Source organism: Neolamprologus brichardi, chromosome 9 (assembly GCF_056152115.1).
Source record: "Neolamprologus brichardi isolate AB-2024 chromosome 9, ASM5615211v1, whole genome shotgun sequence".
Taxonomy (NCBI): domain Eukaryota; kingdom Metazoa; phylum Chordata; class Actinopteri; order Cichliformes; family Cichlidae; genus Neolamprologus; species Neolamprologus brichardi.
Window position 1 is genome coordinate 17,641,367 of NC_142112.1, and position 102,567 is coordinate 17,743,933.

At 40.3% G+C, this 102,567-nt stretch overlaps 8 protein-coding genes and 1 long non-coding RNA gene across 12 annotated transcripts; 1 reads left to right on the plus strand and 8 right to left on the minus strand.

Moving 5' to 3' along the window:
* Nucleotides 1-4,532: 4,532 nt before the first annotated feature.
* On the minus strand, nucleotides 4,533-9,117 carry LOC148101404 (myelin-associated glycoprotein-like). The gene is made up of 7 exons (XM_087846052.1): nucleotides 9,075-9,117; nucleotides 8,562-8,945; nucleotides 7,077-7,382; nucleotides 6,370-6,624; nucleotides 5,348-5,432; nucleotides 4,771-4,810; nucleotides 4,533-4,610 (listed from the first exon to the last, which is right to left on the minus strand). Exons 1-7 carry the CDS (start codon nucleotides 9,115-9,117, stop codon nucleotides 4,533-4,535), a joined length of 1,191 nt encoding a protein of 396 aa, XP_087702178.1.
* A 4,998-nt stretch (nucleotides 9,118-14,115) lies between these two features.
* On the minus strand, nucleotides 14,116-17,103 carry LOC148101405 (myelin-associated glycoprotein-like). Of its 2 annotated transcripts, none has more exons than XM_087846054.1 (6): nucleotides 17,025-17,103; nucleotides 16,512-16,895; nucleotides 15,431-15,736; nucleotides 15,087-15,344; nucleotides 14,368-14,449; nucleotides 14,116-14,262 (listed from the first exon to the last, which is right to left on the minus strand). In XM_087846054.1, exons 1-6 carry the CDS (start codon nucleotides 17,065-17,067, stop codon nucleotides 14,181-14,183), a joined length of 1,155 nt encoding a protein of 384 aa, XP_087702180.1. In that variant the 5' UTR covers nucleotides 17,068-17,103; the 3' UTR covers nucleotides 14,116-14,180. The 2 variants fall into 2 exon arrangements, with proteins under 2 accessions (XP_087702180.1, XP_087702179.1); XM_087846053.1 differs by having other exon boundaries at nucleotides 14,368-14,441; nucleotides 15,070-15,344; nucleotides 17,025-17,067.
* A 4,963-nt stretch (nucleotides 17,104-22,066) lies between these two features.
* LOC148101406 (myelin-associated glycoprotein-like) lies at nucleotides 22,067-25,054 on the minus strand. 2 transcript variants are annotated; one of them, XM_087845606.1, is made up of 6 exons: nucleotides 24,976-25,054; nucleotides 24,463-24,846; nucleotides 23,382-23,687; nucleotides 23,038-23,295; nucleotides 22,319-22,400; nucleotides 22,067-22,213 (listed from the first exon to the last, which is right to left on the minus strand). In XM_087845606.1, the coding sequence occupies exons 1-6, from the start codon at nucleotides 25,016-25,018 to the stop codon at nucleotides 22,132-22,134; spliced, it is 1,155 nt and encodes a 384-aa protein (XP_087701732.1). In that variant the 5' UTR covers nucleotides 25,019-25,054; the 3' UTR covers nucleotides 22,067-22,131. The 2 variants fall into 2 exon arrangements, with proteins under 2 accessions (XP_087701732.1, XP_087701731.1); XM_087845605.1 differs by having other exon boundaries at nucleotides 22,319-22,392; nucleotides 23,021-23,295; nucleotides 24,976-25,018.
* A 4,731-nt stretch (nucleotides 25,055-29,785) lies between these two features.
* LOC148101407 (myelin-associated glycoprotein-like) lies at nucleotides 29,786-33,118 on the minus strand. The gene is made up of 6 exons (XM_087845604.1): nucleotides 33,061-33,118; nucleotides 32,172-32,558; nucleotides 31,092-31,397; nucleotides 30,748-31,005; nucleotides 30,038-30,119; nucleotides 29,786-29,932 (listed from the first exon to the last, which is right to left on the minus strand). Exons 1-6 carry the CDS (start codon nucleotides 33,101-33,103, stop codon nucleotides 29,851-29,853), a joined length of 1,158 nt encoding a protein of 385 aa, XP_087701730.1. The 5' UTR covers nucleotides 33,104-33,118; the 3' UTR covers nucleotides 29,786-29,850.
* Nucleotides 33,119-52,627: 19,509 nt separating this feature from the next.
* Nucleotides 52,628-57,505, minus strand: LOC148101408 (sialic acid-binding Ig-like lectin 12). Its single transcript, XM_087845500.1, has 8 exons — nucleotides 57,326-57,505; nucleotides 56,964-57,015; nucleotides 56,068-56,454; nucleotides 55,452-55,757; nucleotides 55,072-55,332; nucleotides 54,728-54,803; nucleotides 54,134-54,221; nucleotides 52,628-53,352 (listed from the first exon to the last, which is right to left on the minus strand). The coding sequence occupies exons 1-8, from the start codon at nucleotides 57,488-57,490 to the stop codon at nucleotides 53,125-53,127; spliced, it is 1,563 nt and encodes a 520-aa protein (XP_087701626.1). The 5' UTR covers nucleotides 57,491-57,505; the 3' UTR covers nucleotides 52,628-53,124.
* A 3,058-nt stretch (nucleotides 57,506-60,563) lies between these two features.
* LOC118455984 (myelin-associated glycoprotein-like) lies at nucleotides 60,564-63,533 on the minus strand. The gene is made up of 6 exons (XM_087845607.1): nucleotides 63,458-63,533; nucleotides 62,966-63,349; nucleotides 61,670-61,975; nucleotides 61,316-61,576; nucleotides 61,164-61,245; nucleotides 60,564-61,034 (listed from the first exon to the last, which is right to left on the minus strand). Exons 1-6 carry the CDS (start codon nucleotides 63,531-63,533, stop codon nucleotides 60,989-60,991), a joined length of 1,155 nt encoding a protein of 384 aa, XP_087701733.1. The 3' UTR covers nucleotides 60,564-60,988.
* Nucleotides 63,534-70,148: 6,615 nt separating this feature from the next.
* Nucleotides 70,149-76,000, minus strand: fen1 (flap structure-specific endonuclease 1). Of its 2 annotated transcripts, none has more exons than XM_087845609.1 (12): nucleotides 75,624-75,883; nucleotides 75,377-75,471; nucleotides 75,122-75,224; nucleotides 74,867-74,969; nucleotides 74,645-74,708; nucleotides 74,205-74,314; nucleotides 73,732-73,868; nucleotides 73,411-73,477; nucleotides 73,032-73,163; nucleotides 72,787-72,938; nucleotides 70,647-70,761; nucleotides 70,149-70,412 (listed from the first exon to the last, which is right to left on the minus strand). In XM_087845609.1, the coding sequence occupies exons 2-12, from the start codon at nucleotides 75,456-75,458 to the stop codon at nucleotides 70,335-70,337; spliced, it is 1,143 nt and encodes a 380-aa protein (XP_087701735.1). In that variant the 5' UTR covers nucleotides 75,459-75,471; nucleotides 75,624-75,883; the 3' UTR covers nucleotides 70,149-70,334. The 2 variants fall into 2 exon arrangements, with proteins under 2 accessions (XP_087701735.1, XP_087701734.1); XM_087845608.1 differs by lacking the exon at nucleotides 75,624-75,883 and adding an exon at nucleotides 75,894-76,000 and having other exon boundaries at nucleotides 70,150-70,412.
* A 127-nt stretch (nucleotides 76,001-76,127) lies between these two features.
* tm9sf1 (transmembrane 9 superfamily member 1) lies at nucleotides 76,128-84,577 on the plus strand. Its single transcript, XM_006809498.3, has 9 exons — nucleotides 76,128-76,633; nucleotides 77,749-77,960; nucleotides 78,623-78,754; nucleotides 79,837-79,959; nucleotides 80,068-80,426; nucleotides 81,202-81,356; nucleotides 81,582-81,767; nucleotides 82,780-83,053; nucleotides 83,529-84,577. Exons 2-9 carry the CDS (start codon nucleotides 77,754-77,756, stop codon nucleotides 83,920-83,922), a joined length of 1,830 nt encoding a protein of 609 aa, XP_006809561.1. The 5' UTR covers nucleotides 76,128-76,633; nucleotides 77,749-77,753; the 3' UTR covers nucleotides 83,923-84,577.
* A 14,830-nt stretch (nucleotides 84,578-99,407) lies between these two features.
* On the minus strand, nucleotides 99,408-100,267 carry LOC148101409 (uncharacterized). Its single transcript, XR_015719560.1, has 3 exons — nucleotides 100,246-100,267; nucleotides 100,120-100,180; nucleotides 99,408-99,587 (listed from the first exon to the last, which is right to left on the minus strand). It is a non-coding gene; the product is annotated as an uncharacterized LOC148101409 (long non-coding RNA).
* Nucleotides 100,268-102,567: the final 2,300 nt, after the last annotated feature.

The window sequence follows — 102,567 nt, forward strand, 5'->3', positions numbered from 1 at the left end:
TTACATAAGCTGTTATATGTTACATGTCAGTCTATGTTCCTTTTTTTCTTCTACACGGTAAGTGTTTTTCATGTAAATCATGTTTTCATATAAAAGTGAGCATTTAAGTTCCTAAAACTACCTTTGCTTCAGCTACAGTGTGCTAGGATTTATCAGTGTCTTATTGACAACATCTGCAGATATGCAATAATAAATAAAAGTAAACTATAACAAATATGGTACTGAAGTCAGGATCATATTGAAACAATATATAATAATCTAAATTCATGGGTGCAATTTATACAATGTAGCAATTTTCTACAATCCCAGTTCTAAAAAAAAACTCTGGGGATGCTGTAAGATGTAAATTGAAAACACAATTAAATGATTTGCAAATCTGTTACGGCCCTGGCCATACTCTGTCTTGGTAGTCGTTTCTTGTTCTGTCTGTGTCTTTAAGTCTCTGCAGGTCCCTGATTGGATAAGCTGACGGCTGCTGATTGGTCCCCTGATCATGTTGTTGCTTTCAAAATCCCTCACCAGCAGTTATCCAGGGGCGGCTCTTTTTAGAGATCCGGTTCGGCTCACTAAAAAGAGCCGGCTCTTTCGGCTCCGAACTGGGTCTTCAGGTTGTTTTGTTGCTTTAATTAATTTATTATTAACAATAATATTAAATTATGCACAAAAGGAATTACTAACGTAAAAAAAGTGGTTTTATTTATATATGTTTATATATAAATATATGCGGTGGCCCCTAGAGACAAAACATGTACAAACTCCAAAACACATTTCTAGCATGAACTAAACTTCCAAAGCAGAGCTACTAGATCACTTAAATTACACAATTGAAAGCACGTTTGTGTATTTATACACAGGCACTCATATATATTCAAATAATTTAAAAACAATGTTCATTTACCTGTTACTACCACACACCAAATCTGGTGGTTGGTACTTGCTGGCTTGTGTAGCCATAGGTAACAAAAGCTCAACACTGCACCTAGCATTCTGGAGCACTTCTGTTGACTTTTGTACGTGTTTTGAGTTTTTATGTGCTTCTGAGTTTGTACGTGTTTTTACATGTTTTGGAGTTTTTACGTGTTTTGGAGTTTGTACGTGTTTTTACGTGTTTTGGAGTTTGTACGTGCTTCAGGGTTTGTACGTGCTTCAGAGTTCGTACGTGATTTGAAGTTTGTATGTGTTTTGTCTCTAGGGTCCACCGTAAATATACTTTTATTTATTCACTCCACATAAAATGTAATAAATAAATCATATAATACAAAAATCAACTATTCACATTTCAACTTTTAACTATTTAAATTTTCAGCTTTTTCCTTTTACAAATTTAAAGTGAAACAACACAAAACCCTGCAAACCACAACACAATTAAATATAAATTAAAATATGAAAACAAAAATAACATGCATATTCTCTGTCATATGGGCCCGCATGAATAAACTTTCTGAATCCTTTATCATCTGCAACTGAAAATAGTTGTGGATGATTACTATACCTTTCTAATGTGACGTTGTTGTCCCTGGCTTTCTTTCTCTCCCTCTGGCTCTGTTCCTGTGCTACTGAGTGTAACTACCGCCCCTCCCCCCTCTGCCCAGCGTAAAGCACAAGGCTCGCGTGCTGAGTGAAGCAGAAAAAAAGTGCGAGAGAGAGGGTGAGAGAAAGAAAAAAAAACCCCCACGTGACGGCTCGCGATAAGGAGCCGGCTCGCGTCGTTCACGTCAAAGAGTCGGCTCTAAGAGCCATTTCGTTTGCGAACGACCCATCACTAGCAGCCACTGACAGCAGCAGCAGACCTGACCCTGGCCTCCAAACTCTGTGATATTTGTGATTCTCGTGACTTACAGAGCTTTGAATATAGTGTGTAAATTAGCCTTCACTTGTAAATAGTCACTGAAGCTGAAGTGGTGATCTGCCTTGTTGTTTTCTGTATTATTTCCTCCTGTTTATTCAGTTAGGGCAGGGGTCGGCAACCTGCGGCTCTTTTGTCCTTATACTGCGGCTCCGCGTGGTTTGGGAAAATAAATTAGAAGTATTTAGCTGAAGTGTATTTTATTTATGTTAGTTCTTTTTTAACTTGTAGTTCTAAATTGGAAGATTATTGTGATATTGAAATACAAATATATATATATATTATATTATTTTTTCATCGCTCAAAATAAGCATTACACTCGCAGAAGCCGGTGTGCCCGCCGAAACGCCGTGCATTTATTGACACTTTCAACCCCAGGTAGGCCAATTATGGATCTTCGGATCCACATTATGTCAGCAGCTATTCTCCACCGTGAACTATGTTACAAACAAACACCGCTCACGCCTCACAGATGACAGCTTACAGTCCTGCGTAAAGATGAAAGTGACTGTACACACAGGTGTTCACAGACGCGGACTACACCTTTCTTGGCTGCTGCCTCAAAGCACATTGTGCGCTGTCTATCTTGCATGCTGCACAATATTGTTTAATACTTAGTATCTACTGTTATCTACTGCTAGCTAGTTTTTTGTGATGGTGCTGTATTTATTATGTTGCTCTTTTTTTTTTTGCTTTCTCTTCTGTTTTTTTTTCTCCATACAGGTGATCCAGGTGTTTTGTTTGTTTTTCTTTCTTTCTTTCCCCCTTTCTCACCGTCTCTTGTCCCCTCTGGTTTTCTTTCTCTCCCTCTCTTTCTTTCATTCTTTCTCCCTGTCCTATGCCCCAGTCATGTCTGTCCCGTTTGTAGCAACCAAAAATAAAATAAATACATAATTATAATAAAGGTCAATCAAATGGACCAATATGGCAAGGCCATGATGATCCACTTGGTAAAATAAATCCGCTTGCATCTTTCTTTGCCTTAAGAAAACAATTCTGATGGCTAAAGATCCAAACGGGACAAAAAAAAAAAAAAAGATGAAAGTGACTTCGTTCAGCCCCGATTTGCAGACGCTGTGCGCAGAGGTTCAGGACCAGAAGTCCCATTGTAAACATATCACGGCAGACCCGATGATGTTTTTATGAACACGCTTTTCAGCATCTCTTCATTTTCTCTGTATCTATGAAGCGCCTTGAGGCGACATTTGTTGTGATTTGGCGCTATATAAATAAAATTGAATTGAATTGAATTGAATTCATTGACCACTTTTCAAACACAGTTGCTGTAAGCATACAGCCGGCTGTAGCTTTTCGGCTCACAGCCCAACACATACCAACAACAACACAACAGCATAGATGGCACAGACGCTAAGGCGGCGAAGCGTGATTGCAGGTGCCGGTCAGGTGCGTCCGCCTCCCCTGCAGCGGTGCTGCAGACCACGCCCTGCCACACACATTTACCTGGTAAAATACATATTTAGGCAGAATTTTGCAAATATTTATTTTTCTTTTTTAGCAGCATAGTGCTTTTTTCCAATTATTTTTTAAAAGCCAGGTCAAGGCTCCAAAAGCCCAAAGGCGATATGAGGGTGGCGGCTCACACCATTTCTGGTTTGCTACATGGATCATTTTAGTTCAGCTGGGTGTCTTTCCTTTTGTTATATTTCTGTAAGAGTTCAAAATGTGTTAATTACATAAATAAAATGTAATTTTCTCTGTAGCACATCATGGATTTCATAAGCAACACACCTTAGTTGTTCACACAAAGCATAAAGGTAAAAAACAATATATACAGTGTTATCTGCATTTTAGATGTCAAAAAGTATTTGTGGCTCCCAGTGTTTTCTTTTGCGTGGAAAATGGGTCCAAATGGCTCTTTGGGTCTTAAAGGTTGCTGACCCCTGAGTTAGGCGTAGCATTTGTCTTTTGTTTGTTCTTTTCATCACGTAGGGTTCAGGTAGCACCTCCTTGACTGATTAAGCTGGTTTTGTTTGTTATTTTGCCCTTTGTTCACCCCGGAGTCACGCTTCAGTTTAGGCACAATAAATCACTGTTCACTAAGAAATTGTTTTTTCTCTGTATGGTTTTGGGGCCCAGGGCGGGGTCACTTCTTTTTTTAAACTCTTATGTTACATTCCTGTACCCCTAAACTGGGCGTAACAAAATCTCATAAGTTTATATTTTATTCACAGCAGAACATAGAACACATATCAAATGGTTAAAGAGAGGAAATGTACTATTTTAAGAGACAGAAAAAGGTCATTCTGAGTTTGATGGCAAAACATGTTCCCCCCCAAAAAACAGAGGCATTCAGCATTTTCTGTTCTTTTAACAGCAGTCAGTAAAACCCGGGGAACAGAGGAGAGCATTTGTGTAACTTTTTGGAAAAGAATGTTGTCCCTTTCTTGTCTCATAGGGTTCAACAGTGTTCAGTTTGTCATATTTTTGGTTCCAAAATGTGCCAAATGTTTCCAGGTAGTTAAAGGTCTGGACTGCAGGTACCCCAGTGCATCACCCAGATTCTTCTTCAAGCAGGTGTAATAGATACATTATGTGATTCATCTTGCTGTAATATGCATCAGCAGTGATGGTGCCTTTCCAGATGTGCAGCCTGCTAATTACATAGGTACCGAAGCACCCCAATTACCTGCCTGTGTGACACTGTTGCCTACTTGCTGTCCTACATTCAGTCTAAAGAAGGTCTCTGGTTGGAGAAGAAAATCTCTTCATAATGGCCGTCCTCATTTTCTTGAAGACACAGACTCTGTGAAATAAAACGCACCAAACTTGAAATGCTATGAAGAGCTTGAGGATACAATAAGGTGATACTAACATCTAAAATCTGCTTTTGAGCACAGTCACGCTAAGCCTTCATTTTATGAGTGCACATGTAAAAACTACATTCATCAGAGTCAGTGTCCTACCTGTGCCTGATGTGAAGCTTGACGTGTTGATTTTAGTCGCCTAGAAGTTACAGAAATGTAATCATCAGAAATAATAATAATAATAATAATAATAATGTCTTGAGCAATCTACCTGAAACATTTCCTACAAGCTTAATTGAACAGGTCAGTCCAGAATCCATCACAGCAACACATTCATTGCAAAATAAATGCTTACGTGTTTACACGCTTTAAAATGTGTTTTGAATCTTGTGGAATTAATTCATTACATAACTTAGAAACTCACAAAGGGAACGTCAGACACGCAGGAACGATAAAATGTATCATATCATCATTTGCATGAAAAAATATTTTTATTTTGTGGAATATCTTAGCATCTTATGATACAATCTGAAGAAACTTCACATCTGTAGCCTTGTTTTCCCAGTGATACAAAAACTGAAATACTGAAGCTATAAACTTAAAAATATATCAACACTTCCACTGGTTTTAGTTAAAAGTTCAGTCAAAATTAAACCATTGACAGTTTCAAGAAATATCACAAGATAAAGGAAAGTGAGACAAAATTCGATATTCCATGGATGGAATAGAGTCTTACCAAAACACAAAAACCATACAGATGAGTATGATGATCCCAGTGATCCCTCCTACAGCAGCCCACCATGATAAAGGCTGATGTGTTCCTGCAGATATAAAAAGGTTAGTGACAAATGCACTTAGATAAATATCATGTTTGTCACTGAGTGTTCAGGCTTATATGAAGGTAACTTAAATGTTCACGTTGCTGTGTATGGTTTAATCTATTTACATTCAATCGAATGTTAAGAGAGTGAAAGCTTCCCTATTAACTTAATGATCTCAATCACTACTTTTGTGTCTTATTTAAAACAGCAGCATATTCAATGTTGGGGCCACAAACTTTGTGGTGATAAGGTTGTGTCTGCATGGTGTTGTATGTCTATTCCAGGGATTTGGGTTCATGTGGGAGGTTTTAATGAATGAGTGGGAAATATATTCACCTGGTTACCGGTCTGTCAAAAATGGAGAACAGGTGAGTAGGGAGACTGTATTTTTTTGCTGACTGTGTTTGTGCATGTCAAATGCCTTGCCTTCTTTAGATTGCCCTCAAGTAGCTTGCATGTGCTTGTGCTTGACTGCAAAGTGGATGGATGACTGAAATATGGAATAAATGCTCAATGGAAAATGAATGGAAGCTGGATTGTTTGCTGGTCTATTTAAGAATGAGTCAGCAAAGCAGTTCTCCCTACTTAATCCTTTGACTGGCCTAATTGATATCAAGTCACGTCATTCAGTTCAATAGAAAATAAAGCATTCTATGCATTAGGGCAATGAATCCGACCTGAACAAGACAGGTCGGATGGCAGTTAATACTAGTGTATTATGGGCACTTCTGTTTCTTCTGTTTGGGCTTGAATTTTCTGAGGATGACTTAAAGCTCTTGGACCCTGTTGACAGTGCTTTTATTTCTGTAAATATGGATGCGTTCCCATTATTCTCACCAAACTTTCTTCAATAAATTCAAACCTGTTAATCACAATTCTCCATACAGTTTATTAATATTAATACATGATTGATTCTTGTGCTGCTGTCTGCGTTTACCTGTTGGATGAAGCTCTGCTGATGTCTGATTACCCAGATCATTAGTGGCCACACAGTAATAAACTCCTCCATCTGTTACATTGAAGCTGTAAATCTCTCCTTCAGATACTTTCACAGCTCCATCTCTGCTCTTCTTGAACCAGGTGAAGCTGCTGACTGGAGGTTTGGCTCTGCTGGAGCAGGTCAGCTTCACCCAGCTGCCTGCTGACACCAAACCTGATGGACTGATGGATGCTGAGGTGTCTTTAGGAGCATCTGGAGAAAAAGATGTGAGTTAGATAAATAAATATAATGTAAATAAATTTTAATTTATAGTAGTCAGTTGGGTCGTGTGCATTGCTATGGCATGATTCATCTGCACCTCCATCTGCACATGGAGATGAAAACTTGCAGCAGAGTTAAAATGTGTTATGTCTGCTACCACAAGGACAGACGCCAAAAATCTTTACCACCACCAGGGCTAATTTTAAGCTCCATATTGTATCACATTTAGACTTTTCTTTATATAATTAGTTTCATATTTTGATTTCTGTAACACAAACATTGCAGGATAAATTAAGTATTTTCATTTTTCTTCGTTTTTTTGAAACAATTTTATGTACAACTGTGAATAAAAATTACTTGTAAATTATATCCCATAAATTATGATGAGCTGGCAGAATCATGATATGTTGACATGATCCAACAACTAACTCTGATTGTCTTACATGAAACACTGAGAGTCTCTTCTGTCTCTGCTGTCTTGGTGTCTTTTCCTTGGTTCACAGGATATCTGGCAGAGCAGTTGATCTTCTTTCCATCATGTGTGTCTGACAGAGTGATGTTCTGCTGGATTTTAGTTGTAAAGCTTCCATCTGTGTTTTCCTCTATTTTGTTGTGAGAGTCTTGTTGGAGATTCCAGGTGAGTTGAGGAGGGGAGTGTGGACAGGGAGTGGGAGCTGAGCAGGTTATAGTGACAGACTCCTTCTCCTTCAGATCACCTGGAATTGTAATATTGGGCCTCCAAGGAGAATCTGTGGTTTCAAAGATTTTGAAAATACATACAAATAAATACTGTGTGTAATACACTATATTTGTCTAATGTAAAATCATTTGTTCTGTTAACAATTTATTTAAAACTCTATTTAACACATTCTAATCCAGTGTACTGCATAGCACTGCACACTACACTTTACACTGTGATTACTAACCACTCTTTTGTCACATGTTTGCTGATGCATTGTTTTTGTTTTGATTTTCAAATATTTTTATGATGTGTATTATCATTTGTATTTTACTTTATTCAATTGATTTCAGATTACTTTTATCTCATTAAGATATTTGTTTGGTCATCTTTTCGTATCTTAAAAATAAGTTAATTATTAACCTTGTAAGAGCCAACCTATCCAAAAAAAAAAAAAAAAAAGCGAGAAATTTGAGATGCTTATTAACCCTTATAACAAAATCCACAATTTTTTGCTCTCATGTAGTGTATGATATATTTTTATTGTATAACTGTTATATTTTTGTATTGCATAAGATACGTGGCAAAAGTTTGTTAAAAACAATGTTAATTTAAAAAAAAAAAAATTTGTCCATAACATTTTGAAATTATGGCAAATATTGATCATGTTGATGATATACAGGTCTCAGAAACGCATGTATCAAGTATGATCCAAAGGGCATTATAGGGTTAACATGCATGCACATAAAAGGAGTGAAGCCTGTCAGCAGTAAGTATGTGAAGGGAATGGACAGTTTGAAGCAAATTGGCAAAAGTTGTAAAATCATTATTGAATGACAGTGATCTCCATGGCCTCAGGTCAAACTGCACTGAACACAGACAATTCTGTCAAAAAAAATCAGTGCATGAGCTCAGGAACATGTCTGAAAGCCATCAGTAGAGCTGGATGCAGAAATGGAAGTTACAAGTCCATTCCTGCTCTGAACACATTTAACATGAAGTGAGATGGAGATTAAACCTGGCTTTAAACTGGTCACACACTGAAAATGTTATCAAACAAAAAATATGATACATGCCGACTGCTTTGGAAAAAATCCTGTACAGTTAAGAAATAAAATGTAAATTGGGACAATCACAGAGACTGTATTGAAACTTTTAGGCTGATAAATCATGTTTTAGAATACAGAAAACTATCTGAATGTGGTTTGTCATTTTATTATTATTATTTTATTTATTTTAAATAACTCACCTCTGACTGTTATTTGAAGAGGATCACAAGAAGCTGTTGCCTTGAATGGTTCTCTCTCTACTCTGAAGAAGTATTTGTTTGTGTATGTGGTGGTTAAATTAGAAAACAGAGTGGTGCAGTCTCTCTGACTCAGGTTCCCAGTAATACTCATTGGATAGATGCTAACTGCTCCACTACTGTTGAAGATCACATTTTTTGGATTATTGACAAATCTATCATCATTCTTAATCCACACTCCAAAGGTTTTTCTTGTGCTGATAAATTTCCGTTCTTCTTTGGGTCTGAAGCTACATGGGATTTGCAAACAAGATCCACTCAGTGCTTCCAGCATCTTTGGTGCATTTATGGAGAGTGCTGCTTCATCAGTGCAATCAGCCAAAGCAGCTGTAAATACAGTGTCATGATTAGTAAACTGTTGACTCCATCTTCACTGACCTTTCAGATTTTGTTCAACAATTAAGTTCAGATTGTAAAATGACTCCATGTCTGTGAATGACTGAACAAACAGCTCACCTGGAACAAAGAGGACAATCAGCAACATGCCGACTGTCACCATGTTCACACACAGGAACTTGTTGAAACCTTGAATTACAAACACACATCACTTGAATTATGTATTTTGAAGAGATTTTTCATTATTCTTTAAAACAAATTCATAATCCAAACTTCCTCTTTGCAGTATGAGCTGTCATCATAAGGAACCATTATCAACAACATCTGACATATGAAATGAGTGAAACTAAATCACCAGGAAATAAACTGACATAAATGTATCTGTCAGTGCACTAAAAGAAGAATCACAAAATAAAAGATTAAGTGTCATTAAATAAAAGCATCAAATGTTTCCTTACCAAACAAGTCCCAGTTTAGTCTCACAGTTTTAGAGTGAAATGAAGCAAAATTACAATAAACCCTGTAAACTAGTGGTCAGCATATGAGAAAGCAAGCACTGACATACCCACTGAGTAAACTACACGATACACTCATTTGTGTCCTTCCTGCTTAAAAGTTGAAGGAGAGGATATGACATGTCTATTTTTAACGTCTGAACTCACATTCACAACCGAAAAGATTTTTTCTCAACTTCACTCCATCAGAGCCTGCAAGCTTAACCTTGGTTAAAATATTTTTTTAAAAATCCCAGTATGACCGTCACTTATTATCAGGAGTTATTACAAGCTGTTAGGGTCATCGTAAAAATTTATACTAAAAAAAAAACAAAACAACTGATTAGTAATAAACTGAAACTCTTTATCAGTTTATTTACCTTAACAAAGAAATCAACAACAGAAAGCATGACAACAGTCTGCATGCCCTCTGACACACAGAGGGATTGCAAGCCCAGAATATTTACAGAGAGAATGTATCTACCTGCCATGATCACAGAGTACATTTAGAACATTTATACAACAGAAAACTCATCAACAATTGCTTTAAAGATTACATGGAGACACAATAAGGCAATTTCAGAATTTCATTCTGTAAAGCCAGGTTGAGACAGAATAAGAATCTTAAATTTCATTAATCATTTATATTAATAATGTTAAGAGATATATTCTAAAACACTTCTTCAGCAGAGAATCAGAGAGGAGAAACACACAGAATTTCTTGCTAGCAAGGGCAGCCTAGAGTGAGACTCAGAGACTCGCCCTGAGGACTTGCCCAGTTCCTTTATTTATACACTTCAGTGGGTGCTTGTGTGGTGTGTGTGTGGTGTGTGTGTGTCATGGGGGGGGTCAGAGTGTGACCCCATAAAGACTTCCCTAAAACTGCTGGTCTGGAAAGTCCAGCAGTTCATCAAACCAAAACCACTTAGACTGGAAACAGATATAACTACGTTAATCCTACCGTAAAACAATAAAACAAGGTACGAACTTTCCCATGCTCCTAGGATGTGGGGGTGAAAGCCAGAACACCCTGGAATGTTACAGACTTCCTAGGATGAGACATCCTTTCAATAAACACAAATGGTTACATGTAGTATTCTACCATATTCAAACTTATATCATTAAAAGATTATACTGACTACTAAGTACAATTTTCCATTGACAAAAACTTAATATAGATGATTAACATAGACCAGTGGTTCCCAAACGTGTTTTTTTTGCTTGGGCCCCCCTTTGTTTTACAAGAAAAATGTTTTTCCTTTTCATACCGCACTCCCCCCTGCAACGGTTCTGCGCTGCCCATTGGGGTGTGCCCCACACTTTGAGAAGCTCTGACAAACTATTAGACCCATGAAGTGAATCACTGACATCTGAAAAATGTGTTGATACAGCTCTTAAATTCTCCTTAAAGATACAAGACTGAACAGTTTGTTTCTGGGAAGAAAAACACTAACTGAAAAACTATGGACAGGACTAAAGTAAACTGGAGAACAGTTTTGGGACTAATGCGTTATTAAGTAACGTGTTACAGTAACTATGTTATTATGCCGAAATCAGGAACGCGTTAATCGTTACTGGGATTTAGATAGAGTCGTTACTTCGTGTGGTGGCTATCGCAGAGCTTCCACAGATTCAGTAACATTAGCAAGTGGTGGAGACCAGCAGGTGGATGAGGGAAAGGGGACGCAGGAGGAGGAGAGACTCGAGGCAGCCGCCGGTCCGAGTGTCAGGTGAACTGAACTTCAGGTAAGAAGTTATGACCTGCAGTCTAAGTTATGACCTGCAGACAATGGGTCATTGTTTTTCTTGTGACATTACCACTAAGTTTGATGTGTCACATGGCCCTCTTCCTATTGAAAAAACAAAAGTTGTATCCAAGATGGCCGACTTCTAAATGGCCACCATGGTCACCACCCATCTTGAGGAGTTTCCCCCCCTCACATATACTAATGTGCCACATACAGGACTTCAATATCACCAACCATTCCCATGTTATTACAGTGTATCCATATAAATGGCCCACATTGTACTTCAATCTTGAAACTGATCAATGATCAGCTGATCTGCTTTTCTGTCACAAGTCCCGTCTCTCTTTTTTGTTTATCGCCCACTTTGCACCAGAAAGAGGAAACCAGTGGACGTCGTGCTCAACAACAGCAGCACGTTTAAGCTTGATCAGCTGTTGTTAGAATTGATTTAATATTACTTTCTAGTATCAGCTGATGTTTGCTGGAGCCACAGCTGCAAAAAAGCTCCTGGTCATGATATCGGTTTGGTTATCTGGTGAGAGGGAAACATGAAGATGAAACCAGGAGATGTCCTTACTGAATCACCAGAGCTGAACAGGTGATGGAGAAACAGGTTTACCTTTTAGGTGACATGAATGAGTTGAAGGGAAGTTATGAAATGTTTCTGAGAGACAAATAACACCAGGATCCTTTTTCTGTAGCTGACAGCTGGTAACTGTGCGGATCTAGCAAAGTTTCACCAGGGGCCAGGTAGGGCATTAACAGGGAGAGGGGGGCACAAAGAAATACTTTACTTTCTTATTCTGGTTTAAAATGTTTAGCGATTGATAGATTGATGCATATATACCATCAAAACAGTGAACATCACTGTCACAACAGCATTTGTTTTCATTCAAAGGCTTTATGATTTTTCCTATAATGGTGGCCGGTCTCTTGTCAAAATGCCCAGGCCGATTTTTCTGTCCCAGTCCAACCCTGTATGCAGCTCATCTGCAGTGTGGTGTTACCTACATCTTCCTATTCGGAAGGCAGAATTTCCAAGTTCTGAGTACAGTCGAAAGCACCACACTTGCAGTTTGTGTTGGATATAAAAAGCGCACATGACGCTGTGACGTAGGCTAGAATCATGGCGGCGGTCAACAATGGTCCAGGCGTGGGATTTCTCTCGTGGAAATATGCAGATTACTTTTTTGCTTTCTATTGGTAGGTTGGCATAGTGCACTTGTGGCAAGTAAGCAAGCTAGAAGACTGGCAATCTTGCTGGGTATCCAGTTACAGAAGCAACACATTAACAAGAGAATTCTGAGTAAAACCAAAGTTACGTTCCCTAGTGACTAGTTACTTTGAAAGTAACAAGTAACTTGAAGTAACAGAGTTACTTTTGATAGAAGTAACTAGTAATGTAACTAAGTTACTAATTTAAAGTAACTTACCTAATACTGCTGGAGAATAAAACCTTAACTTCACCAAGAGGCACACAAAGAAACACACAGCATGAGAGATGACACAACACTGACACAGAAAAACACAGGGCTTAAATACACCGGGGAATAATGAGGGGAATGAGACACAGAAGGAGAGCACAGTTGGGAGAAATCAGACATGACGAGACCCAAGGGAAGCAACACCCAATACATTCACCAAGGACACAGATTTTCAAAGTAAAAGAGGCAACGTAACACTGAGACGCAGACTTGACTAGGGGATACACATGACAGTGGAAAAAGAGCAACTAAGAAACACAGAGGCCAAACATAAGGGAGGCACAGAGAACACTAAATAATGGGTCGTCAAAGGAGCTTGCAAAGACAATGGGTCATTGATCTAACACTACACTTATTTAAGACTGCTGCAGCATTGACAATGGGTCAGTGGGTCAATGGCCCAGGACCGTGACAACATATGCAGGGAGGTTATGGATAAGATGGGAGTAAAAACCGGATCCAGGGGTTCCATACTTTACTATCACAAGTGTTTAAATCACAATTACCGATGAAAGGGAATTGGTCAAATTGGCAATATATGAAAACAGATGAGAGAATTCATTCTGGAAGTCACAGGATTTAGGAAGTTGGTGGATAATAACACACCAAAATTGATTTTCAAACTTAGATTTGAAGGGGATGATATGAGCTCAGAGTAAATGAATGACAACTTTACAAGTTGCACTTGTAAAGCACTGATATTCCCCCACCTCCGCCTGAGCACCTCAGGGCATTCAAATACCAATAGTTCCACAAGGGGACAGTAGTTATCAGTGGAAAGCTATTTAGGGGCCAGACTTCAATGGACAGTCAGGTCTGCAGAGAGAATCTTCCCTCCATCCAGGACCTGTAAGAGTCCAGGGTTTAGAAACAGGCGGAAAACATCTCTGCAGATGCCTCACATCCCAGAAATAAACCGTTCAAACTACAGTCTTCAGGCAGGCGCTACAGACCGCTGTTTACAAAAAGCACAGAGACAGTTTCCTCCCCCAGGCTGTCATTCTGATGAACACTGAAATGACCCACTCTTACATCATTCAGGTCATAACACATATGCATATATATTACATTAATACACATATTACACAACTCAGTTTGGCACCAATACTTTGTATAGACTTTGTGTAACTTGTTCCTTGTTTTTTGTTTGTGTGCACAAACTTGGCCAAATAATAATGAGTCTGATTCTGAATCTAATACTAATGTTAGGAAAACAGCTGAAACTGTAACGGAGTGGAAACTGACAGGACTGTCAAAGCATCATGCTGAAGCAGTCTTACATAAGTGTAGGGTTAGATCAATGTTCATGGATAAAATGCTTAACCTTAGAGTGAAGCAGGTCCTATTAAAAAAAAATTTCAGTCCAGTTGAGGAGTGGGATGAACTTGTCCTCAAAGGAAATGTCTCCATTCCTGCAACACCATCTCTACTCAACTGTTTAACATCACTGCAGTGAATTCAGTAATATTTTCAGGTGGAGTTTTTCCTCCTGCAGAAACTTTAGTTGATGTGTTGTGATGTGACTCTGCTCATCTCACAGCTTTCAGTCTCCGGATTGTTGGAACGTCTTGATCTGAACCAGCTGAAGGAAAAACAAAAATATAAGAAAAAATGAATTATTTTATTTTACAACAGATGAGTTTGTTTGTGGCTTCACGTGAGTGTATCACAGAAACATTTGTCTCACCAAACAAAAACCATCAGTGTGATCACGAGCATTATGATACCCACAGTCTTCACTATAGTGTAGACACCAACCAGGTTTCCACCTGTAATGCAACAAGATTTGAGATTGATTAACACAGTATGTGAGAGAATGAACATTTAAGAGTAAATAAGACCATTTAAGGGAAAGACAAGTTTTTAAGTCTAACACATGAAAAACCACACATTTTAGGATGAAATAAAATTTTTGAACTTCATAAAACAAATTCAGTCTCAGATAAAATACATTTCTGTTTCTACTTTCTTCTGAGATATATCACAAAAAATGGAATAATCAAAAAAATAAATTTAAAAAAAAGAAGAAAATGCTGCAGATGTGCCACCACCTGATAGTTCAATTCCACTATCAGGTGAGGCCCTTTCTGTGTAGTGTTTGCATATTCTCCCTGTGTTTGCGTGGGTTCTCTCCCCAGATACTTCCGGCTTCCTCCCACATTCCAAAGACATGCAGTTAGTGGGGTCAGGTTAATTGACAACTATTTATTGCCCATAGCTGTGAATTTGAGTGTGTGAATGGTTGTCTGTCTCTATGTTAGCCCTACAACAGACTGGTGACCTTTCCAGGGTGCACCCTGCCTCTCGCCCTAAGACAGCTGAAATAGGCTCCAGGTCCCCGCTACCCTGAAAAGGATAAGCGGAGAATTGAAACGAAAAGAAAATAAATCTGCTGAGTAACCTTACCTTCAGTCACATGAATCACTCCTGATGTCTGATTACCCAGATCATTAGTGGCCACACAGTAATAAACTCCTCCATCTGTTACATTGAAACTGTAAATCTCTCCTTCAGATACTTTCACAGCTCCATCTCTGCTCTTCTTGAACCAGGTGAAGCTGCTGACTGGAGGTTTGGCTCTGCTGGAGCAGGTCAGGTTCACCCAGCTGCCTGCTGACACCAAACCTGATGGACTGATGGATGCTGAGGTGTTTTTAGGAGCATCTGGAGAAACAAACAAACAAAGACATATCACACAAATCATGTTGTCCTATAGGATCCGGTTCAACAACAAACTCTGATTGTCTTACATGAAACACTGAGAGTCTCTTCTGTCTCTGCTGTCTTGGTGTATTTTCCTTGGTTCACAGGATATCTGGCAGAGCAGCTGATCTTCTTTCCATCATGTGTGTCTGACAGAGTGATGTTCTGCTGGATTTTAGTTGTAAAGCTTCCATCTGTGTTTTCCTCTATTTTGTTGTGAGAGTCTTGTTGGAGATTCCAGGTGAGTTGAGGAGGGGAGTGTGGACAGGGAGTGAGAGCTGAGCAGGTTATAGTGACAGACTCCTTCTCCTTCAGATCACCTGGGATTGTAATATCGGGCCTCCAAGGAGAATCTGTGGTTTTACATAAAATCACACTGCTCTTTGTACCACTGATTAAAATCTGCAAACCTAATGCTTTCAAAACCTCTTCTAAATTCATACTATGTGTGTATATATGGAATTATTTATTCTGTTATTTATTTAAACTCTGCATTTAACACACACTAATCCAGTATACGGCATTGCACTGCACACTACACTTTGCACTGTTATTAAAAACCACTCTGTCACATGTTTGATGTTTAAAACAAATTAGCAGTTGGGGACTCTCTAAACACACTGTAAAAATCCTAAATCATTATTGAATGACAGTGATCTGCATGGCCTCAGGTCAAACTGCACTGAACGCAGACAAGTCCATTCCTGCTTCGCCTAGCTGAAATTACTTTACATGAAGTGAGACGGAGATTAAAACTGGCTTCAACTGATCAAACCTGTTTTTGAAAATAGTCAAAAATGCATCCGTCTGTTTTTCTATGTTTGATGAAAGAGTCCAGGTGTCAAACTGGTCTGTCTGCACTGAGGAAATTACAGACACTATAAATGATTTGAAAATTGTTGCATTCTGATTTGTATTTACATTTTACAGCCTGACTTTTTTTGGAAAGAGTTGTATGCCACACATGACTAAACTTTAAGTCAGGACAATCACTGACCCTATATTGCTTTTTTTTTTTTTTTTTTTTAGCTTCAACAGATATTTTAGACAAAGAATACAGAGCAACTACCTGAATGTGGGTTAGTGTTATTTTATTATTAAACATTACATTTTTTAAAAATTACTCACCTCTGACTGTTATTTGAAGAGGATCACAAGAAGCTGTTGACTTGAATGGTTCTCTCTCTACTCTGAAGTAGTATTTGTTTGTGTATTTTGTGGTTAAATTAGTAAACAGAGTGGTGCAGTCTCTCTGACTCAGGTTCCCAGTAATACTCATTGGATAGATGCTAACTGCTCCACTACTGTTGAAGATCACATTTTTTGGATTATTGACAAATCTATCATCATTCTTAATCCACACTCCAAAGGTTTTTCTTGTGCTGATAAATTTCCGTTCTTCTTTGGGTCTGAAGCTACATGGGATTTGCAAACAAGATCCACTCAGTGCTTCCAGCATCTTTGGTGCATTTATGGAGAGTGCTGCTTCATCAGTGCAATCAGCCAAAGCAGCTGTAAATACAGTGTCATGATTAGTAAACTGTTGACTCCATCTTCACTGACCTTTCAGATTTTGTTCAACAATTAAGTTCAGATTGTAAAATGACTCCATGTCTGTGAATGACTGAACAAACAGCTCACCTGGAACAAAGAGGACAATCAGCAACATGCCGACTGTCACCATGTTCACACACAGGAACTTGTTGAAACCTTGAATTACAAACACACATCACTTGAATTATGTATTTTGAAGAGATTTTTCATTATTCTTTAAAACAAATTCATAATCCAAACTTCCTCTTTGCAGTATGAGCTGTCATCATAAGGAACCATTATCAACAACATCTGACATATGAAATGAGTGAAACTAAATCACCAGGAAATAAACTGACATAAATGTATCTGTCAGTGCACTAAAAGAAGAATCACAAAATAAAAGATTAAGTGTCATTAAATAAAAGCATCAAATGTTTCCTTACCAAACAAGTCCCAGTTTAGTCTCACAGTTTTAGAGTGAAATGAAGCAAAATTACAATAAACCCTGTAAACTAGTGGTCAGCATATGAGAAAGCAAGCACTGACATACCCACTGAGTAAACTACACGATACACTCATTTGTGTCCTTCCTGCTTAAAAGTTGAAGGAGAGGATATGACATGTCTATTTTTAACGTCTGAACTCACATTCACAACCGAAAAGATTTTTTCTCAACTTCACTCCATCAGAGCCTGCAAGCTTAACCTTGGTTAAAATATTTTTTTAAAAATCCCAGTATGACCGTCACTTATTATCAGGAGTTATTACAAGCTGTTAGGGTCATCGTAAAAATTTATACTAAAAAAAAAAACAAAACAACTGATTAGTAATAAACTGAAACTCTTTATCAGTTTATTTACCTTAACAAAGAAATCAACAACAGAAAGCATGACAACAGTCTGCATGCCCTCTGACACACAGAGGGATTGCAAGCCCAGAATATTTACAGAGAGAATGTATCTACCTGCCATGATCACAGAGTACATTTAGAACATTTATACAACAGAAAACTCATCAACAATTGCTTTAAAGATTACATGGAGACACAATAAGGCAATTTCAGAATTTCATTCTGTAAAGCCAGGTTGAGACAGAATAAGAATCTTAAATTTCATTAATCATTTATATTAATAATGTTAAGAGATATATTCTAAAACACTTCTTCAGCAGAGAATCAGAGAGGAGAAACACACAGAATTTCTTGCTAGCAAGGGCAGCCTAGAGTGAGACTCAGAGACTCGCCCTGAGGACTTGCCCAGTTCCTTTATTTATACACTTCAGTGGGTGCTTGTGTGGTGTGTGTGTGGTGTGTGTGTGTCATGGGGGGGGTCAGAGTGTGACCCCATAAAGACTTCCCTAAAACTGCTGGTCTGGAAAGTCCAGCAGTTCATCAAACCAAAACCACTTAGACTGGAAACAGATATAACTACGTTAATCCTACCGTAAAACAATAAAACAAGGTACGAACTTTCCCATGCTCCTAGGATGTGGGGGTGAAAGCCAGAACACCCTGGAATGTTACAGACTTCCTAGGATGAGACATCCTTTCAATAAACACAAATGGTTACATGTAGTATTCTACCATATTCAAACTTATATCATTAAAAGATTATACTGACTACTAAGTACAATTTTCCATTGACAAAAACTTAATATAGATGATTAACATAGACCAGTGGTTCCCAAACGTGTTTTTTTTGCTTGGGCCCCCCTTTGTTTTACAAGAAAAATGTTTTTCCTTTTCATACCGCACTCCCCCCTGCAACGGTTCTGCGCTGCCCATTGGGGTGTGCCCCACACTTTGAGAAGCTCTGACAAACTATTAGACCCATGAAGTGAATCACTGACATCTGAAAAATGTGTTGATACAGCTCTTAAATTCTCCTTAAAGATACAAGACTGAACAGTTTGTTTCTGGGAAGAAAAACACTAACTGAAAAACTATGGACAGGACTAAAGTAAACTGGAGAACAGTTTTGGGACTAATGCGTTATTAAGTAACGTGTTACAGTAACTATGTTATTATGCCGAAATCAGGAACGCGTTAATCGTTACTGGGATTTAGATAGAGTCGTTACTTCGTGTGGTGGCTATCGCAGAGCTTCCACAGATTCAGTAACATTAGCAAGTGGTGGAGACCAGCAGGTGGATGAGGGAAAGGGGACGCAGGAGGAGGAGAGACTCGAGGCAGCCGCCGGTCCGAGTGTCAGGTGAACTGAACTTCAGGTAAGAAGTTATGACCTGCAGTCTAAGTTATGACCTGCAGACAATGGGTCATTGTTTTTCTTGTGACATTACCACTAAGTTTGATGTGTCACATGGCCCTCTTCCTATTGAAAAAACAAAAGTTGTATCCAAGATGGCCGACTTCTAAATGGCCACCATGGTCACCACCCATCTTGAGGAGTTTCCCCCCCTCACATATACTAATGTGCCACATACAGGACTTCAATATCACCAACCATTCCCATGTTATTACAGTGTATCCATATAAATGGCCCACATTGTACTTCAATCTTGAAACTGATCAATGATCAGCTGATCTGCTTTTCTGTCACAAGTCCCGTCTCTCTTTTTTGTTTATCGCCCACTTTGCACCAGAAAGAGGAAACCAGTGGACGTCGTGCTCAACAACAGCAGCACGTTTAAGCTTGATCAGCTGTTGTTAGAATTGATTTAATATTACTTTCTAGTATCAGCTGATGTTTGCTGGAGCCACAGCTGCAAAAAAGCTCCTGGTCATGATATCGGTTTGGTTATCTGGTGAGAGGGAAACATGAAGATGAAACCAGGAGATGTCCTTACTGAATCACCAGAGCTGAACAGGTGATGGAGAAACAGGTTTACCTTTTAGGTGACATGAATGAGTTGAAGGGAAGTTATGAAATGTTTCTGAGAGACAAATAACACCAGGATCCTTTTTCTGTAGCTGACAGCTGGTAACTGTGCGGATCTAGCAAAGTTTCACCAGGGGCCAGGTAGGGCATTAACAGGGAGAGGGGGGCACAAAGAAATACTTTACTTTCTTATTCTGGTTTAAAATGTTTAGCGATTGATAGATTGATGCATATATACCATCAAAACAGTGAACATCACTGTCACAACAGCATTTGTTTTCATTCAAAGGCTTTATGATTTTTCCTATAATGGTGGCCGGTCTCTTGTCAAAATGCCCAGGCCGATTTTTCTGTCCCAGTCCAACCCTGTATGCAGCTCATCTGCAGTGTGGTGTTACCTACATCTTCCTATTCGGAAGGCAGAATTTCCAAGTTCTGAGTACAGTCGAAAGCACCACACTTGCAGTTTGTGTTGGATATAAAAAGCGCACATGACGCTGTGACGTAGGCTAGAATCATGGCGGCGGTCAACAATGGTCCAGGCGTGGGATTTCTCTCGTGGAAATATGCAGATTACTTTTTTGCTTTCTATTGGTAGGTTGGCATAGTGCACTTGTGGCAAGTAAGCAAGCTAGAAGACTGGCAATCTTGCTGGGTATCCAGTTACAGAAGCAACACATTAACAAGAGAATTCTGAGTAAAACCAAAGTTACGTTCCCTAGTGACTAGTTACTTTGAAAGTAACAAGTAACTTGAAGTAACAGAGTTACTTTTGATAGAAGTAACTAGTAATGTAACTAAGTTACTAATTTAAAGTAACTTACCTAATACTGCTGGAGAATAAAACCTTAACTTCACCAAGAGGCACACAAAGAAACACACAGCATGAGAGATGACACAACACTGACACAGAAAAACACAGGGCTTAAATACACCGGGGAATAACGAGGGGAATGAGACACAGAAGGAGAGCACAGTTGGGAGAAATCAGACATGACGAGACCCAAGGGAAGCAACACCCAATACATTCACCAAGGACACAGATTTTCAAAGTAAAAGAGGCAACGTAACACTGAGACGCAGACTTGACTAGGGGATACACATGACAGTGGAAAAAGAGCAACTAAGAAACACAGAGGCCAAACATAAGGGAGGCACAGAGAACACTAAATAATGGGTCGTCAAAGGAGCTTGCAAAGACAATGGGTCATTGATCTAACACTACACTTATTTAAGACTGCTGCAGCATTGACAATGGGTCAGTGGGTCAATGGCCCAGGACCGTGACAACATATGCAGGGAGGTTATGGATAAGATGGGAGTAAAAACCGGATCCAGGGGTTCCATACTTTACTATCACAAGTGTTTAAATCACAATTACCGATGAAAGGGAATTGGTCAAATTGGCAATATATGAAAACAGATGAGAGAATTCATTCTGGAAGTCACAGGATTTAGGAAGTTGGTGGATAATAACACACCAAAATTGATTTTCAAACTTAGATTTGAAGGGGATGATATGAGCTCAGAGTAAATGAATGACAACTTTACAAGTTGCACTTGTAAAGCACTGATATTCCCCCACCTCCGCCTGAGCACCTCAGGGCATTCAAATACCAATAGTTCCACAAGGGGACAGTAGTTATCAGTGGAAAGCTATTTAGGGGCCAGACTTCAATGGACAGTCAGGTCTGCAGAGAGAATCTTCCCTCCATCCAGGACCTGTAAGAGTCCAGGGTTTAGAAACAGGCGGAAAACATCTCTGCAGATGCCTCACATCCCAGAAATAAACCGTTCAAACTACAGTCTTCAGGCAGGCGCTACAGACCGCTGTTTACAAAAAGCACAGAGACAGTTTCCTCCCCCAGGCTGTCATTCTGATGAACACTGAAATGACCCACTCTTACATCATTCAGGTCATAACACATATGCATATATATTACATTAATACACATATTACACAACTCAGTTTGGCACCAATACTTTGTATAGACTTTGTGTAACTTGTTCCTTGTTTTTTGTTTGTGTGCACAAACTTGGCCAAATAATAATGAGTCTGATTCTGAATCTAATACTAATGTTAGGAAAACAGCTGAAACTGTAACGGAGTGGAAACTGACAGGACTGTCAAAGCATCATGCTGAAGCAGTCTTACATAAGTGTAGGGTTAGATCAATGTTCATGGATAAAATGCTTAACCTTAGAGTGAAGCAGGTCCTATTAAAAAAAAATTTCAGTCCAGTTGAGGAGTGGGATGAACTTGTCCTCAAAGGAAATGTCTCCATTCCTGCAACACCATCTCTACTCAACTGTTTAACATCACTGCAGTGAATTCAGTAATATTTTCAGGTGGAGTTTTTCCTCCTGCAGAAACTTTAGTTGATGTGTTGTGATGTGACTCTGCTCATCTCACAGCTTTCAGTCTCCGGATTGTTGGAACGTCTTGATCTGAACCAGCTGAAGGAAAAACAAAAATATAAGAAAAAATGAATTATTTTATTTTACAACAGATGAGTTTGTTTGTGGCTTCACGTGAGTGTATCACAGAAACATTTGTCTCACTAAACAAAAACCATCAGTGTGCTCACGAGCATTATGATTCCCACAGTCTTCACTATAGTGTAGACACCAACCAGGTTTCCACCTGTAATGCAACAAGATTTGAGATTGATTAACACAGTATGTGAGAGAATGAACATTTAAGAGTAAATAAGACCATTTAAGGGAAAGACAAGTTTTTAAGTCTAACACATGAAAAACCACACATTTTAGGATGAAATAAAATTTTTGAACTTCATAAAACAAATTCAGTCTCAGATAAAATACATTTCTGTTTCTACTTTCTTCTGAGATATATCACAAAAAATGGAATAATCAAAAAAATAAATTTAAAAAAAAGAAGAAAATGCTGCAGATGTGCCACCACCTGATAGTTCAATTCCACTATCAGGTGAGGCCCTTTCTGTGTAGTGTTTGCATATTCTCCCTGTGTTTGCGTGGGTTCTCTCCCCAGATACTTCCGGCTTCCTCCCACATTCCAAAGACATGCAGTTAGTGGGGTCAGGTTAATTGACAACTATTTATTGCCCATAGCTGTGAATTTGAGTGTGTGAATGGTTGTCTGTCTCTATGTTAGCCCTACAACAGACTGGTGACCTTTCCAGGGTGCACCCTGCCTCTCGCCCTAAGACAGCTGAAATAGGCTCCAGGTCCCCGCTACCCTGAAAAGGATAAGCGGAGAATTGAAACGAAAAGAAAATAAATCTGCTGAGTAACCTTACCTTCAGTCACATGAATCACTCCTGATGTCTGATTACCCAGATCATTAGTGGCCACACAGTAATAAACTCCTCCATCTGTTACATTGAAACTGTAAATCTCTCCTTCAGATACTTTCACAGCTCCATCTCTGCTCTTCTTGAACCAGGTGAAGCTGCTGACTGGAGGTTTGGCTCTGCTGGAGCAGGTCAGGTTCACCCAGCTGCCTGCTGACACCAAACCTGATGGACTGATGGATGCTGAGGTGTTTTTAGGAGCATCTGGAGAAACAAACAAACAAAGACATATCACACAAATCATGTTGTCCTATAGGATCCGGTTCAACAACAAACTCTGATTGTCTTACATGAAACACTGAGAGTCTCTTCTGTCTCTGCTGTCTTGGTGTATTTTCCTTGGTTCACAGGATATCTGGCAGAGCAGCTGATCTTCTTTCCATCATGTGTGTCTGACAGAGTGATGTTCTGCTGGATTTTAGTTGTAAAGCTTCCATCTGTGTTTTCCTCTATTTTGTTGTGAGAGTCTTGTTGGAGATTCCAGGTGAGTTGAGGAGGGGAGTGTGGACAGGGAGTGAGAGCTGAGCAGGTTATAGTGACAGACTCCTTCTCCTTCAGATCACCTGGGATTGTAATATCGGGCCTCCAAGGAGAATCTGTGGTTTTACATAAAATCACACTGCTCTTTGTACCACTGATTAAAATCTGCAAACCTAATGCTTTCAAAACCTCTTCTAAATTCATACTATGTGTGTATATATGGAATTATTTATTCTGTTATTTATTTAAACTCTGCATTTAACACACACTAATCCAGTATACGGCATTGCACTGCACACTACACTTTGCACTGTTATTAAAAACCACTCTGTCACATGTTTGATGTTTAAAACAAATTAGCAGTTGGGGACTCTCTAAACACACTGTAAAAATCCTAAATCATTATTGAATGACAGTGATCTGCATGGCCTCAGGTCAAACTGCACTGAACGCAGACAAGTCCATTCCTGCTTCGCCTAGCTGAAATTACTTTACATGAAGTGAGACGGAGATTAAAACTGGCTTCAACTGATCAAACCTGTTTTTGAAAATAGTCAAAAATGCATCCGTCTGTTTTTCTATGTTTGATGAAAGAGTCCAGGTGTCAAACTGGTCTGTCTGCACTGAGGAAATTACAGACACTATAAATGATTTGAAAATTGTTGCATTCTGATTTGTATTTACATTTTACAGCCTGACTTTTTTTGGAAAGAGTTGTATGCCACACATGACTAAACTTTAAGTCAGGACAATCACTGACCCTATATTGCTTTTTTTTTTTTTTTTTTTTAGCTTCAACAGATATTTTAGACAAAGAATACAGAGCAACTACCTGAATGTGGGTTAGTGTTATTTTATTATTAAACATTACATTTTTTAAAAATTACTCACCTCTGACTGTTATTTGAAGAGGATCACAAGAAGCTGTTGACTTGAATGGTTCTCTCTCTACTCTGAAGTAGTATTTGTTTGTGTATTTTGTGGTTAAATTAGTAAACAGAGTGGTGCAGTCTCTCTGATTCAGGTTCCCAGTAATACTCATTGGATAGATGCTAACTGCTCCACTACTGTTGAAGATCACATTGTTTGGATTATTGACAAATCTATCATCATTCTTAATCCACACTCCAAAGATTTTTCTTGTGCTGATAAATTTCTGTTCTTCTTTGGGTCTGAAGTTACATGGGATTTGCAAACAAGATCCACTCAGTGCTTCCAGCATCTTTGGTGCATTTATGGAGAGTGCTGCTTCATCAGTGCAATCAGCCAAAGCAGCTGTAAATACAGTGTCATGATTAGTAAACTGTTGACTCCATCTTCACTGACCTTTCAGATTTTGTTCAACAATTAAGTTCAGATTGTAAAATGACTCCATGTCTGTGAATGACTGAACAAACAGCTCACCTGGAACAAAGAGGACAATCAGCAACATGCCGACTGTCACCATGTTCACACACAGGAACTTGTTGAAACCTTGAATTACAAACACACATCACTTGAATTATGTATTTTGAAGAGATTTTTCATTATTCTTTAAAACAAATTCATAATCCAAACTTCCTCTTTGCAGTATGAGCTGTCATCATAAGGAACCATTATCAACAACATCTGACATATGAAATGAGTGAAACTAAATCACCAGGAAATAAACTGACATAAATGTATCTGTCAGTGCACTAAAAGAAGAATCACAAAATAAAAGATTAAGTTTCATTAAATAAAAGCATCAAATGTTTCCTTACCAAACAAGTCCCAGTTTAGTCTCACAGTTTTAGAGTGAAATGAAGCAAAATTACAATAAACCCTGTAAACTAGTGGTCAGCATATGAGAAAGCAAGAACTGACACACCCACTGAGTAAACTACACGATACACTCATTTGTGTCCTTCCTGCTTAAAAGTTGAAGGAGAGGATATGACATGTCTATTTTTAACGTCTGAACTCACATTCACAACCGAAAAGATTTTTTTTTCTCAACTTCACTCCATCAGAGCCTGCAAGCTTAACCTTGGTTAAAATATTTTTTTAAAAATCCCAGTATGACCGTCACTTATTATCAGGAGTTATTACAAGCTGTTAGGGTCATCGTAAAAATTTATACTAAAACTGATTAGTAATAAACTGAAACTCTTTATCAGTTTATTTACCTTAACAAAGAAATCAACAACAGACAGCATGACAACAGTCTGCATGCCCTCTGACACACAGAGGGATTGTAAGCCCAGAATATTTACAGAGAGAATGTATCTACCTGCTATGATCACAGAGTACATTTAGAACATTTATACAACAGAAAACTCATCAACAATTTCTTTAAAGATTACATGGAGACACAATAAGACAATTTCAGAATTTCATTCTGTAAAGCCAGCTTGAGACAGAATAAGAATCTTGAAAATTTCATTAATCATTTATATTAAAACTTAATATAGATGATTAACATAGACCAGTGGTTCCCAAACTTGTTTTTTTGCTGGGGCCCCCCTTTGTTTTACAAGAAAAATGTTTTTCCTTTTCATACCGCACTCCCCCCTGCAACGGTTCTGCGCCGCCAATTGGGGTGTGCCCCACACTTTCAGAAGCTCTGACAAACTATTAGACCCATGAAGTGAATCACTGACATCAGAAAAATGTGTTGATACAGCTCTTAAATTCTCCTTAAAGATACAAGACTGAACAGTTTGTTTCTGGGAAGAAAAACACTAACTGAAAAACTATGTCAAAAAAAAATAGAAATGTGTGGCCAGTCGGTAGATGAGACATGTGTTATGATTCGGCTCTGTGCAGGCAGGAAGAGAACCCAAAATGCAGAAAGTTATTTGCCATTTTATTTACTGTTTTATATTTCCATTGCCTGTGTTGTAAAGCACTTTGTGATTATTATTATTTTTATTATTATTATTTATTTATTTATTATCATCTGTGAAAAGCGCTATATAAATAAATTTTACTTACTTACATCACAACACATGGGAATAACTCAAAATGCAGCTTTATTGCTGACACAGAAATGATACAGGACGAAAGTAAACTGGAGAACAGTTTTGGGACTAATGCGTTATTAAGTAACGTGTTACAGTAACTATGTTATTATGCCGAAATCAGGAACGCGTTAATCGTTACTGGGATTTAGATAGAGTCGTTACTTCGTGTGGTGGCTATCGCAGAGCTTCCACAGATTCAGTAACATTAGCAAGTGGTGGAGACCAGCAGGTGGATGAGGGAAAGGGGACGCAGGAGGAGGAGAGACTCGAGGCAGCCGCCGGTCCGAGTGTCAGGTGAACTGAACTTCAGGTAAGAAGTTATGACCTGCAGTCTAAGTTATGACCTGCAGACAATGGGTCATTGTTTTTCTTGTGACATTACCACTAAGTTTGATGTGTCACATGGCCCTCTTCCTATTGAAAAAACAAAAGTTGTATCCAAGATGGCCGACTTCTAAATGGCCACCATGGTCACCACCCATCTTGAGGAGTTTCCCCCCCTCACATATACTAATGTGCCACATACAGGACTTCAATATCACCAACCATTCCCATGTTATTACAGTGTATCCATATAAATGGCCCACATTGTACTTCAATCTTGAAACTGATCAATGATCAGCTGATCTGCTTTTCTGTCACAAGTCCCGTCTCTCTTTTTTGTTTATCGCCCACTTTGCACCAGAAAGAGGAAACCAGTGGACGTCGTGCTCAACAACAGCAGCACGTTTAAGCTTGATCAGCTGTTGTTAGAATTGATTTAATATTACTTTCTAGTATCAGCTGATGTTTGCTGGAGCCACAGCTGCAAAAAAGCTCCTGGTCATGATATCGGTTTGGTTATCTGGTGAGAGGGAAACATGAAGATGAAACCAGGAGATGTCCTTACTGAATCACCAGAGCTGAACAGGTGATGGAGAAACAGGTTTACCTTTTAGGTGACATGAATGAGTTGAAGGGAAGTTATGAAATGTTTCTGAGAGACAAATAACACCAGGATCCTTTTTCTGTAGCTGACAGCTGGTAACTGTGCGGATCTAGCAAAGTTTCACCAGGGGCCAGGTAGGGCATTAACAGGGAGAGGGGGGCACAAAGAAATACTTTACTTTCTTATTCTGGTTTAAAATGTTTAGCGATTGATAGATTGATGCATATATACCATCAAAACAGTGAACATCACTGTCACAACAGCATTTGTTTTCATTCAAAGGCTTTATGATTTTTCCTATAATGGTGGCCGGTCTCTTGTCAAAATGCCCAGGCCGATTTTTCTGTCCCAGTCCAACCCTGTATGCAGCTCATCTGCAGTGTGGTGTTACCTACATCTTCCTATTCGGAAGGCAGAATTTCCAAGTTCTGAGTACAGTCGAAAGCACCACACTTGCAGTTTGTGTTGGATATAAAAAGTGCACATGACGCTGTGACGTAGGCTAGAATCATGGCGGCGGTCAACAATGGTCCAGGCGTGGGATTTCTCTCATGGAAATATGCAGATTACTTTTTTGCTTTCTATTGGTAGGTGGCACAGTGCACTTGTGGCAAGTAAGCAAGCTAGAAGACTGGCAATCTTGCTGGGTATCCAGTTACAGAAGCAACACATTAACAAGAGAATTCTGAGTAAAACCAAAGTTACGTTCCCTAGTGACTAGTTACTTTGAAAGTAACAAGTAACTTGAAGTAACAGAGTTACTTTTGATAGAAGTAACTAGTAATGTAACTAAGTTACTAATTTAAAGTAACTTACCTAATACTGCTGGAGAATAAAACCTTAACTTCACCAAGAGGCACACAAAGAAACACACAACATGAGAGATGACACAACACTGACACAGAAAAACACAGGGCTTAAATACACCGGGGAATAACGAGGGGAAGGAGACACAGAAGGAGAGCACAGTTGGGAGAAATCAGACATGACGAGACCCAAGGGAAGCAACACCCAATACATTCACCAAGGACACAGATTTTCAAAGTAAAAGAGGCAACGTAACACTGAGACGCAGACTTGACTAAGGGATACACATGACAGTGGAAAAAGAGCAACTAAGAAACACAGAGGCCAAACATAAGGGAGGCACAGAGAACACTAAATAATGGGTCGTCAAAGGAGCTTGCAAAGACAATGGGTCATTGATCTAACACTACACTTATTTAAGACTGCTGCAGCATTGACAATGGGTCAGTGGGTCAATGGCCCAGGACCGTGACAACATATGCAGGGAGGTTATGGATAAGATGGGAGTAAAAACCGGATCCAGGGGTTCCATACTTTACTATCACAAGTGTTTAAATCACAATTACAGATAAAAGGGAATTGGTCAAATTGGCAATATATGAAAACAGATGAGAGAATTCATTCTGGAAGTCACAGGATTTAGGAAGTTGGTGGATAATAACACACCAAAATTGATTTTCATACTTAGATTTGAAGGGGATGATATGAGCTCAGAGTAAATGAATGACAACTTTACAAGTTGCACTTGTAAAGCACTGATATTCCCCCACCTCCGCCTGAGCACCTCAGGGCATTCAAATACCAATAGTTCCACAAGGGGACAGTAGTTATCAGTGGAAAGCTATTTAGGGGCCAGACTTCAATGGACAGTCAGGTCTGCAGAGAGAATCTTCCCTCCATCCAGGACCTGTAAGAGTCCAGGGTTTAGAAACAGGCGGAAAACATCTCTGCAGACGCCTCACATCCCAGAAATAAACCGTTCAAACTACAGTCTTCAGGCAGGCGCTACAGACCGCTGTTTACAAAAAGCACAGAGACAGTTTCCTCCCCCAGGCTGTCATTCTGATGAACACTGAAATGACCCACTCTTACATCATTCAGGTCATAACACATATGCATATATATTACATTAATACACATATTACACAACTCAGTTTGGCACCAATACTTTGTATAGACTTTGTGTAACTTGTTCCTTGTTTTTTGTTTGTGTGCACAAACTTGGCCAAATAATAATGAGTCTGATTCTGAATCTAATACTAATGTTAGGAAAACAGCTGAAACTGTAACGGAGTGGAAACTGACAGGACTGTCAAAGCATCATGCTGAAGCAGTCTTACATAAGTGTAGGGTTAGATCAATGTTCATGGATAAAATGCTTAACCTTAGAGTGAAGCAGGTCCTATTAAAAAAAAATTTCAGTCCAGTTAAGGAGTGGGATGAACTTGTCCTCAAAGGAAATGTCTCCATTCCTGCAACACCATCTCTACTCAACTGTTTAACATCACTGCAGTGAATTCAGTAATATTTTCAGGTGGAGTTTTTCCTCCTGCAGAAACTTTAGTTGATGTGTTGTGATGTGACTCTGCTCATCTCACAGCTTTCAGTCTCCGGATTGTTGGAACGTCTTGATCTGAACCAGCTGAAGGAAAAACAAAAATATAAGAAAAAATGAATTATTTTATTTTACAACAGATGAGTTTGTTTGTGGCTTCACGTGAGTGTATCACAGAAACATTTGTCTCACCAAACAAAAACCATCAGTGTGCTCACGAGCATTATGATTCCCACAGTCTTCACTATAGTGTAGACACCAACCAGGTTTCCACCTGTAATGCAACAAGATTTGAGATTGATTAACACAGTATGTGAGAGAATGAACATTTAAGAGTAAATAAGACCATTTAAGGGAAAAACAAGTCTAACACATGAAAAACCACACATTTTAGGGTGAAATAAAATTTTTGAACTTCATAAAACAAATTCAGTCTCAGATAAAACACATTTCTGTTTCTACTTTCTTCTGAGATATATCACAAAAAATGGAATAATCAAAAAAATAAATTAAAAAAAAGAAGAAAATGCTGCAGATGTGCCACCACCTGATAGTTCAATTCCACTATCAGGTGAGGCCCTTTCTGTGTAGTGTTTGCATATTCTCCCTGTGTTTGCGTGGGTTCTCTCCCCAGATACTTCCGGCCTCCTCCCACATTCCAAAGACATGCAGTTAGTGGGGTCAGGTTAATTGACAACTATTTATTACCCATAGTTGTGAATTTGAGTGTGTGAATGGTTGTCTGTCTCTATGTTAGCCCTACAACAGACTGGTGACCTTTCCAGGGTGTACCCTGCCTCTCGCCCTAAGACAGCTGAAATAGGCTCCAGGTCCCCGCTACCCTGAAAAGGATAAGCGGAGAATTGAAACGAAAAGAAAATAAATCTGCTGAGTAACCTTACCTTCAGTCACATGAATCACTCCTGATGTCTGATTACCCAGATCATTAGTGGCCACACAGTAATAAACTCCTCCATCTGTTACATTGAAACTGTAAATCTCTCCTTCAGATACTTTCACAGCTCCATCTCTGCTCTTCTTGAACCAGGTGAAGCTGCTGACTGGAGGTTTGGCTCTGCTGGAGCAGGTCAGGTTCACCCAGCTGCCTGCTGACACCAAACCTGACAGACTGATGGATGCTGAGGTGTTTTTAGGAGCATCTGGAGAAACAAACAAACAAAGACATATCACACAAATCATGTTGTCCTATAGGATCCGGTTCAACAACAAACTCTGATTGTCTTACATGAAACACTGAGAGTCTCTTCTGTCTCTGCTGTCTTGGTGTATTTTCCTTGGTTCACAGGATATCTGGCAGAGCAGCTGATCTTCTTTCCATCATGTGTGTCTGACAGAGTGATGTTCTGCTGGATTTTAGTTGTAAAGCTTCCATCTGTGTTTTCCTCTATTTTGTTGTGAGAGTCTTGTTGGAGATTCCAGGTGAGTTGAGGAGGGGAGTGTGGACAGGGAGTGAGAGCTGAGCAGGTTATAGTGACAGACTCCTTCTCCTTCAGATCACTTGGGATTGTAATATCGGGCCTCCAAGGAGAATCTGTGGTTTTACATAAAATCACACTGCTCTTTGTACCACTGATTAAAATCTGCAAACCTATTGCTTTCAAAACCTCTTCTAAATTCATACTATGTGTGTATATATGGAATTATTTATTCTGTTATTTATTTAAACTCTGCACTTAACACACACTAATCCAGTATACGGCATTGCACTGCACACTACACTTTGCACTGTTATTAAAAACCACTCTGTCACATGTTTGATGTTTAAAACAAATTAGCAGTTGGGGAATCTCTAAACACACTGTAAAAATCCTAAAATTATTATTGAATGACAGTGATCTGCATGGCCTCAGGTCAAACTGCACTGAACGCAGACAAGTCCATTCCTGCTTCGTCTAGCTGAAATTACTTTACATGAAGTGAGACGGAGATTAAAACTGGCTTCAAGTGATCAAACCTGTTTTCGAAAATAGTAAAAAATGCATCCGTCTGTTTTTCTATGTTTGATGAAGAGTCCAGGTGTCAAACTGGTCTGTCTGCACTGTGGAAATTACGGACGCTATAAATGATTTGAAAATTGTTGCATTCTGATTTGTATTTACATTTTACAGCCTGACTTTTTTTGGAAAGAGTTGTATGCCACACATGAATAAACTTTAAGTCAGGACAATCACTGACCCTATATTGCTTTTTTTTTTTTTTTTTAGCTTCAACAGATATTTTAGACAAAGAATACAGAGCAACTACCTGAATGTGGGTTACTGTTATTTTGTTATTAAACATTACATTTTTTTTAAAAATTACTCACCTCTGACTGTTATGTGAAGAGGATCACAAGAAGCTGTTGACTTGAATGGTTCACTCTCTACTCTGAAGAAATATGTGTCTGTGTATGTGGTGGTTAAATTAGAAAACAGAGTGGTGCAGTCTCTCTGACTCAGGTTCCCAGTAATACTCATTGGATAGATGCTAACTGCTCCACTACTGTTGAAGATCACATTTTTTGAATTTTCGTTACTGAATCTAGAATCATTTTTAATCCACACTCCAAAGATTTTTCTTGTGCGGATAAATTTCTGTTCTTCTTTGGGTTTGAAGCTACATGGGATTTGCAAACAAGATCCACTCAGTGCTTCCAGCTTCTTTGATGGAGTTATGGAGAGGTCTGATTGTTTTGTACAGTCTGCCAAAGCACCTGTAAATACAATTCATGGATTAAGTTATTCACACATTAATACTGTACTGTTGTCCAGACAAGACTTAAAACATAATCTTTGATTAAGTGATTGTTGTCGTTAGATTTTTGTATCTGTGTGTTTATTACACAATCACAGGTTTTAACAGACCTGAATTTGACATAAAGGGTTACTGATTATTTCTTTTTCTTTTGTCATGATTCAGTTTTTAAATTAGACATTAAAAGTGTAGTTGATTTAATATACTTTCATTATTTTTTCTTAAGCTGTGGGTGTTACAAGCTGTAGCTTCAGCCAACACCCTTTCAGTCATTTGACTTCTTCTTCTGTTATCATTTAAATTCTTGTTTTGTAAACAAACCAAAGAGAAATGACCAATTAAAGCGTTTAAATTTCAAGTTAGGACAATAATAGTTGGAAAAAGTAGCTGTGGGGTCACTTTTTCTTCCAAATAAAATTCACATTTTAAATGATTTCAATATAAGTGAACAAACGGCTCACCTGAAACAAAGAGGAGAACTGATAACATGCCGACTGTCACCATGTTCACAAACTCCTTCCCTGCATTTTAACACACAAACACAAAGAAATCTGTTTATCTAATCATTCCACACATGAAGTTTTAAAACAGCACCGACAGTCTGTTAAAGTTGTTTCACAAGAGAACTTCCCCTATTTAACAACATTTTTTTCCTTAGCAGTGATCTCTCTGAATCTATAATCACACAGTTCATGTAAAACAACAACACAACTAAGTAAAATTTAATACATATTACATTTAAAATTACTTAATACGTCTTACATTTAAGTAAAAGAATAAATAATTATTAGTTTTAGAGAGTAACAATGAAATGTTTCCTTACCAAGTGAACGAGTGATTTCACAACGAAATGATGGTTACAGTGAACCATGTAGCCTGACTGCTGTTAAAACGAAGGAAGTTCAGAAGGAGAACATGCTCTTTAAGAAAGTGAGCTAAGGCCAGCCTACTTGGTTGCAAAGCTGCTACGGGCATGGCATCACATGATGCTCTGACCAAAGCAGGAAAACGGAACGGAGTAAACAGACGAGCGATCTTAGTAGGAGTAGCTCTGCAGAGGGATGACGAGAAGACGAAGATTACAGCTGGAGATTCCCGGAATGAGCCCATTACCACAGAGCTGAAGCACAGCTGGCACACCGCTGTTCTTCACCAGCTTGACGATGCCAAACACCACAAGCTGAACACCCCGAGAACTGCAACCACGCCCACTCACCCACCTAAAGAAAACAGGAAAAGCAAACCCCATCCATCTCCACCACAATACACACATATGTACATGTATATGTATACATATGTATATGTGTATATATATATGTGTATATATATATATATATATATATATATATATATATATGAAACAGAGGGCAGACCACAGCGACCTCCCTGAACAGGGTCCAGTAACCATCACAGTGGCAGATATCCAAGAAAGGGTCTCCAGTATGAAGAGTTGGACAGCGCCCGACATGGTTCACGCCTACTGGCTAAAGAAGCTGACTGCACTCCACGAGCGTCTGGCAGCACAAATGAACCAACTGCTAGTTAACGAGGGACACCCGGAATGGCTAACCGAAGGTCGGACGGTCCTGATCCCCAAGGACCCCAAGAAGGGACCAGTCCCCTCCAACTACCGACCAATAACCTGTCTCAGTACTACATGGAAGCTCCTGTCAGGCATCATATCGGCTAAGATGAACAGGCACATGGGTCAATACATGAGCGGGACACAGAAAGGAATTGGCAAGAATACCAGAGGCGCAAAACACCAGCTAATGGTAGACAGAACAGTCAACCGAGACTGCAAGACCAGACTAACCAACCTGTGCACTGCCTGGATTGATTACAAGAAGTCCTATGACTCAATGCCCCACAGCTGGATACTGGAATGCCTAGAATTGTACAAGATCAATGGGACTGTCACGGCGAGTGAGAAGAGCCGTGTGGAGAATAAAAGAGGATCCAAACGCAGGCACTTGTACAGGTGTGAGGGTGGTTTATTAAACACAAAAAGGAAAGGGACAAACGGCGAACGGAGCAAAGACTAAACTAAACTGGGAACAAACTGACTACAGAACACGAACCTGGACATGAATGAGAGCGGGCGGAAACAGATGACGGTAGACTGCAGGGAAACACACAGATGAAGCAGGGTGGAAACACAGACGGACCAGCAACTACAAACACAGAAGACACGACTTAAATACACTCAGAAAATCACAGGGAGATTACACACAGGTGGGAGACACAGCTGGGAGTCATTAACGAGACGAGAGGTAAAACTGAACACACTCACATGAGACGCAGACCTTCACAATAAAACAGGAAAAGAAACCATCACACTAAGACGCAGACTCGACATTGAGAGACAGACAGAAAATGACACATGGAACTAGACATACTAAGCAGACATAACCGAAGAACAAATCCTAAACACAAATAAACAGAAACATGAAACTCTAATAATAAACATAATCGTCATCATCAACACAACAAGAGAACAAGAAAATAATCCCTGATGGAAAATTAAACCAAAACATTATCAACTCAAAATACTGAGTAGAAACTGACCCAGAACCGTGACAGGGACCCTAAGAGCCTTCATCAGGAACTCAATGGGGATGTGGCGTACAACACTAGAGGCCAACTCCAAGCCCATAGCACAAGTCACCATCAAGTGCGGGATCTACCAAGGAGATGCTCTGTCCCCACTGCTGTTCTGCATAGGCCTGAACCCCCTCAGTGAGATCATTAACAAGACTGGCTACGGATACTGACTACGGAACGGAGCAGTTGTCAGCCACCTCCTGTACATGGATAACATCAAGCTGTATGCCAAGAGTGAACGAGACATCGATTCACTGATCCACACTACCAGGCTATACTGCAATGACATCGGAATGTCGTTCGGGCTGGAGAAGTGTAGTCGGATGGTAACAAAGAGAGGGAAGGTAGTCAGAACTGAGGGGATTGAACTACCAGAAGGCAACATTGCAGACATAGAGGACAGTTACAAGTACCTGGGGATCCCGCAGGCGAATGGGAACCATGAAGAGGCCGCTAGGAAAGCTGCAACCACCAAGTACCTGCAGAGGGTCATGCAAGTCCTGAGGAGTCAGTTGAACAGTAAGAACAAGATCCGGGCCATCAACACCTACGCCCTGCCCGTGATCAGGTACCCTGCTGGGGTAATAGGCTGGCTAAAGGAGGAGATAGAAGCCACTGACATAAAGACAAGAAAGCTCCTTACCATGCATGGAGGGTTTCATCCCAAGTCTAGCACCCTGAGGCTGTACGCTAAGCGGAAGGAAGGGGGCCGGGGACTGGTGAGTGTCAGCACCACAGTCCAGGATGAGACAACAAACATCCAAGAATACATCACGAAGATGGCCCCAACTGACAGCATGCTCAGTGAATACCTCAGGTAGCAGAAACCCAAGAAAGAGGAGGGAGACGAGGAACCATCATGGAAGGACAGGCCCCTGCACGGTAGGTACCACCGGCAGATAGAGGAGGTGGCTGATATCCAGAAATCCTACCAGTGGCTGGACAAAGCTGGACTGAAAGATAGCACAGAGGCACTAATCATGGCAGCACAAGAACAAGCTCTGAGTACAAGATCCATAGAGGCTGGGGTCTATCACACCAGGCAAGACCCCAGGTGCAGGCTGTGTAAAGATGCCCCAGAGACAATCCAGCACATAACAGCAGGGTGCAAGATGCTAGCAGGCAAGGCATACATGGAACGCCATAACCAAGTGGCCGGCATAGTGTACAGGAACATCTGTGCCGAGTATAACCTGGAAGTCCCGAGGTCAAAATGGGAAATGCCCCCAAGGGTGGTGGAGAATGACCGAGCTAAGATCCTGTGGGACTTCCAGATACAGACGGACAAAATGGTGGTGGCTAACCAACCGGACATAGTGGTGGTAGACAAACAGAAGAAGACGGCCGTAGTGATCGATGTAGCGGTTCCGAATGACAGCAATATCAGGAAGAAGGAACACGAGAAGCTGGAGAAATACCAAGGGCTCAGAGAAGAGCTCGAGAGGATGTGAAGGGTGAAGGTATCGGTGGTCCCCGTGGTAATCGGAGCACTAGGTGCGGTGACTCCCAAGCTAGGCGAGTGGCTCCAGCAGATCCCGGGAATAACATCGGAGATCTCTGTCCAGGGCGTTCAAAACAGGTTTGAAATCCTCCTGACCATCGTGAGGGTGTCACCGCAGCTTCTCACACTGCGCACGCGCAAACACATAAATGTCGGTGAAAAAGACGGATTAGCACGGCAGTGCAGCGTGTGATCTGGACACAAGCGATGGAGGCACTTGTAAAACCTTGGAAAGCTCATCCAAGCCTTTTCCATGTGGCCTCACAAAATCATCATGACCACAACAACCATAAAAATAGTTGGATTTACATTGCTACTCAATCACGGCTGCCTGATCAATGTTTTTTATTAGCAATTTAGCAAAGTTGATGGTGGTGGTGTGTCCGTGTGAGTGAAAGACAGAGCCAATCACAGACTTAGATGCAAAAAAATCTAATTGGCTGTTTTGGTCTCCAATCAGCTCGAAATGACGAAATGCAATATCCCAGAATCCATTTCATCCAAAACTCAAATGAGGCAGTGGCGGAGGAACACAGAGTGGCGGAGTTTGAAATATTAATCTTTCTGGGTCACAAAATAAACTTTTAAGATATTTTCATGCGAGAATGGTGCTGTGTAAACTTCAAATATCTGCTCGATTCATGAAGACATCACATATTTGCACAAGTGCTCTAACGTTTTTGGAGATGCCTTGTTGCAAAACTGAGCTAGAGGGGCTGCTATTGCGTGTGTGTATGGATAATAGCAAACACTGAAATACATTTTTTGCACGCAGCAATGTATTTTGTTCACTCAAATTTCTCCTCAAAATGCAACACTTGCACTTGCAAATTTTTACGTGCGCTCAATTTTTTTTTACGTGCACTTAGAATAGTGGCACAAGAATAACGCCATAAGATTTTACTTCCTCATGAGACTTACAGACACTTTAGTTGTTAGATTATAAGCTCTGCTTATCTTTCTGCCTCTGGTTTGTTGGGACGTCTTGATCTAAACCAGCTGAAAGAAAAAGGTGGAAACAAGTTAGGAAGCAGGAAAGCTTCTCATTTGATTTTGGTTACATTATGATTTAAGTTATAACTACAAGTTCAGCATCTGCTAATCCCTGGCCAGCGGTCCCGGGTCCGGGGTTGAGGGGTTTGCCCTCGACTTGTCTCCCTCCCAGACAAATGCTAATGAAAGCCGACGACCCTCTTGGTTCGTGAAAGGTTGAGCATTGATGGATTTTCTTTTGCACTCAACTTTGTCGGCTAGACACCTGAGGACCTGGTTGTGTCTCCATGTGTATCTGCCCTGAGTAAGGCTAGTCCTACAACCAACCAAGATGTGCTTGAGTGTGGCTGGGACTGTACACATGGGGCAAGATGGGTCCTTTCCAAACCACAGCTGCATATTTATTGGGGAAGGCAGCACATCGTATGTCACTCGGATGATGAAACTTAGTCTATTAGATTCCATTCCCCAGATTTCACTCCATGACAGTTTCCCCTTTTCAACACTCTCCCAGTTCATCCAGTGACCCTGTTTGGCCAGTGCCACGGCTCTGGCATGTCTGGCTGTTTCCTCCTGTCGACGCACCTCCTCCACCACCATTTTTTGATGTTCAGTGACAGATGCCTGTTGCCACCGAGGTGTTACTGCTCCAAGATCAAATCCTCCGCTTCCTTGTTGGACGTGAACCACCACGTCGTGATGGAGCAACACGTTCTCACTCCCAAAGCATAACATTTTACGCTAGGTGATAAATCATCAGCATATTACATTTCTGGGCAGCTAACACGTTCCTAAATGATGACATCAGAAAAATGAGGAAATATGAGAACTGTTTGGACTCAATCTACACATGTTTGCTCTTTTTCTTCAAATCACTTGGGAAAACACTATTTCATGTCATTAAAGTTCTGGTTAATGTTAGGAATATGCTTATGGTTAGGGTTAGGGATAAGGTTAGGTTTAGGGCTGGAATACAGGGCTGGAATGTCTATTACCGCGGGACCGTCATTCCACTGGATTTCATCCAGAACCCGGCGAGTACCATAACAACGCGGACGATCACCTTTCGCGTTCCTCAGGAATGCTGTGGGACGTAACAACAAGGATGTTACGCCTCGGGAGTGAGAACGGGCTGGATGACAAAGAGCAGATTTGGCCTGTAGCACAGATGTTGATGGGTTCCACTTCCTCCCCATTGCTAGGGTGGGAGCAGTGCCTCTCACTATTGGGTCCCGGGAGTCCATGAGTGACATCTCTAGCCTCACTTTTGCACAACTCCTCTACCAGGTATCCCGTCGCTATAGAGTCCAACGCTGCTGAGGCATTTGGGAAGGCCGAGCCACTTCTTAACGTAGGAGCTCACTAGCCTCTCTAATCGATTGGCATGATTGAGTGAGACCTTGTACATTGTCAAAGGCCACAGTAGTCTGGGTAATAACCCAAACTGGAAGCACCAGAGCTTCAGTTTCCCTGGGAGTGCAGTGTTGTTAATCCACTTGAGGTCATTAGCCAAGTTCTGCCTTAGTTTCTTGTTGCCACGTATCATTGAGGTCTGCATTGTACCACCGCCCCAGGCTCTTTATGGGCTTCTCTAAGACTGATGGAATTTGTTCTCCACTGATATACAGGTAGAATAGCTCGGCTGTCAGTTTTCCTTTTATGATGGAGATGCTGCGAGATTTACTTGGATTTAACTCCATTCTTGCCCATTCTATGTTGTCCTGGAGTTTCTGTAGCAATCGCCTAGTACATAGTTTTGTTGTTTTAATGATGGTCATGTCATCCATGTAGGCTCTAATGGGTGGAAGACGAAGACTACTGTCATGGTCCGTGGAAGTACCTGGAGGGGGTTTCCTTCTGTGGCTGCTGAGCCATCCCTTTGGGGCAGAGACTTCAGTGCTTCACCTTAGCCTCAGCTGCAAGCAATCAGCAGGAGACTTACTTCAGCTGACTCAACGGCTCCTCCTCGCCAGTTTGTTCTACTCTTCTCGGTGCGGCCATCTTGGCCTCACCTTACTTGGACAGTCCCTGTCTCCCAGCCTGCTCGCCCGCCTGCCCTCCGACCTCCATGCCTCAGCCTGAGACCCTCCAGACGCTTTCCACAGACCTCTCTCCCCTCCCCTCAGTGACATTAACCCGGACTGGCACAGTAAGGCAAACTATTCTCCAGTTACTAGTTATCAGGCTCCAGTTTTCTCTCCAGATCATAACTGCCTCTCCCTCTGTTACAGAATATTCCCTTGGCTCTCTGACCTCTTCCCCATTCCTGCACTAGCCTCTTTGCCCCCCCTCGTCACTTTAGATCATGTTTCCAAATAAACGTCACTGTAAGCATTCTTTGCCCATGTTTGTCTGCATTTTTGGGTCCACTTTCCTGGGCAAACCTTTTGGTTCATGACGGCCACTCTTTAGTCTCTCATCTTCCACTACCCACCGAGATGCCGGCATGACCAACTCCATTGCCATGGTAAATGTGTGTCAATATAGTTGTTTCTTTGCAGGAAAGTAGATAGTCTTTGGGCCAAGACACTGAAGAAGATCTTTTCCTCTACCTTTCAGAGGCTGATCTGGAGAAACTAGCTGATCAGATTACCTCCTGGTCTTCGCCAAGCCTTTGGAATCACTCCTTTCTGCCACGCTACCTTCATCATCTTCCACAGGTATTTGAGGACTCGTGGGATGTTTTTATATATCCTATATGAGATTCCATTATGTCCTGAAGCCGATGGTGCTCTTTCCTGCTTCACTATTGTAAGGAGAAAAACCTCAGGAAAGCAAAGAATCACGGGCCCAGAGTTAATTCATGTACATGGGCGAATCCTGTGCAGGAATGCGCCCAGGCATCTGGTCAGACTTTATTATATACTCACGTAACACTCATGGGTGGAGTACAAGTTAGGAAAAAACAACTTCTTATCTAGTGATTGCATACGAGGCTGCACAGGATGCAGCCTTGCAAGACAAAGATGGACAAGTTGATTAACGATCTTGTAGTGGGTTAAAACAATACATGTGGGTGTTGTCTAAACTTGAGCAGACACTTTGTTCCAGCTAAAGAATTTGCTGACACGCTATGTACAGGCATTACTGTGCAATTCAAATAAAGCTAAACATAAACAATTATCACAGTTGAATAAAGATAATAAAGTAATATAATTCAAAATCTTTCAACAACTATCTTCTCCACTTAAATCCATGTAGGTGGTCTTATGTCAATTTGGTGTTCAGGTGCCTGGATAGATGGCATATCACTTGGAATAGTAACTGGCTTGTGCCTCCGATGCTCAGAGTAAGTTTTCCTTAGATGATCTTCCAGGTCTTTTATGGGCATTTTGAGGCACCCGCTCTTCTCTTCGACAAAAAGACCCTTAACAAAGTTGTATGGGTTGCTGTAGGAAAGGGTCCTTGTCCGTTCTTTCTTCTTATATTGTTGTCTGAGGTGTTCTGCTCTTCGCAGCTTTGTAAATTCATAATGCAAGCTTCCTCTGTGCAATATGAGCTGCCATTCTTTCATAAGGAACCATTATTAATGAAATCTGACATATGAAATAGAAAAACAGTAATAACACAACAGTTTGTTTTTGTGAGTAAAACAAAATCACCAGGAAAGAAAATGACATAAATGCATCTGTCAGTGCACTAAAAGAAGAATCACAAAATAAAAGCTTCAGTTTTCATTAAATAAAAGCATCATTATTACCAGCAGTTATCTATTACAAGTTGTTAGGGTTGCCATAAAAATCAATATTCAAATACCAATTAATACACAAAAACTGGTTAGCAATAAACTCTAAATAAACGCCAAAAAAAAACCCAAACAAAAAAACAGGTTTTCTTTATCAGTTTATTTACCTTTGCAAAGAAGTCAACAACAGTACACACAGCGACCACAGTCTGATTGTCTTCTGACACACGTTAGGATTGTAAGCCCAGAATATTTACAGAGAGAATGTATCTACTTGCTATGATCACAGAGTACATTTAGAACATTGTATACGACAGAAAACCCATCAACATTTGCTTTAAAGATTACATAGAAACACAATAGGATAATTTAGAGACTTTTACTCTGTAAAGTCAGCTTGACACAGACAAGAAGAAGAATCTTAAAAATTTCCATTAAAACTTAATATAGATGATTAACATAGGCTACTAAACCCATGAAGTGAATCACTGACATCTGAAAAATGATGTGTTAATATAGCGCCCTAATTCTCATTAAAGGAACAAGACTAAATAGTTTGTTTCTGGGAAAACAACACTAACTAAAAACACTGTGTCAAAAAATACAAATGTGTGGTCAGTCGGTAGATCAAAGATATGCAGGAAAGTTATAGATAAGATGGGATTAAAAACCTGATCCAGGGGTGCTCACTGTTATGTGTAGGACCATTAACATGCTGCACTATCATCAATGTTTAAATCAATATTACCAAACAAAGGGAATTGGTCAAATTTGACAATATATGAAAACAGATGAGAGAATTAATTTAGGAAGTCATCACAGGATTCAGGAGGTCGGTGGATAATAATACACCAAATCGTATTTACATACTTAAATTTGAATGGATGATATGAGCTCAGAGTAAATGGATGACAACTTTACAAGTTGCACTTGTAAATCACTGATATTCCCCCACCTCAGCCTGAGCACCTCAGGGCATTCAAATATTTGTCATTGTTTTGGCAAAGTTCCACAAGGGGGCAGTAGTTATCAGTGGAAAAGCTATTTAGGTGCCAGACTTTAACGACAGTCAGGTCTGCAGAGAGGATCTTCCCTCCATCCAGGACCTGTGCAAGTCCAGGGTTAAGAAACAGGTGGAAAACATCTCTGCAGATGCCTCACATCCCAGAATACATAACCCTGTACATTTTATGCATATCTCCGTACAATTATTTCCATACATATTTCTATACATTGTTACTTGTAAATACGAACTTCAGTTGCTTATGTATATAGGACCACCTTGTGTCTTACTTTTATATTTTATATTCCCCTACTATAAGAGATGTGTAACACCCAAATTTCTAATCCGTAGGATAAAAAAGGTTTATTCTATTCTATTCAATTCTAAATACACTGTTCAAACTGCAGCCTTCAGGCGGCTGCTACAGAACAATGTTTACTAAAACCGCAGAGAGGGGCTGTCATTCTGATGAACATTGTGAAATGACCCAGTGTTACATTTTTCAAATCATTATCAGACATCCATATTACTCTGACTGGCAACAATACTTTGTATACTTTCTTAAAACTTTGTGTAACTTGCACTTGTTCCTTGTTTGTGTGCACAAACTTGGCCAAATAATAATGAGTCTGATTCTGAATCTAATACTAATGTTAGGAAAACAGCTGAAACTGTAACAGAGTGTAAACTGACAGGACTGTCAAAGCATCATGCTGAAGCAGTCTTACATAAGTGTAGGGTTAGATCAATGTTCATGGATAAAATGCTTGACCTTAGAGTGAAGCAGGGCCTATTTAAAAAGTTCAGTCCAGTTGAGGAGCGGCATGAACTTGTCCTCAAAGGAAAGCAAAACTGCCGAATGTCACAGCAGTGAATTTAGTGATATTCTGAGGTGGAGTTTGTCCTCCTGCAGAAACTTTAGTTGATGTGTTGTGATGTGACTGCGCTCATCTCACAGCTTTCAGTCTCTAGATTGCTGGAGCGTCTCATACAAATAAATACAGTATATAATGCACTATAATACTTTAATGTAGAATCATTTCTTCTTTTATTTATTTAAACTCTGCACTTAACACAAACTAATCCAGTATACTGCAATGTTCTGCACACTACGCTTGTTATTATGAATCACTCTGTTGTCACATGTTTGCTGTTGCAGCGCTTTGGTATTAATTTTGAAATATTATTTCATATATATAATCATTTGTAATTTACTTTATTCAATTGGAATAATTTTCATTGTTAATTTTTTTTTAACTTGATTCAGATTACCTCATTAAGATATTTGTCTAACAATCACACAGTAGACTCGTCCACATGTTTATGCTTTTTAGTGTTTACTTTATTTGCACACACAGGTGCTGTACACAGTCGGCTGCAGCTCTACAGCTGCCAGCCACACACACATCACCAAAAACCACTCTCAGGACCCAGTACAGATTTTAAAGCCGGCGAGGCGTGATTGCAGATGCCTCTCAGATGCATCTGCCTCCCCTGCAGTTGCACTGCAGACCATGCCCCGCCACAATTTGTTTTGTTATCTTTTCATATCTAACAAATAACAAGTTTAATTATAAACATACATGGACCTAAAAAGAGTGAAGCCTGTCAGAAGTTAATATGTGACTGGAATGGAGAAGGGAATGGGAGAAGTTGGGGAATATCTAAGCACACTTTAAACATCTGTAAAAATGATCTTCATGCCTTCAGGTCAAACTGCAGTGAACATAAACATCAAACATCAGTAGAGCTGGAAACAGAAAAGTCTATTCCTGTAAACTTATTTAGCATGAAGTGAGACAGAGATTAAAACCAGCTTTAACTGACCAAACCTGTTTTTGAAAATAGTGAAAACTGCATCCAGTCATTTATTTACATTTTACGGCCTGACTTTTTTGGAAAGACTTTTATGCAACACATGAATAATCTGTAAGGACAATCACTGATCCTACATTGCTATTTTTTTTTTTTTTTAGCTCCAAGAGATATTGTATGCAAAGAACAGAGAGCAACTATTTGAATGTGGGTTATTGTCATTTTGTTATTAATTCCTTAGAACTTAAAAATAAATCACTCACCTCTGACTGTTATTTGAAGAGGATCACAAGAAGCTGTTGCCTTGATTGGTTCACTCTCCACTACGTGTCTGTGTATGTGGTGGTTAAATTAGAAAACAGAGTGGTGCAGTCTCTCTGACTCAGGTTCCCAGTAATACTCATTGGATAGATGCTAACTGCTCCACTACTGTTGAAGATCACATTGTTTAGATTTTTGCCAAATCTAGAAACATTTTTAATCCACACTCCAAAGGTTTTTCTTGTCCTGTCCTTCTGTCCTTCTTTGGGTCTGAAGCTACATGGGATTTGCAAACAAGATCCACTCAGTGCTTCCAGCATCTTTGGTGCAGTTATGGAGAGTGCTGTTTTATCAGTACAACCAGCCAACGCACCTGTAAATACAACATAATGATTAATCCAATCACACAACTGCACATTTTTAAACAAATTGTGCAGTTATGGAGAGTGCTGCTTCTTTCAGTCTACCAAAGCAGCTGTAAATACAGCGTCATGATTAGTAAACTGTTGACTCCATCTTCACTGACCTTTCAGATTTTGTTTGACAGCAAAGTTCAGATCGCAAAATGACTCCATGTCTGTGAATGACTGAACAAACAGCTCACCTGGAACAAAGAGGACAATCAGCAACATGCCGACTGTCACCATGTTCACACACAGGAACTTGTTGAAACCCTGAATTACAAACACACATCAGATATTTAATCATTTGAATTATGGATTTTGAAGAGATTTTTCATTATTCTTTAAAACATATTCATAATCCAGACTGTGCAGTAGGAGCTGTCATTTTTTCATAAGGAACCATTGTTGACAACATTTGCCGCATGAAATATAAAAACAGTAATAATACAACAGGGTTTGTTTTTGTGAGTAAAACTGTCAGTGCACTAAAAGAAGAATCACAAAATAAGTGCTTTTCATTAAATAAATGCATCAAATGTTTCCTTACCAAACAAGTCCCAAGTTTAGTCTCACAGTTTTAGAGTCAAGTGAAGAAAAATTACAATAAACCCTGTAAACTAGGGGTCATCATATCAGAAAGAAGCACTGAGAAACTCACTGACTACAAGATACACTATGTTTGGCCTTCCTGCTTATAACCCGCTGAAAGAGGAAGTGAGATATTGCTGGCTGTAATGCCAAGTGTCATATTTTGCTTTGTAAGGTCAGAGACTTCTTCATTATCAGTGTGACTTTTTCCCTGTAAAAAAAAAAACTCAGATACTGATCAATACTGAATCATCAATACTAAATTGCTGATTACTCATTTGCAACAATATCAAAACCACCTGTGCTGTCTTTTCCTCCTGCAGATGACACACAGCTTTACACAGGAAGAAAACCAGTTCTTCACCCCAACAGCAGCTGAACACATGGACAGAGACCACATTTAACACCACCGGGGCCCCAAGTCAGTGGGGACATACACATAAGGGGTCTCTGTTCAACTCCTTCATTTCTTGAGCCATACTGCTCAAGCATTACCTAATTTTTTAAGTAAATAATTAAGTCATTAGCAGTGATCTGTAGTAATTAGGGTAGCCAGTAAGAAATGTTCAATCGCCACGTTTAATAAAAATGTTTGTTATGTGCATCAGTCTGCACAGTTTGAAATCCACTCACATTTCAAATCTCATGTCTCCACATGTGTCACAAAACGGCCGGAGACCGAGTACCAAAAATCAAACCCACGTGCAGAAAACCTAAAGCGGAGGCTGAGGAAAGGGTTTAACAAAGGTTTAACAAAGGTTTATTAACTAGCACAAAAATTATGTTTGCGATAGTACTTGACTTAAGGCTTGACACATGGGGCTTGAGGGTCTTGGCCAGGGGAGGGGGATAAGCAAGGGGACAGGTCCAAGAAAGCAACGGCAGCTGGCTGGTGATTAGGTACATACTGGAAGAGAGGAGAGCAGTGTTTGTCTTACTGTGCAGGTGGGAGATGGAAGCGTAGAAGGAGCTGTGGTCCAGGTGGGTTTGGTGGTGTGTGGCAGCTGTCCTGAGCGGTGAAGGTCCCGAGGTGGTGTAAGGGCAGGAGGGCAGGCAGGTAGTGATGGCTCGCTTGAAGCTGACGCTCTGGTGTGTGTGTCAAAAAAATCAACACACTGCTTCAGTAGCACTGTGTCAAAGCTTCATTCGTTTGGCCAGAGTCACGTGATCAGTGACGTCTGAAGCTTCATTTAGAACCTTACTGCTTCGGTATCTGATTCCCTGGTTTATAAGGAAGTGAATCATTTGCGGGATTTGTGGAGTGTTTTGATGGTGACAGATAGCGAACCACTGATCATTCTACTGAGAGATTTGGAGCCAGCGAGGAATAGAGGAGTTTCTGTTGTGTGGGAGAATTTTGAGTTGATTTTGGTCAATCGGGTGGGTTTTCCAGCTTTGTGTTCTTGTTGTTTGCTTTTGTTTTGTGCGTGTTTATTTTATCTGAGAACGGGAAAAACTTAAAATGTCAAAAATCTGCTTTTCATAATATAAATATCATTAAATAACTTTAGAAAGACTTCCATTTGACTCGTAACATTTAATGTTATAAAAAGATATTTTATTTTTAAAATAATCTTAAAATGTTAGTCTGCAAAATGTGCAGCAATTGAATTTATTTATTCTCTTTACCTGATAGTTTGTGGGGCCCAGGTAGACTGTATAACTGCATCTCTACCAGATGTCTGTGCGGAGTCTGTGCACTCCAGCCTCCTCTGTGCCATGTGAAGGGATTTTCCTTAATGCAGGAGAAATTATCTCCACGAAAAGGAACAGGTTTGGCCATCGCACAGTGGAACAAAGTCTCTTCTTAAATAAAAATGAAAAAGGGTTACCTTAAATGCATCATGTTTTTAATTTACAAGTTCATAAGCATTTTCCCTTTCCAGTTCACAATCAATTCTGCCCCCAGGTCAAAAATATGTATAGGAAAATGTCCCTAGTATAATATTATTTATAAATACACCCGTCTAGCGATTAATTGCATAAGTAGGGGAGACCGGGGATAGTTGTAACGTGGGTCAGTTGTAACACTTCCAATTTCTCCAATCAGGGCTAAGTTTCAAATGATGTGACTCATCCTGTGCATGCCCAACTCAGTTCTGCTATCACATGTGAAAAATCAGCACATTTTGTCAAACACAGACAATTTAACACGAAAAAAAGTAATTTTTATGCCAAAAAGTAAGTTTTTCTACTTTATTTCAATTTCTAATAGCATTATCTGCTTTGCAGTTAAACTCATCAAACTTAAATTATGTTATTTGTATGTCTACGGGGATATATTCTGTGTAGGTCTTTAGTGCTAATGTTTTAGCCATTGGCTGTAATGTTAGCTAGTTCATGGCTATATGAGTCTGGGTCAGTTGTAAAAGCAACAGTCTGGGTTAGTTGTAACAATAATGCAGATGTTACAACTTACCACACTATTACTTTAACTTATATTAAACAAGTTGGGGCAACGACATCAGCAGAGAGAGGTTCACTGGTCGCTTTTGTATATGCGGTTAATGCCATTGGCAACACAATTCCTCCACTGTTTGTGTTGCAGACCACTGTGTCAGAGATGGACCAGTAGGAAGTATTGGTAGTGGAAATAAATCAGGATGGGTGCAAGAAACAGATTTCCTCATCTTTCTGAAGCACTTTGCAAACCACACCAAGGTAAGCCATGATAAAAAGTAATGGAATTGCGATGATGGTGAACAACTACATTTTTTCAGCTTCATTGTTATGTTCAAAATTGGTGCAAGAGTTGTAGGTTATAATACCCACTGAGCCAATGAGGCCAAACTCAAGGAAGACCAACCAAAATTAATGAAATATTCAGTTGCAGAAAATTCCATAATTTGTCTTTTTTGGGGGGTTGGCATATGTTCAAAAGCTAGATTTCTGCATTCTGTCACACACACACATAGTTACATAAATGGCTCTAAGTGCATTCATCTGTTGAATAAACAAAGATTACATGTTAATGTTTTGTTAGTACCCTTATTTCATTGTGTTACATTTCACCCCAGGATATGTTACAACTAACCCAGACTATGGGGTTAATTGTAACATTTCACTCTTTGTGTTTGAGACCATACCATGCAATGGGTAATTGTGCTGCAGAGAAAATAGCTGCACTATTTAATAGCAGAGACATGTAAATACTTTGCATTACATTTTGAATCCACTACCTTAAAAGAGCTCCAATTTACAGACAGAAATGTCAAAAATGTTACAACTATCCCCGGTCTCCCCTACATGGAGGCAGGACCTCACCGCAGAAGCATACTCCATAATATGCATTATTATATGTATGTTATATGTAACATGGCATTTTTCAATTATTGTATTTACCAACATCAAGAAGTCACAAGCAAAGAAAGACCACACCATGGTCCATATTTAAACAAGGAAAGTTTACTGGTCAAAATTATTTATTAAACAAATAAACAGTGTTGGGGAGTAACGGAATACATGTACCGCCGTTACGTATTTAAAATACAAAATATGAGTAACTGTATTCCGTTACAGTTACCGTTTAAAAAGGTGGTATTTAGAATACAGTTACTTTGTTGAAATAAATGGATTACACGGCAGTACTTCCCTGTTTCATATTGTCACGGGTCAGGCCTGTTTGGGTTTTGTTTGACAGCTACGTTCTGTTGTTCCAGGCGGCAGCGTTACGGTTGCCATGGTTACAGGGTGACGCTGTCTCTCTGCGTGTTTCCTGGGTGAGAGAGCGGCTTTTTGTTGTTGTGCTAAGCTAATAGGCAGAATGCTACAGGCATAGCTCTAAAGGATGTAGCATCATAGGCAGTGTAGTCCGTGCTGCAGGGAGAATGAACTGCCATACCCGTATGTGTCTGTGAGCGCGAGGAGGGAGAAAAAGGAAAAGTACAAGTTGTCATCGAGCAAAAACAGGAGCTGGAAGCATGTAAATGTAATAATAACCACTGCAGCCAAGAAGAGTGCCTGACGAGCCCAGTTGTAAGTAAGCTATTAAGACTTGACTGTACACTGTGTTCGTGTTTTCCTCCGAAACAATAAGTTCCGTTGGAGCAGCCTTTCAACGCCTCTCTCTGTCTCTTGCTAGCAAAGTTGACCCAGACAACAAAGTAAAGCTAGTTTTTGGCTACGAGCCCGACACAGAACCCGATGTATTAGCCAGAGGTCCCTTTACTAAGTAACAGTAATAAATCACAGCAATAGTACATTCACGTAGTTGTAAACAGCATGATAATATATTAAGTAATCCAAAGTATTCAGAATACGTTACTCTCATTGAGTAACGTAACGGAATACGTTACAGAATACATTTTGGGGCATGTATTCTGTAATCTGTAATGGAATACATTTTAAAAGTAACCTTCCCAACACTGCAAATAAAACACATTTTTATAACCACCAAAAAATACACGCTCAAAGCAACACAACAGCAGCCCACTTTCAGACAGAATTCCACTCTGTAGAGTGGGCAATCATAATGAAGCAGTTGGTTTTATTTTGTGGATTCAAGCTGCTCTTTGTATTTTTGGCCACAAGATGTCACCAGAGAGGACTGTGTTGAAAAGCTTTGAGTAATGAACCGTTTTTCAATACAAGCTTCAGTGCTTCAGAAAGCTTAATTTGGCCATCACTACAGGCAGGTGAGGCAAGGAGATGATTCTGAAAGCAGGCGTGTTAACCAGATTTCCAAGATGAGTGGTTCAGTGTGATGGAATTTCCAGGAGTAACTAGAACACAAGATTGCAAGGTTAGTAGAGCACTTGAGATTCATAGACATGAAGCGTGAGGCCTGGTTACCAACATAGGGTAGTTGACGAACTGGTGAGGAAGAAGTGTCAGCAAGCAGCTTAAATCTCCAACCTGATTGCTTCAATCAGCTTCAGGTGAGGGAGGCTGTAGGCCCTGCCCATGGGTGGATACCAGGGAGGTCCAGACCTTCAGTGGAATTTTACAGCCACACACCCAGACGGCAGACCCATTTGTTCGGGAGAATTTTAATATTTTATTTTATTTTATTTTATTTTATTTTATTTTATTTTATTTTATTTTATTTTATTTTATTTTATTTTTATTCATTTATTTATTTATTTATTTATTTATTTATTTATTTATTTATTTATCATTTCGGTCCACACTCCACACCAGTTGGTGGCGGTAATGCACCATTTTGCTGTTTGCCAACTGCCAATAAATCCTATACAGAAGAAGAAGAAGACACACACACACACACACACACACACACCCAGACCATGACAACATGCTGTGGTTAGTCTGTGTTCACAATGAGTTTCCTTCATATCGTCAGAGCTCAACAGTGTCATAGTCCTTGTGTCTGCTCGGCGAGGCTACATTTGTTATGGTTGTTTTCTCTCCCCCTTGTCGCTCTGCCTGGGCGGGGCTCACTGCAGGCTCCTGCCTTTGGCCCACACACCTGCCTCTAATTCCTAGGCTGTTTAATCCATGGCTATTTAAGGCTGGGGCTTGGATCTTCTCATTGCTGGATGATTGTGTGAGATGCGTTGGTGTTAGCTTCTAGCTTTTGTGATAATTCATGAGTGAGTTTGCCTTTTGAGATTTATCTGTCTCTGTGAACACTCTCCCTGGACCTGCTGCCCACTTTCCTACTTTGGATTACGAGCGTGTTGGTGTGTGGATTTATGTGGTGGAGCACAAGTGTATGAGAGGACCTTTCCCTTCCCTCCCTGGACCCCTGGATCTTTCCCCCCACATGTATATATTGTGCACTTGGTGTTGTGTAAATTAACTGTTGTATTGAACTTTGAATTCCAGTCTGCGCCTGAGTCCTCTCCCTACCCGTGACAGACAGGTGACTTACATTATGAACTTTTCCAAACAAAAGGTGTAACTTATCTTGACTTCATTGAACTGTACCATAAGTAATAATCCTCTTTCTGTAAAACATCAGAAAACATTGAAAATATCAATATTAACGTTGTTGTGTAATTTATACAGTTCATAATTTCATGAAGGAATTGTCATGTATCTGGGTCATTTGACCCAGTGTTTTGAGTTTTGTGTGTTTTGGTGTCATTTTTGTATTATGGTTTATGTCTTAGGCTCATTAGTAGTCTTTAGTTTTGGCTGTTTTGGGGTTCTTCTGTTCTGTTTGGTTCCTTGTCCATTAGGTTCCCCTTGTGTCTCTGTCGTCTGTGTCCCCCCCTCTGTGCATTTGTTTTTATGTGGCCCTGTGTCCTTATGTCTTGTTTCCCTTTTCTGTTCCCATGTTTCCCCTCCTCATGTTCATTTGCATGACTCCTTCTGTCTGTCAGGTTTATCCATGTTTCCTCTGCTAATCATGTTTCTCTCCCTGTCTCGGTTCCTTGCTCCCTCGCTCTCTTTCTCTGTGTCTCATCTCCCTTAACTGTTTCTGCATCCCCCTCTTTATTTCCTTCCGTATCTCCCTTGTCCTGAGCTGTGATACACTTCAGATTCTAGCCAATCATTTTACGTTTCCGAGGATAGTAGGCGGGTCCAGGTACGTACATTCTTTTAGAGCAGAGCTACAGATTAAAAATGCCCAAGGCGAAGCGGTCAAAAGTCTGGCTGTACTTCACAGCAAAATATGCAAACTCAGCAGCCTGCAACAAGTGCTTTAAGCTGATACTGTGATACTGTCAAAGGAGGTAACACCTCATGCATGGAGACATCAGAAATAGATAGAAAGGTGATTTAAGTGACTTTGAATGTCTGCTCCAAGTATTTCAAAACTTCTGATCTACTGGGATCTGCCATCTGTAAGGTTCTCACTGGAAAACATCCAGTGAGTGATGGGGGGAAAAAACATGTTGATGATGCCAGACATTAGAGGAGAATTGGTCGACTACTTCAAGCTTACAGAAAGCTGAAAGTTATGCAAATAACCACTCACAGAAAAGCATCTCTGATAGCGCAACATGAAGATCATCGTGAAAGAATGGAGTGATCCTTGCTAATAACAGGTCAGGTTGTTGGTGGTGTAATGGATATTCAGCAGACTAAGCCACCATGTCACAATATTCAGATTATATCAGATTGTGTTTTTTTTAATAATAGAATGAGTTTTACTCAAATGCCCTCCACAGCAGCTGTGATACAAAATGTTGCAAAATGGATGTCCATCATCTTCATTTTAGGAACATTAAAAATAAAATATATATGATAAACTTATACTAAATACACAAAAATACACAAAATGATAAAAAATAATAATAAATATTTTACTGGAGATAAACAGCTAATCAAACTTCACTTCGTGGCTCAAGAGTTGGGAGTTCGCCAGTTCGAGCCCCGGCTCGGACAGTCTCGGTTGTTGTGTCCTTGGGCAAGACACTTCACCTACCGCCTACTGGTGTTGGCCAGAAGGGCCAATGGCACGATATGGCAGCCTCGCTTCTGTCAGTCTACCCCAGGGCAACTGTAGCTACAACTGTAGCTTGCCTCCACCAGTGTGTGAATGAGTGGATGACTGGGTCTGTAAAGCGCTTTGGGGTCCCTAGGGGGGACTAGTAAAAGCACTTTACAAATACAGACTATTTACCATTCAAAGTACCTTTTTAAAAGAAATATTGTATGGAAGCGCTATTCTACAAATATATGTTCATCAGACATGAACATCCTGAACGGGTTCTTTGTAATGAATTAGAAGAGAGCATTTTTCACCAACAGACACTTCCACACTCATTTCTTCTGCACTTGAGCGTAGATACACTCTGGGCCATCAGCTGTCTGTGATGGCCTGTCTCTGCTTTGAGTCTTGCACACTTTGACCTGTGAATACACCAAATCCTGCTGCTGTGTGCTCTCCTGCAATCGGTCTAAAGAAGGTCCGGGTTTCTGCTTGGAGAAGTCAATCTGTCCATAATGGATGTCTTCATTTTCTGCTGTTCTGGCTGCTTCTTGGAGAGACTGAAATCAAACACACCAAACTTGAGATGTAATGAAGAACTGGGGGAAAACTCTGTTCGACTCAATCAGTGATATAATTTGATACCTTCAGAGTAGCAACTTGATGCTTTGAAAGCAAGTAAAACACAAAAAAACAGGACGTTTAATCGCATTTGTATGTGAGTGAGGAATCGGCTCTGTCTCACCCCATTAGAGCACTTTGTCCTCAGACTGCTGGTTTACTTACTGGAAGGCAGAATCTTCAGCTTTCAGGCCCCTCTGTGGAACCAGCTTCCAGTTTGGATGCAGGAGACACACACCCTCTACTTTTCTAAGATTTTTAAGATAAGATTTTCTTTTTAATAAAGCCTATAGTTAGGACTGGATCAGTGACTCTGAATCCTCCCTTATTACACTGCAGTTGGTATAGTCTGCTGGATGATTCCCATTATGTTGCTTTTTCACTCACTGTGCATTTATATGCCACTCTCCATTTAATTATGTTTAATCTCTGGCTCTCTTCCACAGGGTGTCTTTGTCGTGTCTTCCTCCCCTCAACCCAACCAGGTGCAGCAGATGGTGGCCCCTCCCTGAGCCTGGTTCTGCTGGAGGTTTCTTCTGGTTTAAAGGGAGTTTTTCCTTCCTGCTGTCACCAAGTGCTTCCTCATAGGGCACTTGTTGGGATTGTTAGGGTTTTTTGTCTGTTATTGTAGGGTCTTTACCTTACACTATAAAGCTCTTCATGAAGCTGGCTTGGCGTTATATGAAAAAAATTAAACTGAATTGAAAAGACTGCAGTCACTATTGTGCAGTCATGTAAAACCACAATAAAGTTCAGTTTTCCCACCTGTGTCTGATCGGAAGCTCCATGTTTGACTGACTTCAGCCGCCTAAAAGGAACAAGACAACTTTTAGCTTAACTGTAGAAGTAAAAGGGGAAAAAAAGAAATAATTATATATACATATATACATATATATATATATAGTAAAATTACTTTCCTGAAACGTTCAAGTATGATTGACTCAACCCTGAAGTTTCTTCAGTGCAGAAACAATTATCTGAGTCATTAACGGACTCATGTTGTGCTATGTTGCCACCTTGTGGCCACCAGCAGGAATGACACAACCCTGAGTAGCTGTCCAACTTTACGTTTGATTTTGATGTCATGTTAACTTAAAATCTACTTCTGCGACCATATAAATGTAAAATGCACACCAAAACATCCTAATTTTGTCTGAGACATTCATCCAAAATGTAACAATTTACAGTATTTAGGCAAAGTATAAGACAATGTTGTAAAATACCTAATACAAACAAATAAACAAAGTGATGAACAAGCTACTCACAATGCTAAAAAAAAAAAAAATTAAAATAGGTTAAGAAACAGACACTTACCAAATGATGAAAACCAAACAAATAAGTGTGATGATCCCAAGGATCCCTCCAACAGCAGCCCACCACGTATCAGTTCCTAAAGAAACACATGTTAAGTCTTTCTGCTCGGTATACAGTGTTCATATATATAGTATTCATTCATATATGTCCAGCCTCCTTATTTTACTTTCCCCTGCTGTTTGCACTTGTACTTTGTGAAGATGTTCAACCGTGATGAACAGCTGACTACCTACATTTTTCTGAAAAGATTTATCCCATTCCTGATTATTTTGATCAATCTGTTATGACTAAAATTAAACACAATGTTTAGAATTGAGCCTTTTCATCTATCATTCTACATTTACCTGAAATATTAAGATGAGTCTCTGCTGATGTCTGATTACCCAGATCATTAGTGGCCACACAGTAATAAACTCCTCCATCTGTTACATTGAAGCTGTAAATCTCTCCTTCAGATACTTTCACAGCTCCATCTCTGCTCTTCTTGAACCAGGTGAAGCTGCTGACTGGAGGTTTGGCTCTGCTGGAGCAGGTCAGGTTCACCCAGCTGCCTGCTGACACCAAACCTGATGTACTGATGGATGCTGAGGTGTCTTTGGGAGAATCTGGAGAAAAAGATTCACACATATCCCCATTATTCATTATAAACAGAATGATAAATAATGTGGATCCCATCAATCATGATATGTTGACAGGATCCAACAACAAACTCTGATTGTCTTACATGAAACACTGAGAGTCTCTTCTGTCTCTGCTGTCTTGGTGTCTTTTCCTTGGTTCACAGGATATCTGGCAGAGCAGCTGATCTTCTTTCCATCATGTGTGTCTGACAGAGTGATGTTCTGCTGGATTTTAGTTGTAAAGCTTCCATCTGTGTTTTCCTCTATTTTTTTGTGAGAGTCTTGTTGGAGATTCCAGGTGAGTTGAGGAGGGGAGTGTGGACAGGGAGTGAGAGCTGAGCAGGTTATAGTGACAGACTCCTTTTCCTTCAGATCACCTGGGATTGTAATATCGGGCCTCCAAGGAGAATCTGTGGTTTCAAATCACAAACATATTAGAAATGAAGAGCACACTACACTTTATACATGTTTAAATCTTCAAACTTCATCCTGTGATCTCGTTATCCAAAATTCATAGATAATTTTAGAAATCAGATCCTGAGCAGAGCAAACATTATAAATAAGGAAATATAAACACCATTCAGGCTATTAAGACAATAATTGTGACTGCAATATAGTATATCCTCAACAGACATAGACAGAGAAAAAAAATCTAACAATCAAGAACAAAACCACAAAATTATTGTTTGCTTTAACTATGAAAAAGCAAGAATTCGTTACCTCTGACTGTTATTTGAAGAGGATCACAAGAAGCTGTTGCCTTGAATGGTTCACTCTCTACTCTGAAGTAGTATTTGTCTGTGTATGTGGTGGTTAAATTAGAAAACAGAGTGGTGCAGTCTCTCTGACTCAGGTTCCCAGTAATACTCATTGGATAGATGTTAACTGCTCCACTACTGTTGAAGATCACATTTTTTGAATTTCCGATACTGAATCTAGAATCATTTTTAATCCACACTCCAAAGATTTTTCTTGTGCGGATAAAGTTCTGTTCTTCTTTGGGTTTGAAGCTACATGGGATTTGCAAACAAGATCCACTCAGTGCTTCCAGCTTCTTTGATGGAGTTATGGAGAGGTCTGATTGTTTTGTACAGTCTGCCAAACCACCTGTAAATACAATTCATGGATTAAGTTATTCACACATTAATACTGTACTGTTGTCCAGACAAGACTTAAAACATAATCTTTGATTAAATTATTCAATTACATTGATTTTTGTATCTGTTTATTACACAATCGCAGGTTTTAACAGAGCTCATCTAGAGCTCAATTAGACATAAAGGGTTACTGATTATTTCTTTTTCTTTTGTCATGATTCAGTTTTTAAATTAGACATTAAAAGTGTAGTTGATTTAATATACTTTCTTTATTTTTTCTTAAGCTGTAGGTGTTACAAGCTGTAGCTTCAGCCAACACCCTTTCAGTCATTTGACTTCTTCTTCTGTTATCATTTAAATTCTTGTTTTGTAAACAAACCAAAGAGAAATTACCAATTAAAGAATTTCAATTTCAAGTTAGGACAATAACAGTTGGAAAAAGTAGCTGTAGGTTCACTTTTTCTTCCAAATAAAATTCACATTTTAAATGATTTCAATATAAGTGAACAAACGGCTCACCTGAAACAAAGAGGAGAACCGATAACATGCCGACTGTCACCATGTTCACAAACTCCTTCCCTGCATTTTAACACACAAACACAAAGAAATCTGTTTATCTAATCATTCCACACATGAAGTTTTAAAACAGCACCGACAGTCTGTTAAAGTTGTTTCACAAGAGAACTTCCCCTATTTAACAACATTTTTTTTCTTAGCAGTGATCTCTCTGAATCTATAATCACACAGTTCATTTAAAACAACAACACAACCAAGTAAAATTTAATACATATTACATTTAAAATTACTTAATGCGTCTTTTATTTAAGTAAAAGAATAAATAATTATTAGTTTTAGAGAGTAACAGTGAAATGTTTCCTTACCAAGTGAACGAGTGATTTCACAACGAAATGAGGGGGTTTTAGCACAGTTACAGTGAACCATGTAGCCTGACTGCTGTTAAAAAGAAGGAAGTTCAGAAGGAGAACATGCTCTTTAAGAAAGTGAGCTAAGGCCAGCCTGCTTGGTTGCAAAGCTGCTACTGGCATGGCGTCACATGATGCTCTGACCGAAGCAGGAAAATAGTCACTTATCTGTCCTTCCTGTTAATATCCTCTGATAAAGGAAGTCAAAGATTACAACATCGTTAAAGTCTCAAAGTACTTACAAATCATCAAAGAACTTCTTTACCAACTTGAGTTATTCTAAGGTTTTGTGCTTTTATACTATATATTTAATAACATCATAAAATTATATTATCTCTGCCATGTTTCACTAAGAGTGGATTCAAAGGAGCAAACCAACTCAGTCATACAAACACGTAAAAAAGTTGATTTATGGTGAATTAAAGAAGGAAAATGGAAACACTTGGTGAGCAGGTGGAACGGGAAGGACCTGAGGAGAAAGGAAGAGGACAAAGACCGGTGATAAGCGCACACACAGTAACGTTAGATTAATGGGAGCAGACGGGCAGGTGGCTGGACGTTTGCGAAAGGTGCAGGAAGGTGATGAGGAGAAATCCAGGTAAGCAGGTGAGGCGTGGAAGTCCGAAGTGAGGAATCCGTGCCTAACGCTGTTCTCCGGGGGGGCGAACAGAGTAAACAGACGAGCGATCTTAGTAGGAGTAGCTCTACAGAGGGATGACGAGAAGACGAAGATTACAGCTGGAGATTCCCGGAATGAGCCCATTACCACAGAGCTGAAGCACAGCTGGCACACCGCTGTTCTTCACCAGCTTGACGATGCCAAACACCACAAGCTGAACACCCCGAGAACTGCGACCACGCCCACTCACCCAGCTCAAGAAAACAGAAAAAGCAAACCCCACCCATCTCGAATCCTTACAATATCAACAGTAATTATACACACACGAGTATTCTGAAGATGTATGAGCACAAATGATTAAAACTGGTTAAAACTGAAAGCTTTAATCTCAACCTCCAGTTTAGGGATGGGTACCGGTATCTGGTGCCATTATGGCACCAGTTCTGACATAAACGGTAGTAACCAGACAGTAACCAGACCGAAAAGCAGCGCATATTAGTATCATACTAGTACTAGTATCATCTGATGTTTGCTGGAGCCACAGCTGTAAAAGCTGCTGGTCATGATATCGGTTTGGATATGTGGTGAGAGGGAAACATGAAGATGAAACCAGGAGATGTCCTTACTGAATCATCAGAGCTGAACAGGTGATGGACAAACAGGTTTACCTTTTAGGTGACATGAATGAGTTGAAGGGAAGTTATGAACTGTTTCTGAGAGACAAATAACACCAGGATCCTTTTTTACGTAGCTGACAGCTGGTAACTGTGCAGGGGCGGATCTAGCAAAGTTTTGCCAGGGGGCCAGGGGGGCATCAACAGGGAAAGGGGGACACAAAGAAATACTTTTCTTTCTTATTCTCATTTAAAATGTCTAGCTTTTATTAAATAATCATCTGAATCTTGCGAACAAAGTTTTTATCTGACATAAAATGTATAGAAATCATACATATACCAACAAGACTGTACATCACTGTCACAACAGCGTTTGTTTTCATTCAAAGGCTTTATGGCTTTAATACCTGGTGCGCCGGTCTCTAGTCAAAATGTCCGGGCCAATTTTTTTGTCCCAGTCCAGCCCTGCAGGTTAATACTGGCAGTGTCACCATGCCAGCTGACTGTATTTCATCATCAGCGAGTGTTGTTCTTTATACATCAGTATTACCAAAGTTTATCATAAGGCAGCATAGAAAGTATTTACTTGCTTTCAGGTTTCATTCAAATGTTAGTCTTTTCAGTTGTTTCCCCACTTTTTTCCTGTTTCAAAGTCAAACACCAGTTTGTGAGAAGATTATCTTCTTTTTTTAATAGGCAGATAAAGTTTTGCATTGGCATTGGCTAATCTGCCAATTGTATGTTAGAAATGTTCGTATTTTAATATTCAAAAATGTTTTTGCACAAAACATATGTGCACTATATGTCAGTAAAAATACTAACAGTTGGTAGAATTTTTTTTAACATCATCTGCCAATTATACCTGCCAGCCTTTTCCAAATCTGTGCCCCTACCTGGCCCCCCCAAGAAATATTTTCTAGACACGCCACTGCGCAAACCGAGTGCGGGTGGGTTGCCTGTTATCTGACCCGGAGCAACATCCCCCAAAAACCCGAAGAGTAGAGTCCTGACCCCTAGCCCTGCCAGTGTAGCAGAAATGATGACGGATGATGATGGCAGCAGCAGCCGTTCTTCTCTGGGCGAGCTTAATGTTGTTCGTGTGTAATTTACGTTGAGTAGGCTAACCATGTTATTAAATTAATGCATGTAAGGTGAACTAGCAAACACCGTCGTAGTTACATGTGGCTGTCTTCTTGTTTGATGGCAGATACTCCCTTCACCCTGGCAAAAAAGGCTAAAATGACCAAAGAAAAAGTGGAAAACAGCTAAACATGAGAGGTTTTTAGACAAAGTTTGTGTTTTTTCCATTGTTTAAGCACTGCTTCCAGCCAAGAGTGATACCATATATGCCCTATAGCTGCAGAAAAGGCTAACATTGTTATCTTTTTACAAAAAAAAACAGCTGAGCATGAGAGGTTTTAGGACAAAGTTTGTGTTTTCCATTCTTTAAGCAGCGGTTCGAGCACTGTTTAAGCACCTGCACCGTTTCAAAAGTACCGGTTTGGCACCGGTATCTGATAAAACCTAAACAATACTCATCCCTACTCCAGTTTCCTCTCTTTAAAACTACATGTCGTGAAACACATGCATCCAGTTCACTCACAAAGTGGACCTTCAAAGAGGAAAAAGAGGTTTCAGCAATTAGTCGAAAATCATGAAATCAATAAAGATTGTTTTTATTTTTGAAAGATGACATGGACAAACACAAAGCAGAACAAACACACGACAACCAAAATCATCCAGGTCACAGTCTTTATCCAGAAGTTTGCTAATGTCTGGAATTTACTTAATTCATCATTTGTACTATGAAGGTGATAATGTTTCTCTGTTGCTATTGTTAAATCTATAGTAATGAATCTTTTTCTAAATATATATAATTGGCTAGATCTGTTGTTTTCATCAGTGCTTTTGTTTATTATATGAATTTGTCTTTAAGAGTTTCAAGTGTTACATGACCAGCGCTCTGTGTATTCTGTGGTTTTGTAGATGAATCAAACTGATCACGATGGTAGAAAAAAGAAGTGCATTTACACATCAGCGATACGCTTTTTTTGGGAATTAGGATTCTGCCACCCAGTATTGGGTAATATATATTTCTTTAGCTTTTAAATGCTGCACTGTGGCACTTTTCAAAACCAGCAACAACTGCCTTTACTATCATGTGGCTGCTCGGTATGCTGTGTGCTCTACATTTGGTGAGGACACTAGTATTTACACCTTTCTTCTGTACTACCATTAAAACAACAGAGAATTTTAGAAACTTGTACAAGCTTTCATTTCTTGCTAACCGTGGCAGTAAATGCAGGGATATTTTAAGTTTTTACTTCCTTAGGTTTTACTTCCTCATGAGACTTGCAGACACTTTAGTTGTTAGACTATAAGCTCTGTTTATCTTCCTGCCTCTGGTTTGTTGGGACGTCTCGATCTAAACCAGCTGAAAGAAAAAGATGGAAACAAGTTAGAAAGGAGGAAAGCTTCTCATTTGATTTTGGTTACATTATAATTAATGCTGTAACTCATGTAAATACATTTGAAATTACACGCTGGTATGTAGCTGCCTCACCACTCAAAGATGACCAGTGTGCTGACAAGTATTATGATTCCCACAGTCTTCATTACAGTCATTTTCCCCCAGTGTTCATCACCTGCAATGCGACAGCACAGTCAACTCCTTGATGGAAAATTACTCCTCACAAATGCAATTCCTGTGTTTACCTTCAAACAGCAGCTGACTGCCTGCTGATATCTGGATGTCCAGATGATTCCCGCAGCTGCAGTAAAACAATTTGTCTCGATCGAGTTTGGTCACCTCAAAGCTGTAAACCTTTGTGTCAGCTTTGATCATCTCCAGTTTATCACCACTGGTCATGAACCAGACATAGCTGTCAACAGGAGGGTTTGCCTGGCAGGAACAGGTTAGAGTCACCATGCTGCCCACTGATACAGGACCAGTGGGACTGATCAGCCTGGGAGGGTCTGGAAGAGATTTTGGAGTGAATAAAGGTGCACAAAGAGAGAGGAGGCTCTTTATTAAGGTTTTCTCTAAAAGATAAGGCCTTCAAGTCCTACATGAAACATTGAGAGTCTCTTCTGTCTCTGCTGTCTTGGTGTTGTTTCCTTGGTTCACAGGATATCTGGCAGAGCAGCTGATCTTCTTTCCATCATGTGTGTCTGACAGAGTGATGTTCTGCTGGATTTTAGTTGTAAAGCTTCCATCTGTGTTTTCCTCTATTTTGTTGGGAGAGTCTTGTTGGAGATTCCAGGTGAGTTGAGGAGGGGAGTGTGGACAGGGAGTGAGAGCTGAGCAGGTTATAGTGACAGACTCCTTCTCCTTCAGATCACCTGAGATTGTAATATTGGGCCTCCAAGGAGAATCTGTGGTTTCACAACAGACACATCAAATTAATACAGGTATTATTTGGATTTTAGTACACAAGGCTGATAACCATTCAAATACAGTTGTGTACTTAAAAGTGTGTAGTTTTTAAGCTTTGCGCTTTGAGGACTCATTGGCATAGAGGTGTAATCTCATTACATTATTTAATAATAATACATACTTGGGAACAATAATGTCTCAAAAAATAGCATTGTGCTCAGTGGAAAAATAAACCAATTCTGATAAATTTGAGGAAAAATACTTTAAAGCTAATCAGTGATGGTGGTTCAGTTCACGCCACTCTTTCAACTCACCCTGTAAATCTTTGTGATTGGATCTTCAGTAGTGATGATGTTATTGTGCTGACAAAATCTACGTTTTACTCAAGTACTCAAACCACCTTCATTTTCCTGTGGATTTTTTTAAAATACAAACCTATCAATGAGGATCGCCATCTGCATTGATACATCTTATAAGCCTAGAATTGAAGCAAATAAGTACTTGTGCTCAGTCCCTGTGAAAACAATTTAGGCACACTAAAGTAAACCGATTTCTGCTGTCAGTTGTTGACGCTGAGGTTTGCGGCACATTGCTTTGGAATACAGTATACTGGCTGTCACACCACCAGAGATCTTACTTTTAAACTGCAATCTCTTTTCTACAACTGAGATTTGATGATTATAACATTTCTGGGCTCATTTCAGGGCTGTAAAATGTGGATCATATTTCTTTCCAGCCAATCACGCACATTTGGACAGGTTACAACAAACACAAACACTCTTTGTGAAGTCGAGGTGGGTCATCTAAATAAATAGATTTATGTTCTGGATTTACACATTTATACCTAGTTCTTTTCTTGGTTATGACTCCGGCACAGTATTTTCCCTCTCTCTACTCTAACTTTCAGCTCTCTGATTTATGATGATGATTTAAAGTTTTCTATAACAATATAAATAATATAATTTGTTATTTATTATAAACTCTCTTACCTCTAACTGTAATTTGAAGACGATCACAGAAAGCTGTGGCCTTGAAGGCTTCACTCTCTACTCTGAAGAAGTATGTGTCTGTGTACTTGGTGGATAAATCAGAAAACAGAGTGGTGCAGTCTCTCTGACTCAGGTTCCCAGTAATTCTCATTGGATAGATGCTAACTGCTCCACTACTGTTGTAGATCACATTTTTTGGATCTATTAAAAGTCTACTGTCACTTTTAATCCACACTCCAGCAACTGTTCTTCTCCCATTAAAAGCCTTTTCTGGTTTAGCTCTAAAGTTACATGGGATTTGGAGACAAGATCCACTCAGTGCTTCCATCTGCTCTGGTGTAGTGATGAGTAAAGCTGAATCCTCAGGACAAGCAGCCAGAGCGCCTGTGAATTTAGGAATTTAGTGTCTAGATTAAAATAACGTGGAAAATATTAGCATCCATGCAGATGTTCAAATGTCGGAGTAATGTCTCTGAAATAAAAACAGCTCACCTGAAAGAATGAAGATACTCAGTAACATGTTGGTTCTCAACATGTTCACACACAGTGCTGCCATGACACTCATCATCTGACGTTGCAAACACGACTCAGTCAACAGGTCGACAAATTCCTAGATTTACATATTTTATACATAGTGATATATTCAGGCATTGATATTTATCCACAGAATGAATATCATTGTCACATATAATATGATAATGTGTAAAATCTACTTACCCTGAAAGTCAAACCAACAAGGATCTCTTTTTTGGCTTAAAATGATAAGAAGTAAAAGTATCATACACGCACTTATACACACTCCACCTATCAAAAAGAGAAACAATAAGGTCTTGTAATATTTCTGCAAATGTGTAGCAACTTTGGGATTTCAGCTGCCAAAGGGAAATAATGAAAGAACGAATTTCCCTTTGTAAAATAAAAACCCATTTTGGGACTCAGTATGATGACCTGGAAGAATGTAATTCTGCATTAAAGCAATCAAAAAGTCACAAAGCAGTCTTATAAGCTGTGCCTTCTTTATGTAGGGCACAATACATACATTAAAAAAAAAAAAAAAACTTTGTTTAAGCTGCACACCAACATAAGCAACCAGTGCATTATTAGCTAACCAGACAATTTTCATCTTCCTGTCCTTGTGGTTTTCATTGTTTGTCATACAGTCACTGTGTTACCACAGTCAGTTTCTGCTTTGTTCTGATAAGAGCACAGCTACAAGTGCTAGAAATATCTTGCAATATGTCAACTCATGTTTTTAGTCATTTATTTATGTTTCTTCTTTAAAATCAGTTCCAAAGATGCACAGTTTTTGCAGCTACATGTTAGCCTGATTGGTCAGTCTACATCACGCATGCCCTGAGATGAAGATCCATTTAATCTTATTAAAGAATGTTTTTTAGTGTCTCATTATGAAAGTCTGTGTAAAAATAAATGGTGAGGCCTTGTTTGGAGCAACAACACCAAATTATTTTTTTTAAACTGTAGGAATCTAGGATACTAATAAACACATGCCCTTTCTCTGTGGGCTGGAGAATAAAGGTGGATTTCTGTGCCTAGACTTCAAAATCAACTTGCAGCTGATCCCACAAATGTGGAGCAGTGACTCCATAAGCTCTGATATCTTTTAGTTTGAGGCGTGACCCCAGGACATGTAAAGAATGCAAATGAATGAGACTGGTGCTATGCAGATGGGTCCTGACCATTAAGAGCCTTAGAAACACTAAATAAAATCTTAAACTGACTTCTAAAATGGAGAGCAGTGAGGCCAGGGCTGGAATGGTATTTATATTTTTTTGGAGTCAATTGACAGTCTTGCTGCTGAATTTCATACTATCTCCAACGATGTCAAAAGAGATTGGAGGAGACTTGGAAGTTACAGTTATCCAGATGCAATAAGGTTTTGGACTTTTCCCTATCTTTAGCTATCTTCAACAACAGAACAGATCTGTTTGTCAAAGGAAAGTTTAGAGTCAAGAATAACACATGTGTGTCTTGAACAGCAGCTGTGGGTGCAAATTGTGTGGTTGCTGTAGTTATGCTGCTCAGGCAGTGTGCAGGCTGCAGCCTTGGACTTAACTTTGAGTTCACAATCACTTCCTGTGTAAGATGGTAGTTATAAATTTAAGGAAGCTGATGTCAAAGACTGTTGGGAACTTGTCAAAGAGTGGGAACTTGTGCAACACTTATTACTGCTAAGGAAATGAGAGCTTCTGACATCATGGGTACACTTTTCTTCACAGCATTGCAGCTTTTTATAGTTTTATTGAATAAATGTTTTTGAAATCATATTTTCTTTTAAGCATTTTTCTATGTGTACCACCTTATTAATTAGTATTGTTTTGAAGATGATCAAATGTTTACTTGTCTGTGTGTCAAAAAAGTCAATCGTGTTTGTAGGTTTTTCTTTTTTCATCTCAATAGCAAGCCATGAAATTTTGGCCATAATATTTAAGATGATAAAACTTCATTAACTGTAAAGTTGAATCTGCTGCATGAAACGACATGTTGGCAGTGTAGTATACAAGAAGCTTCATCTCACTGTGGCTCAGATGGCCACAAAATGAAATCTCACTTTTTCATATCTGCAATTTCATCAAGTGGTGAGCTCAAACAAACCATTAAACCCTGCAGGGTTAAGCACAAAGGAAGTGGTACTGTTTCACACACATTTTAGTTGTCATGCCACGAATGTGGGATGCTCAGGAGGAACTTGCAGCACACGCATTGTGTGTTTCTTGCTGTAATGTTGTTCTCCTTTTAACATTCTGTTTGTTTTATGTGGATTCACGCATTCTTTAACCTAATATATAAATATATAAGATTTCCTGTCAACACATGTGTGTGCAAGTGCTATCAACCCTTTTCTATTTAGAGCAGGAACCCAAATGCCCTGCAGAGAAATTGCACTCAGCATGGTGCGGATGCCCTGATATATAGTTTTTACACATGATAAGTATTTTAGCTGTAGGAATGAAGCAAGACTTTATGCATATATGCATAGAAATAGAGTATATAAGGCAAAAACAGACTTTGTACAATTCTAAGGAGCTTAAAAGTCAATAATTGTTATGATCACTGTAATACTGCAAATTTCAATATTGATCTGATACCAAGCAGAGGTCCAGTATTGCCAATACCAATACCATTACTTTTAACTTATAAAGACATCTTATGTGTGTCATGATTTCTGAAATAAATTGTCATCAATTTTCCAAATTCTGGACACATTTTAATCACCACTAAATCACTGAGAACTCCATAATAATTCACAATAAAACAAACCTTTCTTGCTTTTTTAAGAGTCCTGGAATGTAAATATGCCTGTCTCTAAAGCACTTGGGGCCAGTTGCGGTGGTTTTAAAGTGCTATATAACATAAATTGACCAGCCAAGCAACACAAAAAGCAGGGATAGAGCAGTAGGGTAGAGTGGTCGCCCCATAATCAGAAGGTCGGGGGTTTGAATCCACTGAACGGCTCCCCTTGTTAGGGTGCCTGGGCCGTTGACCCGGTGTTTTGTCTTTTATTGGTTCTTTGATTTTGTTTTTTTCATTATTCTAGCTTTGCCTTATGGGTTATAGGTTTAATCTTAGTTTAGGTTTTCTGTGCGGGTTTTGTTAGTGTTCTGGTGTTCTGTTCTGTTCCATAGTTGCTGTATCCCTGTGTCAAGTCTGCGTCTCTGTGTTATGTTTCCTGTTTTACTTTGAAAGTCCATGTCTTATGTTAATGTATCTGGTTTTGCTGATTTGCCCCAGCTGTGTTTCCCTCCTGTTACCCATTCCCCGATTGCTCCCTCTGTGTATTTAAGCCCTGTGTTTCTCTGCGTCCGTGCTGTGTGTTCTGTCTGTCTGCCTGAGTTTATTTTTGGATTCTCAGTTTTGTAACTTTTGAGTTCAGCATTAAAGCTGTTTTGAGTTCACGTTTTGCCTCTGAGTGTCTGCGCTTTGGGTCCACCATTCCTGCCTGCACACAGCCCTCACTAGTGATGGCCAAATGAAGCTTATATTGAAAAACGGTTCATTACTCGGAGCTTTTCAACACAGTCCTCTCTGGTGACATCTGGTAGCCAAAAATGCAGAGGAGTAATTTCCCCATGGGGATCAGCATACATTATTATTAAGAAGTTCAGAAATTGTTCATGTTTGAGGAATGTTTTTTCATTTCCAATAAATCAATAAAGCTTTACTGCTCTTCTCAGTGCCTCCGAGTCACATAACTGCAGCACAACTAAACATAGCAGTGCAATATTGATATTTGGATCAATCAGCCCATCAGTACCTGAGCTCTGTTCGGCAGCTTTCCTGACATTTCTTTAACTAGTCTTTAAGAATAGTTCTCCAGGCTTCTTCAAGGACATTCGAAGCTCTTCTTTGGATGTTGGCTGCCTTTTGTTTTTGTTCTCTGTCCAATTGATCCCACAGTTATGTCGAACTTCAGAGAGGCCAATTCAGACTGATAGTGCTCGATTGTGTGGTTTTTTTTTTTGTTTGTTTGTTCTTTTTGGATTTTTATTAAATTACACTACTGGTCAAAAGAAGACCCCAGTTTAACTTTTTATTGCACTCTGAAATTAAATTATAGTACAAATAAGCAATTGGAGTTAAAAATAGATATCATGGAATATATTTCTCCATGACAACAACATCTTCCACTCCATGCAGGAGACTCTGAAGGCACTGAGCAGCTCCTTCAGTGGCAGGCTGCAGCACCCACGATGTGGGACAGAGAGATTCCACAGGACTTTCCTTCTAACTGCTGTCAGACTCCACAACAAAGACTTTGCAGATGACCACACACACGGACAAACACAATTCCAATACACTATGGTAGCCTTCGCTTAGTCTCTCTTATGTGCCATATTACTGAGTGCAATTTTTCTGATGCCATGCAATTTTTGGGTGAAGCTATTACTGCTTGGTCAGAATGTGCAATTTTGAATGTGCAAGTGTGTGTGTGTGTATCTACAATGTTCTCATTTTATTTACACATCCACTCTGTGTATATATACACATACGCTCGCTGTATACATGTATACGACTTGCACAAGTCTACATTTAGTCTTACTTTCAGTTTCCATACATACATTTATATTCTTAAAATACACATGTCCATATTTATATTCCATTTTACATGGTACATGCTTTAGACTGTACATTTGAACATTTTATTTTCCACTGCCTGTGACAAAGTATTTTTTTTAATTTCATTTAAATTGATTTGATCGTTTGTTTTTTCTTAATTTTTGCTGCTCTTAACTTTATACTGTCCACTTTCTGCCATGACCAAGTAAATTTCCCACTTTCGGGACTAATAAAGGTTTATCTTATGTTATCTATAAACCAAAATGTATTCTAAACATTTGACTCATCAAAGTAGCCACCTTTGGCAGATATAACAGCTGAACACACCGGTGGCATTCTTACTATAATAGAAATCAAATATTCTTCAGAAAGCTCTTCCCATATCTGTTGCAGAAGTTCCCATCAATATGTAGCATTTGTAGGTTGCTTTGCTTTCACTCTTCTGTCCAGTTCATGTCTGGAGACTGTGTGGCCACTCCATGTCTTCAACCTTACCATCTTGTTCTTTTTTCCTGAGGTAGTTCTGGCATAACTTGGACTTATGTTTTGGGTCATTATCTTGCTGACCAACTAGGCGCTTACCAGAGTGTTGCATGGTGCTGCAGAATGCTGTGGTAGCCATTTTGGTTCAGGATGCCTCTCATGTACAATTCACCAACCCTGGATCCAGCCAAACAACTCCAGATGATCACACTTCCTCCTCCATGTTTGAAACTTGATGCGACACACTGTGCAATCATCCTTTCGCCTATTCGACAGCGTACAAAGATCCTGCGTGATGAACCGAAGATTTCAAATTTTGATTCATCAGTCCAGTCAGGTCTTCATTAGTCCAGTGGCGGTTTCATGGCCCAGAAAAGCATCTTTGTCTTATTCTTAGCAATGGCTTTCTTGCTGCAACTCGTCCTGTCAAACCTGCAGCTCAAAGTCTTCTCTTCGCAGTTGAGCTGAGACTTGCTTACTATGACCTCTATTAAGTTGTGCTTGAAGCTTGAATTCTATTGTTAGTTGCCTATTTCTTGACATTTTTTTAGTAACTCACTACTTTCTGCAGTAAAACACTGTTGAACTGATGTTCACAAGGGTATGGTACTACCACAGTGTGTTCCAACACTGCTTTTCTGCAGACAGAGGGGGTGAGTAATCCAGAAAAGTTGGAACACTTGTAGGAATTAATAGCACCAGCTTTTAAGGCTTGATCAACCTCCACTGCTACAGATCAGCTTAAAATGTTGTGCTCCCTGAAAAGGAATTTTTTTATAACTCTGAAATGTACATTCTTTTTCAGTTTTAGCTAATCTTAGATAACCTTTTCTTTTTCCCCTTTGGCAGTCCACTTAACTTTTTACCATTTCAAGTTATTAATTGGACTTGTATGACCTGAACTGCAATAAATAACTAGAAACATTGGGGTGGTCTAAAACTTTTGGCCAGTAGTGTTTTAATCCATTGGCAGTGTGTTTGGGATCATTGTCATGCTGAAAATTTAAGATTTGACAATCAGATGCAACTACATGGTTAATCAAAATCTGACATTAAGTTTCTGCATTCATAATTCTGCCAATTCTAACAAGATCCCCGACACCACTGGCTAAAATAGACCAAACCATAACAGGGCCATCACCATGTATTACAGATGTGTACAGATATGGACACTCACTGCTGGATTATGCTGAATACTTAAACCAAAAATTGGAAATTTGGTGGCATCACTCCATCAGACCTATTGCCATCTGTAATTTGGCAGAGCTTATCCTTTTCTCCCGGAGTCAATTTCTGATGACACTTCGTCGATGGATGAACCATGCCAGATTTTCGCCTAATAGCTCTTTGTATCATGGCCATAGAACAGCATTTTTTTTTGGAAATCACCTTGTTGCAAAGTTTGAAATTAGTCGTTTGCCACGTTGCCTGGTGGTTGGATGCAAGGAGTAGACTGAAAGTGAGAGGACAAAAAAAAAAAACCAACAGAACTTTGCAAGACATTAGGGAAGTCTGGAGAACTATTGGCTAGCTCATTGGTAGCAAAATATAGAGATAAGAGGGGAAGTTTCAGGCTTTTGCACAGTACTGTTAAAGGGCAATAAATGAGGATCTTTACAAAAAAAGATTTTTTATTTCCAACACTTGAAATAAAAATGTCCAACACTCATTAAAATACAGCTAGCTCAGGTTTCGTTAGGTGATACAACAGAAAGTTACAAAAAAGTAACAGTAGCAGTTTCCTTTTGTCTTAACTCCAAACATCACTCATCACAATAGCATCTCAGATTAATTTATGGATACATTCAGTCTATTTGGCTTTCTTAAATTTGCCTGGTGTGGCTCCAGTTTTCTGCTTTTTCTTTGCTGATCCTTTAATCTCAGGTTCCTGACAAAGACAAAGAAAGCAATATAGAAAGTGTCAGGACTAAGAAAAGAAATGAGTCTTTACAGCAGCAGTTTCCTGTTTTTATAACGAGATCTAAATTAAATATGTCAGTCAAACACTTCTGCCTGCTTTTTATAGTTACAAGAGAACTAGAAAGGATTTTAGACACAGAAAAACAAACCAAACAAAAAAAAAAGGAACACACACTCAGTAACATAGTTTTCTGACATGTACCTTTCGCTTGGACGACAGAGACCCAGTGACAGTGAAGAAAGAGTCCAAACGTCCCTGCGTGCTGCCCTGTCTGCTCTTCACAATCTTCTTACAGCCGTTGCGGATCCTGTCCTCACTGCACACACATACACAAAATAAATAAAAGCTACACTTTATCCTATGATCATGTTCATTCACATATTTAACAGGCAAAAAAAATGTATAAACCTGCAAGATGAACACACTGTACATCAAATATCTTTTTCTTTTTTTAAAGAAGTGGAGGCATCAGGCAGGAGGAAAAGAGGAGAAGCACAGAGGTGGTTCATAGATGTACAAACCGGATTCCAAAAAAGTTGGGACACTAAACAAATTGTGAATAAAAACTGAATGCAATGATGTGGAGATGGCAAATGTCAATATTTTATTCAGAATAGGACATAAATAGGACAAAGAACAAAAGTTTAAACTGAGAAAATGTATCATTTTAAAGGAAAAATATGTTGATTCAAAATTCCACGGTGTCAACAAATTCCAAAAAAGTTGGGACAAGTAGCAATAAGAGGCTGGAAAAAGTAAATTTGAGCATAACGAAGAGCTGGAAGACCAATAACACTAATTAGGTTAATTGGCAACATGATTGGGTATAAAAAGAGCTTCTCAGAGTGGCAGTGTCTCTCAGAAGCCAAGATGGGTAGAGGAACACCAATTCCCACAATGTTGCGCAGAAAGATAGTGGAGCAATATCAGAAAGGTGTTACCCAGTGAAAAATTGCAAAGACTTTGCAGTTATCGTCATCAACTGTGCATAACATCATCCGAAGATTCAGAGAATCTGGAAAAATCTCTGTGCGTAAGGGTCAAGGGCGTAAACCCATACTGGATGCCCGTGATCTCCGGGCCCTTAAACGACACTGCACCACAAACAGGAATGCTACTGTAAAGGAAATCACAGAATGGGCTCAGGAATACTTCCAGAAACCATTGTCAGTGAGCACAATCCACCATTGCGAGCTGAAACTCTACAGTGCAAAGAAGAAGCCATTTCTAAGCAAGATCCACAAGCTCAGGCGTTTTCACTGGGCCAGGGATCATTTAAAATGGAGTGTGGCAAAATGGAAGACTGTTCTGTGGACAGACGAGTCACGATTTGAAGTTCTTTTTGTGAATGTGGGACGCCATGTCATCCGGACCAAAGAGGACAAGGACAACCCAAGTTGTTATCAACGCTGAGTTCAGAAGCCTGCATCTCTGATGGTATGGGGTTGCATGAGTGAGTGTGGCATGGGCAGCTTGCATGCCTGGAAAGGCACCATCAATGCAGAAAAATATATTCAGGTTCTAGAACAACATATGCTCCCATCCAGACGTCATCTCTTTCAGGGAAGACCCTGCATTTTTCAACAAGATAATGCCAGACCATATTCTGCATCAGTCACAACATCATGGCTGCGTAGGAGAAGGATCCGGGTACTGAAATGGCCAGTCTGCAGCCCAGATCTTTCACCTATAGAGAACATTTGGCGCATCATAAAGAGGAAGGTGCGACAAAGAAGGCCCAAGACGATTGAACAATTAGAGGCCTGTATTAGACAAGAATGGGAGAGCATTCCTATTTCTAAACTTGAGAAACTCGGTCCCCAGATGTCTGTTGAGTGTTGTAAGAAGAAGGGGAGATGCCACACAGTGGTGAAAATGGCCTTGTCCCAACTTTTTTGGGATTTGTTGACACCATGACATTTTGAATCACCATATTTTTCGCTTAAAATGATAAATCTTCTCAGTTTAAACTTTTGTTCCGTGGTTTATGTTCTATTCTGAATAAAATATTGACATTTGCCATCTCCACATCATTGCATTCAGTTTTTATTCACAATGTATTTGGTGTCCCAACTTTTTTGGAATCCGGTTTGTAGTAAAGGAGGACATGCACTGGGTTTGTCTGACAGGAGGATGATAGGATTGGATGGAGGCAGATGATCAACCATTGAACGCAAAAGACGCCAGAAACACTTCATGTACAGAGACAACAGTGCCACCTAGTGGTCAAACATTAAACAAAAAGTGTGTGTAGTCAAAGTCACAGCAACAACAGATCATCTCAGTCAAACTAAGTAAATAGGTAAAGCAGAAGATAAGAATGAGTCAATATTTAGTTCACCTGAACTGTTTCTCTTCGCACATGAATTGGATCAGTCCTTCCTCATCCGGCTCGTTCCACTTCAGCTCCACTGTAGAACAATCCACCACTTCTGGCTTCAAAAACAAACCCCTGGCTTCTTTGTACAGCCAGTCTTCTGGAGCAGGGTGCTTCTGCATAAAGACAAGCATTGCGCACACACAGAATCAGAACCAGCACCTCGCTCAGCTGACCTGCACTACAGACTACAGCAACCTTTAACTTACATTGGAATCAATGTTCTCTAGAATCTCTTCGATGCTGCCGTGCTGTTTGATGAGGTCGATTGCTCTCTTTGGGCCGATCCCCTTGATAGTGCCGCAGTAGTCACAGCCCAACAGAATACACAGGTCAATGAACTGGGATGGAGTACAGGAAGGAGAAAATGGCAAGAAAGACTGAGATTAATGTTGTGTTTAAAGCTCCACAGCACAAACATCTGATAGCCAGGAGAGTACCACCACAAATCTTTGAACAAACAGCACAGGATGGTGACACGCACCAGGTGATAGTGGTGTCATCATGAGAGAAGCACGGGAAGTGCTTCAGATTTAAAGAGAAACTTATTTATATAAACTTTTGTAAAAGTCAGGAAAAAAAATGTACCTGTTCATTGGTGAGGCCGATGTCCTGCAGGATGCGATTGAAGTGGAACTCTTGAATAGGAAGTTTCCTGAAACAATAATGAACAGCTTATAGTTAATGACTACTATTTATGCTGCTATAGTGGGTATCAAACTACCAAATCCTAAAACCTCGAAACTTGGTTCAAATTTATGAATTTTAAGCATGAACTTATTCATTTAAACCATCTCATATACACATATATTCATATGGTAAACATAAATCTGATGTAGAATTAAGGCAACAGCTTTAAGTCATTTCCACTCTGCTAATATCTCTGTCAAAGGCGATACCAGTTCATACTTTGCTTCACTGGCCGTGAGATGTCTGAGAAGGATGTTTGTCCCAAAGGTCAGCCCGTCCATATCCTCCGTTGCTGTGGCAAACACCTTCCCTGCTTTAACCAGAGCAGCACAGCTGGCCTCAGCTTCACATGGAGCCTTTAAGGAAATGAAAAATAAATAAATAAAATTACATCTAACAGAATGATACACACAATCTGTCTTAATACAACTACCTCAAACTGCAATGCAGAATCCCAATTCATGTATATTTTTAAGCTTTAGGCATAATTTCATTACATTTCTGTCTTTCCCTGTGATTGACCCCAGCTGGACTGTGTAACTGTAACTTGGTATGGGTAAGAGGATAAGAAGCCTGTTATATTGTAAAAACACTAAAACACAAATCATTCATGGGAGGGACGTCTCCAAACTGTGTAATAAGTGTGGAAATATTCTTGATGCCACAAAAATGTGTAGAAATAGAAATCTCACCTCAATGTAAGGCACTCCCATCAGGGTCAGGAGCTTCTTACACTCATCATTATGCTGCTTGGTGACTTTAACCAGACGCTTAGTGAACTTGTCAATGTTCTCTTGCTCCCCTGGTTTGAGAGAGAATAAAATCCAATTACTGTATTTTCCGGACTACAAAACGCACCTGAATATTAGCCGCACGAGCTAAAATCAGGGGAAAATCCTGTTTTGTACATACATTAGTCGCACCTGACTAAAAGTCGCAGGGTTCAAAGCTTGTGCAAAAAGTAGCCCGACAATTACGGTAGACTTTCATGCCCAAAGGAAAACATGTTCACAGACTTTCCCATAATACTTGTGATATAGTCTAAGTTCAAGTTTGGTTTAAAAACTAGCAACTTCCAACAAACCATGCTGACTTTAAACTCTTTGACCAACACCCCCCCAAAAGTCTTTACCAATTTCTTGGGCCTGGGCAAGCATCTTCTCAGCTTCGGCTCTCCTCTCCCCTCTTTTCTCAAGCTAGAAGATGAAGACACAAGCAGAATAAGAGAGAGCTGTCAGTATGAAACGGAGCACGTAAGGAGTTGCTGACATAAATGAGTGACAGAAATCCACTGCACTGAAAACAAATGTTTCCATTTGCAGATGGGTGAGGAGCAGAGGAAATCCTTACTCACCTCTGCTGACTTGAGCTGTGGGGGCTTGCCGTCAAACACATACGCAGGTTTGATTCCATGTTCCAACATGCGGATGGTGCGGTAGAACATTCCCATTAGGTGGCTTGAAGAAAGGAGTAAAGGCAAATATCATTCTTGTGTGTTCAGACCTGAGCTACAAATCACTAAGTTTCAACAGAGGAACTACTGCATCTGCAAAGGATCTACAATTAGGTCTTCTTATTCAATTTTAAATGTTTATTGTTGCAGCAGTACCTTGTTGTCTCTCCATCTTCGTTCTGTAGAACGTTACCATCCTGTCGCACAGCAATCAGAAACTGGTAGATGCACATAGAGGCATCAATAGCAATTTTCCTGCCTATAGGAGGTGAAAAGAGGTGCTTGTTCAACAATGACATAAAGAGTTAGCATTCCATCATGCATCATACAGACTGTATGTTACAACAAACTGAGGGTAGACCGACACTCAAGCATCACTTATGTATAAGGAGTGTATTCTGGAACAGTTACCAAAGAAGTTCTTTATGTCTTGCTCTTTAATGGCACCAGGGGCCTGGTCAGCAATTAGCTTGGCAAGTCCGTGTATTCCCATTGTGTCAGAAAATCTGAGAACAAGAGAGAGAGTGAAGCTCTTGGATTAACATGCTGTGTCATTTCCATCCCAGCTGCATTTCACAAAGGCCCCATCACTGGTACAGGTCTGCAGAAGCTTGAGAAAACAATGATGTCACAGTACAAGTCATTTACAAATACGAACCTTTTTTTTTTAACGGAGGCTTCGTGTCAATTAAAAGACGAGCTCCGCGTCATTTGTTATCTCTCAGCAATGTGTGTGCCAGGTTTGTGAATTTACAATGATCTTTAAATCGACGGGTTCATGTAAGCAAACTGGAGAGCAGAAATGTGTCCTGACTTTGATCTACTAGTGTGTACCAGCTGACCTCAATGAAAATGCCATAGGATGCAGCCATCTATTATCAAAGCTAGCTTTCAGGTTATATAATGTTAACATTTACAACGGACTCACCAATTTAGTAAAACGCGTCAGCTCGTGCAGCTATTCCACGTCCTAGAGCGCGAGGAACTGTGGCTGTTTCGCGGGAAATCAAATAGCAGGCATTTTCTATCGATCTATCGAGCGCCGCACTTCCAGGTACTCCTAAAACCCGTGCATCGATAGTGCAGGGTTTATTAATCAGGCCTGAGTTCCGACACGGAAGACCCGCGAAGGCACTGATTGGTTATTTACCGTTGAAGGAAATCCGGTTTATTGGAAAAAGGGGGAAAAATAACACCGTCGAAAGCTGCGAACTCCTACCTTTTAGTTCATAATTTCCAGAGGCGTTAAAGACCGTAAATACTCCACGTTCATTTTACATTGCTTGTGAGTGAAATTTGTCACCGGCTGGGATTAACCGGTAACATTTCAGGTGTATTCTTGTTTCCCCGCCCAATCCGGAAAACTCAGCCGAGTCGTCGTTATTTTTATTTTGTAAGGTGACGTGGAGTCGGAGCTCTTCTTCTTCTTCCACACTAGCCCATGTGTGAATAAAAGTACTCAGTGTACCCGGATATGAAGGTAGTGATATTACGTTTACACAAAGTATCAAGAATTTCCAAGATGCTCGGCTGTAAGGCTGAATCTTTACACTGAGCTCCAGTGTAGCGGAGAAGAGAGCAGCCTAGTGGGGCCTGAAGTCCAAGGAAGCCGGCGGACAGACAGATTTCGTTGGATCTGGAGAATCGGGACTGACGACGGAGAGAACGGTAGATCGACTGTGTTGATTTCGTTGTTGTAGTCTTTTTTTTTTAGCGAGCATGTGCTAATTTGGAGTAAAACAGTGTTGATGTGGATGAATCGCTTGCCTTACCTAAATTAAGGAGGCCCCCTTTGATTATAAGCATGCAGCTGTCCACAGAAACAGGACAGAACTTGTAGTGTTGCGACCTTGCTCTTACTGCTTATTACAGTTCTTGTATATACTATTACTTATCTCACTGTGTGAGGCATTTCTGCCTGTTTGCTGCTATTATTCATTCAACTGATTTAACTCTTTTGGCTTGAGTCTTTCTAAATACTTTATGGGCTTCTTATGTAGTCCTGTAATTAGTAAAAAGTTCAGATGTGCATAGAGCTGTGACGCTACTCTTTAGTTCGTCACAGGGGACGATCAAAAAGTGATCTGGCGTATGTCAAAGGCATTGCAACTTTACCACTCAGACCAAATTTGCATTGCTGTGAAATTCAACACTAATGCCACATCAGCAATAACTTTAGGTCGCCCTTCTGAAGTTCTCTTTCTATCACTTGCATAAAAAATGTGAGGATTGTTGTTTTTCAGGAAATGTAGTTGATAGGGACACATTTGTGTGCTTTGTAGAGTATGGAAATGAAAGGGGAGGTGTGGCATTGTATCATAATGGGTCACCATTCCAACACAAACTTAATACATGTTCATATGCAAGTTAAGCATACCATGAACACTAATGTTTGTCTAATATACTTTGAAATTGAAAGCAACTCTGAAACTCTGCACCTGGATGAAAACTGAAGCTCTGAGCAATGTTACTTATTTTTTGCTCTTGTAAACTCCAACATACAGAAATTGACGGTGCTTATTTGATTCCAAACCCTCTTTTGGGCTGATGAAACTGATGAAATGCATTGCAATTCACTGTGGTTACACAGCATCTGTGTTTGAGCCAGTTTCATCATTTTCTGCTGTGTTTGTTGAAGCATCGCAGGAATGACGTTGCATAAAATTGTGCAGTTCTACCTGTCTGCGTTAAGATAATTACGTGCCACATTTGAAGTGCACAAAAGTGAGAGACAGGCTAGCTTAAAATGAACCTGAACTGATAAGCTGTCGTGTTTTCAACAGGGGCCATGTGTCGTGGAACAGGACGCACGTCAGGTGGCTGTCAGAGGATGATGGTGCTGCACTCTGTCTTGATCCTGTTCTTGTTCTTAGGCTGGGCTTTTGGCTACAAGATTGGAGACAATGTGACTCTTTATGTCAACAAAGTGGGCCCTTATCATAACCCCCAGGAGACATATCACTATTACACATTGCCTGTTTGCAGGCCGGAGAAGGTCAGTGTTAGTTCTGTGTCACTGCGTGGTGTTGGTCTGTTGTAACAAAACAGAGGAACTGGAGACATGTAGATGAGAGTGTAATGATAATATCTAAATCTCAGGGCTTACATCTCCAGTTCCTGTGAACATATTTTTTATCTCAGAGTCCAAAGAAAAGACTTTACTATGTTATATTTTATCCCATATCTGTTTGTTTCTACGTGAGGATGTGATAATTGAGGTGAAGTGTTACTCCCAACCAAAAAATCTGGAAACACGTATTAATTCATGTTGAGTAAAGAAGTGTCTTTTTATAGAAAGATCATGGCATTTTCTTGTAAAAATGTGATAAAGAAAATGACATCTTGAAACATAAGAGTAATAATAATAATTTTGTGTAACTGATTTGTTGTTAGGAATTCTCACATTCCACCAAAACACAAGCTTTTTCTTTAAGTTGTTAGTTTATTTAATGGCTCACAGGTTTAAGGGAAAAGTCATTATTGGAAGTTGGATTGTGTTGGTAGCAGTTTAGCCCGCATTTTAAAGGCAGGAGTAACATTGTGTTGATTTTTATTTAGCTGGTAGTTTTAAAATAACTGCTCTCAGAATTATGATCAACTAATATGGCACTTTTTTTAAACATCCTGTATATTAAATGCTAATACTTCTTTCATCAGGTGCATCATAAATCTCTGAGCCTGGGAGAAGTGCTGGATGGTGACAGAATGGCTGAGTCTTTATATAACATCCGCTTCAAAAAGAACGTGGAGAAAACAATTCTCTGCCAGCTCACTCTTTCAGAAAAACAGGTATTTACATAAGTAAATTTGTAATAGTTAACATGCTTAACATCAGAAAACTGGTTGGTAATAAACTGCAAACATTGAAAGCTTTGACCAGCACCGCTTACAAATGAAACAAAAATGCTATTCTACTCTTCAACTCGAGTTTCCCATACGGAAAACTGAAAAAGGTGACCTCTAGCGGCAACATGGGGTATTAACCCAAAAATGGCTCCTACAACCAAGGTATGCAAAAGAGATATAAAATGACAGTAGAGTGGATGGGCTACAGCACTTGTCAGGACAGCAGAGGCTACAGTTCACACAGGCTCACCAAAGACTGGAGAAATGTTTCCTGGTCTGATGAGTCAGAACTGGCTGACCACCTCCGTGTACCATCTTCTGCTTCAAGGAGGTTAACAAACCATGTCACAAAGCTTAAATAAACATGGCATTGACTGTGCTCAAAATCTCTGAAGAATGTTTCCTGGACCTTGTTTAATAGAAATCAAGGCAATTCTCAAAGTGGCCAGAAATTATGTGCAAACGGATTTCCTTTTTAGATCTGCTGGTCTGTAGCAGTTATTTTTTCTTTTCCTGGATAAGATAATAAAACTAAAACTTTTGGGGGTTTTTGCATTTCATGGAAGTCTTTCATCCTTTGTTACCTTGGATACATGTATCCGTATCAGGATCTAATCCCTCTTGATATTTGCTGTTACACCTGTACTTTGTTGTATGCTGAACCTTGAAGTCTGTAAAATAGCAGTTTCACATATAAACATCTGTACAACTTTAGCACAGCTGTTTCATTATGTGAGGCCACAACCTTGTTCTAATGAAAAAAAAAGAGGGACATATTAATGAATATTTTAACAAATGTAAATGTGCCACATTATAGCCCTTGGCTAATTTCCATCTGTAGACTCTCTGCCAGGTTAATGTTACATACAAGTTAATAGCAACATACAGAGACACTATTTCTAGACCATGTATATCGACAAGGACAAAAAACAGTGATCCCATCATATTAGAACAAACAATGACAACAACTACTGCTTAAAATATGTCATCTGTTAACTGTTGGTGCTTGTTTTTTTCCTTGGTAGGTGGACGAGCTTCGTGAGGCCATTGAGGAGCTGTACTACTTTGAATTTGTCCTGGACGATATTCCAATTTGGGGTTTTGTAGGATACATAGAGGAGAGTGGTTTCCTGCCTCACAGCCACAAGGTAGAAACTATAGAAATGTTTTATTGATATGCTAAGCTTTTGGTAAACCAAGCTAAGCATCATGCCTCCTACTTCTAAACTCCTCCTGCCTCTTTTCTGTTCTATCAGGTGGGTTTGTGGACTCACCTGGATTTCAACATTGAGTACAACGGCGACTATGTGATCTTCGCCAATGTCTCAGTAAAAGATGTTAAGCCTGTTCCCTTAGAGGAGGGGGCAGGTGCAGCAGTGGGGGGTGTCGGAGTAGGCGGAGGCAGCCTGACGGTGACCCATACCTACAGCGTGCACTGGTTTGAATCATCTCTGCCCTATTCCCGGAGAGCCGAGCGTCTCAGAGACTACTCGTTCTTCCCCAAAACACTGGAGATCCACTGGCTGTCCATCATCAACTCACTGGTGCTGGTGGTGCTGCTTCTTGGCTTCGTCATCATCATTCTCATGAGAGTCCTTAAGAATGACTTTGCTAGGTGAGTAAGTGACGCAAAGACAGTGAATAATGCATTGCTTGAATATAAAAGACAAAACAGAATGTCAGGTCTCTTTGTGCCTTTAATGTGGTTTAATAATGGGTTGGCTGAGCACAGAAGGTTGGAGGTGCAATTCCCAGCCAACCACTACCAGCCTGATTTGTTGATATAAGGCATGCTTTTACATTGTTAACACCAAAATCAAAAGGCCAGACAGTTTTTCTAGTCTTCTCATATCAGACTTTGGTAAGCTGATTGAGATTGTAGCCCCAGTTTCCTGTTCTTGGCTGACAGGAGTAGCACAAGGGAGTTCTGCTGCTTTACGCCCATCTGCTTCAAGGTTGGACATGTTTTTTATTCAGATGCTCTTCTACGTTGGTTGTGACAAGTGGTTATTTGAGATACTGTTGCCTTCCTGCCAGCTCAAAGCAAAGCAATGAGCAACTTACTGGATATTCTCTTTTTCAGACCATTTTCTGTAAAACCAGGAGATGTGTGTGCAGGAAAATCTGAGATTTTCCTTTTCTTTATTTTATATCCTTTTATCTGTTGAACACTTTAAGGGTTTTTGTTGTTTTTTTCTGTCTCCAAGCTCTCATTTTACTACTATGTTTAAATAAAAGCTTTAATTTGAAGTTTAGTCCTTAATGTAGTTTCTTTTTGGCCTAAATGTGCAAAATTGTATGCAATTCCTGGACCTGTAAATATAGCAGAGACTTTTCTTGCTCTCGTTTTGGTTCTCCCAGTCATAAAAATACTTTGCTTTCACCTTCAGGTACAATGTGGAAGAGGAGGGTGGCTGCGACGATCTGGACCAAGGAGACAATGGTTGGAAAATCATCCATACTGATGTATTTAGGTTTCCTCCTTTCAAAAGCTTGCTCTGTGCTGTGCTGGGAGTTGGGGCTCAGTTCCTTACCCTTGCCACAGGTGAGTATTGACTCTCAAATTCACAAACACAATGAAACACTGGCCTGTTAAATCCCAGTGAGGTGTCTTGTTTTTTTGTTCCGTTTAAAATTGAGCATTCTGGTTTTCTGAGCACCTCTATCCCATAACAACAGTCTTTGTCCCAAGCATTAGAGTAAACCTGAAACTTGTATATACATAAAGGGCATGTGATAATCACCTAAATATGTCCTTTGTTTGCTTTAGCGATAATCCTCATGGCATTGCTGGGAATGTTCAATGTGCACCGCCATGGCGCCATCAATTCAGCATCCATCGTCCTGTATGCTCTGACCAGCTGTGTGTCAGGCTACGTCTCGTGCAGTTTCTACACACAGATCAACGGCCAGCGCTGGGTGTGGAACATCATCCTCACATCATCTCTCTTCTCCGGTAAGTGAAAATGGAAGCGACCCGGCATTTAAAAGCACATGTTCATGTGTCAGTTTCTCATCAAAGGCTGCGCGGTTGGTGTGCGTGTTTTTCGGCCTCCTGGATAAAGAAGGACGAGTTAGTGAAATTAGCATAACGTCAGGTGTGTACTTGCAGCTCTAAACATAATCTACGGCATTTTCCTGAAACATTTTTCAAATTAATTGTGAATTTATTCATGAAAATATTCAGATAGCAGATTGGATTGTTTGTATTTCTGATGTTTAAAGCAATTCATGATTTCATTTCCTTTCCCCAAAAAAACCTCTAAGAAAGCTGGGGGGTGTTAATAAAATCCTACATTATTGGCATTCATGTTTCTTTACTAGAAAACGTAGTTCATTATATTTAACTGAAGTCATAACATCCACACCGTATCTTTTATCAAGTAGCAACACTTTTGAAATGCGAAACAGTTATCTGCCACACTCAAACCTCATGTTGACCATTTACAAAGGAGCTGGCAGGTTAAAGACTTAATGTCTAATTTAGTTGTCAGATATTTCCATTCTCATATCTGCACTTGGATGTGGTCAGTTTCCATGTGCTTTTTTTAACTTTTGCGAAATTGTTTTAAACAATCAATATAATTGATTTTGATAGTATTTTGCGGGATGACTTGATGGTGAAGGTATACACCATGTGGGCACAGATGGTCTCACCAGCTGATCTCTGGTTTGTTTCCCAGTTGGGCTTTGTGCTGAATGCCATTAACCTACTCTTTGTCACAGTTTTTCACAACTATGTTATTAAATATAAGCTTAAAAACCCTCAAAGTAAATAAAAGTAACTTAGTTGTAATAGTTGAATGTACAATCCACCCAGTAAATTATTTATTCATGAATCTGTGTTTACTTTGCAGTATTTTGTTCACGTTCCTTATGACATAATGCTTTCTAGCAACCCTCAAAGGAAACATTACATGGATTATTAGATGCTTCTCTTTTATTAACTTGATTATTCATCCCTCCAGCTCCACTGTTCTTCACGTGGAGTGTAGTGAACTCTGTCCACTGGTGGAGCGGCTCTACTCAGGCTCTGCCGGCCACCACCGTGCTCCTGCTGCTGGGCGCTTGGTTGCTGGTGGGCTTCCCGCTAACAATCATTGGTGGCATTGTGGGAAAGAACCGAGCTGGCAGCTTCCAGGCACCGTGCCGCACCCGTAACATCCCCAGACAGATCCCGACTCAGCCCTGGTACAAACATACGATTGTGCACATGGCCATCGGCGGCTTCCTTCCCTTCAGGTGAGCTGACCTCAGGTGTTTAGTCAAGGGGAGATTTGTAGAAGTGTAGTCATAAATCAGAGATTAGAAAAGGTGACAATAAAACACTTTATGGTTTTACTCACAAGTAATTAACATCAGACTTGTGAACTATTAAAGGGAAACCCATCATCCAGACCCTAGGAAGATAATAGGCAGTTATTGCAAAAGTGGATTTTTTTGTTTGTTTTTTTAATTGTCATCTCATTTGCATTCACATATTTTATAGATCACTGCTCACTATTCACTAATGTTCCTGTAATTAAAACTAAACAGGAAAATATCCGGGAACTGTTGCACTTCATTCTTTTTTCTTTCTTTTTTTTAATGCACCATTTACATAAGTATACATCGAAGCTGAATTTAGATTGATTAGCTTCCGTAAAATAAACTATTAGAATTACTCCCTCTCATTTTTGGATTTTTAACTCTGTTTTCCATCCAATCTTTCCCTAAGTGCCATCTCAGTGGAGCTGTACTACATCTTTGCCACTGTTTGGGGAAGAGAGCACTACACGCTGTACGGTATCCTGCTGTGTGTCTTCGCCATTCTCCTGTCTGTGGGCGCCTGCATCTCTGTGGCACTGACCTACTTCCTGCTGTCTGGCGAAGACTACCAATGGTGGTGGAGGAGTGTGCTGAGCACGGGATCCACCGGCATCTTCATCTTTGTCTACTCTGTTTTCTACTATAGGAACCGGTCCTCTATGAGCGGCCTGGTGCAAAGCACTGAGTTCTTTGGGTACTCCCTGCTCACAGCGATGGTCTTCTCCCTGATGCTGGGCAGCGTGTCCTTCTGGTCCTCATTGGCATTTATTCGCTACATCTATCGTAGCCTCAAGATGGACTAGAAATTAAATTTGAAACACGCAACTTAAAACAGACATTTCCACTTAGCACACAAAGACAATCTTCATTCTCCTCTTTTGCTTTTTCACTCATACACACCTGTTGCATTAAAGTGAGGAGAAACAGGGGCCTTTTCCTTGATTTAAAATGGGTTAATAGTTAAACTTGGACAGCGTGCTGGATTGGTGAAAGCTCAGATGAGTTTGGGGCTGGAATCGCATAGATTTATGATAAAAGGGGATATTTCAACACAAAGGGATGATTGCTTCCCATCAGGGATAAATGGCTAAATTGTTGGATTTGCTACGTGAGTGAATGGATTTTTTTCAGACTGTGCAGCATCTGATTCCCGCTTCATGGTCCATCACAGTTATGCTGGAGCTATATGTCCTAAATTTTCCACAATATACTTTACCTACTGAGACCAGCAGAATGGTACTGTAGTTTTGGCTTATTGTGCAAGAGCTATTAATAAATGCATTGTTTTGCACTGGCCTGTTTGAGCTCCACATGGCCTTGCAGCGGATAAAAAGAATGATGCCTTTTAGATTGAAGTTGGTGGTGAAGGGGGCAATATTGTAACTGTATTCTGTGGTCTCCATTGACTGTGATTTTGGTTCTGATGTAAATATAGTCTTTACAGTAAAACTCTTTTTAATACAATACTGCCAGTGTTCTGGATTTTTCCCTCTTCAGTCTTGTTTTGTTGAGTAGAACTTTCTTCATACTCACACCAGATCCTAAGAAATGCTATATAACCTCAAAATCTATAGTGCTATGCAAAAGTCTCATGCTCTAATTTCTTTTTAGAAAAATGTGAAGTGGTTGCAGCAATGTTTTGAAAAGTGCAAACGTACATGGAACTGAGCCATCTTCTTATTTCTTTTAAGAAGTCTTCAGGAATAGCTCTCGAGGCTTCTCGAACGACATTCAGAGTTCTTTCTTGGATTTTGGTTGCCTTGTGTCCAGTTTTCTGTCAAGATGATCCTACAATCCTTCGTGTTGAGGTCTGTACTCTGGAGAGGCCAATCCATAACTCATAATTCCATTTTATCACAACTGTTTCCTCAAGACTTTTTGTACTGTAAGAGGCCTACGTTAAAAGAGAAAAACCCCAATAATCAGACAAGCACCTATGAGCAAGTACTTGGTGACTGCGGGAAGAGCAAAACTATTCTTTAAGAGGACGAAATGTTTGGCAGAACTAGATTCAGAGAGGGGTAACCATCTGCCGTAAGTGGTTTAGCTTAGAGGAGGATGACGGGACAGAAGACACATGGTGAGTGAAGAAGAAACACTCATCACAAGAAGCTAGGCCAATTGCAGGATCAATCCTACCTTAGGATTGAGGCCTGATTATCATTATCACCTGATTTAGCCCTAACTATATGCTTTATCAAAAAGGAACATGTTTAGCCCCATATTAAGAGTAGAGAGAGTGTCTGTCTCCCAAACATAACTGGGAGCTGGTTACAGAGAAGAGGGGCATGCAAGCTGAAGACTCTGCCTCCCATTCTACTTTTAAATTTCCTAGTAAGTACACAAGTAAGCCAGGAGTCTGAGAGCGAAGTGCTCTAATAGGGTGAGATGGTACTATGAGGAGTTTAAGATGAGACTGGGCCTGAATAATCAAGGTTTCTGTTTCTAAGCTTTCTAGGGCCAAGTACAATAACCTAAGATTTATCTGAATTTAGAAGCAGGAAATTACAGGTAATCCAGGTCTTTAAGACACACAGGTTAACTAAGGGGTGTGTATCAGCTAGCTTTTTGCTTTGTCTAACTCAAAGCAAAAAGCTATCTGAAAATAACACTGAAAATAAACCATTTCTCTGCAGATGATAGCCGTTATTCAACCGGGGCGGCTTTACTGTGGTGGCATGGAGTGACTGTGTCGTTTCCTAAAATAAGCTAGCATTAATTATAGCCTTACTACAGTTAATGTAATTATATGTAATATAAATTTTAAAACTGAATATATTGCATGCTCTTTACCCGCCAAAGACAAACACACAGAACATCAAAACCTCTTTTTTATAGAGTTAGAGAAGTATATTTTAATGGAGAACATTTGTACTTTTACTTCAGTAAACATTTATTTTTTACAGAAAGTACATACACTGTAGTGTTAATTCTTTTAAGATTGTTTTTGCTTTGTGCTGATAATGAATAAAAAATAAACAGAATGACAAACATTTAAAAATAATTACACATATTTGCAATCACAGATATGGAGAGGACAGAGAGAGAAAAAAGACAAATATTTACCATCTATTCAACCACAGATTTAAAAAAGAAGAGACAAAAGTGAACTCCTTTGTGCTCACTTCCTAATTACCTGAAGGCATCATAAAGACAACCAGTCCCTCTCAGTTGGGACAAATCATCTGGCAAATAAATAAGCAAGGGAGATCAAACATTGAGGAACAAATTCTCATTTCCTGCTAAGATAGCAGCAACTCTTTCATGAGGAATAACTCTAAACAATTCACTGTACCACAAAGTAACAGTAGGTGGTTTATCCTTAACCGAGTTAATAAGAATACATTTACAGCAACAATAGTTTATCACATAGTTTACGTTGTGGATAAGTTGATGTTGTTTCTTTTGAGGCTAAACCAAAAAGAAAATATCCAGGGTCCCATTGGATCTGATTCTTAAAAATATTGCTCAATTCTTGAGATATGGAACTCCAAAACCTTTTAATTCGTTTACATTCCCAGAAGTAATGAAAAACAATAACATTTTCTTTTTGACATTTGATACATAAAGGGGAAATAAGAGGTGCAATCTTATGCAAAACATTAGGAGCTTTATATAGGCGGTGCAAAACTTTGTATTGGGTTTCTCGCAAGCGGTAGAAGTAGACCTAACTGCTAATGGCTCCTTTCCAATCATCCTCGATGTATTGATTATTAAGATCTCCCTTCCATTTTTGAATGGGATACAAATTAAAACAAGAACCCTGGGATAAGTACCTGCTGAAACGCCTTAAAACCCAAGCAGGATGGTGCAATGAATCCCAAGCCCGACTTATAGCACAAGTCTATATGATCCACCTGGGTCAGCATGGTCACTAATATGTGTTTGCATGAGAGATTTTAGAACAGAAAATTAAACCAAAAATAGTAGCCTGACCAGCTTTAAACAGAACCGTTTCCTGCTCCTACAAACTGTATGGATTTTAGGTTAACTGCATTCTTAATATTTGCTACCAGATGTCACCACCTTAAAATTGAAATTTACCAAAGTGGCAGGATATCTGGGCCACCTTTTAAAACCCAAAGCAACCTGAAGTGGAGAGAGAAAATAACAGCTAACATCATGGCCTTACAACACAGGACTTTCGAGATGTCTTAGAGGTTAGCTAACTCTATTAATATTAGCTCATAAGCAACAATGCAAGTACATACTTAGAGTGATTTGCATCCCCAAGCTCCCATCTTTGAAATCAGTTTCTCTGCTGAAACCACTTAAAACAAAGCAGGACGGTGCTATGTGTCCTAAGACTGACCTAAAGCAATTCTCCCAAGTGGGTTTTTTAAGGCTTGTGGGTGTGGGCAGGAATGTGGGGGGCTAAGCTTCTTTTGTGACCCAATTCATAAAGCAGTCAGCCTCTTCCATAAACTGGCATTATTATTATGTGTGTTTCAGTTAAATTTAACAAGCTTCCCAAATATTTAAGAAATTACAGGATTTCAGCAACAACAACAAAAAAATCATGCATCAGCATTCGCAGTGCTTTTTTCCAGGAAATGCATTCCATAGTTTTTGTTTTTTTTTTTAATCTAAACAGTCTCGATACTGGGTTACAAATCTGTGCAGACAGAAAATACACGAGCTGGGTTTGGAGTGTGGTGTATTAGTAGACTAGACTAGAGTACAACCAAATACACCTGCCTTCAATGAAACCAGCCCAATCACAGCCACTGGCTCACAGCAGTTGTGAAACAAACCCACTCACACATAAGTGGCCATTTCCCACAGTAAATGTGGAGGTGAGTTAATATGCAGGTGATACCAGTCAATTATCTTACACAGCTGATTACAAATCTTGCAGCCAACATTTTGATATCACTGGTATAAAGAAATAGAAAACGATGACCCCCAATACTACAAACTGGTCATTATCTGTGAGATTACACTTCTGTCCTTTCTGTCCTTTCTTGACATAGAAATTCTACACATCCAGAGATTAACATCCAGAAAATTTTAAGATGGAAAGATTTAATAAAGCCCATTTACATGTCTACTTTCGAAGTTCGTTTTCTGGGTTGTTTTTTTTTTGGGGGGGGGGTTCCATCAAACCTGAAAAAAATCTGCTTGATTGAAATGAAGAATGAGGGACCAATTAGAAAACGATGTCTTTCCCCACGCCCTCTGAACGCCTCAAAAGCTACTCCTTAAGTCCAATTTAGCACACAGAGCTTCTTGCAGCTTGATCGCAAGCAGGTTAATTGAAGCCAGTTTTAATACACGGCTGCAAAGCGGGTGGACTAGACGACGCTGATGATGTTCAGCTTTTCCTTTTATCCTGCTTATTGCTACCTGCATCACATCTTTCCAGAGGAGAACCACGGGAGCTCAGGAGACAGGAACCCAAGTACTACAATGCTGCCGCCACTGCCAGAACCAAGGAAGAGCTCCCATCTCACAGCCCTGAGCAGCAAACCATGGACGGCCAGTTTCGCTACCAGGACTCAGGCAGTGTACACAAAGGAAAGCCAGGCCAAGCCAGTGGCTCATCAAGTATGTATGCATGTTCATTTTTTTATTTATACAGCGCCAAATCACAATAACAGTCACTTCACGGTGCTTTATATTATAAGGAAGACTTTTTTTTTTTCTTCTTTGGTAATATGAACTAATATTAGCAGAGTTAGCTAACCTATGACCTGCTACAAAAATACCCTCTGTGTTGTAAGGCCATGTTTCAGTAGTTTTTCCAGAAGTACTTCCCAGACTAGAAAAGGGGGTCTATCCCTGTTTCCAATTATACCACCACTTGTTTTGTTTTTTTCCCCCCAAATGGCGACACTTGGTGGCAAAGTTTTAAAGCGTGCCACCAGAATAAAACATTAAAGCTCTGAGTTTAATTTTGTATTTTCTGATCTAAAGTCACTCATGCCCCATGCTGACCCATGTGGACCATATAGACTTGTGCTTACTTGGCCTGTGTCTTCCTATCCTCACAGACTTGTGGAGTTCTGGCAACAGCCTTGAAGGTAGTCTCCCCCTGGCATACCTCACTATGTGGGCTGAGAGCTTTTGATTAGGAGATGAGGAACAACATCTTTGAGACTGCTGAACTGTTTCCAGCTCTGTGCGAAGGAAGGAGGACAGTAGCAAAAATGCCACTTTGCATGGTCCACAGAGGACAAGCGCTACATATGAACCCTAGCTTAGCCCTAACCTTACCTTAAAAGTTCTTGTCCAACACTTTAATCTGAAATGTTACTATGACCCACAGGAGGTGAAAGGACTGACCAACCAACGGGTGAATTCATGTTTAATTTTGGGTCAATCTGACTCATTGATTGAAGCTGTTTCCAGCTCTGTCACAGAGGAGAAACAGGTTTTTACTGTCCCAAGTGTGGCAGCCTGAAGGACGAGAAGAGGAAAGGGTAACTAAATGGTACTGACAACACCATTTGGGTGTGCAGTTATGCCTAAGGAAATATTACATTAGCCATTGCAAAGGTTTTCCACTTACAAAGGCACACAGACTCTACTGACGAGACAGAGGCGTGGCAAATTAATATAAAATGTATTAAATTACCTGAGAATATCAAACTGTGGGGAAAATTTTTAAAAAAAACAACGTAGCAAATTGCGGGACTTGCAATACCACCAGACCTTTTTAATTTAAACTCTTAATAAACACACATTGCTTAAAAGAACAAGGCTTGTGGTCTCTTGCTGCTTTTTTTTTATTTTTTATTTTTTAAAATAGCAGCGCAAAACTGTTTATTAATTTGGCCACTTTGACACTCCTTCCTCTACGTTGCTTCCCCAAGGGGTACCACCTGTTACTCACCTGTGACTCACACAACCACCTAAATGGTGGTTTATACACATCTCCCAGTGTTTACACTCTCATGGATAAGAGGGAACATCACTGAACATCACAGCTATTGTAAATGACGCCGGCTACTAACAATGACTGAGCTGAGTGTATCAGATTTTCTGTGGATTTTATCTGACAGCCATTTTAATGTTCTGTTGATGTTGACTTAACGGAGACTGTCTTTAACATAACTATTTTATAACCACCGTAAAAAGAAGTACAACCTTTTTTGTGTATTGTGGGTTGTTTTTTTTGTGGTGTTTTGTGTGTGTGTGTGTGGGGGGGGGTTTCTTTCAAAGTCGTTACTTTGGGTGAGGTATTAGATGGAAGTGTTGACAAATAAAAGTGGGCATGTCAAATGCACTTTCAAGCTCATAAAAATTAGACAGTCGGTTTGTTTTGACAAAGGGAAGAAAAAGGGGCTTATTGACTTTTTCTGATAATGTAATGTGGCTGAAAGAAACATCCTAAAGGAATGGGTTTTGTTTTGTTTTTTTTAAATGTTATTTTGTATCTTCCATCCTTTGGAGAGAACATTGGGTCTTTCTTGATCACTGAATGATGAAATATAATATTGTTTTGATTTTCACTGGGATTTCCAGTAGACTGTATTTTTATTCCATGCACATTAAGTTTTAGGGTCACCTAAAACTGGTTTGTCAGGCCACATCACACATGGCACTAATGATCACGGATGGTATCGAAACGTGACTCTGCGCTGTGGTGGCAACCCCTAACCCTACGCAAGTAAATTAAAGTAAATGTGTTTGGAAAAATGTACTTCTAAAATTCATTTAATGCACCATGTTCATTTACTCATGAGCTGCTGTAACATGAATCAAAACTTAGACAATTTCAAAGGTTGTGCGTTTGCTGATGTCTGAGCTGACAATGCTTTTGTGTCGTTTGTCACACAGTGTTGCAAGCCGAGGTCCAGCTGTTATGTTACAGATTTAAAGGTAGATTTGAAGTGCTCAGTGACGCTTGACAAACTGAAAATTTAAAGCTTAAATATGATGTCATAGTTTTAATCACATATTGGGTCTACGTTCAAGAGTTGCACTTCAGTTCCATCCTGCAGTACATCGGCCTTCACCTACTGGAGCTGAAGTGAAGGCCGATGGGATGATGCCCTGATCCAGTTCATGTGTGATGAGAAACAGTTCAAGTGAACTAAGTGAAGCATTGACTTTTTTCCTGTTCTTTTCCTCATTTTATCTGCCCACTGAGTTTTCATGCCATGAGGACGAAGATGATATGTTGTTGCTGTAACTTCAACTACACACACTTCTTATTTAATGTTTGACCACTAGGCTGGACTGTTGAGTATGTACAAGAAGGGTTTCTGGAATCTTTTGAATTCAATGGTTAATCATCTGTCACACAAAACCTCTGCATGTCCTCCTTCACTATATCCATGAACCTCCTCTCTGGTTTTCTTTCTTTCTGTCCTGGCTGGCAGTCCCACTCTTTTAAAAAAATAAAAATTGTATAAACCTGCAAGAAGAACACACTGTACATCAAATATCTTTTTATTTTGCCTGTTCAATATGAGAATGCTAATTGTTCAAGTGTAGTGATTTTGTGTGTGCGTGCATTGCTGGAACGAACACACACACACACACACACACACACACACACACACACACACACACACACACACACACACACACACACACACACACACACACGGCGTCACTGTTGTCAATGTACATGGAGTGTTTCTGGCATCTGGAGAAAATCAGAAAGATTAATGAACTTTTTAACACTTTATTAAAATATATTATAGATTTTCACATAAACACATGTATTTCTGCTGGAGCAGGTAGTTTGTTGCAGAGGCTGCAGAGCTTCTGTTTAAACCAGGGGTCTGCAACCTTTAACACCCAAAGAGCCATTTGGATCCGGTTTCCACGCAAAAGAAAACACTGGGAGCCGCAAATTCGTTTTGACATCTAAAATGAAGATAACACTGTATATATTGTTTTTTACCTTTATGCCTTGTTTGAAGAACTAAGGTGTGTTGCTTATGAAATCCTTGAAGTGCTACAGAGAAAATGACACTTTATGTAATTAACACATTTTGAACTCTTAAAGAAATATAACAAAAAATGAAAGACACCCTGCTGAACTAAAATGATCCATGTAGCAAACAAAAACTGTTATATCGCCTTTGGGCTTTTGGAGCCTTGACCTGACTTTTAAAAAAAAAAAAATAATTGGAAAAAAAAAGCACTATGCTGCTAAAAAATGAAAAATAGATATTTGCAAAATTCTTCCTAAATATGTATTTTACCTGGTTAATGTGTGTGGCGGGGCGTGGTCTGCAGCGCCGCTGCAGGGGAGGGGGACGCACCTGAGCGGCACCCGCAATCCGCCTCGCCGCCTTTAAGTCTGTGCTGTTGTGTTGGTATGCATCGGGCTGTGAAAAGTGGTCAATAAAGAGATGCTGAAAAGCGTGTTCATGCAAACATCGTCAGGTCTGCCGTGGTATGTTTATGTTGCAGCACGAGGTGAGAATAAAGTAAATACTCTTCACAATTTTAAAAGACAACACCACTCTGGGAATTTCACCCAGAGAATAATAAGTAACACTAATCACCACGAAGGCAGTTAGGTTTGTTATACTCAGTACAGAGACGAGGTTCAATGTTAAGACAAATTGACAATTTATTAACAATTACCTAAAACACAGTATAAAAACAGTCATAAAAATCCATGTACAAATATGCTTAAAATATACTCAGAGCTGAGGCTTACCAGTGGAGGGGCAGGGATGCCACGCACAAACTCAAAAAAAGAAAACACACCAAGACACAAGTGCAACACAAAAATCACACACTCACACTAATAAACTAAACATGGCAGGTGTGTACACTCAAAGGATCCCACCACCAAGGCACCCTGGTCTCCTCCACGTTGGCACTCCGCATCTGAATAAAAGAAACAAAGAAAATTTTAATAGATAACAAAATTAATGTAACGCTGGGGGATAACCCTACTGCAGGACCACACTGGTGATCTGCAGCTATAAAAAGGGCCTCCCACCAGTGGTGTAACAAAAATCCAAACTACAAATCAAAACAGAAAAACAACATACAATCTGGCTAAAACTTTAAAATCTGGAGCAAACGGAATCGCCGTATTGCTCCAACTAGCCGTCTGCCCGACTATAAGTTAATCATACGCTCAGTCAATATGTACGCCAGCTGACTCCCATAACCGGCGTGCATATGGCCGCTGTCCACGCCGACGTCCACTTTTAAAAAGCTGGCAGCAGCAGGAAAAGAAACTTCGCAACGGGAACAGACGGTAAAAGCCAAGCAAAGCAAAGCAGCAGCACTTCAGTTAGTGTGGCGTTGCGTAAAACCAAGGCCCACACTTCCTGCAAAGCATAATAAATAATTACTATAAAACAAACAATAAAAGGCAAGGATCGAGACAAAATTGAATTACGTACCGAGTAACCCCGCGTCATGAAACATGAGCAGGGGCTCATAGGAGGCTTCCACAGCTATGACCTAAAAACAATATCCGTTTACCATCAAGTAAGGTAATGCACACACTACGATGGGTAAACACCTACCAGCCGCGATGGAGGCTTCAGAATGATCTCTGCAACACCAAGGGGAAGTCAGGTGACCAAAAAGGAGATCACAGGTAAGCGATCCAGGAATGCTCACAGGGCCACTATTTATACTAGCGCCCCCTAATGCGCCAGGCTGAAAGTGGGTGGAACCAAAGAATAACATTCATCCTGCCACAATCTACCCCTCCTTTTTGCATCGTCACCCCGACGATGGATTACAAGGACACCCAGGTTAATCCCAAGGCCTAAACAATGCAGAGACAGCATGCACCCTAAGCTCAGAAATAGAGTTTGCAGCCGCTGGTGCCACCTCCCCTGTTGGTCTTGGGAGATGATGGAACTGGTGCTGCACTCGGGGGTCGCTGTACAAATGGCTGGAACGGAGGAAAGCCGGTCTTCTGGTGAGAGCAAAAACTCAGAGCTACTTGGAAGCACTGCCACTGGGCTATAAGATGGTAGAACATTTACTTGAGGGGCTCCTACGCTCAGGAATAGCAGGTCACTGTCACTTGATGAGTCATGTTCTGAGGATGGTATTTCTGGGCCATGTGGGCTACTGCTCGGAGCAGGCCCTTCTGATGGTATAGCTGCTATTACCACAGCCTTTAACAACGTTCGATGAACATGCTTCACACTGCTAGGATCATCTGCAGGTGCAATGGTATATACTGCCCCACCTGCTTTAGGTGCCTTCAGGATCCTATATACTGCTGGTTTCCATCGATCCTGGATCTTACATCTCCCTCTTCCACTCAAATTGCGCAGGAACACCAACTGCCCGTCATTCAATGGTGCCTCTTTCACCTTTTTATCATGGTGCCTCTTCCTGCGGTCGGCAGCCAGTTGCAGTCGCTCCTTGGCTCCTTCATGTACAACCTGTAGCCGGGCTTTATGCTCCTGAATCCACTCGTGCACATCTCCACTGATGGGATCTGGTACTCTGCCCAACAGAAAGTCCACTGGCAACCTGGGTTCTTGTCCAAACATCAATAAGAATGGAGTTTCCCCAGTAGCCTGATGGGGAGTGGTGTTATAGCAATAAAGTAACTGGGGCAAACATGCATTCCAGTCCCTTTTCCTGGATACTGGCAGGGTCCGCAACAAATTGTGCAAAGTCCTATTAAAGCGTTCGCACTGACCATTTCCAGCCGGATGATAAGGAGTAGTATGGGACTTCTCAATACCATAAAACTTGCAGAGCTGCTGGATCAGGGAGCTTTCAAAGTTACGACCCTGATCAGAATGAATACGCGCCGGTACACCAAACTTTGAGAACCACTCTGTTACGAGAACCTGGGCCACTGTAGCAGCACATTGGTCACGAGTGGGGACAGCCAATGTATACTTGCTAAAAACATCAGTCATTACCAAGACGTTCTCCAGCCCATTCCGGGAAGGTTCAAGCAGGGTGTAATCAATGGCCAAGATTTCATTTGGTCGAGAAGCCAACAAATGTCCCATGAAACTAATGCTGGTTGGGTGTCTTTTGCAACGTTCACATCTCTGACACCAGCGAGCTACCTCAGCAGACATACCTGGCCAGTAGCACCGTGAGCGGAGAAGCGCTAGGGTCCTTTCCACACCTTGATGGCCATGGTCCTGATGAAGATGGGTCAGCACCTGCTCCATTAGTGAACTAGGCAGCAAAAGCTGAAGTACTACCTCGGCACCGTCAGGGCGATGAACCTGACGATACAGAACTCCATCCCTTTCAATCAGACGATCCCATTGTCGTAGCAGCACCAAAACAGGTGGGGCAAGTTGCTGCCGCTCCTCGAAGCTAGGTCGCTGCTTCCGTCTCCAGAACCCCAGGATCTCTTTTATCACTGGATCGACCTGTTGGAGGGCATGAAGATCAGGAGTAGTGAGATGGGGCAAAACTGTAATGGCAGCTTGGGATACCTCAACTTGTCCCAGCTGCAAGGCTTGTTGAAGAGGTTCAGGCAAGGCTGTACCAGGAACCATGGCTTTAATTTCCTGAGGATCGGGTGGATGCTGGCGAGATAAAGCGTCTGCATTCTTATTACTCCTTCCTGACCTGTACTTTAAGTCGAAGTCAAATGAAGCGAGCTGAGCTGCCCAGCGCTGTTCAGTAGCCCCAAGTTTAGCAGAAGACAAATGACTAAGAGGATTGTTGTCAGTGTAAACAATACACTTGTGGCCCAACAAGTACTCTCTAAACTTCTCAGTCATGGCCCACTTAAGTGCCAAAAACTCCAGCTTCATTGAGCTATAATTTAGCATAGTGCGCTCAGTAGGCCTCAAACCCCGACTGGCATAGGCTATTGGCCTCACCTTACCTCCCTGCTCCTGGGAGAGCACTGCCCCTAGGCCGCCATGACTGGCATCCACCTCTAAAATAAAAGGCAAAGTGAAATCTGCATATGCCAGCACTGGTGCTGTTGTCAATTTAGTCTTTAATGCCTCGAAACTTTGAGCACACTCTGCAGTCCAGTTCTCCATTACACCATGCTCTGACCTCTTCTTTGATTTTCTGCCTCCCCACTCTGCCACCAGTCTATGCAGAGGTGCCGCCAGCTTGGCAAAACCCTCTACAAAACAGCAATAATAGCTGGCAAACCCAAGAAAGGACCGCAGTTCTGAAACAGTCTTAGGAGGCTGCCAGTTAGCCACCACTTCAACCTTGCTAGGGTCTGTGGAGACACCCTGATCGGAGATGACGTGACCCAAGTAGCAAACCTCCCGCTGGAAAAAGGCACATTTGGCAAGCTTTGCTTTCAAACCCTCCTGCTGAAGCTGACCTAGCACCACATCCAGCCACTCAAGATGTTGCTGTACTGTTGATGAGAAGATTACAATGTCATCAAGATAGAGAAGCAGAGACTGGCACTGTTGATCACCGAAAAGGCGTTGCATTAGTCTCTGGAAGGTGCTAGGGGCATTACAGAGCCCAAATGGCATTCGGTTCCACTCAAATAGGCCAAAAGGAGTACAGAAGGCAGTCTTGGGCCTATCCTCTTCCGTAACTGGGACCTGATTGTAGCCACTGGCTAAATCCATGGTGGAAAACCAACGGGCACCAGTCAGCGCATCTAGGGATTCCTCAATGCGCGGCAGGGGGAATGCATCTTTCCTTGTCTTGTTGTTCAATTGCCGATAATCCACACACATGCGTGGGCTGCCATCCTTTTTCTTAACGAGCACAATGGGAGAAGCATAGGGGCTGCTACTCTCTCTAATCACCTTAGCGCCTAGTAACTGGTTAATATGCTCTTTCACAACCTCATACTCTGAAGGGGGGGGATGCGCCTATAGGGCTGCCGCACGGGGATATCGTCTAAGAGCGGAATGTCATGGGAGATCAAGTTAGTGCAACCCAAATCAGTGTCGTGAGCAGAAAAGACCGAGCTGTACTTCTTAAGAAAAGACCTCACCTGTCCCTGTTCCTCTGCTGACAGTTTAGACAAATCAATCCCTTCCATCTGATCCTGCACAGTAGGAGTGGTGGTGTGAGATGCCATTGTGGCTATGTTATGGGGCATTTCTGTCACACCAGCAGGCAAACTGACAACGTGAACATCCTCCAGGGTCCCCATAATGGTCCTGGGATGAAGCAAAACCGCTGTGGTCCCTACATTAACAACTGGTATGTATGCAGTACCTCTAACCACTCGAACCAATGCAGGGGACGCTAAAAGTCCAGCAGGCAAATTAACATCATTGGGTTCAAATAACACTGTGGCGCCTGAATATTGCTCAGAACAGGTGGCGGCCACTATTTTCATTACACCACCTGGAATGCAACATGCTCGCTTACCTCTCACTCTCACATGCCCAGACCAGTCCGGTGGGGCTCTTGTACTAACATCATGACACTTTTGCAGCGCATGCACAAGGGATTTAGGGGCCTCTGTGACAGAGCCCAAACTAAACAATGCTTCACCATGTTGCCCAAAAAGCTCGTGGTAACACTTCCGAATCACATTCATTCCCAATACACCTGGAACCATAGAAGGTCCTGCACCTGGCGGATCCTTAACGATCAACACGCCACACTGTGGAATAAACTTACCACAGAGCTCTACACCTAGCTCTATATAGCCAAGGTAGGGAATAGACAAACCATTAGCCGCTTTAAGCTGCAACAAATGACAAGCTTGGAGATGTTCTTGACCCCAGGACTCAAAGTGCTGGCGGAAAAAGCTTTCAGTAATGGTAGACACCATGGACCCTGTATCAACCAAACAAGGTACTTTTATACCGCCCATGTCCACATCTATATGCGGACAGGATGAAACTAATTTGGAGACTGCCTCTGGACCATTGGAAACAACCCTTGAGCCAATAGACACCCCACCCGAACTGTGGCTCGGCAGTACGGAGGGTGCTAGTTTTCCGAAGCTGTATTTAAGGGAGAGTGCCTGCGATTATGCCGAGGGGCCTGCGAAGGAGGCTGGGAACGAGGAACACGTTCCCCATCACACTCCCGAGCAAAATGTCCAGGTTGCTGACAACGTCTGCATATAATGGAATCGCTCCGTCCCGAGCGAGACATTCGATGGGGGCCCTGCAATCGAGCAATGCTCTGAGTGAGCTGATTAAGTTGCTCCTGCTGGCATTTTAACAATTCCTTCATCTCACTCATCTCAGACAGATGGGTGGACTGGGCTATTCCTGAAGGACCGCTATGGACCCCATACTGAATGCCATAGACAGAAGGGACAGAACTACTTCTATGTCTAACACCACTAGGCAACCCTTCACGTTCCCACCTAATAGCTTCCCCTCTAATCTCTAACAATGTCAGGGTTGGCTGCCTCCTTACTAGCTGCTTTAACTCCCGCCGCAACGTACTGTCTAAGACCTGTTCAACAAATTGATCTCTTAGTAAAACATCAGCATTGGGCGTGCCATTAGGGGCACTCGATTTAACTTTTTCCATAAGACCCAAGAGGGCAAGGGAAAACTCTTGCAGTGTCTCACCTTCCTGCTGTTTTCTAGAGAAGAAAGCTTCCTGCAATGCTACATAGGAGTCTGAACAGCCATAAAGTTCTTGCAATATAGTAATTATCTTAGTGGGATCAGTCCTCTCTGCACTAGAGCGATATTTGATCTCCTCACGTGCTTCCCCTTCCAGGTGGTCAAACAGGAAAAATGCTTTATCAGCCAAAGACAAATGACGTGCCCTAGCACAACCTTCTATTTCTTCCAACCATTCATTCAACCCTATACCTGATTTTCCTCTAAACATGGGGCATTTTCTGTCACGGGGCACAAAAACTAGTCTCTCTGCTACAGAGACACTAGCAGTTGGGGGGTTAACAGATGATGCAGTTGAAGTAGAAGGTGTAGCGCTTGTACCTGACCCAACAGCCCTCTCCTGACGCAGCCTCTCATTGTCTGCTTTTAGCTGCGCAATCAAGTCCCTGAGTTCCTGTAATTCTTCCTCCATCTCTATAACACAGCTGTGGAATCCAACACCAAAGTAGCTGCTGCTTTGCTTTTATCCTGTACAAAATGAATTAAAAACAATTTACGTTACACCAGATAACAAAAAATAAAAAGGAGAACACGTCTCTGTTTTTAAAGAGTATATCCTGCCGACAACGCCAAGTTTGTGGCAGCACGAGGTGAGAATAAAGTAAATACTCTTCACAATTTTAAAAGACAACGCCACTCTGGGAATTTCACCCAGAGAATAATAAGTAACACTAATCACCACGAAGGCAGTTAGGTTTGTTATACTCAGTACAGAGACGAGGTTCAATGTTAAGACAAATTGACAATTTATTAACAATTATTTAAAACACCGTATAAAAACACAGTCGTAAAAATCCATGTACAAACATGCTTAAAAATATATTCAGAGCTGAGGCTTACCAGTGGAGGGGCAGGGATGCCACGCACAAACTCAAAAAAAGAAAACACACCAAGACACAAGTGCAACACAAAAATCACACACTCACACTAATAAACTAAACAAGGCAGGTGTGTACACTCAAAGGATCCCACCACCAAGGCACCCTGGTCTCCTCCACGTCGGCACTCCGCATCTGAATAAAAGAAACAAAGAAAAGTTTAATAGATTACAACAAAACTAATGTAGCGCTGGGGGATAACCCTACTGCAGGACCACACTGGTGATCTGCAGCTATAAAAAAGGGCCTCCCACCAGTGGTGTAACAAAAATCCAAACTACAAATCAAAACAGAAAAACAACATACAATCTGGATAAAACTTTAAAATCTGGAGCAAACGGAATCGCCGTATTACTCCAACTAGCCGTCTGCCCGACTATAAATTAATCATACGCTCATCAATATGTACGCCAGCTGACTCCCATAACTGGCGTGCATATGGCCGCTGTCCACGCCGACGTCCACGTTAAAAAGCGGACAGCAGCAGCAGGAAAAGAAACTTCGCAACGGGAACAGACGATAAAAGCCAAGCAAAGCAAAGCAGCAGCACTTCAGTTAGTGTGGCGTTGCGTAAAACCAAGGCCCACACTTCCTGCAAAGCATAATAAATAATTACTATAAAACAAACAATAAAAGGCAAGGATCGAGACAAAATTGAATTACGTACCGAGTAACCCCGCGTCATGAAACATGAGCAGGGGCTCATAGGAGGCTTCCACAGCTATGACCTAAAAACAATATCCGTTTACCATCAAGTAAGGTAATGCACACACTACGATGGGTAAACACCTACCAGCCGCGATGGAGGCTTCAGAATGATCTCTGCAACACCAAGGGGAAGTCAGGTGACCAAAAAGGAGATCACAGGTAAGCGATCCAGGAATGCTCACAGGGCCACTATTTATACTAGCGCCCCCTAATGCGCCAGGCTGAAAGTGGGTTGAACCAAAGGATAACATTCATCCTGCCACATTTACAATGGGACTTCTGCTCCCGAACCTCTGCGCACAGCGTCTGCAGATTGGGGCTATACGAAATCACTTTCATCTTTACGTAGGACTGTAAGCTGTCATCTGTGAGGCGTGAGCTGTGTTTGTTTTTAACATAGTTCACGGTGGAGAACAGCTACTGACATAACATGGATCCGAAGATCCATAATTGGCCTACCTGGGGTTGAAAGTCTCGATAAATGCACGGCGTTTCGGCGGGTATACAGGCTTCCGCGAGTGTGACGCTTATTTTGAGCGATAAAAAAATAATAGAATATAATTTTATTTTTATATTTCAATATAACAATAATCTTCCAATTTAGAACTACAAGTTAAAAAAGAACTAACATAAATAAAATACACTTCAGCTAAATACTTCTAATTTATTTTCCCAAACCACGCGGAGCCGCAGTATAAGGACTAAAGAGCCGCATGCGGCTCTGGAGCCGCAGGTTGCCGACCCCTGGTTTAAACTATAATGTTTTGCAACATAACCAACCATGCTGATGTCAGCTCAGTGTGAGTGGAAGACATAGGCATGATAATCAGTGATGTATTCATAAACTGCAAAAGGATGTACCTGTTCCAATTCACTTCCTTGTAAACCTCCCTCACCCCAACTCTCTGCTCCCATCTAAATTCAGTGGTCATAGAGCACTTTTGGTGAGGTGAGGAAATGCTTCTCCTTATGAGGTGCTAACAAACAGCATTAGCCGTGGAAGCAGTGTCTGGTGGAAAAGCCCACACCAGAAATATATATGCTGGGTGGAATAGTGAAATGCCCGGCTAAGTCAGGACAGACAAAGCAAAGCCACAGGGGAAAATTTTTCACCATACCCATTTATTAATCCTGAGAAAACGGAGATCTAAAGAAAACTAGGTGCTAACTTTAACCAACATTGCAATCAAAGCAGATTAAAGAAAACAAAAAAACAAGTTGGGTTAAGCACAAACAGGCCCACCAGTCAGGCTGAGGTGCTGATTAACAATACATATCAGAGCAACAATCAGGATATCAACATTCATTTTTTCTGTGGTGCACACAGGTATGTCAGTCTGTCACACCTTACTGCTCTGTTGTCCTAAAGATGACCAATGGCTGGAGCTCAAAGTGCAAGTAAAACTCAATCTACACTCCACCCTCACAACTGAAGCAACAGCACAGAGATGAGTCTTTGCTCCCCAACCTTGTGTTTAGTGGAGCAGAGTGCTTTAATTGTCAGGTGGAGGTAAAACCTGCAGTCCGTGGCTGTGTCCAAATTCAGGGGTAGCATGCTTTGAAGGCGGCATTTGTAGGCAATTATGTCACAGTGACGTGACGAAGGTTGTCCAAATTTGAAGAGTCCTCCAAATGGGGTGACAAATGCGTCCTTTTTTTCCCCCCAGATGTGAAAGATGGGTCGGATATATCCTTCGTGGCCCACCCTATCCCAGGATTCATTGCGGGTGATATAGGAGAATTTTTCTCATAACAATCGCAGATGAAGCAGGAGTTAATTGCGGGAGAGGAATACACTTTTAAATTTAAGTATATGAAAATCTGGTGGTACAAACAAATGTTAAGTCTCTGACAGAAGGTTTGGAGACATGTACAATGTTCAATTTTTAAGGTGTGGGACTCGCATTTTATTTACAGCTTCTCAAGACAGATAATATTCAGTATACACATTGTAGGAGCCATATGAGTTGTTCCTTTTTGACTAAGTGGGTTGGTTTAAATGGACTCATTGTATTGGTGCACGGGTGTGGGGCGTGTCTCATGGGTGTGGTAGATGATAAATGTGGTTGCACTCACCTGTTCACGGCACCTGATGTTGATTAGCAGAAAGGTAGGGTGAGCATGAGGCAAAACTTTCTGTTGAGCGCATCTTGAATGATTTTGATGTATTTTGAATGTAACTTGATGGTTTTTGTATATTTGTGCACTAATTGATGCCATAGGCCAAATTGTAAATTGGCATTGTAATTAGTGCAGTTATTGGTGAGTTGCAGTTATTTGTTTGTGCAATCTGTGCATTTGTTTAATAGTTAATCCCATGTGCTGATTTATATATTGGACAGCTGCATGTGGAATAAAAGGAGCAAATGGTACAGAAGTGTATTTTATGCGTTTATTGTTGCGCGTC

What these genes read in the sequence shown, in the direction of transcription:
- LOC148101408 (XM_087845500.1), bottom strand. Translation starts at nt 57,490, where the DNA reads ATGCCAGTAGCAGCTTTGCAACCAAGCAGGCTGGCCTTAGCTCACTTT. An exon ending in GACTCATCTTAATATTTCAG is followed by an intron (nt 54,804 to 55,071) that starts GTAAATGTAGAA and finishes GTGTTTCTTTAG; the next exon opens with GAACTGATACGTGGTGGGCT. An exon ending in TTTTACATGACTGCACAATA is followed by an intron (nt 53,353 to 54,133) that starts GTGACTGCAGTC and finishes GTTTGATTTCAG; the next exon opens with TCTCTCCAAGAAGCAGCCAG.
- LOC148101404 (XM_087846052.1), bottom strand. Translation starts at nt 9,117, where the DNA reads ATGGTGACAGTCGGCATGTTGCTGATTGTCCTCTTTGTTCCAG. An exon ending in GATTGTCCTCTTTGTTCCAG is followed by an intron (nt 8,946 to 9,074) that starts GTGAGCTGTTTG and finishes CTGTATTTACAG; the next exon opens with CTGCTTTGGCTGATTGCACT. An exon ending in AGCAGAGCTTCATCCAACAG is followed by an intron (nt 5,433 to 6,369) that starts GTAAACGCAGAC and finishes TTATATCTGCAG; the next exon opens with GAACACATCAGCCTTTATCA.
- LOC148101405 (XM_087846053.1), bottom strand. Translation starts at nt 17,067, where the DNA reads ATGGTGACAGTCGGCATGTTGCTGATTGTCCTCTTTGTTCCAG. An exon ending in TCTTCAAATAACAGTCAGAG is followed by an intron (nt 15,737 to 16,511) that starts GTGAGTAATTTT and finishes GTAAAACCACAG; the next exon opens with ATTCTCCTTGGAGGCCCGAT. An exon ending in ACACTGATGGTTTTTGTTTG is followed by an intron (nt 14,263 to 14,367) that starts GTGAGACAAATG and finishes TTTTTCCTTCAG; the next exon opens with CTGGTTCAGATCAAGACGTT.
- LOC148101406 (XM_087845605.1), bottom strand. Translation starts at nt 25,018, where the DNA reads ATGGTGACAGTCGGCATGTTGCTGATTGTCCTCTTTGTTCCAG. An exon ending in GATTGTCCTCTTTGTTCCAG is followed by an intron (nt 24,847 to 24,975) that starts GTGAGCTGTTTG and finishes CTGTATTTACAG; the next exon opens with CTGCTTTGGCTGATTGCACT. An exon ending in ACACTGATGGTTTTTGTTTA is followed by an intron (nt 22,214 to 22,318) that starts GTGAGACAAATG and finishes TTTTTCCTTCAG; the next exon opens with CTGGTTCAGATCAAGACGTT.
- LOC118455984 (XM_087845607.1), bottom strand. Translation starts at nt 63,533, where the DNA reads ATGATGAGTGTCATGGCAGCACTGTGTGTGAACATGTTGAGAACCAAC. An exon ending in GAGTATCTTCATTCTTTCAG is followed by an intron (nt 63,350 to 63,457) that starts GTGAGCTGTTTT and finishes CTAAATTCACAG; the next exon opens with GCGCTCTGGCTGCTTGTCCT. An exon ending in CAGTCAGCTGCTGTTTGAAG is followed by an intron (nt 61,246 to 61,315) that starts GTAAACACAGGA and finishes GTCGCATTGCAG; the next exon opens with GTGATGAACACTGGGGGAAA.
- LOC148101407 (XM_087845604.1), bottom strand. Translation starts at nt 33,103, where the DNA reads ATGGTGACAGTCGGCATGTTATCAGTTCTCCTCTTTGTTTCAG. An exon ending in AGTTCTCCTCTTTGTTTCAG is followed by an intron (nt 32,559 to 33,060) that starts GTGAGCCGTTTG and finishes TTGTATTTACAG; the next exon opens with GTGCTTTGGCAGACTGTACA. An exon ending in AGAGACTCTCAGTGTTTCAT is followed by an intron (nt 31,006 to 31,091) that starts GTAAGACAATCA and finishes TTGTTTCTCCAG; the next exon opens with ATGCTCCTAAAAACACCTCA.
- tm9sf1 (XM_006809498.3), top strand. Translation starts at nt 77,754, where the DNA reads ATGTGTCGTGGAACAGGACGCACGTCAGGTGGCTGTCAGAGGATGATG. An exon ending in TCCTGCCTCACAGCCACAAG is followed by an intron (nt 79,960 to 80,067) that starts GTAGAAACTATA and finishes CTGTTCTATCAG; the next exon opens with GTGGGTTTGTGGACTCACCT. An exon ending in CTTAAGAATGACTTTGCTAG is followed by an intron (nt 80,427 to 81,201) that starts GTGAGTAAGTGA and finishes TTTCACCTTCAG; the next exon opens with GTACAATGTGGAAGAGGAGG.
- fen1 (XM_087845609.1), bottom strand. Translation starts at nt 75,458, where the DNA reads ATGGGAATACACGGACTTGCCAAGCTAATTGCTGACCAGGCCCCTGGT. An exon ending in CACAGCTCAAGTCAGCAGAG is followed by an intron (nt 74,709 to 74,866) that starts GTGAGTAAGGAT and finishes TTCATCTTCTAG; the next exon opens with CTTGAGAAAAGAGGGGAGAG. An exon ending in TAGAGAACATTGATTCCAAT is followed by an intron (nt 72,939 to 73,031) that starts GTAAGTTAAAGG and finishes GTCTTTATGCAG; the next exon opens with AAGCACCCTGCTCCAGAAGA.